Source organism: Drosophila sulfurigaster, chromosome 2R (genome assembly GCF_023558435.1).
Source record: "Drosophila sulfurigaster albostrigata strain 15112-1811.04 chromosome 2R, ASM2355843v2, whole genome shotgun sequence".
In the NCBI taxonomy this organism is placed as follows: domain Eukaryota; kingdom Metazoa; phylum Arthropoda; class Insecta; order Diptera; family Drosophilidae; genus Drosophila; species Drosophila sulfurigaster.
The window spans coordinates 36,217,448-36,361,190 of record NC_084882.1 but is presented as its reverse complement, the minus strand read 5'-3'; the positions used below and the strand labels follow the sequence as shown (position 1 = coordinate 36,361,190).

The window sequence follows — 143,743 nt, the reverse complement described above, 5'->3', positions numbered from 1 at the left end:
ACTTCAATTTACTCAATTAAAGTAGATATGATTATTATTTTATAGAAATTAAACTTAGAAATAAGTGATTTCAATTATTGTTTTATGTACATTTAAATAACAAATAAATTTCTCTAACAATGCTAAAGTTGAAATAATTTGTATAATTTATTGCGATCCATTAATAATTGCATTTATTTTGTTATAGTGTCTTGATGAGTTCTCTAGAGTTGTTGACCATTAACTAACGACTGATGTAATACGAAATAATGACGTCATGGATGTTTCGTGAAACAAAGCGTAAAACATAAATCGAAATATCGAAGCTGTAGTTGAAAAGGGGTCGCGAGGCACACGCTACAATTCGTTGTATAGTATGTTAGCGGAGGACAGCGAAAATGTCGTATATGCAATATGTAACAACTGCGTGTCGATCAATAACAACAACGACGCACGCTTGTCCCGAGTGTGCGTGTGTGTGTAGTTGTGTGTGTGTGTGTGCGACATTTTTGTACATTTTCGCCTTGATCTAGAATTTTTTCCTATTAATTGATCTCATAATGACAGACACTTCAAAAGCGACATCACGACATTTATTAATTAATGCACGCAGCGCGAACTCAAACTCAAACGCAAACGCAAACTCAAACGCGAATGCGAACACGAAAATCAAATGGAGCGACGGCAAAGGTGCGTATACGTAACACAAGTTTTGCATGCGTTAATAACAACGGAGCAGCGAGAACTGAAATATTGCCGGCAGCTTAATTAGCATTTTAAAATACTTTGTAGCAAGTGCGTAGCAAGAATTGAACTAGAAGCTTATGAGGTTACAGCCAAGGTTAAGCAACTAAAGTGCATTTAAATATAGCAAAAATAAATATGTTTAATAAGCGTCTAGCTCTGATTAAACTATGCTAATTACACTCTACTTAGCAGTCGCAGCGTTTCCCGTTTGCCAATCTCTCGCTTATCTCTTTCCTTCCTCAAGTATCAAGTGCTCAACACATTGGCCAAATGCCACAGACAAAGCTAAGCGGCATCTCTTGCGCATTAATTAAAGAGGCGTTATCAATTAGCCAATTCAACTCGACTCAGCCATAGACTCAGACTTAGACTCAGGTTGCTTCCCATGGTCTGTGCTATCTGCAAATCATTGCGCAAATGCACGCAGCTCATGTTGAAACTCAATTGCAATTAAAAGTCAAAGAAAAAAAGCGAGTCAATTGGATGCTGTTTGCTGCTCTTTGCTCAGTTGGTGGCTCGTTAGCAACTTTAAAGGCTTTAATAGAAATGGCCAAAAGCATACCATAAACTGAATTGTATTGAGTAAAAATAAACCAAAAGCTGAGACCAAAAGCTGAGACCAAGTTTCGACATATCATTAATGTTTATATGCAGATGCAGTAGCATATTGTTTTTCGCTGGCTATAAAAGAAATTAGCAACAGCCTAAAATAATTGGGTTTTGTTTGTTACATATTTGCTGATTGGGTTTCCTTTTGTTTTCTACTCTCGATTTATGCAAATCTTTTCGCAAATTTGTCAAATTACGTGTAGGCGAGCTCTCTGGGAAGTGTCGCTCGACGTCGACGTCGCTGTCGTTGTTGTCGTTGCTGTCTCCTCATCAAGCGACGCCCCCAACTGATCGAGACCCGCACCACCAAAGCAACAAGTTCATTGAACCACCTACGTGAAATATGCAAATCAAAAACGTTGCAAAAACCAACAACGAAAAAATAAAACAGAAAAAATCAAAGCAGCAAAAACAATGAGCGAAACGAAAAGAAAACTAATTTTTGATTTAATTTTCATAGTCTTTGTCTACCGCAGCTGAAATTTGAAATTTGTATGCATGGATTTTTATACCCTGCGCACATTAAAACATGCTAAAAAGGCATCATAAAACAATGGAGATATACTTTGTTATATCAGCCTAACTAGAGGGTATCTCATAGTCTACTAATCTTTCTCAAAATTGCTGCACATCAAAGCTAAATTAATTGATGTCACCAATAATATGCTGAGGAATTTTTATTTTGGTTGCTGCTTCTGCGACGCTGACATGAAGATTTATGTTTCAAGAGTCGCAACATCGCGACGTCGTTGTCGTTGTCGTTGTCGTTGTCACGTTGTTTCCCAACGTTTCAACGAGACAACATTTTAAAATATTTGCTTAAAATTATGTATACAGCCTAGACTATCGGCTAACCATCGATAAGAGTTTATCAAAATTCATCTATATGTTAAGTTTGCGAGTATAAATAATTTATAACTAAATTAACAAGTAAGAAAGCTGCGGTTGAGTGTGATCGACTGTGAGATACCCGCAACCCATTTTGTGAATAAAAAACGGTGTGGTATTAAATTTAAAATACACCAAAATAATATACAATAAATCCTGGCAAGATACCAAATATGTTTGGTATATTGATATAGTACAACATTTAAAATATACCATTTAAATTTTTTAAATATACCAAATTTTATATTTATACTAATACTACTATATACTACATTCAAAATACAAAATTTTAAATTTAGAATTACCACATTCGAAATATACCATTTTAAATTTTAAAATATACCAAATTAACATACCAAAAATACTAAAAATATACCAAAGGATATATTTGGTATATATAATTATACCATTTTTATTTTTAAAATACACCAAAGTAATATACCACAGAAATACTAAAAATATACCAACGGATTTATTTGTTATATTGAAATATACCGTTTTTAATTTTTAAAATATACCAAATTAATATACCATACAAATACAAGAAATATACCAAAGACTTTATAGTGGGTATAAAAATTGCGTCGCTGCAAATTATGAATGCAAAGTGAGTGAAACCAATCGAAGATGTTTCGCAAATGAAGCCATATTTGGCTAACGAACATAGAGAAGCCCCATTTGCACGAATTTTTCACGGCTGACAATTAAGAGCTGTCGCTGGCACATCCGCAAAATGCAGTAAATTAATGTCGACAAGCTCGCCAATTATCTATTAATCATTTCGCGCATTCGCATTCGCATTCACATCTTATCAATCTGCATGTATTTATCGATAATTATAGTGTTCGTAAACTTGTCTAATTCTCATCTGATTTTCTACTTTTCTGATTCATTCATTCATTCGAAGTTCGAGCAAAGCAATTTAATGTTGGGAAAGCCTTTGCGACCTCCTTTCGAATCCCATGGCGGTGGCATCATCATTACACGATTATTATTATTATTATTATTATTATGAGTTTGATTCAGATTCCGATTTGGATTTTAATAAGAAATACTACGCCCATTTTCTGGCTTGTAGCTAAATTAAAAGGGCTAGAAAAATTCATTAGGCCACGAAATTTCTCACTTGATTACACGACTCAGACGATCAAGGTCTCAGACCCGAAACTGTTGCCCTTTTTTTTTTGTTTTGGTGTTCGATTTGTGTGTTTCAAGGGTCGCCACATGCGGTGTAATTAAATTTTCTTTGTTGTTTGGGAATTCGCTACGATTTTAATTGTCGATTTTTGGTGCTAAAGGCATTCAATCGGCCTCTCATTTTGGGGCTTAGGCCTAGGGTTGGGCCCTTCCGCCACAATTAGCAATTTCATGCGTTGTTTGTGTGAAATTGATTATGATTGGCAATCGCAATCGGAGCCTAGAGAGCTTTTCTCACTAATATTTTCATCATGGGAAACTGTTGCAAGTACTTAATTAGTGTAAAAGTCTAACTGTGATTAACAACCACAACCACAAGCAAAGTTTAACTTGTATTCCGGCGAAACAACTGCGATTTGCACATCCACCAGAAAGAGTCGAGGAGCGTTCTCTTTGAAGTGGTTTTTATCAAAATCTCAATGTCGCCGTTTTGCTGACGCCTGGGACTCGGACTTGGAGTTGGAGTCGGAGTCGGACTCCGGACTGGGACAACTTGAAGGCATCATAACACACTCTGAACAACCCAACAACCACATTCAAATGACACTAACGGTTCTGTCTGTGTCTTCGTCGCACTCTGTTTGTGTGTGAGCGCCAGTAATCATGTTTTAACGACACACACACTAACACACACTAACACACACTCAGACACTCGTATGCAGACAGACAGGCGCGTCATCTGCGAGTTCATATAGAAATCTTGTAATCTGATAGGCATGACAAGAAATATTTTGCTTGTCATTAAATTTACTTTTATTTATGCAGCAACGTTGATTGTTTGCTGTTTGTTGTTTGCTGTTGTTGTTGTTTTTGTTGTTTCACTCGCGTGTTTTGTTTCGCAGCAACTTGAAATTAGTGAAAACTCTTCACATTTGTGGCATGAAGTTGGCTTAGAGGAGCCAAACAAAATAAAAAAAAATATGTATGCATATTGTGTTGGCGCCTACAAAACGAAGAAACCAACCAACAACCAAGCAACCAACTCTGGCTAGCTCATCGATTTGTTGCTTGTTGCATAATAGACGAAATATTTGCGCATGGCTCATTACAGTTGGTTTGCTTGTCGTAATCGAAATATTCCGGGAATTCCGTTGAATGGCGAAACAAAAGACTTAGGCAGCAAACTTGAAGCACCGCTGCTTAGCTGCTTAGAATCGTTTATGTGTGTGTGTGTAAACTGCATTCATTGCGCGACATTTAAAGTGCTGTCAGCCGATGACGGCGATGACATCAGAAGCTGGCAACAAATGTCAGCCAAAGTGCGTCATTGATTCATAAAACACACATAGACAAAAAGGGCAAAACATCGTTTAGCTGGAAATCAAAGCTAACACAGACTGAAAGATTGACTGACTGACGGACGTGTGCAAACGATCAGCAAATGACAGACAGACAGAAAGACAGACAGTGTGTCTGCTGCCTAGACAACATGTGTAATGACGCGAACTAAACACAAAAAAAAAGCAGCGGGCATAATGAGCACAATTACAGGCAAAGCAAAGCAAATCAAATGCAACGCGTTACTTTGTAGCGCGAAGCACTTTGAATCAGTCACAATAATTGCACACAAAGCGGCAGCAGCAGCGAAAAAAAGTTAATAAATTATGGCAGCGACAGAAAAAAGTATTAATTAAAAAAGCATAGCGAGAAAAACTTGACAACGGTAACAACAGCAACAGCAACAGCAACAAAAACAAAATGCAGCCAGACAGACGGCTATTAAGGAAATTTCTTGTTGACTCATCCATCGCAGTCCGGCCCACAATTAACAACTCCGACTCCGGCTGAGGCTGAGTCTGTTACCAAGAAAACACATTTCTTGTTGAGCTCATTTGCCGCGCTCGGCAATTTCTTTGTCAGCAATTGCAATTAAACAATTGCCGACTTTTGTTGTTGTTGCTGCTGCTGTTGCTGTTGCTGCTGTTCTTACTGTTATTGATGCTGCTGCTGACAATAAATTTAATTTAATTCGCTTTATGTGTACACGCCCAATTGGATCTGGAATCTCGTGACTTGCGTTTCGCAATTGTGAGAATTAAATAATTCTTTGCATATTTATTTGCAATTTTGTATTTTTATGTAATTTCCTTAATGTTGATTAATTTTACGTTTTTTTTTTTTTTTGCTTTTGCTTTTGCTTTAATTAGTGCATTTTAATTGTCTTTCAAGCATACAAAAAATAAAAACGAATGCAAAATATAGCCAGGGAAATATCACACATAACTTCCGCTTAACCAATTTCCAAACGAAAGTCACAGAATAAACAATTCTATAATAATAATAATAATGATTGCAATTTGAAAAAAATAAGTCATGCTGTGCGTGTAAATATTGAAATGTAATTTCAATTAAGCATGGCAATAAAACGTTTTTCCAATAAATTGCATCACAGTTAACAATCAGCTGTAGCTTTAGCTGTTTGCTGTTGCTGCTGGCGACGTTGATTCCGTCTATTGTTAAAGTGTTGAAGTGTTTTTATTTAAATTGCTCAACTGAACTTGTAATTATGGCGTACTCCCCAATCGCGGGTTGTTATATTGTATGTTAGTAGCTGCTGCGGTTGCTCTTTGGATTTGTTTTACATAAAGCTAGGAAATAGTCAGTCTTAAAAGCCAAGTGGCCCGTTTTGTCTCTTTCTCTCTGTCTCTCTCTCTCACTGTTTGGCTCTGAAATCACTGCAATTAATGGCTGTGGTAAAGTTTTAACTAACGGTTTTATAGCCGAACGCGAACGCACCAATAACAACTCTCAGATTGGAGGCAGCTGTTTTCTGTCTGTTAATTGTAATTGAAATTGTTGCGTCTCCTGTTAATTGATGAATCTGCGAAGCTGTCTTCTTAATGACTATTTTGCATCTGAAGTCAAGAGCTGAGATGCTGAGATGCTGCACACATAAAGTGCAATTAAAGGCGCATAAAACTAAATAATAACTTTGAACGAATTGAAAACAATTACTTACCGCAATTAACGCACTGCAAACTCTCTTTCTTTGCCTTTGCTTTTGTATTTGTTTTCTATTTTAAGTATTATTTGAACTTTTGTGCCAATGGCATTTAGCAGGTATTCTCTTGGAGACAGACACTTGCACTCACATTCGCGTAGAACACACAGAAAGTTTTTATGGACACACGGATGTTGCAAAAAAGCAGCACGTGAAATATTTATGTAAATTTATTTGGTTTTTTTTTTCTCTACTTTGCTATTTTGTGGCAAGACATTAAGAGGCACACTTGCAATTGTCGTTCGTTCGTTCGTTCGGCAGTGATTTGATTAAAGTTGAAGTTGAATTTGAAGCCACGACGATGACGATGACGGAGACGACGACGAGTTGTCCGTCGATTGTTTTGCTTTTCTCCTCACTACGTTTTCGATTTGATTCGTTTCGTTTCGTTTTTGTTTGTGTTTTTCCTTGTTTGATGCCAGCTGTTTGCCAGCTTGCAACAGTGAGGCAGGCAGGCAGGCAGGATTTGACTTGTCAATTAGTTTGTTGCTTGTTGCATTTTGTTTGTTGTTGTTGTTTGTGTTGCTGCTATCAACCGAACCGAAGCACCGTTATCTGGCTCACAACACACTCGCAACACGAGAAAACGGCAGCCAGTTCGTTGCCTAAGTCTTTTGTTTAGAGCGCGCCTGTTGCGTTATCGCTTCTGTTGTTTTCTGCTTTGTTGTTGTGTGTATAAACTTTTTTTTATTTTTAAATCGTAAACTTTTTTATCGCATCATGTTTTTCTATATACAATATAATTAATTTGCTGATATTTTTCTTTTAACTGCACGCTTTTTATGTGATCTTTTGGCGGCAATTAAAATTAATTTAATTTAATTTGTTTTATATTTGTTACTGCGCGTTGCCGTTGATGGAAACGAGTTTGTCTCTTTTGATTATACTACTCTATACATATAACTTTAGATATAGTATATGTATATGCATATATAGAGTGTTATGTACATTTGGTAGCTTAACGAAGGGCATATCCCATGTACATACATATTTAATTACATACAACACAAAATGAATGCATATACTTGGATCATTTTGATTTTATGGCAGCTTTGAATTGCTTTTTACTGTTGCTGTTTTTAGTATTTTTTATGAGTGATTTGGCTTAGAGCAGCAGCTAAACATAAAACTGATTTCAAAGCCTCAGCTGCAGCTGCTTGCATACGAGTATGAAGAGTATTTCCCTCGGCAACAAAAACGCACACAAAACGCACGCAAAACGCAATTGAAACGCGCGCACGCGACTCCGCAAAACTCGTGTGTGTGTTGAAGAGGAGGAAAAACAATCAAGTTGTTCGCTTTTTGTGTTTGCAACGCGCGCAACCCGCAAAAAGTTTAAACAGTCCCGCAAGAAAGTCGCACAGAAACTGCAAGAGGATGAAAATTGCAAGCAGCTCGAGCTTCGAGCCGAAGTCGTCGTCGCCGCAGCAGCAACAGCAGCTGAGGCAGCGACAGCAGCGGCAGCCGTTGAGTGCAATTGCCGTTGCTGTTGCCGGTGCAGCAGCAACAGTCACAACAACAAAAGCAACAACAACAAGTTGCAAAACACCAACGAAGCGCAGCAAAGCAAGCAAAAAAAAAAGTGGCTAAAATAGCAACAACCTCTCAAAGACCGACTGACCGAGTAATACAGTCCAGCAACAACAACAACAACAACATCAACAGCAGCAACCACAAACAGGCAACAGCCAGGCAACGATTGAGTCGCTGCTCTGAGCCGAGGAGCCGAACATACGAACGGAGCAACGGCAAAAAAAATACAACAAAAACAAAAAGCCGCTAAAACGCAAAAAACCTGTTGAGCTGGCTGCGATCAGTCTCAGTCTCTCTGCCAGCGTCGTTCGTTGCTTCGTTTATCGACGATCGCTATTCTCTCTCAGCTTGTTTCGCTCTCTCCGTCTCTCTTCGAGTTGACGTTGTTGAATTTCGTTGGTGAGTTTTCCAGTTCCAGCTCGCTGCTGTCTGACCTAGCGGTTCATTTCCAACACAGCTGCGCTATCAGTTGCCGATCAGCTTTTGACCAATAAAAAGAGGTTTCGGCGACGTCACTGGAAAGCAGCGCAGCAACTGCGCAGTCGTTGAAGCGAGAGAGAGAGAGAGCGTGAGCGACACGACGATTCAACGACCTGAAGAGCAAAAGCAAAGATCTGTTAAGAGAGAGAGAACTTAAGCAGCCTCGTGGCCATTTGGCTGATAAGAAATTGAATAAAATTATGTGAATTTTATTAGCCAAAAAGCTCAAACTTTTTTTGGTTGTTGTTCTTGTTTATGGCATAATTTCGCAGGTAATGCCGCAACGCCTTTCGACTTGTTCGAACTGAATCATATCAAGGCTCATTTATCAGCGCACAACAAAAAAAAAAGTAAAAAGAATTGCCAATTTTCTTGTGAGAAACGAAAAAAGAACGAATAAAGCTGTTGCTCGAAGTTGGCTGTTGATTAAAATCATAATTGAAAAGTGCGCCTTCCTTCGAAGCGTTGCACATGCCACAACACATCGTGCAACGTGCAACGCGCAACGCCAACAACAGCAACAACAAGCTGACACTTGCCACGCGTCAATGTCAAAGGCCTGCGCTTGACAATTTAATTGTCACACGCCCGCCGCATTTGGTCAGCGGCACGAACTCCAACTCCAACTCCAACTCCGATCGCAACTCGAACGCGACGCGAACTCGAACTCTATTAACGATGCCAATTGACGGACACTTGAATGCAGCAGCGCTGTCAGTTGTTGTTGTTGTTTTTGTGGTTGCTGTTGCTGTTGTTGCAAGGGGTGGTAGAAAGCAAGACAGACTCAAACTTAGCATTAACATAACAGTTTTTTGGGGCAGCAAAGGGAAAGAGAGCTGAGACTGCGACTGAGACCAAGACAAACACAACAAGTAAGAAAGCTACAGGCGGGTGTGCTCGACTGTGAGATACCTGCTACCTATTGTGAATAAAAGCATAACGGTACGATATTAATTTTAAAATATACCAAATTAATATAACACAAAAATACTAAAAATATACCAAATATTTGGTATATAATATAAAATATATCATTTTAAATTTAAAATATACCAAATTAATATGTCGAAGAAATACTAAAAAATATACCGAATATTATATTTGATATATAATATAAAATATGTAATTTTACTTAAAAATATACCAAATTAATATACCGCAAATAACCTAAAACGTACCACAGGCTATATTTGGTATATTGATATTGTGCCACATTCGAAATTTTACATTTTACATTTTCAAATAAACCAAAAGAATGCTATATTTGATATATTGACATAGTACTGCATTCAAAATATACCAAAGAATACAACTAATACTAAATTGTAGATTGTATACCAAAGGTAATATTTGGTATATTGATATAGAACCACATTTAAAATATACCATAGAGTGCAAAATATACTAGATTATCAGCCCACACAAAAGTATTTCTTAAAAAACAAAAAATCCTTCTGCCCGTTGCATACACTAAGTTATAATACCCTTCGACCCAATGGATAGCGGGTATAAAAACAGAAACAGAAACATCTCTGAACATTGTCATAAATAACGCGCCAATGACAACTTGTTTGGTCGCTGCTGGGATGGGTCTTGGGATTGGGATCGCAGTTCGAATTGGACTGCGAATGAGACTTCGACTTCGACTGGGACTGTGTCTGTGCTTGGGTCTGGGACTGTCTTCTAATACAGCAATTGACGTGCGGCGTTTGCACCTAGCGAGGTTTTTGATGCATCCGCTGTTCCCCAGGCGGAGGCCACCACATAAAAGTGGCGCGGCAATTGCCAACTTTGGTCAATGCCGGCGACAAGTGTAAAACGACTGTCGACTGGCGGCGACTGTGGTTGTGGTTGTGGTTGTTGCTCCTGCTCCAGCTTGGTTGCTGCTGCACCTTTCGAGCCGCGTCGTCGACACGTTGACGGCGTGTTTGTGTGTTTATGGCAGCTGCCGTTTGATACTCATTCAAGTGCCGCCTAACATGATTTTGGTGTCATCTGCTTTTCAGCTTTAATATCGCGAGTTTAATGTGACATTTCGTAGCTGCATGTTGCTTCTGCATTATTTATGAGATGTTCTTCTGGTTGCTGTTGCTGTTGCATCTAACATTTCCCTCATGCAGGAATCTTAAATGTTTTTTTTAATTTAGTGATGATTGATGTCTTGTCCACGTTGCCTTGACAACGGCACAACTGTGGCAGCAAGTGCCTGTGGGGATACGTTGCAGCAGCAACCACAAAGGCAGCAAGGCAGCAACCAGCAACCACTCAGCATACAAAAGTCAATTAAGCGGCGATTTAAATGCAGGCAGGCAGGGTCAATGTCAGTCAATCCCACTGACTAGAAAGGATCGCCACAATTGGCAGCCAGATTTGGCCTAATGGTCTTTCCAGCTCTACGTGCTACCCATTGTGGTGCCCCATTTGACCTGATTTTATTTGCAGTATTTTACTTTTATTACTCACTGTTCGCTGCTCCGCCACTGGCCAATGCTGCTGCCAATGATGCGGAACTGAATTCGAAATGAAATTGCAACCACAAATTGCACAGTCGGCCCATCGACAATTTCATTTTTCTCAATGCTGTCTCGAGTTCAAAAGGTTTGCCAAATTATAAATTAAAAGTAAATCGAATCGAATGCGCGACCATTTGTCTTTGAACTTGAAAGTCGCCTAGTCTCTCCCGGTCTTTGCCAGCAGCAGCCAACAGCTCGAAAGCTGTGAAAGTCACCGAGTGCCGTGTGCTGTGGGGTCAGAGACCGCAACCGAGACTTGAAACAGGTGCATGCCAAATCCGTTTGTCAGCGCTGTCAGCAGCCGTGTTGGTTTTTTTTTTTTCTTTTCTGCTCTCCAGCTTGTTCTAATTTGCATGCAAACGGAACTGTAGCCGGACTAAGCGGGAACTATTGCGACTTGCCACATGCCATGACGAATTACTTGACACTGCCAACTGGATACGAGCAAACTAGTCATCGAGCCAAGAGTCGAGAGTCGTCTAGTCTTCTAGTCTTCTAGCCTGTTATGGCGACATCGTGTGGGCGTCCTCGATGGCATGCCAAAGCTATTGCGATTACGATTCCCATTCCGATTGCTGCAATCGCAATTCATAACGATTGTGGGTATCATTAGCAGGTGAGCAGCAAACGGCAGCAGCAGCCACAATTCCTGCTCAATTGCTAATTGCAATTGGCGACTTTAACGAGTCCTCGCTTTGCCAACGTTGCTCTCTCGTCTGATTTATGCCCACGCATTGCCATTGCCATGGCCATGGCCATCGTCATCTTCGTCGTCATCGTCATCGTCATCGCGATTGCCATTGGCTATTGGCTGTCAGCTTTTAGTGCGTACATCACTCATTGTTACAGTTAGAGAGTTGGCGTCTCTAATTTAATTTAAATGAAACTCTATGTGGCAAAACACCCGCGCATGCCGCACACTGCATGCCGCATGCCGCATGCTGCACATTTATCTGCCCGCGGCGTCAACTCCAACTGCGTCGAGGACTGCAAGCGGATCTTGCTCTACATCCACTTGGCTGTCCAGCTGCCGCTACTCCAACAACAGCAACAGCTAAAGCAACAGCTACTCTGGCTATGTGTTGCATGCACCTCAACTAGGTGAAATTTTGAGCTGACGTGGGCGTTGCAATATTTTCGTTTTTATGGCTCGTCGATTTCTGTACAGCAAAACTGGGACTGCCATTAACCCATTCGGTTCTACCTGCAACACGAGACATCAAGCTGTGTTTAGGAGCACCAACAAAGTTGGCACAAAGTCTTATCAAAGCACAGCTGAGCTGAGCTGTGATTGCAAACTTAATATTGATTAATTGTGTTTGCAGTTTGTAATCTGCAATTAATTGGAAAACTAATGAATCAACTGTCTGTCGTCTTCAACTTGATCAAGCGAGCAGCGTAGAATCAGCAAATTGTCATCGTCAAGTCTCATTGCTGTTAATTCATTTTGCTTGCGCTTATCAACAGCGCCATCAGCGCAAGAGCGCAACATTTGTTAAACACTAAATGCACTTATTTGTTTTCTGGCAGTGCCAGTGGCATCCACATCCGCAGTCGCAGTTGCTGCCACCGGTGTAGCAGCCACCGCAGCAGCAGTCAACGAAGAATGCAATCAACAGCGGCCACATTACAGCGACGACTAAGTGACTGACAGTCGCTACACTCGAAGAAATTAGACAGTATTTATAGCATATTAAATGTAATTTGCAATGTTAATTATAAGTATTATATTTTCTTTAATTTAAATCCTTATTTTATTACGTTTCACAATTAAAATATTAAATTGCAGTATATTTAAAAAAAACTTCCTTAATTTAATTTTTTAATTTTCACATCTTCATACCATGGGTAGTATTATAACTGTCTGCCTTTGTACTGTAGGCCATATTTTGAATGTGATAAGTTATAATAATATATAGATATAGATAGTTATATAAATATACCAAATAAATATACCTTTCGGTATATTTAAGTATATGTATTTAGGGTATATTTTAATGTGATTGTATATAGATATACCAAATATAGTTTGTGGTATTTCTAGTATTTTTTCAGTATATGAAAGTTGCCTATTCTTAAAATTAAATCAGTGTACATCAAGTATATTTTTAATATAATTGTGATATTCAAAAAATAAATCGTGGTATTTTTAGTATTTTTCGGTATATAATTTAGTATATTTTTGTTGTATTAGGTATAATTTAAGGTAGTAGTTTATAAATATACCATATGCGGTTTGCACTGAATTTAAGTATATTATCTTCATATTAATTTGGTATATTTGAAGAAAAATGCCGCTTTTTAGTGGGTATTTTACTGTCAAGCACAGTCGACTGCAGCTGTCTTCTTACTTGTTTACTATCATTTATAATAAACAGATAATTAGGAAAATATTAAAGTCTTACAGTAAAGTTTTACGATGATTGTTAAGTCAAATTTGTTGAAAAAAACTAAAATTGTATAAATAATTGCCTGTTTTCACTTTACGATAATGCATTATTGTCGTAAATATGTCATTCAAATTGATGTTTATTTAACGTTACTCGCACTACAAATAAAATATAAATAGTAATTCCAAAGATGCGCCTCTTCGGGCAGTGTAGGCGCTTTGACTGAGGTAGCTCAGTGGGGAAGCTACTAAAATGAGCAGCAAAGTCAAACTAAGCCCCATGGCGGCGGCATCAACTCCGACTCCGTCTCCATCTCCGACTTGAAACTGCAACTGCAACTGCGACTCCGACTCTGACTCCGACTGCGACTCCCACGTTTGAGCAGGCGCATTGCACAAATTGCATTATTTGCACGCCGCGCAGTTGTCTGTTGAGTTGAGAGTGGTTGCTGCTGTTGTTGTTGTTGTTGCTGCTGGTTGGTTGTTGTTACTATTATCATCAACATTGTTCTTGTTTGGGCTTTGGCCGCTTTGGTGCGCAAATTTTCTAACGTTTTTGTGGCTCGATGCATGACGGCGGCAGCAGCGGCACTTGACGCCACGAGAACATAAACATAAAAATGCTTTTCAGCACTCGCAGCACTCGAATGGATGACGATGCTGCCGCTGCCGCTGCGGCGCGGTTGTTCAACTAAACTACTCCAGTCAAAATAGCATTTTAATAGACGCAACAACTACAACTAAAACTACGACACGACGACCCGGTCTCGCTCTCAGTCTCGGCTTTATGACGCTGCAACATGTGAAAATGCTTGAGAAGAGGAAGAAATTACAAGCACACGCTTTTCTAATCTAAAAGAACCTTTTGCCTTTTTGCTGCATGTCCGAAAAAAAAATAACGAAACGAAAAGAAACCAAACGAATAGAAATAGAAATTTTTGACAGTGGGTTGCGGGCGGTCAAATCTTTATTTTGTGTTTTATGTTTGCGTCGAGTCCACGGCATAAAATCCAGTTAGCTTCCTTGGCCCCAAAGCAAATAGCACTTGCAACGCCCAGCTCGAGGCTCTGACTGAGTACTGAGTACAACAAGTAAGTGCTGCTCGTGTTATTGTTGATGTTGCTGTTGTTGTTGTTGTTGGTGCTTCGTGTTTGCTTTGCTGCTGAGTTGATGTTCATTTAGCTCAACGCTTAAGTTTGTGCTTACCCCATTTACTTACTCGCTTTTTGGGTGGGTGTTTTGTGTAATGAGCAACTGTTTATTGCTGTCTGAAGTTGGCAAGATTCAAGTGCTCATCATGACAGCTGTTGAATTTGCCAAGGCAAAGATGATTTATAATTGTCATAGACTTCCTGGTTTCTTCTTATTCAAACTCCAACTCGGTGAAAAGCACTGTAAACTGCAAACTGCAAACTACAAACTGCTGAGATACTCACTCAGCTCCTCTCCTCGGTTTTGTAATTGTAATCGCACACATGGCAGATACATTTCAGACGCTTCAGCTTGACAGTTGTTGGCATCATGACCTGGCCCAAAACAAACACAACAACAACAGCGTGCTCAAGTGCAACATTTTTGTGTGTGAGTTGTGTGCGAGTTGATAACATTAACTGTGCAACACGTTAATAGCTGTTGAAATTGCACACAGAGCTTCATTTAACATTTAGCAAAGTCGATTAATTAAAATAATGGGGGCAATGTCTATTCTCTCATCCGAATTAATGATATTCCAAAAAGAACGATAGTCGAAAATGGAGCAACTGCTTTGTGCATTTATAATAAGTATTTATTATATATGCATATTTGCTATTGCTGCTACATCAAATTATCTGCAACACAACACAAAAGCGCAAATGGCGAAAATTATGCAACTTTAGCCTGACCAGAGGCAGTCAGTGGCAATTAAATTAATTACAACTGCATGAAAACACACCACGCCCGGTAGTAAGTATTTTAATTAGCATCAAATGGGCTTCATTACAACAGAAGCAGAAACAGACTCGAATGCGGTAAGTCAGTGGAGCGTTCCACAAAAAAACTAAACACAGATACTATATACTAAACACAGCAACAATGATTGTAAAATGCGAAAATAGTTCAATTTAACGAGGGCCATTTGTAATTTTATTGACTGGTAGTCGATCGACTCTAGTCGCTGTGTAGTAAATGGCGAGTTCTGGGGCGCAGAGTTTTGAAATTTGGCGCAGTCGAAAACAAAAAAAAAAAGAAGCACCCTGAGGCGCTGGATATGTGCGATTGGCCAAGTTGTTGCCGCATTTTTCGACATTAGTTTGCAATTTGATGGCCCAAAGCTGTCACGCTTGCCGAGTGGGAGAGAGAGACAGAGACAGAGAGACAGAACTGCAGATAGAGTGAAAAATATGTAAAGCAGCAAACACATTTGCAACATTTGTGACTTCTCGTCAAAAAGCTGACTTTTCCGCCAAGCAGACAATGTTTGCTAAGCAGGCACACGTCGAGCCAGCAACCGTTGAGGTCTTTTCGCTTCAGCCTCTGACATATTCCTTGTTGACGGCGCACGACTTGGCTAAGGAAGGTCTCGCCACGGATTGAGGGCATCATTATGATGTGACTGTGACTGCAACTCCGTCTAAGACGACGACGACGATGACGATGACGACTGCTGTGACGGCAACCTTTCGGGAGGGGCATACATAAACATTTTCATTTTCGTTTTCGTTTGGCATAGAAACGTCGCCGCTTGGCACATTTATCAAAAAATGCCTTACTGACATTTCCAAGCCACTTGAACTGGGTTAGCGGTGCAGCGCATTTTTTTGTCTTTTATTTCTCCTGCATTATTTTTTGTTGTCCATGTCGAGGTCTAAGCTCATTAATTTTATTTCTTGTTGTTGCTTCTGGCATCGCCACGTGGCGATTTCTCAATACGCAAACGCAATTTTATTACCCGACTTTTATCTGGCCACCGGATTGCAAATTAGCGATCTAAGTATAACATCAAAGGGCGGCCCTGTAATGATATCAACCTCCCCAAATCTGGACATTAATAATGCTTTGTTTTAACGATTCGAGCACTAAATCAATTAACGCCTCAAGCCCCGAACTGGTCAAGATAACAAGGCACAAAGCTAATGCCAAAAGCAAATTATTTTGACATTTGCAACCGCAATACGCCCCGTCTCTCACTGCTTTGTCTCTGCCTCTGTCTCTGATGTAATCGGATTGGCGCTGCCCAGAAATATGTTTTATCGCATTTATTATCAGCTGCACAAAATCGTCTATAATTGAAAAACTGTTAACTAGATTAGCGGCCATTAGAGACGAACGCGTTTCGGGCCAGCATTCAGCTTAGCAGCAAAGCAGGCGGGCGTTGCATTTTTATACCCGCTACCCATAGGATAGAAGGGTATTATGATATTGTGCTAGAAAATTTAAGTTGCTGAATCTTCGATTCCATAAAGTATATGTTCTTGATCAGCATCAAAAGATGAGGCGATGTAGTCAAGTCCGTCTATATATTGTATATTTTTAATGCAATAGTTTATTGATATACCAAATATTTATACAATAATATATTTTATTGTGTATCATATACATATTCTTGAGCAGCCGAGGTGATATAGCCGTGTTCGTCTATATTCGGTATATATGTAATGTATATTTCAGTATATCGATATACAAAATATAACTTTTGGTATATTTCAGTATTTTTTAATTTAACAATGATTTTGAATTATAAAGAATATAAATTTCTTATTTTATTTTAATTATTTATTATTATTATTTAATTTAATATACATTCTTGGTATATTTTAAATGTAGTAGAATATTTTAGTATATTTTGATCATAATAGTATGTTTTGGTATGTTTCTAGTATTTTTTCGGTGTAGTTATTTGGTATGTCTCAAGCTTAATATGATTTGCTTTTATGGAAACTAGATAACGGGTATCACACAGTTGAGCTTACTCATCTCTAGCTTTCTTACTTGTCGCAGCCAGTTTAATCTTAGACAGTCAGAGTAGAGTAGCTAGTCAGTTGGAGCTGGAGTTGGAGCTTGTTACCAAAATGGCGCTTTTGGTAAACGCCAAAGTCAAATAAATCAAAGTGCAACGGCCCGAAGGGACATGCTCTCCATTTTTTGTTTATTTAAGTGCATTCAAATAAGCCTTTTTACTTTTGCCAATCTAATTAAGTTGTTTAAGTGGAATTTGTGGCCATAAAATTATGCAAATATTGCCGCACTCGACTCGTACATTTTTGCATTCGTAATTTGCGCGTTGCCGCCCTCGGGGCCAATTCGTGGTCTCGTAAATCACAGAACGGATAACTTTTGCCTAGAGTGTGGCACGTAAAACGAGGGTGGCACCAACACTCGACTGAAGACAATTTATAGGCCTTCTTTCAAACTAAACTTTAATCATAATTAATTAAGGCTTTACGGCAATTAATTTTCTTCTCAGAACTTTTATTCATCAATTCTTTGTTCTGGGAAATTGAACTTTAATCTGTAGCGACACTTTTATGTCTTTGTTTTGATCATTAAATTGGCATGCCAAACCTTTAATGTGTGCAAATTTCCATTGATTGATTTATTTCTTTAGCATTTCGAATAGAACTCAAATTGTTGGTCGCACCTGTTGTTGCGGGTTACGAGTTTAATTGGGGTTATGCTCTTTAAAACTCGCTCAAAAGAAACTTTACTGCGCGCTCGTTACAGTTACTCCGCGTGCGTGAGTGTGAGTGTGAGTGTGTGTGTGTGGGTAAGTGTGGAGGTGCATGTATAAAAATGTTCTCATGCTCGTAAAAAGTGCATCATGAATTTATAATTGTCATGAGAGTCGCGAGTCAGAGACAGAGACGGAGTCGGAGTCAACCCTAAATTGTACACGCATTTGTTTATTTGATTTTTATGATGGCTTCTTCGTGGTCAACTCAAGCTGCCGATAATGATGATGCTTGGTAATGATTATGACGATGATGATGCTGGGTTTGTTTGGTTGTTTAGTGCCCACACACGGACATAAAGATGTCAACGCTTAACTTATCAAGCTGAAGCAAGTGAAGCAACCTGTGGCAACAGCAACAGCAGCAGACGACGACGAAGACGACGACGCCAACGACGATCATACAATAAAAGCTACAATAATTTCTTGTTTTGAGTTTTATTTGCGTGCCGTTGCCGTTGCTGTTGTTGCGGCTGTGGTTGGACACACAAAATACAAAATACAAGTAGCGCCCACCGCTGGCCGTTTATCAAACAACAATAAACTGTAATTTATGAAAAATGCTTGTAAAATGACGATAAAACAAGTGCCAGCCAACCAAGTGGACAGACTTGGCTGCAGTTGAGGCTACAAACAAGACGACAACAACAGATACAACCACAACAACAACAATGATGATGATGATGATGATGACATGGACATGGACATGGACATTGCTGCCAGTCTTGTACCGAGTCAAAGCTTAAGCCATGTGGGTGTCTCTTCTCCTATGTGTTTGTATGTGTGTGTGGGGGTCTTTGGGTGCCCCCCAAAGCGAAGACAAACAATTCATTGTATGCAAGTGTCTCGTGGTCGTGGCTTTCGGTCTCGCGATCCCAGCAGCTGCATCTTCACTTTGGCCTAAACATTTGACCATTGTCGACACGCTTGCTCTTTGTGTGTGCGCCCCAGTCAAGTGGGCAGCCAACGAATAACAGCAACAACAGCGACAACAATATCTTAAACAGCAACTGGGCAATGTTTGGGGCAGTCTGGTGACAGGTCAAACGCAAACAGCAATTGCCCAAGTCGTAAACTTTTGCTTTTCGGCTCTTTACCTAATTGTTGGCTACTACAAAAAGTTGCAAGTCAGTCCTTAAAAATGCTGATGCCACACTTTAGTCAGCCGCACCCCTTTTGCTTGGAGGGTGAGTCCTAATGGGAATATTACCACTAGAACAATCACGTGTCGTATGCGCAATATTTTGTAGAACCAATTTATGTTAATTTACGCTTCGATAGCATCAATTAAGTTGAGTTAGGAACCCTTTTCGGGGAACTTCTGCTGTCAATTAGTCATGCTTGTTAGCTTCGACATGCGAGAAGTTTGTTGTACTTTGTTTCTTGTCGAAGTTAGTCGCGAATCAGTTCTCTTTCTTTGTAAGTAAATAATTCACAAGTTATCACGACTGCTGCTTAACACCTTGGCACGCAGTGTAGACAAAAGCCAAATGCAAATCGCCTAGGGAAGAAGCTACCGCAAAGGCTCGACTCATTTCAGCCAGAGAAATGAGCAGCAAGCGAAGAAATCACTAGAAAATCAACCGCATTATGTAAAACACTCGCAAACAAGTATCAGCTAACAAATTGTGAGGAGTGTCGAGTGTTGATCCTTCTCAACGCGCCTGATTAGCATAAAACGAAGAACTTGGCATTTACCTTGTCAGCACGATTCGACTATAGAGAATTTCTACCAGGTGCCATTTTTGAATAGTTGTAAAAGAATGCAACTTTATGCAAGATTTTCAATGTAAAATTTCAAGGAATACAACTGCTTCGTACTGAAGTATATAGACCTTTATGTCTGACAGTCAACAACTGAAATGTCCAAATGTAGCTTTCTTATGTGTTTAGTGTAAAATTTCGAGGAATACAACTTCTATGTATCACTCTTACAGGGCATATAAACTATATAGAGTCCATTATGTCTGACAATCGACAACTGAAATGTCTAAATGACTCTAGAGAAATCATAATAGATTGCAGCTTGCAGTATTTACTTTTTAGAACCCATATTTCTAAGCATTGAGAGAGACAATTGGCGTACAAGTTGAGCAAAATAAAAAAACAATTTATGGCGCCACGATCTGTTGACAAATTTCTCACAACACGATCCATAAATTATGTGGCCGTGACCGTGGGCTGGATGCGAGGCTGCGAGAGGCTGCTGGATAAGCTCCAGAACCCGAGATGGCTGCATCGCACGACATGTGAGACAATTTGGAATCGTAATCGTGCGCTTGGTGTCACTGGAACTGGAGACTGCTGACACTATTTCTCAGGCCCGCGAATCGTTTATGCTCGTAATTTGCCGCAAATTATTTAAGAAACTGTTTCCTCAGCAGCGGCAGCATCTGCGAAGGTCGACACTCAAATTTCAACAAAATTTTGCATGCTGACCCCAAAATTGAGTTGGGAGCGGTTCATGTAACTTTCTCCGCAGCTGCTTGACCAACGTCAATCGCGGCTCTATCTCTGAGGGATTCGTTCATTAAATTTTATTAGCCACATAAAGAACTTCAAAATGAACTTTGACTTGTAAACAAACGTTATTATTTGTTTAAGACTTGAAGTATTTCTATACTCGTTTAAAAACTCATTTCTTTTCTACACTTCCAGCTTACATCATGTGGTACAATGGCAGCGAGAGCTTTGTTTCCGAGTTATATTCCCTTTACGCCTTGGTCTTACAGGCCATTGGAAACCGAAGCATCTTCTACTTCAATCCAGCTGGTCATGAGTGCAACTGGAGCTGGTTTCAGCAGCACAACTTTACGGATCAGCCGCAGTGGGTATGGCATAGCTGGCAGCCTTATTTCTCACTGCAAAAAAACTACAACAACGAATTTTGGCTACTGGCTTGTTTGAGTGAGAAAGATTACTCTATAGAACTCATGGGATTATCGGAGACTCTCGAGCATTTAAAAGATGTGCGAGTGATCATCGAATTGACAAGCTTAAAGAACTCTTCAAATATGGACTCTTTAGCCTTGAATATCTTAAAGTATTTTCGGCAAGAAAACATGCTCAACGTGGCATTGTATTTTCAGAACTCGCAACTCCCACTCACGCTCTACAGCTTCAAAGTGTTTCCCAAGTTTAACATGATTCAGCGACTGTTATCGGGAGCCACATTTGAGCTCTTTCCCAAACAGGTGACAAACCTCAACGGCTTTGAATTGCTCGCCATGCATGATTACTCAGAACCAAACACAATACTCTATCGCGATGCGAATGGCAAGACGCGTCTCACAGGCTTCTTGTGGCACTTCATCAAAGCCTTTGGCGACAGTCTAGGTGCCAAGATGACTCCAGTGCATCCGACTTGGCCACCAGGAAGACTTTTATCTGAGCCACACATGCTGGAGTTCACGCGGAATGGCAGCGTTGACTTTGGGCTACTTACTGTGCAGGCCTCACAGAACTTTTATCAACGGTAAGCAAATGTATCTTATGGATATTTGACAATCTTATTCACTCAATTCAAGTAGGGGATCTCAGTATTCGTATCCAGTGTTCATGGCCAGTTGGTGCATCATGTTACCCTTGGAGCGACCCATTCGAAGAGATGCCATGTTCGAGCACATACTGGAGACAAAGACTTTGGCTTTACTTCTGATTACCTTTGGCTGCTTCTGCCTATCGCTTGGCAGCGCAGTCGATCGATTTCCCATGTGGCGTTGCCTACGCCTATCTGTTAGATTCCTTGGACTTTTTGTGGTCTGTCTGTGCCTGGCTCAACTGTTCCATTTGATGGTAACACGTCCACAGCTGTCGCTCATCAAGAGTTTCGATGATTTGATTGCATCAGGTTTGCATGTCTTTGGGCTGCGAGCAGAGTTTGATATACTGGACAACGATTTTCGCGCCAGATATGCGGCTGCCTTTCGGCTGACTAGCAATCTGAGTGAGTTCTTCCGGATGCGAACAACCTTAAACACGAGCTGGGCCTACAGCATATCCTCCACCAAGTGGTACATTCTAGAGGAGCAGCAGCGACACTTTCAACGTCCGCTCTTTCGCTACTCCGATCTCTGTTTGACTGGCAGCGGTCCAGACAGCATGTTGATGGCCGAGGATTCCATCTACAAGGAGGCACTGAAGCACTACATAATGCGGACTCAGCAGTCGGGATTGCTCTTGCGCTGGCTGCAATACAGTCTTTACGACATGGTGGAAGCGGGTCGCATGCAGCTCAAGGATCATAGCGTGCCCCTCGAGATGCGCGCGCTGGGCGTGCAGGACTTTCGGCAGGTTTGGGGATTGTGTGGCGCGGTGTTGCTTTTGGCACTGATCGTGTTTGGCATTGAGTTGCTGTGGTTCTACGTCAATGTGTGTCTGAATCACTTGTAGAAGCCACAGAAAAGTCATTGTTGTTGCCTCTCTTTGTGGTATATAAAACAAGAAAGTCGAGTGTGCTCGACTGTGAGATACTCATATCGAATAAAAGCAGAATAGTGCGGTATTCATTTTAAAATATACTAAATTAATATACCGCAAAAATACTGAAAATATACTAAAGTATATATTTTGTATATTGATATGGTATATATGTAATCTCATATCGAATAAAAGCGAAATAGTGGGGTATTCATTTTAAAATATACTAAATTAATATACCACAAATATACTGAAAATATACTAAATGATATATTTTGTATATTGCTATAGTGTGCTCGACTGTGAGATACCCGCTACTCATATCGAATAAAAGCAAAATAGTGCGGTATTCATTTTAAAATATACTAACTTAATATACCGCAAAAATACTGAAAATATACTAAAGAATTTATTTTGTATATTGATATAGTATTACATTCAAAATATACCGTTTTAAATTTTAAAATATACCGAATTAAATACCACAAAAATACTGCATATACTACTATACCAAATTAATATACCATAAAAATACTACACATGTAAGAATGCTATATTTGGTATGCAAAATATACCAGACCAAAAGCTACAAAGACCCCCATTAAGTAGGTGCTTATAGGTTTCGAGATACCTTCTTCTGTCTGCCTTCTACCCTATAAGTAGCGGGTATAACTATATGCAAATTGGCTGTCAGGCACCGCAGTCACCGCAACATCACGACGAATGGCACGAAAACTCATTTCAGCCACCGAATTGAGGGGCAACCACAAAAGAAGAAACCAAAATTATGGTAAATTCAGGCAACAAGCAGCAACACCTGCGAGAAATACGGGACGAGAAATTCCTCAAGAGACAAATATCAATGTCAACAACAATTTTTCAAACCTTTCAAATACGAGTAATTCGTTAAAACTCAAAGTAATTAAAACAAGAATGAAAGGATTTTGAAATGTTTCATTTGGGTTGTTGATTTTCGCATGCAAAACCGAGTGCATAATAATATGCAGGAATTTATTAAAGCTCTGAAATGCAAAAGTCTTGCCCTTACCTTGGAACCAATCGCATGACTCAGACTCAGATTCAGATTCAGACAGACGCTGGCTGGCTGACCAATCTGGTGGCCTGGTGACCGCGTCATCGTGGTCCGCGTGGTCGTCCAGGTGTTCAATTAAACACTGACGTTGACCTTAATACTCGAGTCAGCGAGTGAGCCGCTGTGTTGCAAGACTGCCAGAATTTTTGACAAATTGTCGCTGAATGTGCACAGAAATCAAGTTTATGGTCAATTTGCTTGAACAACTTTTCAAAAAAGAAAAATACTCCACACGCACGAAAGAGAATAGCCCATAATCCATCGGAGCTTGTAGTCAACTCTTTCAACTCTATCAGCGTCTGTTTGTGGTGGTAGAAAGTTGTGGCTGCTGGTAAAGCTGGCATTAAAATACCAAAAATAGTCAACGCAAGCGATGCCAATTCCAAGGTGTTAAAATACGTTAACGTATGCATTAAAATTGCTGATGAAGCGCGTCTTGTTGTCTGGCTTGGGCTGAGGATTACCAAATATTTGCGATTGCTGCCAAAAGTCAAAAGAAATCAATCAAAATGCCACAATCAACAACAATAGCGGCAACAGCAGCAGCAGCACCAACTACAACAGCAACAATACCAACGCCAACTTGCAACAAAGCAACAGCAACTGCAACTGCGGCAACACACGCCAGCCAGAAGACAGAAGCGACAGTCTGACGTGTGCCTAAGACGCTTAGTGGCTGCCTGCTAGACGGCTGCCTGGCTGTTGTTTGTTGCTGCTTGCTGCTTGCTGGTTGCTGGCAAACAGACAGACAGACAGACAGAGAGAGAGAGACAGTTGGACAGACATCCCCTCGTCTCTAAGTGGACAACAAAACGCCTCCAACACTTTTGGGCGCGAAAATGTGTTGCCATTGCGCCGATGCCAATGCTCGTGGTTGTTGTTGTTACTCTTGTTGCTGTTGTGCTAAGTTTTCCCCCAGCCAAGTGTTTGCCAAGTGCTTTAGCAGTTGCAGTTGCAGGGGCGTAACGGCTTAGCTGCTCAACGAAAGAAAGAGAGCGACAGAGAGAGAGAGAGAGAGAATTACGACTCATGCGCTGCATATAAAATAAATAAGCCAACGTTGATCTTCATTTGTTGTTGTCAAGAAGTTGACATGACTCTGCCATTGCCATCGGGTCTTGACACATATTTGCATACACAAAATGCGCCGAAAATGTTGACAAGTGTCAGTCAGGCAAACGATTCTGATTCGTATTTGTATTCGTATTCGTTCTCAGAGTCTTGGAAGCTGGAAGCTGCCAAGACGATCGTGTTGTGTTCGAAATTTGCATGTGGTCGCATCTCACGCTTTGGCCAAAGAGATTTCGGAATACATTTTGCGGTTTTGGGCCAGTGAAATTTCATTGCGATCCATCGAGCGCACCTTTATGGTCTATTATACTAACGGGAATGCCCCGAGAGCAAACCGGAGCCGCTCGTCGACGTCGGCAATAATAATAAGTAAATTGATTGAAATGTGCGATATCATGTTAGCCGCAATTGAACGGAAATGGCCAACCGGCAACCAACCGACCTCCTCCCCGCACACACACACAGTTTTTGTGGTAGCGCATTCAATGTCGATTTCATTTGGCACCCGAGGCGCAGATACGCAGATAGACTGAGAGACGGACTCCGAGTGGGGTTGGGTCAGTTTTGCTGGCTGCTGGCTGCTGGGTCGATGCCAATGCCAAGTCGGGGGCAGGGTGCGGCCATGACGCCCACCCAGCTTGCCCAGCGGGCAATCAGTTAAGGTCGGGGCCGGGATCGGCTATCCACATGGCTTAAATAAATCATTAGCGCTTTGTTTATGTGCCTCAAAAAACGGTTGCCAAACGAATGCGTTCTATGCTCACCATCGAGTGAGTTACATAATTGCCAATTAATTCATTAGCTTGTGCACATTCGATGTTATATAACATTTGATCCCATGTCGAGTTTCGCAGTTCGCAAGCAAGTTCGTTGCCTAAGTCTTTTGATGTGCGTGTGCAACAACAAAAACTAAAAAACTAAACAAAAATTAAGATCTGCACCAATTTGCAGCAGCCGCTTGGCGACATGTTGCCGGCATGTAATTAGCATGCTAACTTGCTGTCACACTCTCAGTCTGTCTCTAGCTTTGCTTCGTTGCTGCTGCTGCTGCTGCGGCTACACCAAAGTCAAGCTCTGGGCGCACCTACAACAGTTGCTGCTTCCGTTGCCGTCGCGTCGTCGTCGTCATTTCAAATGATCTCATAAAATGCTACTTAACACGTCTTTGTTGTTGTCGATGTTGTTGGTCGGCACCTTAAACTCAACCGCAATGATAACTCTTTGGCTCGTGCAAGCGACTGGGTGCCGATTTTTATTGACTTTTCATTGATTGCCGACGCAAGCGAGGCACAACGAAAAAAAAAACCTTACCAAAAAAATATTCTTTTTAATGACGCCGGCTTTTTTTTGGCACATGCGTAATTAAAATACTGTCGAAATGCGCGAAATGTCGCTGTTGTGATTTTTGTCTCAACTTTATACCCTGTGAGAATAAAAGGTGGAGGATTTTAACATTTTAAAATAGGTGAAATATGAAGTTATTTGTAATGAAACTCTGTAAATAAAATGTAATATAGTAAGAACTTCTTACGAACGAAAGACTTGTTTATTTGTGAGTAGAATGTATATATATATGTATGTATATATTAATTTGCTATATTTTAAGAGTAATACTTATTTTATTTACTCCTCGTATTTTATCTTTTTTTGTATTTTAATTTGGTATATTTTAAAATTGATACCGCACTGCTTTATGATTATTCAAATTGGTAATGGGTATCTCACAATCGATCACAATATGGTGTAGCTTTCTTTCTTGTTTTTCTTTCAACTTCATACCCTGTACATATCAAGAATCGAGTGTTTAACATTTGCGAAAAGTATATGCTGACATATTAAGTTATATGCAATTTAATATATGTAAAATAAAATGCAGTATTCAAAACTATTAAACAATTTACTACTGGTTGCACTGTGAATATAATTAACTTTTTATTCCTTTCAATCCACAAAAAGTATGTAGAGAATATCGACATTTTTAATTTATAGTTTGTCGTAAATTTTGTCACTTTTTGCCTTTGCATTTGGCAACACACTTTCCTATGGCCCAAAAGTCGCACTGATGTAATGCTTTTTAATACATTAATGGACCCCTTTTTTTTGTGCACATGCAAATGTATGGTTTCCTGCCAGCGCTGACAGCAATAGCCACAGATATTATAACAGCAACGAGAGCAACAAAAACAACTGTGGCCCATAAATAGGCAATTTTCGCTTTGGCCGTTTAACGCCAACACCGAAATTGAGGCTCGGAACAGCCCCAACATTTGGAGCTGGTTTGCAACGAATCGAATCGATTATCGTGCACTTAACACCAAGCAGCTCTTTAACCTGTGCACTGCTCTCGGTCCAAATTGGTAGAGGGAGCGATGTAGGGGGAGGGGAAGTTGGCATGTTGTTACCCTTTAAGGTTGCTTTCTGTAACAATTTTCCAAAATATTTTCAATCAAAAACTAGGCGGTAACTGCAGCAGCATGTACCGAGCGTTGATTGCACTTGAACATGATTGAAACACAGCGGCGGCCACAAGAGCCACAATCAAGGCCAACACTGGCATCATTATCAGTTTCAGCGTCAGCGTCAGCCTCAGCCTCGGTCTCGGTCTCAACATCGGCATTGACTTCTTGCTGATTATCAGCATGTGCACTGGCTGCCTGACAACGTCAGCGACGACGACGACGACGACGTCGCTGCATGTGCTTTTGCCCTCGATCCATAGATCAAGATCATAAATAGCAATAAGCCTCGGCCAGACAATGTCTGCTAACTGTTTCAGGCAATCAATCAATCCATCTAGCCGATGCTGCTGCTGCCGCTGCTGCTGCGCCAACTGCAGCTGCTCAGTTGACGCCGACAGCATTTCGCGAGCTGAGCCTCGCGCCTCGTCTCGCACTTCGCACCGCTTGCTGCCCATTTGGAAAGTTCATTCAGTTGCGCTTCAGTTTTTTTCTCTTGCCTTTTTTTTTTCCTCTCTTCGGCTGCTGCATTATAAAACGTGATCGATTGATTTGTGAGATCGTAGCGGGAACTGCGGCAGCACCATCGTCGAGTACAGCTAGAGTTGCAGCTGAAGCTGAAGCTGAAGCTGGAGCGCCGCCGCTTGCAAGTTCAACAAGCCGATTGACTGACTGACTGCTGACTAGATAATTGTGGCGTTCTGCTGCCGCTGACGCTACTTTTTTTCTATTTTTTTGCGCTAAACAGCTGAAGCTCGATATGAAGCTGAAGAGCTGCCTGCCACATAGCTGAGGCATGCAGCACATTCCACTTGGCCGGGCAACTTCTCCATCTCCAACTCCAACTCCATCGCCATCTCCATCTCGTTCTCCGGTTTCCTGCTCTCTCGCTGAAAGCGGCCAATCTGTCAGCCTGACAGTTGGCCCAGTCACAGAATTTAGCCGGCCGCCGCTGTCGGCATTGCATTTGATGATTGATGATTGTTGAAACGCGAACAAAATTATGATTAAATAAGTAATTGTAGTTAAACAAAACGGCGATAGCGATAGCGACGAGCAGCACGATTGAGCCAAAGTGGTCAGTGACAGTCTCACAAAAAAACAGGATGGCAAAAAGATGTCTTTGAGAATGCAACTAATCAAATACTCTGCACAACACATTTTGTACTTAACGAACTAAGGATTTGTTCACCTCAATTATTAATTTAATTTAAAGAAGAGTATTTTTTTAGTGGGAAACAATTTTAATTTAAAACTAGTATCCTACCCCGCAAAACAATGCGGTATTTTTATTTAAAAAAATATATACCAAATAATATACCGCAAAATACCAAACAATACATCAGGCCATATTTGGTATATCGATGAAATACTACTGAAATACTATATTAAAAAATACTAGAAAAATAACGAATATACCAAATAATACCGCAAAATACTAAAAGTACCCCAGGACATACTTGGTATATCGATGAAATGCTTCTGAGATCCTATATTCAAAAATACTAGAAATATACCAAAGGTCATAGTTGGTATATAGATTAAATACTTCATTCGAATATACTAAAAAACATACCAAAAGTCATATTTGGTATATCGATGAAATACTACGTCTAAATACTATATTCGAAATACTACATTCGAAATATACCACACAGCTCAAAATATACCAAATCGATTGCTTTATTTGCCACCCTCTGTGTAGCGGTTATAGCTTAAGCGAATCTACAGATGAATATAGAATAAGAAGATAGTGATGGTGCCTTGGTCTATGCATTTCTTGATCTTGCAGCGACATAAAATTAACTAAGCAGCGATCAAGATATCGAACTGAACTGATTTTTTTTGGTCAGCTTGTCGAGGTCTAGGTCAGAGCAGACAACGTGTGCTTGTGGCTGCCACACACAGCTTTGGTGGTCTGGTAAACTCAACATAAGGTCAAAAGCTATTATAAACAGACTCACGAATCGAACAAACACTAACACTAACACATGTGAACAGCGTTAAATAGCACGAAATATGAAAATAGTAAAATAACTTGGCACTTATAATAAATTCAAAATGCTCGGCAATTAAATCGTAAATTTTTACAACTACAAATTTACAGTTATTAAAAGCATAATTTGCTGTTGCCGGCTGCTATTATTAATTACTACAACAGTTTGGTGTCACGCTGCACACAAAAACAACGGGCGACGTTACGTTTGTTGCATTCGTCGAATAAGTAGTCGAACGAAAGACTTAGGCAACGAACTTGAGTTCAATCAACAATTTTCAATTTAAAAGCATTTGTTGTTGTGGTCGCAAGCGCTGCGCAAGTCATTTGTGCACTGGCACGTTTTTTGCTTTTTTTTTGTTATGTGTGCTACAGTCGATTGTACCGAGGGTTGCCTCAAACATTTCGCAGCTCTCTCCAGACACATTTTTATAATTTCATAACTGCAATGCTTGTGGCACACTGCGGCGCACGTGTTCCCCCGAAAACGGAAAACGGAGCCCATTGCTAATCGGCCATAGTTGCCAATGTCGTTTGTTAGCTTCGCCTTTTGTCTGCTTCGATTCAGTTCAGTTCAGTTTTGTCCAAAGCCGATGCTTATCGGCAAATGTGTTGAATGCTTGGCCAGTGCGCGCGCAGTTGTTGTTCGAAAAAATTAATTAGAACAAAATACAAAACGCGCAAATATTTTCAATAATGGGCGTGCCGGGCTTCGTATTTTGTATTTTCTGTATTTGTTTAGTCCAAACAATTGGCAACAATTTGTGGCAACAACTGCCAGTCAGAGTTGCAGTCAAAGTCACAGACAGGCATGACGATGTGGCAGGCAGCAACGAGCAGCCGTGGCGCTATCGCGATTTATGTTTCTATGAATTATTTGTTAAATTGGCTGCCCGCACATGTGCTGCCTCGGACTATTGACGAAAGGTTTTGCAGGCCAATCAAATCAAAAAAGGCAGCCTCCACTCCACTCCACTCGAGTACTCTAGTAACACATTTTGTTGTAGGTACGGTGAAGAAAAACTGGTTTGATGCAAAATTTCCAACTAATTAGGCGTGGTGGCTTTTAATCAAAACGATTAAAATGCTTTCCGACAATATTTTTCCACGCCTAATCAAAGACTTTATGCCATTTTTTGCATTGCGCTCATGACAGCTGCAATAACCAACTGACTAAAACCTGAAGCGCAACCCGAGGCTCCAAAACTGAAGCTGAAACTGAAGCGATGAGGGGAGCAGGGCGGAAACGGGGGGCCAGGCGTGGTTTGGCGTGGCGTTGCCATATCAAATTGTGCTACAATTTATTAAAAACGAAATACGGGGCAACAGGGAGACGACGACGACGCCGACGACGACGATAACAAGTTGTCGAACCAGATGTCAAAGCGATTTGCAAATATTTGACAAGCGCAAAACACCGACACCGAAAAGCAAAATGCGGCAGGACAACAAGTTGCAACAATAAACGATCATTACATGCGACTGAATGTCGCACTAAAATAGTTGGATCAGAAATGTGCGATGAAAGCAGAAAGATGATACCAATTGAAATTTAAATTAGAACAGGTGATAAAATGTTCAATTGCTTTGTAAACAAGAACTGTACAAACAACCTGAACTGTTATGAGCACTTATTATATAGTTCCGTTCAAAGTATATATATTCTTGATCAGCATCAACAGCCACTTTTTCAATATTTGGTATATTTTGAATGGAATTGTATTTAAATATGAAAAATATAGCCTTGGTCAACAGCTATGTTTATCAATATTCGGTATATTTTGAATATACCAAATATACGTTTCGGTATATATCATAATCTGTTCGATGTATTAATTTTAGCGTCAACAGCTATGTTTATCAATATTCGGTATATTTTGAAGGTAGTAGTATATCGATATACCGAATATAGTTTTCAGTATATTTCATACTTTTTCGGTGAATTAATTCTTGGTCAGCGTCAACACCCATGTTTATCAATATTCGGTATATTTTGAATGGAACTGTATATCGATATACCGAATATAGTTTTCAGTATATATTTTTTATATATTATATATTGGAAACTCATTCAAACCCTAATGAAACCTGAATCCTCTAATTGAATTGTAAAATTTCCTTTATGCCTCGCAACTCGTGCATATTTTGTAAAGCACTTTTTCGGGCAACTATCGCAACGATCTTCTTTGAGGCAGCGTCATCGCGGCGTCAACATAATAATAACATAAAAATTTATTTTATTTTTATTTTCAATTTAATTTTATTGAAAATCATCAGATCATGTTCACCCAACAACAAAAATATATAAAAACAACATCCAAAAATAAAGTCGCGTGGCGGGGACCGAGAGACGCAGATGTTGTTTCATTTTTCGCAGGCAGGCAGCAAAGGGAAAACCAAAAATTTAATACAACACGCGGCGGTTGCAGTGGCGCACGCATTAAAACCGCAACGGAGCCCAAGACGATATTGAGTCTGTCTCCTTCTCTCATCTCTCTTCTCCCTCTTCTCCCCTCTATCAGTGTGTTAACCTTCGCGGTTGTTGCCACCGGGGCCTCAGTTTTTTTTGGGCCTGGCCACTTTTCGGCCATTGTCAGCTTGGCAAAAATCTGATAAGTCGCATTATAAGAACATAAAAACACCCAAACCAGAAAACGTAAACGAAACATACACGAGGGAGAGAAAATAATTTCGGCCTGTCTTCTGCTCTCTGTCGCTCTCTTTTCCCCCGTCTGACAACAACAAGGCCGAAACCGAAATATGCAACATGCATGTTGTTGTCGTTGTTGTGGTCGCCAAAGCAAAGCCGAAACGATGCAAAAATATTTGGGGCCATGCCACGAAATGAAGTTGCAACAAGATACTGTACTTTACTTAAGGGCAAGTAGATGCACAACTGATACACGGACGCGGACTTGATTTCGCCTTTATGGGTATTTCTTCAGCTGCGCTGCGAGCTTTAATTTCTTGTGCAAACTTCGGGCCACTTGATGGGGCGTGTTAAGGCTTTACAGTGTGTGTGTTGCATGTTGCAGCAGCAGCAGCGAGTGCCCTCATTAAGTTCAACAAGGATGCAGGCAGGCAGAGAACATGCACCAAGTAACTGGCCAATGTAAATTTGCACTACGTGCGCATCATTTTGAGGTGTTCAATCAGCGTTCGCTTGCAACTTGAAGCTGGTCACACTTAACGATCGTGTGGCAACTAATTACACTACGCAGTTCCGAGCTCTTATTCAATTATAAATACCCAAATTATTCACATTCTTTGTTGCTCAATATTCGTTGTTATTGTTAGAAATTATTAACATCGTTTTTGGTTGCTTATTCACTTGACTGTCTTTGTTTATTTTTAGCTATGGATTGGCCTCTCGGTGAAACTGTAAAACGCCTTTGGCCTCATCTCCATCTCAGCTCTTCTATCTTCTCATCTCCAACTCTGATTGATGGCGTCGACAACAACAAGCGATTTGGTTTGATTTATTTTTAGCTGTTATTTGCTTTGATTTGCTTTGATCAAGCGGCACAAGATGATGATGAAGCTGATGTTTGAATTTTGAAAATCGTTTAACATTTCGAGCATTTTGAATGTTAATCAATTAAGTCGATTTGTTTGGCCCATGTTCGGGCATTTAGGCCTAATAATCAGCTATGCGGAACTGCAAGCTTGCCCAAATATTTTTCGTTGGTTTCAGTTGGTTTTCGCTAGTAGACTAATTACTTTGGCACTCAACGAGCGAGCACTTACTTCTAAACAACTCGGCATGCTTTCATCTAGCTGAAATGCAGCCAAACTGCCACATCAATGAGGCATGTGGTCGAAGCTGCGACTGAGGCTGCGACTGAGGCTGAGGCTGGCTGTGGGTCAGCTTTGTACAGCGGAAAAAGCCACCCGGACAGTGGTCAACCTACTTTGGCAGCACGCCACACGGAGTGAGGCTTGTGGCTTGTGTTGTAGCCACAAAAAAGGTGATGATGAGGTTGATTACTTCAACTTCCACTTCAACTTGCATTGGCGACTTTCCTTCTAATTTGAGCTGTACAAATAATCAAAATTTTTAGCGCTCGCTTTGTGGCATTTAATTTGATTTTCAGCACGTTTCGGACGTTTAATTGAAAATCATTTTCGACTGCTTCGACTGCACTTCGCTGGGTGTCAAAATGAGCGCACGTTTTTGGACCACAACTTTCACCCATTTCGTAGGCGTTGGCTAGGGCAAAAAAGTTTGGCAAAGTTTTCAGTCTCAGTCTCTTTTTCTCATCTCATTATTTGGTTCATTTTCATGGGCAACATTTGGGGGAAAAAAGCTGGTCGCAATTCAGTAGATTAAAAGCTGAAATTATTAAGAAATTAAATCGAGAAAACGAAACACAAATTTCCAATCATCGCACAAACAGAGTTGCACGCGCCACACGCCACATGCCACACGCCACGCGCAACATCGATATTGCTGTCAGCACTTGACCCAATGCCCAGACAATGGCTTTAATTTCTGGCTGTCCATTTGTAAAGTTTAGCTTTATTTTTCGGGTTACGTTGCGGGTGTGGCGCATCTTTTTCTTCTTCTATTTTGTATTTTTTATTATTTATTGTTATTTTTGTTGTTGTTGTTGTATTTTGTGTATTTCATATTCTGTTTTGTTTTGATCTTTGCGCGTCGGAAAACAATAAAACAAAAATTCACAAAAACACAAAACACAAGGCAAATTGTCTGCCAGCCCCACGTCGATCGTCGGTCTGATGATGGCCTGGTCAAAATGCTTGATGCCCTTACAAATGGCGCTTTTTGATTTCGTTTTCGTTTTCATTTTGGCTTCGCCATGCCATGCCATGCCATGGGTCAACGTTTCTGGGCGTCTTGACCTGGCTTAAATGAAAAACCATATTTCTCCTGATGCCTGGCCCCAGTTTTTGACGTGCGATCGATTGCGCCTGTCTGCCGGACCAAAATTTGTTGCTCGACTGCGGCTGCGACTGCGTCTTGGGCGTCTTTGTGGCCTAGCCTGACCTGATTTCATTTTTTTAGGTTGGGCAGCAAAAGTCATGCACTTGCCGAATCCGAAGAAATCCGAATCCGAATCCGCAAAAGCGAAGCAAACGAAATCCAAATGCGAGTTGCCATTGGAAATTGCCTTCTAATTAAGTGCATTTCATTTAATTAATTTAAACTAACTGTAAATTGGGCGCGGTGGCGTCGTCGTCGTCGTTGTTGGCCAACGACCAACGACCAGAATTGCCGCATCGAAGCATCGAAGCAACGAGCTCGTTAAGAGGACCAAATCGAGGGCCAAAGACGACGACCAAGTTTATTAGTTCGTGCCTTCATTTCGTAATTACTTCAATTGATTTTGCGCTGCTGATGGCTTTGCCACGGCCGAATCACAGACTGAGCAGAGATGGAAGGAGGGGTGGGGAGGGGAGAGGAGGGAGGGAAGTCAACGGGATCTAACAAACGAATTGAACGGAACTAAACCGAAACCGAACTCAACTAAAACTTCATTGCGACTCTTTGCGCGCTTCGTTGCCTTTGATTGTAAATCAGTTTACTTTGCCATTTAGAAGCATTTGTGTTGTTGTTGCTGGTTGTTGTTGTTGTTAGTGACTCGCGGTTGTTGGTGGTGTTTGCCAGTTGGCAGTTTGCCTGCCTTGGCTTTGCCTTGTACAAAAGGTGAAATCACGATTTTCAAGTGCATCGCCATCGATATACAATGAGTACAAGCCCCAGCAACTGGCTGCAACTGCTTGCTGGCTGGCTTGCAACTGCCCCGTTGCAAATTGTAACTCTAACTGTACAACAGGTTCAAAGTATCTCTTAACAGGTACGCCTGACAATGCAGAGCATAGAGCAGCCAGAGAGCATCGAATTGCTGTAGTTTGCCTTTAATTATCACCAAGCATTTCAACGATTTCCAACCAAACTAGGCAAATAAATTTCAAATACTTGCTGCGGTGCCCCAACAACAGCAAAGTTAATTAGTTTTTCTGGGCCCCATTCGAGAAATCACTCAATTAGATCAACTTTTTGACCGGCGAAAGGCTGCCAAAATGTGGCAATTACTTGTTAGTCCGAGATGCATATAAAATAGTATCAAGGATAAAGTGTGGAGAAGTCAGGCGAATTATCAATACTCTTACATATAAGAGAGACTATTTTATTACATGAAAAAAGCAAATAATTTAATGATAAACTTCTTAGATCAACCTCATTCTTCATTAAGATTATTAGATCAATCTTATTAATACATATAATATGTATGTTCACACTTTAAGGACTCCTTCAAAGCATCTCCAACATCTTCACTTCATTGTTAGACTCCAAACAAAGTGCACACAAAAGAATCAATGGCCATAAACATGAACAGCGTGTGAGGTCAACGAAGAGGCAGCGAACGAGCGAGCGACTCACGTGATAATCATGTGAAAATACTCGTACTTTGATTTAATAAAGTAGCCAACTTTGGCAGAACTGGCAGCCAACTATAACAATAATTTTGCAGCCTTAATCGCATCTAAACGTTGTTCAAGCCAAAGCGCACACAGCTGCGAACTGCGAATGGTTATAGCCAAGTTGCATCCAAGCCAAGCAACCCGCACAGGTCAGAAGGCAGCCGGCAAAGTTCGCCGGCATCAACACCTTGGTTTAAACTCGAAGATGGAGTTGGAGATGGCAACGAGAGAGTCTTTGGCATCGGCAAACTTCGATGCTGACCCATGGCTGGGCTAATTGACAGTATCGTGACTAAAATCAATTTGTTGTGTGCAGCAAAAGCAACAAATTTCCAGTTGTTGCTGCCGCTTCGGCTTCGGCTTTGGCTGCTGCTGATCCCTCTATGAATGATTTACGATGCGTCGTATGCGGCTGTGACCCCAAAGTTCGATGTTGTTGAAACATCAAAAAAAGCTAACATCAGCCCCAATCCTGGGTACCAGACTCCAGCACTCATCGCACTCAGTCACAGGTCCGCCGCAGATTATGTGTTTGCTAGTGACGCCCGCCTCATAATCAGCAGCACATAAACAACAACATCAGCAGCTGACCACCGCATTGATCAGCCGCAATGATGATGATGACAATGCAAGTAAGAAAGCTAGCGTCGAGTACGCTCGACTGCGAGATACCCGCTACGCATATTCAAAGTGCAATATTCCTTAAACACATCAAATTAATACACTAAATTAAACCAAAGTCTATATCTAGAATCAAAATATACCGTATTGTACAAAAATACCACATTAATACACACAATAATTAATACTAAAATATACTGAAAATATCTATATACCAAATAAGTACCGAAGTCAAATAGCCTGATATTCCGAGACTATTACACACAAAATATACCACACAGTGCAAAATATACCGAATAAGTACACTAAAATACTATAATATACTGATACTAGTATATATTTATACTATCATATTCAAAATATATCACAAAATAAAAAAGTACGAAATAAATACACCAAACAACTAAACATACCAAAGTCTATATCTGGTATTTCAATATACTATTACACTCAAAATATGTCATAGCGTACAAAATATACCAAATTAATATACTAAGACAAGAATATACCGAAGGCAGTTTATTTATCTTATACATAAATATAGTATATTAATATACAATTACTCTCAAAATATTCCATAGAGTGAAAAAGATACCAAATTCAAACACCAAAAAATACAAGAATGGACTATATTAGGTAAATCGCTATACTATTACACTAAAACATACAATATAAGAATCATAAAGAACGTAGCTATGTACCAAAAATCACAAAGCTATAATACCTTTCTACGCAATGGGTAGCGGGTATAATGATGATGATGATGGTACAAAAGATGGTCGAAGATTCGGCGCAGATTTTCACCCAGAGAGCTATACAGACGTTGCCCCGGACGAACATAATCAGGCAGTGGGTGTCCAACAGTGAATGGGCATGGCTCTCTTTGGCCATTTGGCGGCAATAACTATGAGTAAATTTGCAGCAAGCACAGCGTAAATAACAACTGAGTTTGACTTTATCGACTAGGCAAGCCCGCCTGCTGCCTGCTGCCTGTTCGTCTGTTCGTCTGTGTCTACCAACTGAATTGGCACGATCATCAACATGATCATTAAGTTTGTTTATTGGCGAAAATTTAGAAATTTATTGCTCATTTGTTATTATGACTGAAAAGTCAAAGCAGTTCTCACACTTTTCGAGGTGATAAAGAGAGCCAGCCCTAGAGAGTGTCTCCCAACTCCCACAACTCCCACAGAGCCACCTGGGTCGTATGTTAAATGTGCATTAAGCAGACATTATGGCCAATCAGCAGGCGACTCTCTTGTGGCCATTAACGCAAGAGTTGATTGCGTTTATTTTGAGGTTGCGTGTTAATTAGAATAACTGATCGATAGACGTCTATCGACAGTAATTGACTCTTTTGGCTATTTATAAACATTTATTCGACTGCTGATTTATGGTGCTGGCCTCAATTTGCATTGATTGACTATTAATAGGCAGATGAGTAAATGTTGAACATAAAAGTTATTTTAGGAAACACTAACTAAATCAATTTTAATGTGTATAATTTGCCAAAACTTTCAGCCATTTATTCGCGGCGTATTTTCGCATTCGTTCCATATATACGAGTACGAGTATCCAAGGCAGCTGTCATATTGGGCCAAAGCCACCCATGAAATGACGTGATAAAGTCGCGTAATTAAAATATGAACAGCGTTCATCTGTTTGCCCCAGCATTCAGTCTATGGCCAGCATGGGGCATGCTCCATTGCCCGAGGAAGAAAAAGAGGAGAGAAAAAAAAAGAGCGTTGCTCTATTTTAAATAAATGTTTTGTGGCAAGCAGAGCAAAAAGTTATTCGTATTAGCTCAAGGATAGAAACCGGCAGCACGTCGTGCTCTCACGGATGCAACTGAAGTTTGTGGGGCCAACACATGGTTAGATGCTCTCCGCCGCGTTAACCCGCTCCTTGAGCTAGAGCTGACTCGATCTGCCACAGCTGCGGGAGCTAATAAATTTTTAGTCAAGTCAAGACTGTTTGTTGTCTGTTTGCCTGCCTGCCTGCCTTCCTGCCTGCCGCTATTGATCGTTAAGTAAATTGTCTGCAATTATGCCAAAAGGGAAAATAATAGAAATTATAACGAAAATGCTGTTGACTTTGTGCGCCAAACGAATGAAAATTGTGGGAAGAAGCCGCAGCCACCGAAGCAGCCTCCACACACACACTCCTCCACTGCTCCACTCCTTCAAACGATTTGAGTTGAGTTGAGTTGAGTTCGGTTCCCATTTGACGCGTTGCGGCTTTTATTGCCTGTCGTTTGTATGCACAGCACAGCGCAACAAAATGCTACAAATGCTGGTGCTCATAATTTTCTTTTAGGTGGCAAATTGCTGGCAGTTGCCGTTGCCGTTGCCATTTTCCATGTGGGTCAAAATGCACACGAATCTTTGGCTTTGCATCTTGACATTCATATTTATAACTCGTGCAAATTCATTTAATTGTTTGCTGATAAGTGAAAACTTTGCAACGCTTGCTCCGCTTGATGCACTAACTAACCGAACGATTGACTGACTGACAGAATGACTTACTGATTGATGTACTGACTGACAGCTGGCTGGACAACTGTCTGCTGTGATTGGTTTATGCTGCGACTTTGTCGAAGGCGACTATCGACATGTGTGCCGCAACAAGAAAATCAATTAAGCAATTGCCATGCGATGCTAATAATAACCATGCCACGCCCCTTTCATCGCCTGCTGCCTCCCAGACATCAAAAAGAACGAGAAGCTGTCAGAGGTTTATTTGCATTTTTGGCCTCATGCGAGGGCTGCTCGGTCAGCTGTAAACTGATTTATGGCGGCATCAATCAAGCGATGCCATAAACTTGATTGCCCAAGGAAGCTACGCAATCGAATCAAATCTCAATCTAGGTTATATTGAAAGTCAACTTAAGATAGTAAATTTTGTTGATCATCGCAAAGAGTTGCAGAGTAAACCTCAAAGTTCAAGGAAGCTACGAAATGGAATCAAATTTCAATCTGAGTTGCATCGAAAGTAAATTTGTTGATCATCTGACAACGATTTCAAGAGTCAACCTCGCCAACAAAGTAGCCAACGTTTTGGTTGACCAACTGACTGACTGACTGACTGTCTGTATGTTTATCCTGAAGACATTTGATTGATGCATGTTCGCTGCGCACACAGACAAACTGCTTAATTGGCGCATATTCATGACAAGCCCCGAAGGCAGCTCAGCGCAGAAAATGCAGATTACATAAACGTCGAGCGAGTTGTGACAAATGTCTAGGCAGGACTTTGATCCTGTTTTCACACATTGTGCAACACGCCTCAAAATTGAAACAAGCGACAACCGGACAACAGTTCAGTTGTTGTTGTTGTTGTTGCTATGGTTGCTGCCCCGCCCGCGCATTGTCACTATTTCAATTGCAATTGGAAATCGCAACGTGTAAAAATATTTGTGTAACTGAATTCGATTTGATTTGTTTCGTTTTCCATTTTTATACCCACTATCTATAGGGAAGAAGGGTATTACATTTTTTGCCGGCAGAAAATGGAACAGGCAGAAGAAGGCATCTCCGATTTGAACTTAAATTCTTAATTTAATTTTGTGGATTTGACAAGTTCGTTGCCTAAGTCTTTTATATTTATGCTTACAAATGGATTTAAATACTTTGGCTGACAATCTGGTATATTTTGCACTCTACAGTATATTTCGAATAAAGTAAAATATCAATATACCAAAAATATCCGTTGGTATGTTTGTAGTATTTTTGCAGTATATTAATTTGGTATATTTTAAAATGCTTTTAATTTCAATGGGTAGTACTTTTTAATATACCAAACATAGTGTTTGGTTTATTTTTAGTTTTTTGTGGTATATTAATGTTTTGCTATTATTCACAATGGATAGCAGGTATCTCACAGTCGAGCACTCTCGATTGCACCTTTCTTAGTTTATTTTCATTTTTTTTGGTTTATTTCTTTAGTTTATTTCTGTTTCTGATTGCTGCAGTTGATGCATTTCAAATGAGTTGATTTATGGCAACATTTCGGCTGGCTTTTGAATGACTGAATGACTGTCCGACTGACTGACTGACGGACTGACTCTGCTAACTGGCTCGTGCATGAATGAAGGCTTGTTGATGTTGTGACAGCTCCAAAAACTGGCCAACTTCCCCAGCCTAAGCCAGAGCCACAGCAGACATGTTAAACTGCTTTAATTACTCAGCTAGCAAATGTACAACTGAACAACTCTACAACTCTGCGGCTACACATGTATATTTTGCATTTTTAGGCCAAAAGATTTATGAGAATTGAGAATTTATGCCGCGCCCAGTTTGCCCAGTTTCTGCTCGTTTTTTTTTTTTTGTTTGGCTGTTGCATTGAGCAGCAAAGCGGGGCCCTTTAGCCAAAAGGAAAGTTGTTGGACATGCGACGACTTATCTTAACTGACCTGCAGATACGTTTTGTTTGTAAAAAAAGCAACATTTGACTCCCACGCGACAACAGTTCAACAGAGCAAGAGCGACACGAATTGAAACTCAAATGGCACACATGTTGCTGCCCCTTCATCTGCCCCATGAAGTTGCCTCCTCAGAGTCTCTCTCTCTCACTCGCTCAGTCTGCGACTTTGATAAATTCCGCACAAACACACGAGCATTTGAATAATGAAGCGGGGGCCCAAAGACTCAGACTGTTGTGGCCAGAGCACAGCAACAGCCACAGCAACAGCAACAGCATCCGTGGCAAGGCGACTGGCTGTTGGGGGCATCAATCTGTCAACGCCGTCGCGTTTGTTGCATGCGCGTGCGCACAGTTTGAGTTCGATGGGTTTTCTGCCACTGGCGGCCTGCCCAAAGGCAAAGTCAAACAAGCAACCAGCAACAGCAACAGAGTCGAAGACCAGAGAGCAATATGCAACAGTTAAATCGCGTGCCGCATGGCTGGCTGCTTGGCTGGAGCAGCGCAGCTTTGTCGCCGCGGCGTGGCGTGGGTCGTCTATCAATTAAACAAAGCGGCAGCCTCGGCTGCTGCAGTTGCAATATCAAATGCAAGGCCGGCCATGACGGCCACCCAAAACGCTGCTCCAGTTGCCTTTTGTGGCAGCATCGAGCATCCAGCTTTGGCTGCTTGTCGCTTCCGCTCTGCACTGAGGCAGCAGCAACCAGTTTGGCTGTCCGCCTCGAGAGATCTGCAGAGTCGCCTCTTTGACGTCTTGTGGCAGGATTTGCGCGACATGGCGCATTATTTAACGACACAATTCGTGCAACTCCCACGCATGCACAGCAAACTGAAAGCGAAGCCGCAAAAGCTAAATGCTGTTTTGCTGTTGCTTTTACTGTTCGCTGCAGTTGTTGCTTAACTGATGCCCCAGCGACCGAAATTGGCGCAAAAATGTCACCAGGTTGCACTCCCCTGGATATGCATCGATCATCGAGCTGCGAGCAGCGAGCAGCGCAAAATGTCAAATTGGCGGCGCGTTTATCGACCCACAAAAGCTGCTTTAATGTCAGTTAAGCAATTTGACAAATGACTCGAGATACCAAACACACAAAATGTTGAAAGCTGCGTTCAATGCACGAGATGAGAACGTAGTTGAAATCGAAGTTGAAGTTGGAGTTGGAGTTTTAGCTACCTGTGCCTGGGGTTATCGACTGCGTCTAATCGGCGATAAAAATGTTTGCCTGCATGTAAGATCAGTCAAAGATCGATGCCATCGTCATCGACATTCATAAATGCGTACAACAAAATGCGAGCATATCGCATTTCAACAACGAGCAGCAACAGCAGCGGCAGCAACTGCCACAAATTACACGCAGGCCAGCGACAACAGGCATTAATAATTGGCTAAACTAAACGCAATATCAAAGCAAGCTGGCAGCGCGTTATCAATAAGAAACTGTTCAACTGTTCAACTGTTCAGCGAGCCACGCCCTCGCACGCACCGCAGCAACTCGCCGCAGGATGGATGACAAATTGCGCAAATCCATGAGATAGTTTTTGCAGTGGACACTCGCAGCCAATTGCATAATGCATTGCAGCTTAGATTTGTATCTTTTGCATGCGGCTGCGGCTGCGGCTGCGGCTTGGCCATGTTGTTGACTCAAAACGCTGTCAAAATGGCAACAGCAAAAATGATTCGTGAGATAAAGTCTCTACCGAAAAGCGAGTCAAACAAATGAACAAGCTCCAAAACTCTCGATCTGCTCAGCCCAGAGCTGGGCTAGGCCAAGTCTCTGATCGCTGGTCAAGTTGCCAGCTCTGCGCATTTAATAAACAATTTTGCACCATTTTTGTTGTTGTTGTTTTTTGTTGTTGTTGTTTGCAATCATGCAGGCGGCAACTGCAAATGTTTTTCGAACTGCAGTTGGCTGCCACTTGTGTTAATTGCCATCGTTAGCTGGTCATCTGCAAGCGAGTCTTATCAATTATCTGAACTGGCCACATCGATGGCAATTAGCCAGGCTAAGCGTCTAATTAAGTTGCCCCTTCCACAGTTGCACAGCACATACGAGTTCTGATCGATGATCGTGTTAGTGTGGCGTGTTACAACTAACGTGGCCAACAATTTGGTTATACAGATTAAGACGAGGATGCAGATGGCCAACGTCGTTGTCGGATAACTTATGTATTTGAGTTTTGCTAATAAAATAACCAGCTTACAGCTAATGCCTTATGGTTAACGGTTGCAGTTGCCACGCTTAGTTTATGCCTCACTCCATGCCTTTGCTTGGCCCATAACTAACCAAACTAATCTCACTGTCATTTCGCTTAATTTCCCACCAATTTTCTGTCGGATTTTCTAAAACAGGTGGAACCATTAAGCAAGCTTTCGACTGGAATGAGTTTAAGGCCATGCTTCACATGTAACCTTGGCCATTTTTATACCCAATAGCCATAGGGTAGAAGGGTATTATAACAGGAAGAAGGAGGTATCTGACACCCTATAAAATATACATTTTTAGGCTGTCCGTCTGTCCGTCCGTATGTATAATCATCTAGATCTCAGAGACTATAAAATATAGAAATATAATTTTTGTCTACAGCATTTGTTATGTTTATATGCAGATCAAGTTTGTTTCACATTCACCCTCAAACCAAAAAAATCAAATAACAAGCTACATAAAGATACATACAATAATAACTATAGTTTTTAATGATTCCTGAAAATTTGCTCGTGATAAGATGAAAATTGTAGAAGTTATTTAAGAAATACTTTTGCTTGGGCAAAAATGATTACTGCAATAACATCTTAGTTCCTTTGACTGACAATCTCTGTGGTATATAATTTTTTAAATGTATTACTATATCAATATACCAACTGTAGCCTTTGGTATAATTTTTTTGGGGTATATTAATTTGGTATATTTTGAGATTTATACCGCACCTTTTTTACCAGTATTAGTACTATATCAAGATACCAAATATAGACTTTGGTATATTTTTAGTACTTTTGTGGTATATTAATTTAGTATATTATCAAATTATTAGTCTTATTACTATATCAATCTACCAAATATACCATTTTTAGTATTTTTGCGGTATATTAATTACGTATATTTTAAAATGAATACCGCATTGTTTAGCTTTAATTCACAATGGGTAACTGGTATCTCACAGTCGAGCACACACGACTGTAGCTTTCTTAGGTGCTCAACGATGTGAACGGCTTTTCCTAAGGAGTCATCACACAAATCAGCGAACATCGAAAGTAGTTTAATGTGTTTTTCCTAGGTGTGGGAATTCTCCAAGTAAAAGTAACTCAACTGCAAATTGTAATATCGATTTTATTGTAATTAAGCAAGTGATGAAAAGACTTGATCATCAATCAATCAAACAGAGCGAATAGAATTTGTGTTTACGAGTAAAGTGTAGCCTAAAAGGAAGTATTAACAATAGCAATGAATCATGTGTTTGAGAGCTGTGTGTCTATTTGCCAATCATGGCCATGACATCCGGATGTCTGGCTGTGATCCTCGCGGACCACTTCTCCATATAAATTGGCAAAGAAACGTATTTCCTGTTCAGTCAGTGTCAGCATCAAAGTATCGTTCAGCCTGTCGAAGTCTAGTTCAAAGAGTTGATGAAGATGATGCTCCGTTGTCCGGACATTTGCATCTTCGATCGCTGAAGGCTGAGTGGCCGACATGGCTGCTGGGACAACAACACGATGATGCGAATCTGGAGCTGTGTGGCTGTCATTGGAAGCCTCAGCGCTCACCTGAAACTCGCGACGACACAACGGACACCGCAGATCCCCTCTTACCACCAGATAACGCTGTAAGCAATCACTGCAGAATGAATGGGCACAGGGCAACCAATGCGGATGATGCTGCTCTTCCAAACAGAATATGCATGGGCTGAGGACAGTCTTCATCATAGATATAGTATATAGTTAGGAACCACTCGAAGCGATATTAAATTCGTTCAGAAATTACCAAATTTTCCTTGAGCACAACTTTTAATTGCCAAGCTCGATGCTAGACAACAATATTTCGTAGCCTAAAGTGGTAAACAAGCCAAGCAGAGCCTACTTAATAAACGAAACATGAAAAGCTCAATAAAAAGCACAACTTAGTTCATTTTAAAATAACATTTCATTCAAAATTTTGTGTTAATACACAGAATAAATAGATTTTAAAATTTGTGTCACAATGAAAACAAAACTAATGCTTACTTTTGAAAGCAGAGGTCAATTAAAATTATGATGCCAAAGTTCTCTTCACACACATTTAGGTGTGAGCAATAAGTGTACGAATTTATCATTACAATTTAAACGCTCATAAACTTCACTTATAACAACTGTCTGGTAGAATAAAAAGTGTTCTAAAATAGGCAATTAAAAGTGTTAAGACAGTTTGATAAACTCATTTGACATTCAATTTCAATTGAAGAGATTTCAATGCCAAACAAAATTGCGATTATAATGTTATTCTTTTTTTACCGCAAAACATATGACAGACTCTGGGAATATTCTGTGTTGCCTTGCATTGAATAATTTCATTTAATTTTGGCCTAAAGTTTATGGCAATTTTCAGTCTCTTGACGATACTGCACCCGTTGTTATTGTTGTTGTTGTTGTTATGTCTTGGGCTCCACTCATTCAAATTGTATTCAAATCAATTACATTCGAACTAAACATAATTCATGTGGTATGGGTTAATACAACAAATTACAACTGACATTTAAACAGAAACATGAAACGGACAATTTAACATGAGCCAAAGCCAAACACAGCCAAAGCCGAAAAAAGCCAGAAGAGAAGCAAAACAAAGGCTGCAACCAACAAACAGGCCGCTGCCAGGCATCATATGAGAGGCACTGGGCAAAAGGCAAAAATCGCAACGAGACGAAAACGAAAATTTCAGCAAATATAAAGGCGCACATAAAATCGGAGCCACTCAGGCCAAAAGTGACCTTCAGTGGCCACACTAAAAAAATCAAAAAAAGGAAAAAAATAACAACTACAAAAAATTGAACTGAACACACACACTCAGGGGCCAAAGCGTCATGGTTAAGAAACCACAACAATAACAACAGCAACAACAATGAGTGAAACCAAAAACAAAACAATAAAATTCTTTTCTCACGATTGTTGACTTTAACACTTACAGCGTCGCAAAAGTTACGAGCCATATTCACTGTCATTGCCCCGCCAGAAATTAAGCCTGACAGCGTTGCACTCCTTCCAACAACTGGAAATACTTAAGCTACTGGTATTGGTATTGGAGACAAATTTCCAGTTGATGAAGCAGTAGCTATAGCTTTAGCATACATATACATAAATATGTAGCAGGAAGAAGCAGTGAGAGAGCACTGAAAGATAAATGTTCTTTTTGCAGGCCATTCGCAAAATTTTTACTTAATTTTATGTGCTTTGCATATTTTTTGGCTGTGCAATGCCATTAAAATTTTGTCAGCGTGTTGAACTCATTTATTTGCCATTGTTGTTGTTGTTGTTTTCCTTTTATCGATTTAATGCATTTTGTAGTTGGCTTTAAATCTGTTTGGCTGTTTGTTTTTGTTTCTTTTGCAATTAAGTGAAATTTATGTTACTGCAACTTCGTCGCTTAAGTCTTTTGCTTGTGCGGCGCGCGTCGTGGCACGTAAATTGCCAAAAAAAAATAAATATACTGTTCAGTATATATATATACTGTATTTCCTACTTATGTGTAGCCCCGGGGCCACTGCGTGGGTCGACACACACACACACTCTTCCCCTTTGCCATCCTCCAGAGCTTCGTCCTGGCTGCGGCTTCTCTCTCTCTCTCTCTCTCTCTCGCTCTCCCTCGCTCTTGACGATCTCAGCGAGCGGTAGCTTATTTTAATCCGCCGCGTTGGTGGCGTGCATACATAATACATAATTACCGGTTTCACTTTTGCCTGCCAGTGATTATCATCGTGGCATTTCTTGATGTCGTATTTTTTTCTGTCGCTTTTTTCTTTTCGCATTCGCATTTTCCCCATTCCCAAAAACCAAGCTTTGCGGTTTTTTATTACCCTGCTGTTTACTGTGCCGCATCGTATGGTTTCTTAATTTTCAATTTTTATGATGTGTTAATGGATATTTTTGTGACATGACCTCCTGGCGTGCCGTTGTTATATGGCCATAGCAAACCCGCCTACTTGATGAATTCTGCCAGACTGTTCGCTTCGGACAGTCAGCCCATCGAGGAGGAGGAGAGAATTAAAGAGGGAGACTGAAAGTGTGTGGGGAAACAATCTCGAGATGTTATGCAATGCTACACAGAGAGAAAAAGCGTGCTAACATCAAGAAGAAAATTCCGAGATGTTAAGCAATGCTACACAGTAAGAAAAAACGTACTAGAATCAAGAATTATATCATGAATGAAGATCGTTTGTATGTCAACATTAAACCATGAAAGTTTATTCTTAAATCAAGATCGAAACTCTACAAAATATCTAGATTTTCCCAATCTTGAAATTATAATCTTTAGAAAAGAAAATCTTAAAATTGAACCAAGAAAATCTTAAATAAACAAACAAATTTAAACGTTCTAAAATCAAGAATAATATCTTGAATAAAATTGTTTGTATGTCTAAATTGAACCAAGAAGGTTTATTCTTAAATCTAGATCGAAACCTACAAAAATCTAGATTGCTTAAATTCAAGATTATAATCTTATAATCTCAAAATAGGAAAAATCTTAAAATTGAACCAAGAAAATCTTAAATTAGGATCAAACAATCTTTAATTTAAAACTAAAAACAATAAAGAAATAGATGGCGTATTTGTTACAAATTTATTTGTTACACATTTATGTATGTTCTCTATATATATATTTTTTTAATATTAGTTACAATTACAACACCTACTAAAGTTTGAACACAAGTCTAACAACCACAAGGCTTATTTACTTTCTGAGCTAACGACAACAACACCAGAAATTGCGTTTCAATTTTAAAGGAAGGGAAATTCAACATTTTAAGAAAAAATAACAATATTCTTTCTTAAATCAAGATTCTTTTTATTCTTTAACTAATATATTTTTAATCTAAAAATGCAAATTAAGCATCAAAATCTTGATTTCTTCAACCCAAAACTCATATTTTAAAACACTTATTTTAAGATCGAAAAAATCTTGAATCAAGATTTCTTTAATCTACATTTTTTTCTCTCTGTGTATGCTATGCATGTCGAGCTGAAGTGCGATATAATTGAAGCTATTTAAAGCCTGTTAAATGGCAAGGACAAGTCACACACAAGGCTGTCTCTCGCTCGTCTAGTCCTGTTCTGAGAACAGACAGTCTGTCAATCAGTTTGATGAGCAGCGCGAATTCTCGACCTGTTGAGAGATGCATATCTTAATAGCATTTGGCGGCGCTAGATGGCGCCACATTTGCAGTCTCCCTAACATATTCGCAAGATCATCAAACTTAAGTGAATCGCAAATCGCAAGTCGCAACTGGTGACCCAGTTTCCTATCGCAGATGCAAGTTCTGCGAAATGCAGAAGTGCAACTGAGTTGCACGAAGTTGGGGCAAGTTGTCGCTCAAATTACACGCACACACAGAGTTCCACTCGGTTCGGTTCGGTTCGGTTCGGCTGAAAGCTGATTACAGGCCTCGGGGCATGCAATTTGCATCAATAAAAAAAGCTGAAGCCTGGCCCCGACGAACGTCAGCTGCTGTAGGTCAGTTAGTGAGATTCCTGTTCCTGGGCCCTTAAATGCCGTTCATCTTGTTCGGCGTGGCGTTGATTTGTTGACTGCTTCTGCATTTGGGTTTCGCTTGCTTCAATCAAGTGACGATCGCAGCAAACGAGCCAAAGCCCGACTAAGTAGAGGTCGGATTCAGATGGGGCCAACCTAACGCACGCCCCATTTACTTTCATCTTTGATCTGAACCGTCAACGAACCCAATCCCAAACTCAAACCCAAGTGGACGTGTTATCGACCAGCCCCAAGAGATAAGAGTCTGCTTTTTGATGGTGTCTGACCACTTGACCGGGGCCAATAATTACTTTCTCCCATATGTTGGGTGAGTGGGCAACGACTGTTATTGATTTTCTGATTGCGGCCATAATTTTATTATGCATCATTAAGCCGATAAAGTCGCACACACATAATACACGTAACAACACAACATTTTCAGCCATTTGCCAATTGCTTATGGCCTTTGAAGAACCTCTCCGAAGAACGGCAAAAAAAAACACAACCGAAATTCGAGATCATTTTCATGATCATAAAACTTTCCAAAAATGATGTGTAAATGTGAAAGGTTCATTGCCTATCCGAATCCGAGTTAAGCAAAACTGGAAATTTTCAATCAGAAACAGGGGTCAACTAATTTGCATGTAAAAAGCTGTTGTTATTATATCATTTTGCCGATTGTTCGATTAATAAATGTTGACTAATTGAGATGTTAATGCCACCAAGTAACAAAAGGTTACTTCAAATGGGTAACAAATGTGAAAACTGCTTCAGATTGCACAACGCAACGCAAAGGTCTTCAAAAGTTCTCCAATCAGTTGTCCATCACACACAATCTTCGCCCGATCAATCTTTGGCCCGATTAATGTCTGTGGCCATAAGCTTATAAAGTGAAACAGCACTTTGACTTTAAGACCCATCAAACGGCCCTTTTGTTATACTATATTTATATATGTGTATCATTGTGCAATTTCTTTTGTGGCAGCTGAAGTTGGCTAAATTAACTTCACTTCACATCAAAAGCTGCCGAAAAGAAAAAACGAAATAAAACAGCAAACAATGCAGTTCCGAAATGAAATATGTTAATCAAAATAAATGCACGACTTCAAAATATCCTTTAGTCAATTGAAAGCAAGTATTTATAAAAGGAATTTGTTTCAAAGATATAATATTATATATTTCTTTAAAAATTTAGATTTATAAATATAAAGTCACTACTTACTTTTTAAATTAAAGCAGCAAACAATTCGTTAAAAAGCTGAAGCAGATTCAAACAACACAAAAACAAAAAAACATTACGTTACGTTGAGCGATAGACACATGACCAATAGAGGGCGCCAGCTTTCAGGCCGATCAGTGTCCTTCGGAGCACCTCTTTCTGCAGCCTCTTTTTAGAAGCCGCCGCGAAACACGAAGTATTAAGACTTAGAACGTTAAAACGATGATATAACTACACGCGTATGTTCAATTATATTAATACACTTCTACTAGTGTAGAATACTTGCAATTTATTACAAAAAAAAGTCACACACACACACGCGCACCAAAAACGAAGCACACAAATTTTCACATACTTTTGCAGCCTATGCTGCCTTGCTTTTATAGATATCATTATGCAAACACACGCACATATATTAACACTTGCTTTAAAGCTTATTAACACAAATTAAATACTTTATAAAGAGCACTGCACTTTAAAAAAAATAAGAAAATAAAACGGCTCGCGAAAATGGCGGGAACGCGACAGAAAAACTACTGGCTATTCCTTCGCTTTTGTAGAGCATGCAGCCCTGTCAGCTAGCCCTAGAACTTTACATTCTGCTAACTAGCCGCGCGTTAATTAATAATTTGAATATTGATCTAATTGTCGTTATATGTGCATTTTCAATTAATCATATAATTTTTTTATTAATAAAAGTAACTTAAAAATATACATATCAGCACGAACATAATTACATTGTGTGCAAATAGCTTTTATAAATGTCAATCAAATTAAAGGACGAGTGCTGTTCAATTAACAGTCGTCAAAAATGTTGACCTATTAAATGCTAATTAATCATAGTGAACTCACGCATTGCAGCTTTTGTCACTAAGCTTAGCAGCGGCTGCAGCAGTGCTAACATGCATGCAAACTGACAAAAAGCTCAATGATAAGTAATTAGAATATTCAATACACTTGCAAAAACGCTTCATGACGTCACTATTGCTTCGCACATTGATTCATTGGCTGCTGTTGATGTGTTGCTTTCTCGCAGTGTTTACATCCGTGCAAACTGACAAAATGCTCAATTGCACGTAATTAGAATATTCAATGCCCTTGCAAAAGCGATTGGTGACGTCACTATTGATGTGTTGCTTTCTCGCAGTGTTTACATCCGTGCAAGCTGACAAAAAGCTCAATTACATGGAATTAGAATATTTCAATGCACGTGATGACATCACAATTGCTTCGCACACCAATTCATTAGTTTTTGCTAATGTTGTGCTTTCTCGTTCTCACCTGAAATTCTTACTTAATTGTAAGCATTCCCTGTTTACCCTTTTAATTAGTACAGGGTATAACTACTGCTGCTTCTCCGCATTGCTCAAGTGTGATTTCTGACAGCTCTGGCAGCGACGTGCACTCCAAAGTGAGATCTGTCATAAAAGCGACCTGTGCCGCTCTTGATTGTGATTTTGATTTTGATTTTGGCGGGTTTTCAGCTGACGGGGCTGACTCCGGCTGACGGACGGATTTCGCGGTATTCGGCTATCTGCTGTCCAAGTCTGTCCTCAGTGTCCTCGGTGTCCACTGTCTTGGCTGCCATTTCAAAACGCAACGCTGCCCAAAAATGTATGCAGATTTTAAATTAAAGCGCGTTATCAACAACCAACAACGAGTCCAAAAAAATAAACCGGTTGCCCGATAGCCAATTTGGTCTGGATCGGAGTCGCGGTCTCAGTTTCAGTTGATGGGTTTGCGATGTTTTTTATACAATATTTTGTTTTTGGAGTGGCACTTCCTTAATTGGAGCAGGCATTGCAACAAGTGCAGCGCTAATTTATGATGTTATTTAATAAATATAATTAATGTGAATAAACGAAAAAAAGAAGAAGTAGAAGCAGAAGCAGAAGAAAACGCAGCTCATTTGTTGGCAACATAAAAATTACTTAATAATTTCCATCAAAACTAATTAATTTCAATATTATTCAGCCAAGCAGAAGCTCGCGATTGCCCCCGGGGCAACAGACGAACTGTGCAAGGGCAATGGCAACGACACAACCCGAATGGCAACCACAACATCAACATCAATAACAACAACAACATTAACAACGGCAACGGCAGCGGCGTGTTAAGCATATTGCCTTGCAACTTAACCCTTTTTTGCCGACTTCTGCGCTTTGAAGATTGCTGTGGTTGTTGTTGTTGTTGTTGATGTTGTTGGGGCATAAAATGTTTATTACTTGCAGCAGCAGCAGCCAAAGGCGATTTACATTTATTATGTGTACACATATATGACCTCCCCTCTCACTCTCTCCTCTTCCCTTTTCCCACACTGAAAAAAAAGGTTCTAAAATCAAAAACATTCGTTTTTAAAATTTGTGTTCTTAAATTTTTAAAATAAGAACATTAGTATACAAAAATACTAAAAACTATGTTAAGTTGAGCTTAAGACTAAAAATACTATATTTGGGATACAAAATTATGTAAAAAATGAAATAACAGTTTTGAAAATCAAAAACATTCAGCTTAAAACTTGTGTTTATGAAATAAGACCACTTTAAGAACAAATTCTTAAAACTGTAAACATTAGTATAAAAAAATACCAAAAGCTCAAAACAAGTCCAAAATACTAGTTTTATAAATTTTTAAGTGTTTTCGTTCATAGCTCAGTTAGTTGAGCTGTCTCGATCCATTCTTTATCTAAGACTGAGCAGAATCGATGATGAGTATTTTGTAAGTAGAGTGATTAACATACAAGTCAATAACTGAATACACTACTTAAAATAGATAAACAGTAAAATATCATATAATATAATATATTTGATATCTTATTTATTTATACTAAGATTTTTTGACTTAAAACTTGAAGATTTAACAAATAGTAAAAAAGAAAAACAATAAACTATATTGTAATATTTGTTTTGATGTTACTTATAATACGATTTTTGGTCTTAAAACTTTAAGATTTTGTCCTTTCATTAATAATAACTTATCTCTTACATACATTGATATTAAGAGCTCAAGATGAGTTTTCTATCAGTAAGATTTTCATGTTCTTAGTCCTAAGACCAAAATGTTGATTTTGGAACTCTTTTTTTTGTGCAGTGCACTCTCTCTAGCTCTTTCACTCTTTCTTGGTATTTTGGGGGTAACTTAAATCAATTGCTGCATATAGCGGCAAATGCGTCAACGTCCATAGTTTGGCTGAAGCTGCAAGCTTCTTGGGTCTCATCTTCAGATGGAGCTGGAGATGGAGCTGGAGCCTGTAGCTCATTCGCTACGCTTGAGTAATTTCATTTTTGTCGGCTTTGTCCTTACTGGCAAATGACTTGCGAGGCAGCAGCAGCAGCAGCAGCTTCCTGGCCAGCTTTTATGGCATTTATGCTACTTATGCAGCGAGTCTGCTGCCTCAGACTCAGACTCTGACTCTGCCTCAGTCTCTGCCTCTCTGCAGTGCGGCCAAAATGACCGTAATTAATCAATTTGAGCAAAGTGGCAGCAGCAACAGGAGACGCACAGAGGGGGAGGGAAGGAACGGCAATGTCCGTGTAATAACAATGAAAACAGAGTGTGTTGCAGCAACATTGCTGTTGCATGGGGCAAGACACAAGCAACGGCGAGTCTCTCTGGACATGTGTAGCTCTCGTTGTGCTACTCATGTATATCTGCACACCATAAATTATGTTCGCACAGGGTTAAGCGCATTATTTAAGCATTCATCACGAGCGACGACCCAGTCCGTAGTCCGCAGTCCCTTCCCTTCTCCGCCCCTTTTGTGTCCCCTCAAACTGTGTCTCATCTGTTGCCGTGTAATAATTTTTGAAATTTATGTAAACAGTGTTGATTATGGATGAGTTATGTTGCATGTTCTACCCCCGGTTGCCCCGTTAATTTAAAGCTTGTTTTGTTCGCCAGGAGTTGAACTGGATATTTTTTTTTTTTTTTGGGGAGGTGGAAACTTGACTTGACTTGAGTCATCGACTTGGCCAGGCCAATTGATGTCTTTATTAGGCTAACCACAGCTCGATGCAGCGCTAAATATCAAGCGTGCTGCAATACATATTTCCACTCTGCGGCTGCAACAATAAAATGCCACCAGAGCTCATTGAGCTAGTGGAGCAACCGAATGTGCTGACAGCTCTTTGAATTTAAGGCGTGTTTCGACCACTTAGCCAAAAACCATGGGAAGCCAAATGTCGATCACGGAGGCTTCTAAGCCCCCAAAAACTGCATGCGAGCCGAATTTGTATGTGGCATATTAAAATGACACGAACAATTACTTGCCACACAACGATCAATATGCAACGGAGGTTGAACAGAAAGCTACAGTCGAATGTAGTCGACTTTCAGATACCCGCTAACCATTTTGAATAGAGAGACAATGTGGTATTATTCTCAAAATATACCAAATTATTAAACCACAAAATTACTAAAATATACCAAATGTCATACTTGGTATTTTGATATAGTGTTGTATTGGTCTTAAAATATACCGAATTAATATACCGCAAATGTACTAAAAATATGACATTACATATATTTGGTATATTAATATACTACTTCATTAAAATATACCATTTTAAATATAAATTATACTAAATAAATATATCGAAAATTCATATACTAAAATACACCAAATACTTTATTTGGTCTATTAAGATAGTACTACTTACATTCAAAACATACCGAATTAAAATACCAAAAATTCTAAAAATATACCGAATATCATACTCGGTATTTTAATTTAGTACGGTATTATTCTTCAAATATACCGAATTAATATACCACAAATGTACTAAAATATATCATTAGATATATTTGGTATAGTAGTATACTACTTCATTAAAAATATACCATTTTAAATTTAAATTATACCATATCAATATACCGCATATATACTAAAATATACCAAATGTTGTATTTGATCTATTAAGATACCCACTTTTCAAAACATACCATATTGCACTTTAAAATATACAAAATTAACATACCAGAAAATGTACTATACTATACCAAAAGCTTATTGATATAGTACTACTTTTAACATAACTTATAGATCTCTAAAATATACTAAGAAAGTAACTACTATAGAGTACTATAGCTTTTCATTTTTCATACAGGCCAAAGTTATAATACCCTTTTACCCTATGCGTGGCGGGTATAAATATCTGTTTGGGTGGCGCTTTTGTCTTTTCGACGAAACGTGCCTGTGCTCGTGCCACATGCGGTGCCACAAGCCACAAGCTGCAACGTTGCCAATAATATTTTAATTTTTATTTGTTTTCATTTTGCAATTTTTTTGCAAGCACGTTTATAGTGTCCACAATCACTCGTTGATAGTTGAAATTTAAAAGACGATATGTCACCTGAAGTCTCTCAGCCTCAGCTTCAGCTTCTGCTAATGGTTTGTGCTGCTGATAAGCACGACAAACATTTAACAAGTAATTAAACAAACTCGTAAACTCTCTACTCGCAGTCACATATTCAATCTCTGCCTGGATAGGCGTGTTCGGGTGCCAAAAGTGGGTTAAGGACGCATAAAACTCAACCGGTGGCCGCCCCTTTGCCGTTGGCTGCCAAGCATTCAGCATTTTTACACTGGCAGTAAAAATATTTTGATATTTCTATTGAAAGCTTGGGACTAGACAACATTTGTATCCATACTTAAAGTAGTCAACACTTTGAGGTGTTTCTTAACATTTTTTGAAACTTAAAGACAGCATTCAAATACACATATAGTTTGTCACCTAGAGCGATCCATAAATAGTTTAGAGTTCCTCATAAACTTAACGATTTTTTTTAATATTGATTTCAACACAATTTAAATGGAAAAAGTTTGTATCTAAAATTGAAAACAAGATTTGAATAGGAATATTTGTTTTTTATTTCGTACTTAATTTGCAAAACAACGATTTAAGAAATAATGTTTTCTTTGTTTGATGTCCTTTTCTTTGCGAGGAATTCAGCTTTAATTTCTTGCTGATTGTCTCATAATATTGCTAACTGACAAAGGGAAAGCTAAGATCAAGTGTGACTATATAAAAAAGGGTATTTAATATGGGCACATTTACAACAATTTCCTTTTGCTATAGTCCCTTGCTTTGCTAAGAATTCAGCTGTTTATTTTTGGTAACAAAAGCCAAATAAAATAATGATTTCAATAACAAAATTTATTTTTCTACAGTATTTGCTTTGATAAGAATAAATTTACTGGTTTTAAAGAGTAGAGAAAGAAATGCTTAAATTATGTTATTTTCTTTGATTGTTATCCTTTACCTTGCTAAGAGCTCAACTCGATTTTACTATAACTTTTTTCTGTCAGTGTTTGCTTTGTTTTTTGGGATATATTTGCTGCTGCTTTGTAATAGAGTTGCTGCAAATTTGGCATTGTATTTATGGGCAACAGCACACAGATGTCTGACCCACACCCACATTTCATTAGCCCCCACTCCAGTTGCAGCATTCAGTTCAGTTCAGTTCAGTTTGGTTTGGTCCACTCGCCGCGTTGTGATAAATGTGATAATAAATATTCAAGTTGTTTGTGAGTGTTATAATTTAGTGTTGATTAGTTTGCGCAAATAAGAGTTATTGATTCAATTTCAATTAAAAGGATATGAATGTTTTCTATAAGCGCCACACACACACCTCGCAATCCCTCACTTCTATTTCCATTTGTAGCTCCTTGTCTCCCACACTCACAAATCAAAAGACTTGAACAACAAACTTGTTCCGAGTGTTTTGTATATGGTTTTTTTTGGCACCTTTTGCATTGATAATTTTTCTGCACTGGGATTATTAATGATGCCTAATGAGTGGGCTGGGCACTGAAACCGAAACAGAAACCGAAACTCGATGTGGAATTTGATGTGAACTGCAATTGGGAAACACGAGTGGCAATTATGTGTCATTTATATGAATATGAAAGAGAGCGAGAGAAACGTGTAATTTGGTGTAAACTAAAAGCTCAAACATTTATTAACTTCAGTTTTCAAGTGTTCAAGTGTCGCTAGAAAAGCCTCGCTGCAAGGGCATCGACAGCTGCCAGCGCTGCCTCCGAGCGGAGCCGTTCGATTGCGTCGAAGTCGTCGAGAGATTGGGCGAGCAGCAAGCCGTCGCAGCTGTAAAGAAATCTCGAAATATTATAGCAAAGGAATCCCTTTTGAGTGGGGAACAACTTACGAGGGGAAACGAGGGGAATAACAAAGCTAAGAACTAAATGTAAATATAGCAACAAATAAGAAGACGAAACATTGGACGAGACAGAAGCGTTATGAGGCCTGATCGGAATGATTGTTCGATGACACCTGACGCAGGTTGAAAGTGGTCTCTGCATAGACAAAGGAACAGTAAGCATTAACTTATTCATTACACTATCCGACTTCTACCTGGTGTCCTGAATCCCTCCTGTATCTTGTAGATCTCATTCAGCTCCCGAGCGCTGCAAAGGGGCGTGTCCACTTGTGTGGTCTCGTTGAAGCGCGCATAGTCAATCTCATAAGCCTGGAGATCTTTGTTGTAGAGCACCACAGGATCGAAGCGGTGTCCCCAGAGTATCTCAGTGTTAATATAACTCGATCTGGCTTGTGTTGACTGTCCCGTTGACTCCACAGTTCCTTCTAGGATAACCACAATCTCGAACTTATCCTGCAGCATGTCGGTGGCATTCAGGTTGTAAAGCGGAGAACTTTCATCAATCCTATGCTCAATCACCATGGGCCAGATGAAGAACAGATCCGCGCCAGATTCGTCGTTGCCAATCTGCAGTTCCGTAAAGTGCTGCGTCATCACTTCACCCTCCTTTGTGCTGCGTGTCCTGATCAGCTGAGCACGCACTCCCGCGCCAATAATGTGCGACTTGCGCATATCTCCAACCCGGAACATCAGCGACAAGCAACCATCTCGCTGGCAGATCACCGCATGCTTGGAGAAGAGCAGCGTCTGTGCTCGCTGCTTGGCACGCGTCATCTTGGCAAACACGATGCCAGCCATGAATGCGGAGGACATAACGCCAAAGATCGACTGGAAGCACATCATGAAGATGGCCTCTGGACACTCAGGAGACGTGGTGCGCACACCGTAGCCGATGGTGTGCTGTGTCTCGATGGAGAACAGAAAGCAGGAGGTGAAGCCATCAATGGCAGAGACACAAGGCGCCCAGCCAGAGTCCTCTGTGGCAACAGATTCATATTAGTTTCAACTTCTTTAACTATTTTACCCTAGACTTACCTTGATTGTGGGGCAAGTGCAGCTCCTCGAGATCGCCGTGTGTGTACATGATGAGCCACCAGATGAGAGCAAAGAACAGCCACGAGAGTATGAAACTGAGTGCAAAGGCGAGCAGTGTCCAGCGCCATTGCCAGTCCACCATCGTTGTGTACATGTCCTGCAGGAAGCGCACGCGTCGTCGCTGCAAATGCTTCTGCACCACGTTGCAGTCGCCATTCTTGAAAACCGCGCGACGTCGCACGCGTCGCATGCTGCCCGGGCGGAAGTTGCGAGATCTGAGAAGGGGAAGAGTGAGTATAAGAATCAATAGTGAACGAATAAGTTAAAGAAAGGGAAAAGAAATAGAAACAACGCCACTCTACTACGATGAATAGTGAAGCGATTTTCATAGACAGCCCAAAAGTATGCAACGACTTTTCTACAATTGCAGTTGCATGGATGTTCTGCTACTTTCTTTTTGCACATTAATGTTAAACTACATTAAGTTGCCCTACTGAGATAACCGAAGATTTTTCTTGTCATAAAAACTCTCTTATTTGTTGACCTACAAAATTTAAGCTCTCATGAGTAATAGTTCAAAAAACATAGAACCTAAGCAACATTAAGATACGCTGTTTAGTAAAATATAAGAACAGTCAGGCATGCACCGGTATTCACTTTTGATTTTCGTTTTTGTTTTAAAACAGAAAACGAAAAAATTGGTGCTCTCGTTTTCACTTTTACAATATTCTTTCGAATTGCAAAAATAGAAAGTTTGTCTTGCCGAAATGAAAATTAAATGCCTTTTTCTATCGGATCTTATTTGCAAAAGGAAAAAAGTAGTTGACTCATTGGTTTATTGTCGTTATTTTAAGACCGCTAGAAGATCAAGTAAGCTTGTAATTATTTTAAAAAAAGACTAATTTCTAGCCCCACCTTAAATTTGATTATATATTTTTTGTTACGTAATATAAGAATTTCTAAGTACAAAAAAGTTTAAAATAAATTAAGAAATTATTTCTTTTAAAAACTGAATACCAAGAGCAGGTTTCGATACTTTAAAAGTCATGTAAAGTTGAAAATATTATTTGCTTCGAATGGAGGGAAAAGGCAAAAGAATTCTTTCAAGTATTATTTCCCTTTATTGAAACTAAAAACTGAGGAAAAGATAAGAATTTAATTTAATATAAACTAATTTAAAATGTTGTTAAATATTATATTGCTCTATTGAAACTAAGAACTGTGAAAAAGATGAAAGATATTTACTCATTGGAATATAAATGATTTAATAATGTTATAAAGAATTCTCTTGCTTCATTAAAAGTAAGAACTGTAAAATATAAACTCATTAAAAATGCTATTATTATTAATGAAATATTTTGGCTCTACTTGGATTATAGCATAATGCACTTAAGAACTTAAGAACTGGCTGCCCAATAGCTTTGACCTCTGACATTGTCAGCGAACTAGACATTTGAATGCAAATGAATAGATTCACTTGCATTCGCTGTGGACTTCAATGTCATGCAGTCTGTCTACGATTGAATTGCCTGTCCAGACTTGCTCCCGTTTTCCATTTTCCGTTCCCCTCTCTTCGACTAATTGTCTAAATTAAGAGGCAACAAAGTGCAGCTAATTAACACGTTGCGATGTTGCATTTGGTCAATGTCAGCTAAAAGTGCCAAAGACACACTTTTGATGCTAAGTGTGATCGGTTTAATTAACTGAAATTAAAGTGCAGCACTCTCAGTGGATAATCGCAATGAAAAAGATTCGAGTTGAGTTCAGCCCACATGCAATTTTGCATCTACTTCGGAATTGCGACACTTTGCAGCCCCTTGGGCGATTAATTGACATTGTGCTGGTTCCATAAATAAAATTTAATCGAATTTAACACAGCACAGGGCTGGCGTTAGATGATTCACATTTGCTTTGAAGATGGATGAAAATGCCGCCACTCGGTTAATTGTTAATTTGCTTCAACTTGCGAGTTGAACTACTGAAAACAACGCCAACGCAATGAAGAGAAGGCTTCTGCAGGAAATGACTTCATAATGTGGGAAAAATGCGGGAGAAGTAAGTGATTGATAAAATGAAATGTGGAAGTGATAAACTTGTGTCTCAACCTGAAACAAATCGCTTAACGAGTGAGAAATAAATACGACAAAATGTCAACGTTGCGGATGACAGATGAATAATACGCCGTGTAGTCCCAATTTCAATGGGCAGCCTAATGAGTGGAATGGGGAAACAAGAGAGATACAACTATGAACGTAACTCAAGTGAACTGAGAACTGAGAACTGGGAATTGCGGCGTGGGCGGCTGTATAAATTACAACCGCAAACAGCAAACAGCGCATGGAGCACTTAAAAAGCCAAATAAGCGTCGCACTGCTAATCAGCAAAACAAATCGTATCTGTTAGAGTGTAGAGACTGTAGCTTTGATTGGGCAGCAAGTTCAAGTTGAATGTCGGGAGAGACAATCTCGAATCTCGAATCTCTAAATACCCTTTGGCCAGCGAGTGGCTGGATCCTTTGAGTGCCTCGTAGTAGACTCCAGCCTGGGATGGAGTGTGTGAAATGCCTCTCATATATTGTCGCTTCCACTCCTTCATGTGGGTAAAGGTTTCATCCTTGTCGCCTGCGAGGGTCTCGCCATCAACTGGATCCACTTGGACATCGCTCAAAGGCACCTGCAGCGGCATCGCGATCTTTAGACGAACGCGCACAAAACTCAACTGAAGCTAGGAACTATCGATTGTGATAGTCAATGCCTAAGCTGTCAGTATTTGATTGGGAAATTAGAGCAGCTCTAACTAATAATCCACAGTTGACTCTATCACTTAGAAGACTGCCAAAACATCGAGTAAACATAATCGATTCCCCCCCTTTCTTACCTGCAACTTGGCTGCCGTTGAAACGCTTTGCCATTTGTGGAGAGGCCGTAGAAGCTGGCTGGGCGATTGGGAACAATTGTGATGGGATACGATTGTGGATTGCTGATCACACTGTCCAGTGAATCGGGATCCTCCTCGATTGTTGGCGGCCTCTTCAGCGGCTGTGCAGACTTCTCCTTGTTGTAGCCAGCGACTGTGGTCGATGCTGGCGCCGATGTTGTTGTCACAGCCGCCGTGTGGCTCGTGAAATTGAAACGCATCTGTGGATGTCACATTGAAAAAGGCCACTTTAGATGCCACAAAACACTAGAGACTACAGAGTGCCCAGAGACACTTTAAGAGGTGCGAAAAGTGCATCACGTATAATAGATTTAGTTGATGTTTGCAAAACTTGAACGTGCTTATAACAACACCGTCAACAACAACGACGATGATGACGATGACGACGACGACGCTTTTTATCAGTCCAGAAAAGGGCCTCATTTGCAGCGCCTCGTGGGGTGTTGAATTTGTCACTCTTACAGCACATTGTTTGCCCTGAGATGATGCAAACAATTCTATTTTGTTACTGTCTATCTTTCACTGGTTAATTAAGACGCTGATTTACTAACTCTAAATATATCTTCCTAGTCTTAAATTCATTGTCAATTCTATGGCTTAATGAAACACTTAGTTCAATAGTTAAAAAGTACCCCTAAAGAACATTTAATTATGTGCTTTATTTTTAATAAATGTCAAATAAAAATCTACATTTTATAACAGACTATCTTTCTCTGGTTAAATAAGACGCTGATTTACTAACTAAATGTTGATTGAGCTGAATACTCAAAATATTTCTTTCTAGTCTTAATTTCATTGTTACAATTTCTATTCTATAGTCAAATGAATCACTTACTTCAGTAGTAATAAAATACCCAAAAAGAACATTTAATTATGTACTTTATTTCCAATAAATGTCAAATAAAAATCTACTCTTTATTCCTTATGACAATTCCACTTCTCTGGTTAATGAAATCACTGCTTTACTGACTAAAAATTAAATTACAACTAAATTGCTTTGGAAAAAGTTTTTGTTTTTTTGGTAATGCCAAATATAAATTCATTCATTCTTCAAATAGGTTATTTAATTTCTCTAGCTTTGTAATATCAAATCACTGTGTAAATAATGATTCACTTGAATATAAAATTGCTCAAAACAACATTAAATGATTTGCTTAATTTCTAAAAAAAATGTCAATCGTCTTTCTATAATTCCTCTAGTTAAATAAATCAATGGCTTACTAATTGACTAAGAAATGATTCAATAAAATGATAAAATTCAATGATAAAATTTCCCAGAAGAACATTTAATAATTTGGTTATTTTTTAATAAATATCAAAAATAAATTGCACTTTTCCTGGATCTAATTTCATTTAAACAATCTGTTTTCTTCAGTTCAAAAAATCACTGACTAACAACTAATTTACTAACTGACTTAATATTGATAAGCCTGAAAGAATATTTTGAATATTTATTTACTTTATTTCCAATAAATGTCAAAATGAAATCCACGCATATTTCTTAGATTTAATTTCTAGCTGTTTGGCTGGAAAATGGGCAGTTAATTGCTGTCCAAATAAACCTTAACGACTACACAAAACGTTATTCAACATTTTATGTTCATAACAAACGATAAACAGCAGCAGCAACATTTGGCTTTAAGCAGCTGGCTAAAATGCCTGGGAAGAAGCCTAGCGAGAATTCACAACACCAGCAAAAAAGGCAGCTTCCGTCTTTATTTATTTAATCCTATTGAGGCACTTAAGAATGTGTTAGGCCGGTTAAAAATACATAAAAAGTTTTCAATGCGGACACACCTTTCAATTATTTTCTTTTTGGTTTCGTTTGTTGGTTGTTTGGCTCGATTGGGATTAAATATTTTTAGCACCTTTTTACGAGCGGACTATTTTCAATTAATTGGCACCTTTAAAACGAGCATTAAGCGTGTATATTTTTCTTCTTTCTTTTCTTTGTTGTTGTATTTGTCATGCAAAACACTTTAACACATCTTTAGCAACTTGTGTTATTTATTTTTGCATAAAAACCGCTAAAAGTTGAGCTTTGTTTTGCGAACGAAAGAGATCACGCCAAGCCAAAGTTGAGGCTGAATCGAGCACTAGAGACGATGTCACGGATTAAATGACGATTGCGACTGCGACTGCGAGAGTGACAGTCGAGAGACGACGACAGTCGACGGTGTCAGCGACAGCAAGAAAATATCAAAACTAAACAAAAGTTGTGAACAAAAGGCGGCTCGACTCGGCTTCGGGGCTGTAAATGAGCTCAGTTCGCACTCTCGGGGCAGATTGATGCTCTCGCACAGTCACAGAGATACAACAAGAGATATAGAGATAGAGATACAGTTACAGTTACTCACACACTCACACACACGGACGAGAAAAGTTCAATTGAAATGATTTTTAAATTGAAAATGAGGCGGAAGATAAGCGCGATAAGTGCGGTTCGCTTATCTATATTTGATGTTTTCAATGGACAAAAGAAATTAAAAGGTAGCAAAGAGCGAGAGAGAGTAGGGTACGACCTTGCAATTCAATGGTGGCGTATACGTAATATCGAGTATACGCCTTTACCTTGACCAAAAGTGTTCGTGAGGGGTAAACACTGATAACAGTTGATGAGTGGAGAGTGTGAAGTGGCGGTGGCGTATACGTAATATTTACGCACTGCTGACTGCAGACAACTCACGCGTCATTTTGCTGCACGCTGCACATAAATCTCAGAGCTACGCGGAAGCCAAAGAATGGCTGAGTAAAGCTCGAGTTACGCGTCATGAATTTGCTAATTAATTAAAAGTGAATGAACTACACACACAATATAGAATATTAGTAATAAGTTAGTCAATAAAGAGGAGGTATCGCATTTGATCTTCAGTTTCTATGCGGTAGTCACAGCTGACATGGGAAGCAAACAGTGAAGAGTGCAGAGCAAAGGGGAGAATGATAGCAACAACTACATGAATTACGAGCATTTCTCGGTAAATTGTGAATGGCAGCAGCCACAACCCCAACCTCAACGATTGTCGCAGCAGTCGCAGCCAGACAGCTGACAGTGTTGATGAAGAGCGCCCAGTCAAAAGCAGCTGTGATAATTGAATAATCAGCTTTGTTACGCAGCTTGACAATGAGCGTGCCCCAAGATTCGACTGCACTGCCGCATTCACACAGAGAGCATATTAATATGTGTGTACCTTCCCCCTTAACCCACTCTGCTACTCTGCCTTTGTCTCGCCTCAAGTGCAAATTTGTTGGCAATCATTGGGTCACTTGTAATCCCTGCTGCTAATTTGTTTTTAATGCATTGAATGGCGCCCATGCGTTGCTATTTTTAAATAGCACCCCTCCGTCTCACGCATTTGTTTTTTCCAATTAGCGTATTTTTGAGATTTATGCATAATTTGTTTAATGATTATCTACCAGCGACGAGAGGTATGCAAAGTATTTGCATTGAGAGACTACAACGATAAACAATTTTAATGTGGGTCGAATATAAAATAAGGTGAAAATATTAATATTATTAATAGGCAGAATTAAACTTGATAAATTTCTATTTTCTTTATCATTTCAATATTAAACAATATGCTGAAATTGCTTACAATATTTAATACTTTGTTTGAAGGCATTTCGCATTGGCCAACAAGCGGAACATTAGCGCCATCTATCGGAATGAAGCCATAAGCTATAGAACTTTGAGCTATAACTAAAGCAGCCCCAAAGTATGCAACACTTTTATTGCATACAAGCAGCTTATGCTTGAAGGCACAGCAAACTTTTATGAGTCAACATTCTTCGATGAGTTTTGAAATCGAAATCGAAATGATTTGTCAATTACCATTTAATACGATTATTTTATTTGCTTTCCCATCAATGAGAATTTATTCAACGACGAATGTAAACAAGCAGCAATAATTCGCAATTTCCAATAAAAAGACGCTTTTAAATACGATACAAAAAAACGTGTGTCATGGACAAACACGTTTACAACTTTATTGTGGATCGGATCAGAATTCAAACAGATCTCGAATTGAATGTTGGACACTTTGAAGAAAAGCCTTTTGACTATTTACACCTGATATTGTACAATGAGAAGTAAGGAAAAGATTTGTTGGCTTTGGGTATGCTATAAGTACAATTGCTTAAACTACATGTTTGTGTGTGTATATGTGGAGAGTGTGTGTGTGTGTAAATGTTTATAAATGCTGCAACACTTATGTACAAGCTAAACACTAATTGGACTAACAAACTAATTGGCTACAAACTACGATAATTTTACAATGATATTTGCATTAAATATTCTTCTGCTCACTCTCTGACAAAATGGCAAAATCGTGTGTGTGAGTGTGTGAATGTGTGTGTGTGTGGAGATGGTGATAAACATGTGTGGCAACTTCACATGGCCGCACCGTTGTAATGCTGATACATCTCATCCCAGAATCTCTGACGTTCTGGCTCTGGATTTGTCTTCATGTTGATCTCATGCGAGATGTCCAAATAATTGAGGCTGTTCATCACATTCGTGGCATCGATGGGCGTCCACTTGGTGTTCAGTATGGGATCATCAAAGTTTGGCGTGGGCGTGCTGAAAAGTAGAGAACATGTTAGAGTTCTGTTCATTAGATTACTTTATAAAACTTACCCATATTTGGCAAAGTTTGTCCACATGCGCACCATGCGATTCTTCACTTGCACCTCCATTGACTTGGGATCCAAGCTGAGATTGAAGAAGCCAAACTTGAACAAGTAGCCCATCTCATCGCCATGGCAAACACCTGGCCTAGGGATGCCCAACATGCGCTTGTATAATCCCAAAGCGCCATCGAAGGAGAAGCGATACATGTAGACAGGCGCATTGCCGAACTTGGCGTGATTGCGAGCTGTGCGTCGAATGCCTTGCAGGAACATCAAATCAGTGAGGAGCTGAAAAGAATGTCAAGTTAATAAGGAAATTGAAAAGTAAAGAGAAGTCTTTATACTGACCGCTATCATTTCGTCCACGGACTCGAGACCCACGTGTTTGTTGCCCAGGTAGAAGGAGCGTATCTCACGCGTGACTCTGTCGTGCACGTGCGTGACATTCAGATCATGAGGCACGAGGCGACCAAAATCATTCTCAATGATGCCCAACAGCTGTGGATTCTTACGCAGTCCTGCAGGCAAAAAAAATTTCATATTTTAAGTAAACACTTTTTGCGATTCAACACTTTGATTTAAATATGAAGTTAGAAAGCAACAGTCAAGTTATGACTGCAATAGACCCCTTTTATGTACTACTCAAAAATAAGCATTTTAAGTTCATTTTCAGTTATTCAACTTATGTATTACAAGTTTTGAATTGGCTTTAAATGAACTGAATTTCATTCCTTTAAATCTTCTACGTATATTTACGGTCTAAGCTTACAAAGCTAGAAACCTACAATCAAGTTGTCACTGCAGTAGACACTTTACATATTAAGATTTTCTCTTTGTATAATAAACTTGAGTATTGCAGTATTTTTGTTGGATTCTTGTTTGTTTGAATTTCATTCCATTAAATCTTTTAGTTATATTTACGATCTAAGTAATTTTCACAATTTTGAGCACGAATTAAGTAAAAAGTTAATAGTTTCATAAAATCCAGCTAATGCTTGGTATGATTATGAACTTGTGGGCTATATAATGATGTTGATTTGATTTTCAAATTGATGCTAGCCACATTTCAATTTTGACAAACTTAATATACTATTTTTTCACTTTTCCACAAGATAAGGGTCTAAATATAAAAGTGAATAAAAGTTAATATTATAAAATGTATGCTAATAACGAAATAATTAAAAGTTTTTCGAAATACTATATTATTTTATATATGTATATTCACTATACTAGTTACTATATTATCTATATATATAGTTCAAAATATGCAAATGCGATATAAAAATTCTACTCACTTCTTATAAAGAGCATCGCTTCGTGTGTGTTGTAGCCTGTCATGTAGGGCACATCGCTGTTGAAGTTGTGCTCCTCATACATTTCGCTGGGATGCTGCGTGAGGAACGGTTCCTCCAAGTAGTTCTCCTCCTGTGAGTCCTCGTTCCAATATCCCTCGACAACGGGCACAAAAGGCAATCCGATGTTGTTGCGCTGATCTTCAGCAGTCAGCGTTGTGGGCGCTGCTTCAACCAGTTTCATTGCCGGCACTCGACGCAAAAAGTCCAAGATCTCCTCAGTGTTGTTGGCACCCACGTATCCCAGATTGGCAGCCAGACGAGCTGCTCTCTGACTTGAACTCGCCGCCATGGACCAGGGATTCAAAGCAGAGCCGCTCTGTGAGATGGCGCGATGGAACAGACCCTTGGCCAATGGAGAGAGCAAGAGGAACTGCACTGAAGAGGCGCCAGCTGATTCGCCAAAGATGGTCACTTGATTTGGGTCGCCACCGAAGGCTTCAATGTTATCCCTGACCCACTTAAGAGCAAGTATTTGATCCTTCAATCCCTGATTACCAGGCGCATCGGGTCCAGCGGTGAGGAAGCCGAGAGGACCAAGTCTGTAGTTGAGCGTGACGAGAACGATGTCTTCGGCAACCAAATAGTCAGGGCCATAGAGGAAAGAGTTGCCAGAGCCAAAGGAAAACCCGCCACCGTGCAGCCAGACCATGACAGGTAGCTTGACTTGGGATCTAATTGAAAGATTGATTTAAATTAAAGTAAGGTAAGAGTAAAGATCTTAGAACTTATAAAATTATGTATAAAATAAATAAAAAACTTTATAATCAGTAAAAGTAAGAGTAAAGGTCTTAAAACTTCTCAAATTATGTAAAAATGAAATAAAGAAATTCATAATAAGTAGAAGTATGAGTAAATGTCTTAAAACTTCTAAAATTTTGTATAAAATAAATAATGAAATTCATAATAAGTATAAGTATGAGTAAAGATCTTAGAACTTCTGAAGTATGTATAAAATAAATAAAGAAATTTATAATATTAATAACTTCTCTGCTTACTCATCCTCCTTGGGCATTCTTGTAGTGAACACGTTGAGGAACAGACAATCTTCGTCTCCCTTGAACGTGTCGAGTATCATGTTCTTGTGCGGACAACTTTGACCCTCTCTTGAAGCATCTCTCACACCCGTCCAAGGTTTCTCTGGCTCCGCAGCGCGGAATCTGTGAAAGAATTACAATCTTTTTATTCAGAATTCTGCATTTCAAACAGCAAGTTGAACCCACCTTCTGGCTCCGATTGGCGCCGCTCCGTAGCGCATGCCCTTGAAGCTGTAGTAACCACCTCGTTCACCTGAGCGATACTTCAAGTATCTGCCTCGCACCTTGCCCAGCGTTGTGCTCGCCACAATTTCGCGCTCCTTCTGCAAATTCGAGTAATGTATATAGCGAATTTACCAGCAAGCAAATCAAGCAAAAAAGTTGCCAAAACTCTAGCGTGCGAACTTCTCTAATTTACAAGTTGGTGCAAGAGAATAAACAATAAATAAAGCTGATCGAAAATTTAATGCTCTTTAAGGTTTTGGGTATGTGAATTGTTTGGTAAAAAATTAATGTTTAAAAACATACAATTTTATGCACTCTTAATACGTAGCAATGTTAAAAAAACAATCAGTTGAGTATTAAATAGTTTAATGTTTCTATAGATTTATTAATTCATATAACAGCAGACAAGTAACTTATAAGGGTAAAAGAGTATTATAACTTTGAGCCTTCAGGAAATGTATGCAATGCTTTAATACTGTAATGTGAAGATCACCTAGTTAACATTTAAAAAATAACTCAACAGTCAATCCAATTTTTAGTTAATAAATTAAATAACCAAATATTAAGATATACCAGTAAAGATTTTAGTAGCTTTCAGCACTCAATATATTTGTTTGTGATAAATATAGTTCGTTAATGTGAAGATCTGCTAATATTAATTGCCACAACTGCAAAAACGAAAAAGTTGCTTTAAAGATGACTTCAATCTTTAAAAATATTTTCTTTCGTAGAAATAAATTAAAGTGCTCAATAAATGTCAATCGTAAAGCTGACAGCTATAAATCAAATCGAAGTGACATAGATTAGTTTTAAAGCAAAAGTTACTTATTTATAAAGAAAAAAGTCAGACAAGTAAGTATTCTTAAAACAAACTTTATCGACGTTCAATATGTAATACACTTCTATAAAAAGAGTATTCCGACAATTTGAACTGCCAAGTGAAGTGCTACTAATTTTTGCACCATGCCAAGTATCCATGAGGTGGTAGCATTTGTGGCAGTTAGTTGCAAGTGCATGTTTATAATACTATTAGTGTGATGTTTCTATGTAAATGTGTTGTGTCAATGTGTGGGTTATGATTGCGCAAGAGCTGCAAGAATATGTAAGAATTAATCTTGAGCAGCGGTCGAGTGTTTGAGCGTTGGAGTTTATTTCGCAGAAGGAGGCCATGGTGCAAATGTTGCGCAATCGTGTTTTGGCCATTGGCCATTAGCCATTAGCCGCAATGTAATAGCCAAAAAAAGACAAGACAAGACAGAGAACCAGCTTTGCATTAAATAATTAAAATTTCGTGCCACACAGCTGATCTTTCTTTGTTCTTGAAGCCGGTTGACTAGAAGACTTGACCCGCTTCAAGCTGCAGTTGCTTGGAATTCAACGAGTTGTTGATTGATTCGTGTGCACACAACAAACACATAACATAACTAACTATATTTGGCATTTAACCACAAGGTCGTCAAGTTGGCTTGTTACTTACCCGCAGCGATCGCACCACCTCCTGCACCACTCGCATGGCCCTCGATGGCAGCAATTGCACCAACGAATTGGGATGCGAGGTCAATGTTTTCCAGGCCGTCGTCTCCTGCAATTTAAGTTTTATTTTATATTAAGTTCATGGCATCAATGACAATTTGCAAGCATGTCAGCTGGCGAGCGCCTTGTGCAAACACACTCAAGTTCACCACGAGCATATTCATTCACTCATTACTCACTACTCACTACTCACTCTGGGTACTCACAGTACTCAGTATTCGGTTAGTCGCTTGTTGCAGTAATAGTTGACAATTTCATTATTGTTATTGTTTCTCTTTATTGCCCTCTCTCTTTCTGTTGTCTATCTCTTTCTCTCTCTCCCTGTCCCCACTGGGGCTGCCCAGTTTTAATGATGTTAACGGGCAACCTTGCCTTACCTTGCCTTGCCTCGCCGCCAAGCAAATTTCATTTAATTGAAATGCCATTTACATCATACCAAAAGCTAAGTATATTAAAACAAAACAAACACAAACAAAACTGGGCGCTGAAGAATAATGAATACTCTAGCACTTAGTTTGCAATTCATTTGGTAATTATAGTTGAATTTAAATGTATTTGAACTACAACTTTAATATTTTAAATATGTGTTTTAAGTGCTCAAAATATTTAGCAGTTAGTTAGACAATCATTTTAGGTATTTCAAGTTAAATTTAAATGTAATAATTGTTAAAATTTTATATCATAAATGTAATAAAAGAAGTGACAGATTTACTATTCTTTTTACTATGATGTTCCTTCTATATTTTAAATAAGTGCTTTGAGTATTAAAGCCTAAATTAAAAATGTTATAAAAGAGGTTTTGTCTTAATTTTCTGCTTTGATATTTAAAATGTGGGCCTTGAATATCTAACTGATTGGTATATTGAGTTAGAGTGCAATAATATTTGATATTTAATATATAATATAAAATATAATATATGCTTTAAATACTTTGGCAATTTGGTATTTAGTTAGACAATCATTTTAGGTATTTCAAATTAAATTCAAATGTACTAATAGTTGAAATTTAATATCATAAATGCAATAAAAGAAGTGGCAGACTTACTATTCTTTGTACTGTTGTTTCTTCTATATTTGTAATAAGAGCTTTGAGTATTGAAGCCTAGATTTAAAATATTGTAAATGAGGTTTTAGCTTGCTTTAAATTTAAAATGTGTCCCTGGCATATCTAACTATCTAGTATATTAGAATTTTTAGTAACAAAATTTGATATATGAAATATATGCTTTAAATACTTTGGCCATTTAGTATTAAGTTAGACAATCATTTCTAAGTGATACAAGTTAAATTTAATTACAATAAAAGTAGTCTTAGTTTTACTATTTCTTATAGCTTTGCCCCGTCCCTATTTTGTACTTAATTTGACAAGCATTTTAAATAATTGAAACGTTTAATTATAATTTAAATTTATTCAAATTTACTTTAAATATAATAACAGAAGAAATAATTCAACTGTTTACTCTGCTGCATCTCTAAATATTTTGTGCTTAATTTGACAACCATTTGCGGTAATTCAACTTGAATTTAAATGCACTTAAAGCACTCTTTGAGCTCCTCTAGTTGAGTCAAGCCTTGGCTTTAAATATGCTCTGCTTTGACGAGCCCCCTTTGAATGTGTTGCCAACTTCGTGAAGCAGTTGCAATGCTCTTTAGTCTAGTGTATAGAAAAGATACACATAAAGAAAATGAAAACACTTTGCCAAAGGCGGCAACAAGCGAAGTGGCAACAACACAATGGCTTAGAGTCACGTGCAGCCAACGCTTGAAGCTTGAAGCCAAAGCTCGTAGTTAGATCTACTCAAAGACACATTTGTATCCACATTGTTGTCCGTCTGTCTGTCTGTCTGTCTGTCCGTCCGTCTCTTGTTCGTCTGTCAGCTGTCACATTAGCCGGCTCGGCGTGTGCCCCACAGCTGAAATGTATCTGTATCTCGAAGCTGAAGTGAATCATGACACACTTGGCCACTCGGACACTTGGACAGTTAAACATTTAACCATTTAACCAGTTGGCCATTTGGCCATTTAAGCACTAGAGCACTGAAGTTGAACAGTTAAAGAGCCGTCTTTAACGCACCAAACTCTAGACGTTCGTCGCTTGTGGCCAGTTTCAAGTTCACATTTTATAACACTTTATGCTAATTTCATTTATTTCTTTTATTCATCATTATTTTTTTGTTTTTTGTTTATGACACTCACTGCCCAAACTCTTGACCCGCTATAATATGCGTGGTTTAGCTTTATCTCTGTTTTTTTTCTCTGTCTCTATCTTTCTCTCAGCCTTTGTCTCTCTCTTTTTATGCTAATGTGGGTGTAGCCGGTTATAAAACTGTTTGCGATTATTATTTATAACTGTTTCTCGATCGAGATACATTTTTTAATTAAATTCCCCACATATCAATTTACTCAGAAGTAGGTCAGAGTTAAATCTCCTCTCTCGAGACTTGAGACAAACTCATGGAAATAACCCAATTTCCTCTAGATTAGTTTTTGATCTTGAACTCAAAATGCGACGCATAAATGTGGATATTTTAACAGGTTTTGTTTTACTTCAAGTGGATAAATAAATTATTTTTTAAGGCAAACTATTCAACAATAAAGTATTTACTTAATGAATATGTTTCTTGAACTCCAAATTTTGGTCAAATTAGTGAATAAATAATATTCGTTCTGGTCATTTATATTTTCAATTAATTTCTACCTGTTGTCACTTTTATATTATTTCTTCATATTTGAATACATATTAATATTAATAATTGATTTAAATAAATAATGTGGTATTAAATTTGAAATGATCTATTAAAGAAAACATAACGAATCAAACGAAACATAATCCGATTAATATAAATTAATTTACCTTGACTGAAATTTACTCAACAAACAAAAATAAGAAAACCTAAATTGAGATGCAAAAATATTAAATGAAGCCTAGTGAAATTAATAAAAATATGTACAAATTGTTAAACTTAACTAACAAATAAAAGGAAATGAAAATTCAGAAGCTGTCATAATTCGTTGTATTGAAATGTTCGTGTTGTTAATATTTAATACACAAAATAGGAAGTAGCATTAATAAATGCATTAGGTAATGCATTTTTCAAAGAGTTTCCTCTCATAAAGTAATTACAGATTGAATAAATAACGCCCTTTGTTAACCTCTTGAATGCAAGTGAGTAGCTTAACACTTTGTTGTGTGTTGAATTCTTCAGTTGGTTGCAACTGGCAATTTGCGGCATTTAAACGCAGTAAACACACAAATGATGCCATTTATAATGCACACATATATTATGTAATAACAGCAACAATAATAACAACAATAAAGTTAACATCACCAACAAACAACAACTACAACAACAATGAAGACAGATGGACGCTTTCACGCTACGCTCGAAATATAAAAATAAATACGAAAAAAGCAGAAGCAGGAGCAGAGGGGGAAAATAAATGCAGTCCGGCAGATCGCCAACTGCAACTGCAACATGCAACAAAGTAGAAAGTTGCAGCAACAACAGCAGACAACAGATAGAAAATGCATTGCATAAATATTTCACTATGAAGCGTAATCAAGTCAAAGGCAAAACAAACCTCAACTGGGGGCGGGATTCCGGTTGACCCGGAAGCCAATTCAGTGGTCAATGAATCCAACGATGATGATTGAGTTGTAGTGGTTGCTGCTGTTGTTGTTGTGGTTGCTGGTGTAGTGGCAACGAGCAACAAAGCTCTGGCCAAAGCGTTAAACATATCTTCGGACTGTGGCAAACTCGCTTCGGTGGGCAAAACATCTTCAAGCTCTGCGTAATCCCAATTCCAATTCACATTTTGAACTTGTTGCATCTTCATTTGATTCTTTGGCTCCGAGTGACGCTCCATGAAGATGGCAAAGAGAATCAGACCGAGGGACAACAACAATGCAATGCTGGCCAGCACATAGGGCGTGTATGGGCGGCAGGCCATGGCTCCAAGGGGGGGGGCGTGGTCGCTTGTCGCTCTTTTTTATGCAATGCAAACGCTAATAATTGCCAGACAGTAAACAGTAAAAAAAAGTTGCTGCCGTTGCAGTTGCAGTTGCAGTCAAAGTTGTGGCTGTTGCTGCAATCGCGGCACGCGTCGCAATGCGAGAGACAGTAAAACTTTTGAGTTATTTGAATACTATATTTGTGCTTTATGATTTGTGCTTTGTTTTCACAGTGGAGCACATTGGCACACTCTGTCTGCACAGTGGGAAAAAACACGAGACACAACACACACAAAAACTCCCTCTGTCACTTTTCAAAGGTATCTTTGACTGTCTGACTGTCTGCATCCGTTAATGTTGCACTCGCGACCGCAGCTAACCGACTTTTGAGCCAAAGCCAAAACAAACGTTTCCAATTTAATTGAAGTTTTCGCTACTCATTTCGCTTCGTTCGCTTTTCGCTTTTATTTCAGCTTCAGTTTCAGTTGCACTTGAGTTATCGCCACAAAACAGTTGCGATTTAACGTGTAAGTTCGAGTATTTGCTTTATTTTACTCCATTTTTATATTAATGCTCGTAACTGTTATTCGTTTGTATACCGAGTAAAATGTCGAATAATTCCAGAGGGTAGCTTAGACTTTGAAGTGAAGAATGTATAGATTTTCTAAAAGTTGTCTTTCGATTACTAATTTGAGTAATGGCATTGAAGAATTGCTGCATTACTGTTGAAGTTGCTTAGGCTATAATTTGGTTGCTTTGCTTAGGTTAACAATCTGGTATATTTTGTACTATATGGTATATTTTTTGGTATATTGAAATACTAAAAAGTATTTTTGGAGTATATTAATTCAATTTTCGATGCAATAGTATGTCGATATACCAAATATAACCTTTGATATATTTTAGTATTTTTTGGTATATTAATTTTATTTTGAATGTAATAGTATATCGATATACCAAATATATCCCTCGGTTTATTTTAGTATTTTATCAGTATACAAATAGTATATTGATATACCAAATATAACGTTTGGTATAATTTTAGTATTTTATTAATATTATAAATTTCTTATTTGTTTACAAATTACTTAGTTTATCAAATTTTTATTTGTAAATATGACACACATACTTATGTTTATAACAAACATTATTGCCAGAGTACAGAGAGTAAATGAGTATTCAAAGGTCGAGCAGACTCAGCTTAGAATTAACAGCAAACTAAAGACAAAGAAACATTGCCTGATTCAATCTATAATATAATCAATTTCATACTAATATCATCTACAATTTTAATATTATAACTGTACACATAGCTTACAGCGTAACTGCAAGTCGAGCAGGCTCTTCTAAACGCCGCCTACAACATGCAATAAACCAAAGCAGACGCTGTCATTGTTGTTGTTCGTGTTGTTGTTGTTGCTTTTGCTGTTGCTTTACTTGCCTAATTGTTGTTGTCTGCATTTGATATTAATTAATCTTTCAATGTTATCTGAGAAGCCAACGGAAATGTTCGATTGTAATTTAGTTATTTATTTAATTCGTTAATCAATTATCGTTGTGTTGGTGTTAGACGTGTTAAACAGTTAATCGAGTAAATCTACAACGTTGACATTAATTACACAAAAGTGAGACACAAACAACCAAACAAACACAGAGGACACACAGATTTCCAGCTCACCTGATGCCAATCTTCAATTATCATATATAACATTTGCTGCAGAGTTGACATACTATATTGCCCTTTAACCAAATGTAATACCTACAATAATATATTATTTAATATTCAAGAATTATTACGTGTTAGGCGAAAGTTAAAACTTTTGTTTACTTTTCTATATTACAAAATCAAAAGATGCAAATCAAAAATTTATGAAGTCAAAGTGTTAAAGTTTTGAATAAAATTCTGCAAAAATTATTAAACTATAATGATTAAGTTACATTAAGCTGCAAAATGTATAAATATTCTAAAGCAAGACAATAAAAATACAAAAATTGTTTTCAAAAATCTTACGTGTATTAATAATACTTCAAAGATGTGTTAAAGATTTGCTTGCTTTGAATTAACTCTATTAAACAATTAAATTCTGTAATATTATGACCATGCATTTTCTGAAGTTTTAATTGCAATTAAGTTGCAAATAATGATAACTACTTTAATGTAAAAATTAATCTTTCAAACAAAATTCTAAAAAAGTTATTTGTCATGCATTTTATGATGATTCGACCAAAAAAGTCGATTGCTTAATTTACTAACGAAATTAATATAGAGACTAGAGGAAATAAAACAAACTTTGTTCATGCCAAAGATCTATATCAAATGATAGTATTGGACCTCTTTTGGCGTATTTTCTACGTTTGTTGGTTTTAGTGTTGAAAACAATATTCTATTAAAATATTAATCAAGTTCTTTTTGCAATGATTAACTGCAAACTAGATTCAAATTGTCAAATATCGTATACTACTATTATTACTATACTACATTACTATTTTTTAAAACAAACAACAATCTATAACTATGTTAATCAAGTTTTTTTAGAATAATTATAAAGCTCTTAAAAAATCTTAGAGGAAATAAAACAAATTATTTTCCTGCCAAAAAAATTTATCTATCTCTTATACTTGAACTCCTCTAGCTTACACTTATATATAATAATATATCTTTTTAATTAAGACTCATGTAAGGTAATCAAATATCGAAATAAAACTGCCAACAAATCTGACAACAAATAGTTTTTCTGCTAAGATCTCTATCTAAAAGTCTAAGCTCTGCTTCCTATGAATGGAGTCTTTTAAGCAACATTCTATGAAAATGTTAAACCTGTTTTGTTTACAATGATTTGACTAGAAGAGATAATCAGTTATTGAAATCTAGTAATTAGAGGAAATAAAACAAACCGTTTTCCTGCCAAAATCTCTATTGAAAAGTTGAAGTTCTGCATCGTTTGAATTGAGTGCTTAAAACAACATTCTATAAAAATAATAGTCAAGTTTTTTATAATGATAATAAAGCTGTAAAACGATTTTAGACGAAATAAAACAAACACTTTTTCTGCTAAGATCTCTACCTAAAAGCTTAAGTTCTGCTTCCTTTAATTAAGCAACATTCTATGAAAATATTAAACCAGTTTGGTTCCCAATGATTTGACTAGTAGAAATGATAATCAGGAATTCAAATCTAATAATTGAGCTGCAAAAAAATCTATTCAAAAGTTAAAGTTCTGCATCGTTTGAATTGAGTGTTTAAAACAACATTCTATAAAAATAATAATCAAGTTTTATACAATGATAATAAAGCTGTAAAACGATTTTGGAGGAAATAAAACAAACAGTTTTCCTGCCCCGATCTCTGTCTAAACAAAGCTAAGAGCTTTAAGTTATGCAACTGCATATTAATAGCCCATACAAATTCTATTGATTGTTTACAAGCTGAGAGAATAAATCACAGCAAGACATAATCATCAAAGCATCGTGATGAAGTGGAAGTTAAATGCTTAATGTGCACGCTAAAGTGCAGCTTAAATTGTAGATGGGATTGAAGAGGGAGAGGGAGCAGGGAGGGGAAGCAGCATAATTTGTGTTGGCATTGGCAATGCGATGTAAATAAATCGTACAAGATTCAAGATTCAAGATCGGTTGGCAAATAGTCGCGTACTCAACTCGAAGCGACTCAACTCGACTCGATTTAAGTCGTATTTGGTGAGCAGTTGTCATTCACGCGCATTGGGCACAGATTCTTTAAAGCCATGGCCAAAAGTCAATTGAATAGCACCGAAAATATTTGTGTTGTTTTTTCTGTTCGTGGCTCATAAAGTACAACTTGGTCGTATAACGAGAATTGCTCTGAGTTGAAGCTGACGCTGAAAGCCAAAACCGAGGCGAATAACGTATGCGCATGGCCATAAAATCCATTAACAGGCACCTGTAAATGCAATCTGCATTTCAGTCTTTGAATTTTTTGCGCACAAAGGCGGCAACTCAGACACAGTTAAAAATAAAGAGAAGAAGCGTTTAAGACAATGACTTCAGCTTCATTCCAGAGACTTACTTTTCGAAATAGCAACAACACATTTTGCGACATGCCAGCGACAGAGACAGCAACACCTTTCGACTTCAGCGAGTGCGAAAGAAATGGAGACTTGTTGTGGCTTTGATTTAAAGTCAAAAAGCGTTGTAAGCAAATTTTTCGACTCTGGCACGCTTCAAGTGTTGTCAATTGTGTGCTTCTTTGTTTAAATATGTGTCTGTATGTGTACATAACACATATTTATATTGCATGCATCACATTAACATTGGTTTTCCCGGCATTGCTCGCACTTTCAATGGGATCTAAATTTAATGCCATATTTGGCTTAAAGCATAATTTCAAGATAAACAACTTTAAATTTCACGCTAAGAAAGAGCTGCGAAAGTAAGTTTTATATTCAAATGAATTAACTATTTAGCTCCAAATGAAGTTGGTAGTTTATGAAGTATTAAAAGAGCTAATTAAAGAAAACAATGTTGAAATATTTGCTAAGAATAAGCTGAATATCTAACGAATATAAAATGCTTTAAGAAATGAAGGAGTTCATGGTATATATTAGAGAGTAATTACTGAAGAATTTTTTAAAATTTTATAATATGGTATATTTTGTACTTTTTAGTATATTTTTAATGGTATATTTACCAATATATGGTATATTTTGGGGTAGTACTTACAAAATATATGCTATAAATAGTATTTTTCTGGTATATTTATTTGGTATATTTTAAATTTTCAAAATGGTATATTTTGAATGAAGTACTGTCTATACCAAAGTATAGCCTTTGGTATATTTTAGTATTTTTTGCAGTATATTAATTTGATATATATTAAGATCAATTCTGTTTTACTTTTATTTAGAATGAGTAACGGATATTTCACCGTCGAGCACACTCGACTATAACTTTCTTACTTGTAAGAGCAATATCACGAATATTTGCTAAAATAATTGTTAAACTCAAGTGGCAAATCAGCTAAAGAGTCTTCTCTTTGAAGTAAGTATCTGCTTGAAATGAATTTACTACTTTTTGGCAATTATTAGCAAAAGAATTAGCATTTTATTTAATCATTTAAAGACGCGCTAACTGATAGAACAATATTACCAATGTTTGCTAAAATAATTGTTAGAAATAAGCTGCACAACAGTTGAAAATCTCACTTATAGAACTGAATATCTTCTTCATAAGAATAATCTTTTTGTTTGCAAATGAAATGTGAAAATACTAAGCATTAATTTTCTGTTGAAAAAAGAGACGTTAATTAAGAGAATAATCTTTCCAGTAGTCACTAAACTAATGATTAAACAAAAGCAGTTAAGTATTGCATCATTAAAGTATCTTATGCACAAATTTAACTTTAGAAATCGCATACAATTTCAAACTAAAATGAATCGAGTATTTATTGCATGCAAATTTCTTAATAAGTATATAAGTTGGCCTTAAAAAAGCGACACTTTCGCACTCGGATTTCCGAATAAGGTTTGTCAATAGTTACTAACTAAAAACTTCCGCTTCAAGTTGAAACCACGCATTGATGGACAATAATTTATAGAGTCAACACAAACAGCTATAAATAAGTTCAGAGAGGATTTCCCTCTCTCTCACTCTTTCTCCCTCTCTTTCGGATGTCTACTAAGCTGACGCGTGTTTTCTTTGAACTCACCTTTAGCGTGTTTGAAATCTTTCCAGCGCGTGCAATCGCGGTGCCAAATGTGGAGGGCGCGATGGCAATGGAGGCGGACTCATGGCAGAGCAGCAGCGTGAACAGCAGAAGGCTGAGGAGGAGGAGCGGGGAGAGGAGGAGCACCGGACACGAGAGTCTTTTACATATCATGTTGACAGCGGCGACTAAGCAAATAGAAGCGAATAATGCATTAGTCTTGAACTGATAATGTGTGTTGTCAAAGCACACACTTAAGACACACACACACACTTGAGACACACAGCGACTAAAGCGAACCGAAGCGAACTGCGACGCTTCTGAGACTACTTCTTGGTCAGGGCCAAAAAATGCGAATGTCAACAGCAGCACACAAAACACAAAACTTTGAGCTGAGCTCAACTAAACCGAAAAGCGAAAAGCGAACTGAGGTTGAGCTTGAGCTCAGTTTTTCCGACGCGAGTCTTTTTACGTTTAATTGGCAGATATTATTTTCGAATTTGTTGTCGATTGTCGTTGCTAGTTAGTCGCTTGTTCTCTCTATTGTTTATTTTATGCGACAACCGAAATTATTCAATTTGATTATTTGAGGTCATTGTGCGCACTTGGAAGCAGCAGCGACTAAATATTTGCATGGCTCACAGGGCGTATGATTAATTAGCTATGCATAAGGTGTCGCATTTGATTGTATCTGGTTTCCATTTGTGACTGACAGACGAGGTTAATCAACCAAGCTATAAACTTGCTCTCATTTCTCTCCTTTCTCTCTACAAAGATGTTCTGCCAAATTTCCATTCAAATTTGTGCAAAACATTCGTGTGCAAATTAACAAGTTTTTTGCGCAGCCACGCCCACTATTTAAAGCGAGTCAGACAACGCTTAAACTAGTAACCCACTTCCTACTTGAGGCTCGAAGCGGACGGCCTCAAGTGCGACGACGTCGACATTGTCGTCATTTGTGTGCTGTTGCCTCAGCAGCAGTTTGATCATAATTATGACAATGATTATTAAAGCGATCACGAAGCTCACCATGATGATGATGACGATGAACAATGAAAAGGAAACACTTGCACTTTCGTGGAAAGTTGTTTGGCCAGTTACCCAAAAGAGAGCGAGCGAAGTAAAGAGACTAAAGTCAGCTGTGTTGTGAGCTACACTGACTGTCAAAAGTATAGAGACGCACATAAGTATGGAAATTAGCTAAAAGAGAGTGAGAGAGAGAAGCAGACAGGAGATCGAGATGTAGATGGAGACAAGTGGCAAACTGGGAGCAACATGTCCAGTGATAAAACTCGGTCAGGCTGAGACTTCGAAGCGACTTCGAAGCAAAATACCGCTATGCAATGCATTACGTAAGCGCCGATCAAAACAAAAAAGGTAAATATTGAAGAAAAATACAACCGACAGCAAAATGAAAAAGAAAAAAAAGATAAATAAATAAGTCAAACATGTTGAAGAGCCCAAAAACTGAGCAAAGCCAAAAGTAAACTGCGAAAAAAGCAGCTGCAGCAATGTGCGAGAAAAAGCTGAGAGAAAGACGTCAAAAAGAGAGAGAGAGAGCAAAGTTGAAGAGCGAATTTTTGATAGATGGAATTTAATGTTGATAACGTGACTTTAAAAAATTAGTATTGTCTTTATTTGCGCGTAATTTATGCATGCTTTTGTTAACACTCAAATTTCGCTTTTGACCTGCGATTATATAATAGCCGGCTGCTGCCAAACGGAACTAATATGCTTAAAGAAAAGGGTAGAGTATGTGTGTGTGTATTTGTGCGTGTTTTTGTAGTTGGAGTTGAAACATTGTCGAAATGCGATTTCAATGACAATTGCAAGCGATTTGATCATTTAACCGTTTATTATTCAATCGATTGCGCGTTTAACCGTTAACCGTTTACCGTTAACCGATTGCAGTTTACCGTTACCGTTTCACAGGCTGCACTTTCGCGTGCACTCGATCTAAGCATAAGCACACACACACACACACACACTTTCAGCAAGTTCAAGTTTGCAAGTTTGTCGCCTAAGTCTTTCGTTTGCCAGGCACAAACTTCTCTGCTTCCTCTTCTTCTTATTCGATTACGGTAACTGCGACACACTCACACACAAAATGACTTCACGTGCTTCACGTTTGACTGTCGCCGTCGAACTGAGTCTGCGGCTGGCCAGCAATGCGCTTAAGCGTCGAAAAATTGCTCTTCGCTGCCGCAGAGAAACCAAACAAAGAGTGGTGAGTGGGGAGGGGTGGAAGTGGGAGAGGGGAGGCGACTAAATGGGAGTGTGAGCAGCATCCTAAGCCTGGCTTTTTCTCTTCTTGTGGCGGTGAAAAACGCAAAAAACTAATTTCGAACGCGTTGACAACGAGTCACGCATAAATTATGCAAAAATCTTTATGGTATATATTTTTTTTTATTTTTGGTCATTTGTATGTATAACAACGAGCTAAAGACAGACAACAACAACAACTACTTAAGAGATCAAGCTGTCGTATTCTTGACCAAGATTAGCCTCTTTTTTTATTTGTTTTTATTGTGTTAATCTATGGACACGTGCAATTAGTTGCTGTCGGAAAAGCTGTTGGCAATGAACCGCAACGAAATACACGCATCTGGAGTTGTTGGCGACACTTCTCATTTGAGATCAAGGATAAACCATTATTTGTGCTTGCCACACACACACACACACACTTTAAGCGACAAAGTTCCCCCAGAATGATGGGCTGTAAATGACACGTTACGCGTCTCTCTTGAATAACATTATTATTATTAATTAATCTGCTGCTCTGCCCATTAAGTTTGTTGCACTAATCACCGAAAAGCTTATTGTGCAAGCATTTTATTCATTTACATTTCTCACATGACCTTTTTAAACTACAAAAAAAAAGACATCTCCTTTCCTATCTTTAGATTTCTAGGAAATAATTTTAGAATAAATGCATTTAACTACATTTATATTGACTATGAAAAAACAATACTAAAAAAGTAATGATGAAGTAATGAAACTTTAAAGTTTAATAGTTTTTTTTATAGATATATATTATATTATAAATTGTAGGGGGTTTTGAAAAGTCTTTATTCTTATTCATTTATCGATGGAGGGTAGTATACTAATAGATTATATGATAATAATTATTTAGAATGTAGAGTATATTTTATATTTTTGCTATTACTTTTCAATAATAATAATATCTCTTGTTCTCCATTTATACCTAAGTTCAAAAAGGTTTTTAAAATATAATTCTACAACAAATTATTTGATATACTATTTTACTACTAATAACAAATCAATATTAAGTTAATTTAGCCATTTTGCTATAACTTTTCCTTAGTACAAATAATATCTTTGACTCTCTCTCTCTCTCTCTCTCTCTCTCTCTCTCTCTCTCTCTCTCTCTCTCTCTCTCTCTCTCTGTAAAGATATCGCGTCTGCAATTGCCTAAATAGCACACATACTTTTCGTTATTCATATTTCATATTCATGAATAGTTCGGTATTTACCATTTATTTGAGTTTTGTGCATGCAGCGCAGCAAAGTCTGTTTGCTCTTCTCGAGTGGAAAGTGTGTCACCATATTGTTCTATACAAATATTGTTTATACTCGCATTCGCCGTGAATTACAACTGAATAATATTCGAGTATAATGCGAGTACTCAACACACGCATCGCTTGGCCAAACAAGGAATTTCGCTTTCGAAAGCCACCAAAGCTAAATTGTCAACAACAAAATGACAAAAACTCGCTTCGCATAAAATAAACTCGTAGATAAGCTGACTGAGATTATTAAGAGCAGCGTTGACGTGGCAACTGACAGAATGGAAGGAGGAAACGCGTTGTCCCGTTGCATGCCATTTTCAGGGTCATCTCTAGAGTCAATACACTCCAACTGACGTCATTCCAGTTTACAAATTTACCTTCTCAATTAACTGCAAAACTCTTTAATTGCAAGTGCAATACGAATTTAATTATACACTGCACAGCGTGATATGACAACTGCAACCCACTTAACCTAGCATTAAGCATTTATTCTTTATGCCCATTTTATTTCTCATATATATCTTCAACTTAACGCCTTTTTTTATTGAATGCCATCAGTTGCTAATCAAGTTTACTATTAAGCGCCTGCAGCAAGTTTCAAATGCGCTTTGTGCCTAACACAATATGTAGATGGCGCTGATGTCGTGGTTTGTGTCTTTGCTGCGAGAATAACAGCTGTGCAGTTTTCAAGTGTGAACTTGGCTATGCGCATTTTCGCGATCTCGCGTGAAGTTAGCTGCGCGCAAGTTATGCTCTCGCATGAAGTTGGGCACGCGCAATATTTACTCTCGCGTGAAGTTGGGCATGCTTAGGCTTTTTTTCTCGCGCAAAATTACGCCAAAAGTGAAAAGTGCATTTAAAAAAGTTAAACAAAGTGCCAAAATTTACATACATGTAAGTGTTATTAGCTATTAATATTTATATAATAATATTAAAAGAGATTGCGTTTCTATCTGGGCATAATGAGTGCATAGAGATCGGTAACAATTACAACAGTGAACTATCATATTAACTTGTGCGTCTAACGGTTAACGGTAAGCAGAGTTTCACTTTTCCTCATATAGAAGTGTGAAACACCAATGGCGCCTCGGAAATTTTCTGAAACTCCTTCAAAAAGAAATTTATAGCAAATATGCAGGCGAAGAGAACAACTAATCCGGAGAACGCAATACGACCAAAGAGTATCGAGAATATGTTGAGTTTATAATAAGGCACAAATGCCATGTCGTGATCCGTCATTCGCATATGCGGAGCTCCCTTATGCCTTAGTACGTATTCTGTCCACCAGATGGCTCTCTCGAGGGCGGTCGTTGGTTGGTCGCGAAAACGCGTCGACAGCTCCTTGGCTTTAAGAGCATATATGGGATTCTGCAGAAGTTCTTTGATGTTATTCGTCAACAGTTCCACTGTTAAAGTGTTAATATCCAGCTTACGAGCCACACCCATCCTTAGCATGCGCTCCACATTGTCGAATTGATCGAAATAGATGGGCAAGGCCAGCATAGGCACTCCAGAGTGTGCTGCCTCAGTGGTGCTCAACAGGCCGCCATGTGTGATAAAGAGCTTCATGTTCGGGTGCTCCAGCAGCTGACGCTGCGAAGCCATGGGACTCAAGAAGATATTATCCGACTTGTTGACCATCGTATGCATCTCGTGCTTCCACACGACTCGCTGCTTCAGCTGTGCAAAGGTCTGGAGCATCTTTTGTTCCATATTTTTGGGCAGCCATCTGTTCAGAATCTCCATGCCCATGGAAAAGTAAATGACGCCGTGCTCCGCACCATTCACAAAGTCAAGTAACTCTGGCTCGAGTGGCTCACTAGGTTCTGCCATATGCATTCCTGCCACCTCGATAACATTCGGCACATTGGACCGAACGCGACCGAGACTAAAGTGCTGATTGATCATCATCAGAGAATAACTTGTGCGTCGCTCAAGTAAACGCGACGTTGGAAGTTGAAAGTATCGTGTGAACAGTTCCAGTTGTCCAGGTAAAATAAGCAATCTATCGATCAACCATTCCTCGGATATGTAAATCCAATTGTTCCATTTATCCAACAGCGAATCACCATGAGAATAGCCCATTGGTTGTATAGGTCTGTAAATACTTGGCGCCGAGTTTCCAGCCAGATGATCAGTTAGCCAAGAAGAACCAAATGTCGACAAACCAACGAGGGAGGCACTATAGTGCTCTGCGAATCCAATAAGCGCATCGGAATACGTTGGCTCTACGACAATCATATCGAAGTGCTCGGATTTATCTTGTAGCAACGATTGCACTCCTGAGTCGCTGAGAATGGCGTGTGACATGTTGTAATGAAAACTGGAGGCTACTAAAGATTCCTTCCATTTGCTGTACAAGCAATCTGAATAATCAAAGTTCATGACGTCTGCAAGTAAGCCAAATTTTATAATATTAATGTAGCTATAAAAGGCGTCTCTAATGTACACTCGAGCAATTATGAGTACAATTCAATATTTTCAATATCGATAAGACAAGCTTGTGCTCGTTTTACTGATATGAACTTTACGAGCATGAATTGCCGTCTGTACACGAGTTGGGTTGTTGCGTCTAAGAATAACATTCCCCTTAATTTGGAAGTATCTTGTAGACTTACGTTCTATGATCCGATCTAGACCAGCAACGCGAATGTGGCGTACGTTCTCGATATCCGGTAGAAGTTCTTTCGATGAGATAATAGTTACATTATGTCCGTTGTGTACTAGAGCTTCGAAATACGGTTTAACCACTTTGTAGGGAGTACTAAAAGTATATGAAAATATTCCTAGAATATTTTCCGATTGCGTTGACCGCGTGCACAAAAGAAGCGTGATCAAAGCGACGAAAACTTGAGCAGTCTTCATGTTAAACTACGTCTGTTCATTGCGATATCCGATGGTCAACTAACTTTTTAACTACGCTGCGAGCTCATTCGAATGGCAATCTTATCGTTTACCACTTGCAATTGATAAGCGAAGGTACAACAATCAAACTACAACTCTCGCGCTCTCTTCGAGTTTATTCGCGAATGAGTGTCGATAAAATTTCTAGTGTCTGAGGTGAGCCATCACTTCAAATGGTTGTAGAACACATTGTCCCTTATCTTTGTTTATGGGATTTCGTTTATCAACGGCAAACCTTTTAAAATTCGCTTTTCATTGTTTTGTTTTGACGATGCAGGTTAGTCAACTCCTAACAATGTTTTGCTTATTCCAAAGTTTATGTTAGAATGATTTACTATACATAATTTACAAACACTTTATTAATGGAAACTTTAAGAAAATGATTAATAACATTTTTAGATATAATTAATTGAGATTGCATTTCGAATCGGAATGATAATAATTTCAACTATGAACTATCACAGCTGACTTTCACTTTTTCTCTTCAAATAGATGTATAAAACGCCAAAGGCTCCTCCCGAATTCTCTGAAGCTTCTTCCAGATGAAATGTACAACAAAAGCACAAGCGAGGACAACAACGAATGCAGAAAACGCAATGCGAGCAAGAAGGACCGAGAATATATTGAGTTTATAGTACGGCGCAAAGGAAATGTCATCTTCTGTCATTCGCATGTGAGGAGCTCCTTTGTGCCTTAGTACATACTCCGTCCACCACACGGCTGCCTCCAGTGGAGACGTTGGTTGATCGCGAAAGCGCTTGGACATCTCCTTGGCCTTAAGCGTGTAAATTGGATTCTGCAGCAGTTCCTTGATGTTACTCATCAACTGCTCCTCTGTCAGAGTGTTAATATCCAACTTACGGGCTACGCCCACCTTCACCATACGTTCCACATTATCAAACTGATCGAAAAAGATGGGCAAACCCAGCATGGGAACTCCCGAGTATGCTGCCTCGATGGTGCTGAGAAGACCGCCGTTTGTAATGAAAAGCTTCACGTTGGCATGTTCCAGCAGCTGACGTTGAGGTACATTGTGACTCAAGTAGATGTTTTCTGACTTATTGAGCATCGTGTTCTCTTCGTACTTCCACACGACTCGCTGCTTCAGCTGTGCAAAAGTCTGCAGCATCTTTTGTTCAATGTTCTTCGGACGCCATCTGCTAAGAATCTTCATGCCCATGGAAAAGTAAATGACGCCGTGCTCCGCACCATTCACAAAGTCAAGTAACTCTGGCTCGAGCGGTTCACTGGGTTCTGCCATATGTATGCCGGCCACCTCGATAACGTTAGGCACATTAGAGCGAACGCGTCCGAGGCTAAAGTGCTGATTGATCAACATCAAAGAATAGCTTGTGCGTCGCTCGAATAAACGCGACGATGGCAGTTGAAAGTATCGTGTGAACAGCTCCAGTTGTCCAGGTAATATAAGCAATCGATCGATTAACCATTCCTCGGCTATGTAAATCCAATTATTCCATTTATCTACCAGCGAATCTCCATGAGAATAGCCGACTGGCTGCACGGGTCTATAGACACTTGGTGCCGAGTTTCCAGCTAAATGATCGGTCAACCAAGAGGAACCAAACGTGGACAATCCAACCAAGGAGGCACCAAAGTGCTCTGCGAAGCCAATAAAAGCTTCTGAGTGCGTTGGCTCTAAGACGATCATGTCAAACTTTTCGGATTTATCGTGTAGCACGGATTGCACTCTTGAATCGCTGAGAATTCCGATCGAAACGTTGTAATAGAAACTGGAGAATACCAACGATTCTTTCCATTTGCTGTATAAACACTCTGAAAAATCAATGTTCGTGACATCTGTAAGTAAGCAACAATTTTTTTATTTTAATTTTTAGGTATAAATACGTCTATAATGTTTTTTCGAGCAATTCGTATATTTGCAATAGCGATAAGACAGGTTTTGTGGTCTGTTCACTGATATGAACTTTACGAGCTTATAGAATAGCTGCACAGTGGTTCGACTTCAGAGAACTCGTTGCGAAAATCCAATTTCGATTTGCTGAAATTGGTAGTTCATCAAAAAAGACACAAAGCTTTTAACTTGAAGACACTTTTTTAGAAATTTATTATTTTTTTGTTTTGTACAATGAAAAAAAGAATTCCTCAAAGCAGAAAGCTAAAAACATGCCTCTTAACTACCTTTAAAGCTTTCCGGCTAAAGTTGTTTTTTATCATAGAAGAAATTAAGTTGTGTATTTAAAGAAAGCTACCCACTGTGACTTGTGGTTCTTAGAATAACCTTCCCCCTTTATTGAAAAGTTATTTGAGACTTACATTCTATGACCTGATCTATGGCTGCCACACGAATGTGTCGCACGTTCTCGATGTCCGGCAGAAGTTGTTTCGATGAGATAACAGTCACATTGTGTCCGTTGTGTACTAGGGCTTTAATATACGGTTTAACCACTGTGTAAGGCGTACTAAAAGATTGTGTTGAACGCGTGCACAGGACAAGCGTGAACAAAGCAACGAGAATTTTAGCTGTTTTCATATTGCACTGCGCCCGCTAATGGCAATATCCGACGGTCAACTAACTGTGGAACAACATTGCGTGCTCAATTTAATGGCAATCTTATCATTTACCACCACTAATTGATAAGCAAAAGTTCATCAATCAATCTACAACTCGCGCTCTCTCTTCGAGTTTATTCGCGAATGAGTGTCAATAAAATTGCAGAACATAAACCATCAGTATAATTTGTATTAGAACACATTTCTCCATAAATTTATTTTAGGAATTTTACCTATCAATGGCCAACTCTTTTTTTTATTTTATAATTTATATATATATTTTTATTATTTTTTAAGGAGATTACGTTTCTTAATATACTTCTAACGATTAACTCACTCTTTTATTTTTCAATTAGATGGGTAAAACACTGAAGGCGTCTCAGCGTTTCTTTGAAACTCCTTTAAAAAGAAGTTCACAACAATAATGCAGACGAGGAGGACAACGAACGCAGAGAACGCAATGCGACTGAACAGTACCGAGAATATGTTGAGTTTATAATAAGGCACAAAGGCCATGTCCTGATCCGTCATTCGCATGTGAGGAGCTCCCTTGTGCCTTAGTACGTATTCTGTCCACCAGATGGCTGTCTCAATGGGACTTGAGGGTTGATCCCGGAACCGCTTGGACATCTCCTTGGCCTTGAGCGTGTAAATTGGATTCTCTAGCAGTTCCTTTATATTGTTCATCAACTGCTCGTCTGTGAGCTTGTTAATATCCAGCTTACGAGCTATGCCTACCTTCACCATACGTTCCACATTATCAAACTGATCGAAATAGATGGGCATGCCCAACATGGGGACTCCCGAGTATATTGATTCGATGGTGCTAAGGAGACCGCCGTTTGTGATGAAGAGCTTCATGTTGGGATGTTCCAACAGCTGACGCTGAGGTGCTAAGGAAGTCAAGTAGACGTTATCCGACTTGTTAGGCATTGTGTGCACATCGTGCTTCCACACGACTCGCTGCTTTAGCTGTGAAAATGTCTGGAGCATCTTTTGTTTCATGGTTTTGGGCAGCCATGCGGTAAGAATCTCCATGCCCATGGAAAAGTAAATGACGCCGTGCTCCGCTCCATTCACAAAGTCCAGCAACTCTGGCTCAAGTGGTTCACTAGGCTCTGCCATATGTAAACCGGCCACCTCGATAACATTGGGCACATTGGATCGAACACGACCGAGGCTGAAGTGCGTATTAATCATCATAAGTGAGTAAGAAGTTCGTCGCTCGAATAAACGTGACGATGGAAGTTGAAAGAACTGTGTAAAAAAGTTCAACCTGTCCAGGTAAAATAAGCAATCTATCGATCATCCATTCCTCGGCTATGTAAATCCAATTGTTCCATTTGTCCAACAGCGAATTCCCATAAGAATAGCCCAATGGCTTAACGGGCTTGTAAACACTTGGTGCCGAGTTACCAGCTAGATGATCAGTCAACCAAGAGAATCCAAGAGTCGATAAACCAACCATAGAAGCATTAAAGTGCTCTGCGAAGCCGATGAGAGCGTCTGAATGCGTTGGCTCTACGACGATCATGTCGAAGTGCTCGGATTTATTTTGCATCAACGATTGCACTCCTGAATCGCTGAGTATACCGTGCGACATATTGTAATGAAATTTACAGATTACCAAAGATTCCTTCCACTTGCTGTTAGACCACTCTGTAATATCAAACGTCAGGACAACTGCAAGTAAGTAAAATAATTGTGGCTATAAATAAACTCTATAAAATATACCCGATTAATGCGGAGTACAATTTAGTATTTCCAGTATCGCTTAAAAACAATATCGATAAGATAAGTTTACTTTACTGATACGAACTTCACAAGCTTCAATTGCCGTTTATACACGCTCTATTATGTTCGTTTTAAGAGGATTTTTCTACTAAACTTGTGGTGTGTAGACTTACTTTCTCTGAGTCGATCTAGAGCTCCAACACGAATGTGGCGCACATTCTCGATGTCTGGTAGAAAACTTATTGATGAGATAATTGTCACATTATGTCCGTTGAGTACTAGGGCTTTGATATAAGGTATAACCACTTTATAGGGGGTACTAAAAGTGTATGAGAATATTCCTAGAATATTTTCCGCTTGTGTTGAACGCTTGCATAGAACAAACGCTAACAACACGACGACAACTCGAGCTATTTTCATGTTGTTCAACACCCGCTCATGACGATATCCGACGGTCAACTAATTCTAGCACTATACTTTATGCCCCACCTTTTGGTAATCTTATCACTTACCTGCAAATGATAAGCTAAGTCCAAAAATTCAACTCTCACTCTCGTTCTCTCTTCTTTTTCAAATTTCTAAGCAAATTTACTCTCATTCTTTTGTTTTGACGCTGATGGTTAGTGAACTCTTAACAATGCTTTTACCAAGTTGAATGCTGGCGATTGAAATCCGCTGCATATAAACTACAATAGAGCTAAAATTTTTGACAAAATTTGGTTTTTGTAAATCGATCAAGTTTATTATACTTAAAGGAGTTTTTAATTATTAAATGAGATTACAATTTTTACTGGTCGTGGATAGCAGAATGGTAACAATTACTGAATCACATTACACATATTAGAAATATCTAACGATATGAACTCTCTTTATTTATATAGATGTGTAAAACAACGGAGGCTCCTCAGCGATTCTCAGAAACTCCTTCACGATAAAGTTCCCAACAATGACGCAGATGAGGAGAACAAGGATTGCAGAAAACCCAATACGACAGAAGAGTATCGAGAATATGTTGAGTTTATAATAAGGAAAAAATGCCATATACTGATCCGTCATTCGCATGTGAGGAGCTCCCTTGTGCCTTAGTACATACTCTGTCCACCAGATGGCAGTCTCAATGGGACTTATTGGCTGATCGCGAAAGCGTTTGGACATTTCTTTTGCCTTAAGAGCATAAGTGGGATTTTGGAGCAGTTCCTTGATATTATTCATCAGCTGCTCCTCTGTGAGATTATTGATATCCAGTTTACGAGCTAAACCCATCTTTACCATGCATTCCACATTGTCGAACTGATCGAAATAGATAGGCAAGCCCAACATCGGCACTCCCGAGTACACTGCCTCGATAGTGCTCAACAGTCCGCCATGAGTGATGAAAAGCTTAATGTTCGGGTGCTCCAGGAGCTGACGCTGTGATGCCATGGGACTTAAATAGATGTTATCCGACTTATTGAGCATTGTGAGCTTTTCGTGCTTCCACACAACTCGCTGCTTCAGCTGTGCGAAGGTCTGGAGCATCTTTTCTTCCATGTTCTTGGGAAGAAATTTGTTAAGAATCTCCATGCCCATGGAGAAGTAAATAACGCCGTGCTCCGCTCCATTGACAAAGTTCAGCAAATCTGGCTCAAGTGGCTCACTGGGTTCTGCCATATGTAAACCAGCCACCTCGATAATATTGGGCACATTGGACCGAACACGACTTAGACTAAAGTGCTGATTGATTATCATTAAAGAATAGCTTGTGCGTCGCTCGAAAAAACGCGATGATGGAAGTTGAAAGAAGTGTGTGAACAGCTTCAGCTGTCCAGGTAAAATAACCAGTCTGTCGATCATCCATTCCTCGGCTATATAAAACCAATTGTTCCACCTATCCAACAGTGAATCACTATGAGAATAGCCCATTGGCTGTATGGGTCTATAGATACTTGGCGCCGAGTTTCCAGCTAGATGATCAGTCAACCAAGAAGAACCATACGTCGACAAACCAACGAGGGAGGCATTAAAATGATCAGCGAAGCCAATAAGCGCATCGGAGTTCGTTGGCTCCAAAACGATCATGTCGAAGTGTTCGGATTTATCTTGTAGCAACGATTGCACTTCTGAGTCGCTGAGAATGCTATGCGACATGTTGTAACAAAAGGTGGAGAACATTACGGATTCCTTCCATTTGCTGTTTGACCATTCTATATAATCAAAGGACAAGGTATCTGCAAGTAAGTAACTCATTAAGTGTTATTTGTAGCTATAATTAGTGTTTTTTTTAACACAGTACAATTTTACAACAAAATCGATAAGACAAATATGTACTCAATTCACTGATATGAACACGTAATTTTAAAGCTAGTGCTTAACTATAGATTGATTTGATTGCGATCGTGTAGTTATTAAAGAAATACTTTTGTGAATACTTACTAGGGGTCTTAGTTGCTTTGGCTGACAATCTGGTATATTGTGTCGTCTATGGTATATTTTGAATGCGGTACTTTATCGATATACCTTGTATACCATTTGGTATATTTTAAAACATATTGCTTTTATTCAAAATGGGTAGCGGGTATCTCACAGTCGAGTACACTCGACTTACTTGTTTCTTAACACTTTTGAGCAATGTTGAGTACAATTTGAAAAGAAAATATAAGCTCATTTCACTGATATGAACACTACGTGCTTCGATTGCTCGTGTAGCGTGACACTTGGGTAATGTTCTATAAAGCGATCTAAAGCTGCAACACGAATGTGCCGAACGTTTTTGATGTTCGGTAGAAAACTTATCGATGAGATAATTGTTACATTATGTCCGTTGTTTACTAGGGCTTGAATATACGGTTTAACCACTTTGTATGGGGTACTAAAAGTATATGAGAATATTCCTAGAATATTTTCCGATTGTGTTTTACGCGTGCACAGGAAAATCGCGAATAAAGCGATGGCAACTCGAGCAGTTTTCATATTGCACTACGTCCATTCATGGCAATATTCGATGGTCAACTAACTTTTTAATTACGCTGCATGCTCAGCCTTATAGTAATCTTATCATTTACCCATTGCTATTGATAACAGTAGGTAAAACAATCATATTCGCTCTCTTTTCAAATTTTATATAAGAGTCAATAAAATTTTGTCTGAAATGAGAAATTATTTCAATTTGGTTGTAATACAAATTTTTTCTTACCTTTCTTTCGGGGTTGCGCTTATCACCAGTAAAGCTTTTTCATTGTTTTGTTTTGATGCTGCCGGCTCATCTCATAACAATGTTTTGCTATTCCCAAATGGAATACTGGCGCCTGAATCCCGCAGAATATGAATTAATATAGACCCGTTCATAAAGAAGTGAATAATTGTTTTATTTCAGTTATAAATTATAACTTTGGCTTAAGTATTTGCATATAGTTTTATTCCTGCTAGAAATGTATTAAAATTTTCTGTCAACAGTAAACATATGTACTTACATATGTAAAAGATAAGAGGATGCATCTTCGTCGAATAGCAAACATAATTTCAAAGCTAGATTTTTGGTATCCACTATACTTAAAGAAGTTTTTAATTTGCAAATGAGATTACGATTTTTACTGGGCATGGATATCGGAATAGTAACAATTACAGTTGTGAACTATCACATTACTTGTATGACTAACGATTACCTCTCTCTCCTTTTCTTCAAATAGATGTGTAAAACATCGAAGGTTTTTCAGCGATTCTCAGAAACTTGTTTAACATAAAATTAACAACAATGACGCAGATAAGGACGACGAGGATTGCAGAGAACGCAATACGTCCGAAAAGTATCGAGAATATGTTGAGTTTATAATAAGGAACAAAGGCCATATCCTGATCCGTCATTCGCATGTGAGGAGCTCCATTGTGCCTTAGTACATACTCTGTCCACCAGATGGTAGTCTCAATGGGACTTGTTGGCTGATCGCGAAAGCGTTTGGACATCTTTTGGCCTTGAGCGTGTAAATTGGATTCTCTAGCAGTTCCTTGATATTATTCATGAGCTGCTTGTCTGACAAAGAGTTAATATGGAGTTTACGAGCTAAACCCGACTTCAGCACGCGCTCCACATCGAACTGATCGAAATAGATGGGCAAGCCTAACATCGGCACTCCCGAGTACACTGCCTCGATAGTGCTTAACAGACCGCCATGTGTAATGAACAACTTCATGTTCGGGTGCTCCAAGAGCTGACGCTGCGATGCCATGGGACTCAAGTAGATGTTATCCGACTTATTGAGCATTGTGTGCTCTTCATGCTTCCACACAACTCGCTGCTTTAGCTTTGCAAAGGTCTGCAGCATCTTTTGTTCCATGTTCTTAGGGAGCCATCTGTTCATGATTTCCATGCCCATGGAAAAGTAAATGACTCCGTGCTCCGCCCCATTCATAAACTCTAGCAACTCCGGCTCGAGCGGTTCACTGGGTTCTGCCATATGTAAGCCGGCCACCTCGATAACATTGGGCACATTGGACCGAACACGACCGAGGCTAAAGTGCTGATTGATCATCATCAGCGAGTAAGATGTACGACGCTCTAGTAAACGTGACGATGGAAATTGAAAGAACTGTGTAAAAAGTTCAACCTGTCCAGGTAAAATAACCAATCTGTCGATCATCCATTCCTCGGCTATGTAATTCCAATTGTTCCATTTATCCAACAGTGAATCACCATGAGAATATCCCTTTGGTTGTACGGGCCTGTAAACACTTGGCGCCGAGTTTCCAGCCATATGATCAATCAACCATGACGAACCAAACGTTGACAAACCAACTAGGGAAGCATTAAAATGCTCTGCGAAGCCGATGAGAGCGTCTGAATGCGTTGGTTCCAGGACGATCATGTCGAAGTGCTCGGATTTATTATGTAGCAGCGACTGCACTCCTAAGTCGCTGAGAATGCCGTGTGACATGTTGTAATGAAAGCTGGAGGCTACTAAAGATTCCTTCCATTTGCTGGCTGACCACGCTGTATAATCAAAGGTCAATACAACTGCAAGTAAAACACTCAAGCAATTCAGAGTACAATTCAATATTTCCAATATCACTTTCAAGCAATATTGATAAGATAAGTTAGTGCTCATTTTACTGATACGAACTTTACGAGCATTAATTGCTATATATACACGCGTATCGTATTTTGATTCTAAGAATAACATTCTCTTTAAGTTGGGGGCGTCTTCTAGACTTACGTTCTCTAACTTGATCTATAGCTGCAACACGAATGTGGCGCACGTTCTCGATGTCTGGTAGTAAATCTACCGATGAGATGATAGTTACATTATGTCCGTTGTTTACTAGGGCTTGAATATACGGTTTAACCACTTTGTAGGGGGTACTAAAAGTATACCAAAATATTCCTAGAATATTTTCCGATTGTGTTGAGCGCGTGCACAGGAAAATCGCGAACAATGCGACGACAACTCGAGCTATCTTCTTATTGCACTACGTCCATTCATGGCAATATCCGATGGTCAACTAACTCTTTAACTACGGTGCATGCTCAGTCTAATGGCAATCTTATCATTTACCCACTGCTATTGATAAAGCAATCAAATTCGTTCTCTCTTCAAATTTTATTCGCGAATGAGTGTCAATAAAGTTTTGTCTAGAATGAGAAGTCATGTCAATTTGGTTGTAGTACAAATTGCCCCTTATCTTTGTTTATGGGGTTTCGCTTATCACCGGCAAACCTTTTTCATTGTTTTGTTTTGATGCTGTCGGTTAGTCAGCTCTTAACAATGTTTTGCTATTCCCAAGTTAAATACTGGCGCCTTAAACCTGCTGAATATAAATTAAGATAGAGCTCCAATTTTTAGAAAACTTTGTTAGTTTATTATACTTAAAATAATTTTTAAATGCTAAATGAGATTACGATTATGGATAAATGGATAATACAATAATTACAGAATCACATTGCAAGTATGACTAACGATATTAACTCTCTCTGCCTCTTTCTTTAAATAGGTGTGTAGAACACCGAAGGTTCTTCAGTGATTCTTAGAAACTCTTTCAAGATAAACTTCACAACAATCACGCAGATGAAGAGAACGAGAATTGTAGACAATGCAATACGACCGAAGAGTATCGAGAATATGTTGAGTTTATAATAAGGAACAAATGCCATGTCCTGATCCGTCATTCGCATGTGAGGAGCTCCCTTGTGCCTTAGTACATATTCTGTCCACCAGATGGCGCTCTCGATGGGACTTTTTGGCTGATCCCGGAACCGCTTGGACATCTCCTTTGCCTTGAGAGCATAGATGGGATTTTGGAGCAGTTCTCTGACATTATTCATCAGTTGCTCCTCTGTGAAACTGTTGATATCCAGTTTCCGAGCTACGCCTACCTTCACCATTCTTTCCACGTTGTCGAACTGATCGTAATAGATGGGCAAGCCCAACATCGGCACTCCCGAGTATATTGCCTCGATAGTGCTCAACAGTCCGCCATGTGTGATGAAAAGTTTCACATTCGGGTGCTCCAGAAGTTGACGCTGTGATGCCATGGGACTCAAGTAGATGTTATCCGACTTATTGAGCATTGTGTGCTCTTCGTGCTTCCACACGACTCGCTGCTCTTGAGAAGGTCAACCATCTGGTTAGAATCTCCATTCCCATGGAAAAGTAAATGACGCCGTGCTCCGCTCCATTCACAAAGTCCAGCAACTCTGGCTCGAGCGGTTCACTGGGCTCTGCCATATGTAAACCGGCCACCTCAATGACGTTGGGCACATTGGACCGAACACGACCGAGGCTAAAGTGCGTATTAATCATCATCAGTGAGTAAGATGTGCGCCGCTCTAATAAACGTGAAGATGGAAGTTGAAAGAAGTGCGCGAAAAGTTTCAGTTGGCCAGGTAAAACTACAAATCTTTCGATCATCCATTCCTCGGCTATGTAAATCCAATTGTTCCACTTATCCAGTAAGGAATTACCAAGAGAATAGCCCACTGGCTGCACGGGTCTATAAACACTTGGCGCCGAGTTACCAGCTAAATAATCAGTTAACCAAGAGGAACCAAATGTCGACAAACCAACAAGGGAGGCATTAAAATGCTCTGCGAATCCAATAAGCGCATCGGAGTACGTTGGCTCCAAAACGATCATGTCGAAGTGCTCGGATTTATCATGTAGCAACGATTGCACTCCTGAGTCGCTGAGAATACAGTGCGACACATTGTAATAAAAGATGGAGGACATTACGGATTCTTTCCATTTGCTGTTATACCACTCTGCATAATCAAAGGACAAAGCATCTGCAAGTAAGTGAAACATTAAGTACTAATTATAGTTATAAGTTGTATATCTTAAACACTTTTGATCAATTCTGAGTATATTTGAAAACAAAATCGATAAGATAAATATGTACGCATTTTACTGATATGAACTTTACGTGCTTTGATTGTTCGTGTAGCGTGAATAATCTCCCCTTTAAGTTGGAGACATTTTCTTGACTTACGTTCTATGAGCAAATCAAGAGCTGCTATGCGAATGTGTCGCACGTTCTCGATGTCCGGTAGAAGTTCTTTTGATGAGATAATAGTTACATTATGTCCGTTGTGCACTAGAGCTTCGAAATACGGTTTAACCACTTTGTAGGGGGTACTAAAAGTATACGAGAATATTCCTAGAATATTTTCCGATTGTGTTGACCGCGTGCACAAAACAAGCGTGATCAAAGCGACGAAAACTTGAGCAGTCTTCATGTTAAACTACGTCTGTTCATTGTGATATCCGATGGTCAACTAACTTTTTAACTACTGTTTATGTGCTCAACGTAATGGCAATCTTATCATTTACCACTTGAGTTTGATAAGCGATGGTTCAACAATCAGTCTAAAACTCTCGCTCTCTGTTCGAGAGAGTGACAATAAAGCTTTGCCTGTTATCTCTGCTTGTTAGATTTCACTTATCTTTGATTTGCTTTGATTTGTTTTGACGCCGAAGGTTAATTATTTGTTGGTGTGTTCCCTAGATGAGTCAGCTCTTAACCATTTTTGGTATGGATTTAATTAATTTTAAATACTGGCGCTCAAGTCATAGTTCTGTCTCTATCTTTAGCACACCTTTTATCCCTTTCGCACAATTTCAGAGTATATTTATTTCACTTGCCTTGTCTCCCTCACTTTTATATGAACTGCGCATGTCCCGTTTTCACCCTCTGTTATGAATTTCTGAATTTAATTGAAAAACTCGCAGGATATAAGTTTAGATAGTGGCGCCCTCTATGCTGCTGACAATGTACTTCACCTTGGGATATCCTTTACAGAGATATGTTAACAGAAATTACACATCTGTTTTGGGTAGGAACTGGGTAAAAATCCTAATATCGGGAATAACAAGGCAAGTTAAGGGTTCGGATTTGCTGAACTTTTTCCTCACCCAAATACAATTTGTATTTATTTATAATTTATTAATATAAAATTATAGTTTCTGACAATTAATGGTCTATATATATTTAGACGTAAAAGATTGTTTTAGGACTTAAGGAAGAAAAGGCTTTGGTAAAATATGTAAAAAAAGTTCTCTCCTCCCCTTAGGTCGAAGGGTATTTGCTTAATATATCATAATAAGTATTAATTTTGAGCAATTGGCAATGTTCTTAGGATTTTTTATTACACCTATCAGTTTCTTTCAAAGTTTTCTTATCCTCACACAAATATTCTTTATAAGTATGAATAAATGTGAGTGAAGGGAGCATAATAGAAAGCAATGTCTTTGCTAATTGCAGAGAGTTTTGCAAGTGCAATTAGCTATTCCCCAAACTCTTCTTTTTTTTTCTTTTTGGAAGTGGGGAAAATGGTGTTGGAAAGGCCATATATTTTGATTCACCTCAGATGCATGCACTATAAATGAAACTGTGCGTTTTATATTTTGACTATAACTCAAAGTGCATTTCGGGTGGCGGGACGAGAGTTGCCTGCAACCTTTTTGTGTGTCGGCAGAATAGGTGTGTGCATGCTTTTTGCACTGACTGTGTGTGTGTGAGAGTGAGTGCATGAAGTTGCCTCTCAAACATGCATGTGCCACATGAACAGCATTCCGAAAATGTGAAGCAGCAGTTGTTGGAGTTGATTCAGGTTGGGGCTGAGGTTGGGGTTGGGTTTGGAGTTCGTTGCTGCAATGGGAGATGCATCCGCGCCTGGCAGCCCAAATTAACTTAACACTCATAAATCAGCGTTAAGGGCGACCGCAAAAGCGTTGCATAAAAAATAGTTATGACGCTTATTTTTTTCGCAGCTTTTTCTGTTTTTTGCTGAAACCGGGTAACAACAGGGCAAAGTGAAACAACTGGCAACTAGCGACTGGCAACTGGGATGATGCAGTTCGTCAATTCGTCAGCAGCAGAGTTGCATGCACCAAATAAACGATACTCATAAAACGGCTGCGTTTGCATTGCCCCAACTTGATGAGTATCTTCCACCTCATTCTCCCTTCCCCCAAAACTCCTTTGACTGCCAATGAAACGGCTGGACAATTTCGTTTGCTGGACCAAATGGCGGCTGTCATTCTTGGTAATCAAATTGTAGTGCGCAATTTGGTTACTTTTCTCACATTTTTTTGTTGTCGCATAGTTGTTGTAGGTTGCATAGATGATGGCTTCATGCAGTCATCATTTTTTATTCAACGTTTTGCACTAGCGATGAGTAATGTGGATAATTGAGTAAGTCGCGTAATCGCTCACTAAATGAAAACAGTTAACCGAACCGTTTAAAATGTCACTGTCAGCATTCGCAAACGCAATCGTATAAAATGGCAGCTCAAATCTCTGCAATATTTAAAAAGTTAATTAATTGAATACTTGCAACGCGCTTTCAATCATACTCAAATTTCGCAGCGATTGATGTGCTTTTAATGGACGCATCAAATAAAAGCCTGCTACAACAATAAATGACAATTGTGTGTTCGATTTAACGACAGACTCTCTCTTATTAAATATCCAATGCAACAGCTGGTTGAGTCCTAAATCGATGACAGTGACTTTCCATTTAAAGCTTGGATTAAATCAAGCAAAATAATGAAAGTTTATTAATGACTTATTTTCGATTCAGTATGCGACTTGTTCTACCCTCTAATCTTAGGGTAAAAGGGTATTACAACTTTTAACTTTGGTATATTTTTAGTATTTGCGTGGTATATTTATTTGGTATGTTTTCAATATTTTTTCGGTATATTTATTTGGAATATTTTTAAATTAATACCGCCCAGTTTTACTATTTTATTTAGTATGCGACTTGTTCTACCCTCTAATCATAGGGTGGAAGGGTATTATTGCTTTGTTCTTTGGTATACTTTTAGTATTTGTGTGGTATATTAATTTGGTATGTTATCAGTATTTTTGCGGTATATTCATCATAGGGTAGAAGGGTATTATAACTTTGTACTTTGGTATATTTTTAGTATTTTTGTTGTATATTAATTTGGTATGTTTTCAGTAATTTTGTGGTATATTCTTTTGGTATATTTCGACATTAATACCGCACTGTTTTACTATTATTCCAAAAATGGGTAGCGGGTATCTTACAGTCGAACATTCAACATAGCTTTCTTACTTGTTAAAGTTGAATATTATACCGAAAACAGCTGCTGTCTGTCCAATTACTCAGCAACATTTGGTTAATAAAGCAGTCAGCGATGAGAAGAGAAGAGTTTGCCAGATCTAAATACAATTTGCATTTTCATTAAGTAACCTTTTCGCAAAGGGGTTTTCCCGCCGGTTGAGGATGCTTTTAATTATCTTAATGCGGCAACTGAGCGTATGTGCCACATACTTTGACTTTGAACGGTGTGTAAATCATTCAGGCAGACGTTAAAGTGGGTGTCTGTGTGTGTGTGTTGTCGCATTGCATTAAAAGCAAAACATTAAAATGCTTGCCAACTTACGCCGGCAGGTGTCGCCAGCGTGATAATGTCAACAGAGGAAACAATAAAAGCCTCAGTTGTCTTTTACTTTTGCTGCGGGATACGTGGCACGTCAGGATGCATGCCACGCCAGCGAGTGAGTGGAGGAAGCGCCACGGCAAAGCAAAAGGATGCTGCTTCTTCTCTCTACACAAACGTTAACTGTATCAGTCGCATTTATTCACATACGTGCTGCTGTTCTTTATTGACTGCAGACTCTATCCCAATTTATAATTTACATTCTATATCAGCCAGAGTTGTGTGGGAAGGAAACGTAATGTACTCTCTCTCTCTCTCTCTCTTGGTTGATAATTGAATAGCAAAAAACAATCTATTATGTTTAATCAGCAACGCTTTTACTTTAATTCAAATTCTCCGAATTTCGAATATATACAAATGTCTCTTTACCGCAAAGGGTCTGTCTGCGCTTTCCTACGCTTCTCTCTGCCATCAATTCGGGCATCAAGCGCTTTACGGCAAGACACTGACAGGTGTCAGACTTAATAAATTACATTGCAATTTGGCGCCTGCCCGTCTTTGTCTTCATAAATGAGCCTCAGTGCTCTGAGTCAGTCTAGTATTTTTCATCGTTTTGTGGCTACTTTAATATAATAGGAAGAAACAGCTGTGTTGCGTGGGTGCCCGCAAAATTCCACTCTGGGGGCAATGAAAATTTATATGTCAAGTTGGAGCAAAACACAACAGAGCAGAGCTGAGCTGAGAGCAAAAGTTGCAGAACAACTGCGTTGTGGCTTCAGGTTATTTCACATTGGGCACAATAATACTATGAGAGCAATAACAATATTATCCAACAGCAGCAACAATGACAACGCAACGCAACTGGCACAAGGCTAATGCAAACTAATGCAAAATTCACCACACAAAAGCTGAACTCTGCCAGCATCTGGCTTAGAAGTAGAAATAGAAATAGGAATCAGAATCAGAATCAGAATCAGAGAGTCGGAGTCAAAATCAGAATCAAAATTCGTATAACGAGAGAGAACTCTAGCTGCGTTGTGTGCTGTGGCTGCTGTTTGTGGTTCTTGCTCCCAGCGGTGCACTGTGTTGTCAGTGTTGTTGTTGTCTGTGTTGTTGTTGCCATTACGTATGCGCTCCACAAATGCAAATGTGATCTGCAAGGGGTTAAATGTGTCAGCTGCGGTTTCGCCACGTGCCTGTTTGGGCTGCCAAGTTTTTAATTGTCAGAAACAAGTTGAAATTAGCTGCAGGAAATCTTCAAAATCCCATAAAATGAACGCAGAGATGGTGAAAACAAGTAAGAAAGCTACAAAGCACGACTATGAGATACCCAAAAGAGTGCGGTATTATTCGTAAAATATACCAACTAATATACCACAAAAATACTAAAATATACCAATGGTTGTATTTAGTATATCGATGAAGAAAACAAGAAAGCTACACAGCACGACTATGAGATACCCAAAACGGCGCGGTATTATTCGTAAAATATACCAAATAATATACCGCAAAAATACTATAATATACCGAAGGTAGTATTTAGTATATCGTTGAAGAAAGCAAGTAACAAAGCAAGATAACACGACTATGAGATACCGAAAACAGTGCGGTATTAGTCGTAAAATATACCAAATAATATACCACAAAAATATTAAAATATGGCAATGGTTGTATTTAGCATATCGTTGAAAATTCATTCAAAATATAAAATATAGCTAAAAATATACCATATTCTCATCCAATGGGTAGCGGGTATAAACACACAAAAGAAGGAAGACAGACAAAGAGAGAGAGAGAGAGAGAAAAAGAGAGCAAGTTTTCATTTAGCCTCGCGCGCTTTTCTCACTATAAATAAGCTCAATATGAGGTTATCGTTGTTGCTTTGTTAAGCAGCTGGCGGCGTTGCAGCTGCCAAATGGTGCAGCTCCTGCTGCTCCTCGAAGTCTCGAATGATCCCGTCGTCCGGCTTTTAAGCGTTTAAATATTTATAAAGCGAAAAACGTTATGTTTACACGCTCTGGGTCGTTTAGAGAGGTGCAAGCGCTGCTTGTTGCTGCTGTTGTTGCATTTAAGTGCTGCAAATGAGAGTAAATGCAAAGTAAAAGTGCTCGAGTGGCTAAAATGTGTTAACGCTGACCTGGCTACCTCTCAACTGTCGCCAGTCAACGTGAATGTCGCCTTAGTATGACTTTAGTTTTGGGTTTCTAGTTCACTTAGTCTCTTCTCCTGTTACGCATCATCAGCTGAGGTTCGTTTGAGACACATTTGTGCAAAGGCTGAATTTTAATTAAAACCATCATTAAATATGGCGTGGAGCAAAAAGGCGTAAGCTTCACTTTGGCTGCCAAAGGCGGCAAACAAAGGAAGCTTGCATTACAAATATTGCGTATGCGCCGCGTTGCCGCGCTGCCACGCTGCCAGTGCACTATTTGCCTTTATAACAAACTGTCTGCGAGTATAGACAGTGACAGCATGCGGTATTAAGACCTCAGCTGAAATGATTACATGCCTGTTTAGATTTGTCAGTCGACAGCCAACAGAAGTGAAGCGAGAGGCAGGCAGGCAGGAAGGCAGAAGAGGCGTTGGCTTCTCTTTTGATTTACTGCCATGGCTGAGGGAAGACGCAAGTCGAGTCGAGGTTGGGTGCTGGCTGCCAGCTCATGCATTTTACACTTGATAAATGATCAAATTAGGCAAGGAAAGCGGCAACTTGCATATGTATGCTACATACAAACTCTGCGTGTGTGTGTGTTTGTGTTGCCTTGTTGATGTTGCAGCTTGAGGCTGAAGCAACTTCTGCAGCATTGTCCCGACCGACGCAACGACGCTGGCGCTGACGCTGGGGCAGCCACGGACTATGAATAAGTAAGACTCTAGCGCTGCTTTATATGCGTTGCATGTCTTGCACTTTTGCAGCTGCCGCGGCTGCTGCCGCTGCTTTGCTTTTGCGGCTACTTGCTGCTGCCGCTGCTGCTTAGGTTGTGGCATCTTCTCGGGCTTGTCTTTCGCTCTGCTCTGTGTGCGCATCGTGTTGCATGGCTCTAAACTATTTGGAAACATCATGCACGTTTTCATTTAGCTGAGTGCATGCAACTGCCTCGAAGCAGCAGCTCGAAACCTTGTCTACATTTCGCAACTCACTTGCCACAGGGCACAAGCAGAAGCACAAGCATGTTGCCAGTTCAAGTTGCTCAAACTATGGCTTAAATGTTGCCATTGACTGCTTGCGCTTAGACCCATAATTTCCAATACATAAATAACGATTTTAATGCCAGTCAACATCTATCCATTTGCATCGACTGGCAATTAAGTTCATAGTGCTGATTTAAGCAGATGTTAATTTCCCCTTTCAATATTTCATTTTCAATTGCTTACTGTTTGCAGTTGTCTGCAGTCTGCAGTCTGCAGTTGCTTTGCCGGGCCAGTAATTTCCTAACTAATTGCAATAATAATAGCCGAAATTATTCGAGCATTTCTGTAAACTGACCTTACAATTACAGCCAGCAAAATTCTCTCTCTAGGCAACATAGATAGCTAGTTAATTGCATTTCCAAGACTCTTTAGTAAACAACAGCAGCAAACTTCTGCAGCTAATATTCATGTGAAATTCAATTATTAAATGCAGGAATGTGCCTGCAGATTTGTTCTTTAAAAGTCGATCAAAATTTGTGCTACCTTTGCAGGGCTTCAAGCACGTGTTTGCAGGTTGTTATACCGGCTACTCATTAGGTTGAAAGGTATTATAACTTTGTGGCAAGGAGACATCTCCTTTCTTTCTTTCTCAGCGTCAACATCTGAGACGACAATCGGGTCATAGGTGCTCTTGTTGAAAATCTAGTATATTTTGTATTCTATGGTATATTTTGTGTTCTATGGTATATTTTGAACTTATAACTATACCAATATGCCAAATACACCCTTGAGTATATTTTTGTATTTTTTCGCTACACTAATTTGGTGTATTTTTATAATATGGTATATTAATTTGGTATATTTTTGAAATATAGTTGTATACAAAAGTTTTCTTGATTAAGAAGTACTTTTGAAAAAATCTACTGCAATTGGATCTTAGTTGCTTTGGCTGACAATTTGGTATATTTTGTATTCTATGTTTTATTTTGAATGTTTTATTATAATGATATACCAATTACAGCCTTGCGCATAGTTTAGTAATTTTCTGTATATTATTTTGGCATTATTTTAGGACGTGGTATATTAACTTGGTATATTTTTTAATATGGTATATTAATTTGGTAAATTTCTAATTTCGATTTTTTAATATGGTATATTAATTTGGTAAATTTTAAAAATTTGGTTTATTGAAATGGTATATTATGCTTTATTAAGAATATGGTATATTGATTTGGTATATTTTTAGAATACGGTATTGAAAATAGGTAGCGGGTATCTCACAGTCGAGCACACTCTATAGCAGCTTTTTTACTTGTTTTTCTATTGTTTTGCAAAGACTTTGTGTAGGACGCTCGTAATGAATGTCAGTTTCCAGACACACCGAGGAGGGTTCAATGACCATATTAGCATATAGGTTTCAGTACTTCACATAGTCCCCAAATATATATGTATATATATATGAGTTAAATGGCTGCTGTTGAATTTATTTGCGGTTGACGTAACGCCCACTGCTGCTGCTGCTGCTGCTGTGTTATGTTGGGGTGGAATTTTTATTGCCGTTGACAGGCGTGTTGCAATTGCAGTTGCAGTGGCAGCAGTTGAAATTTATGCCGCTTCAACACAAGGCATAAATTAAATTTAGAAGCGAAAATCGTTTCCTCTTGTTGGGCGCTCGCTTGCTCGCACTATTAGTCAGCTAGGAGAGAGGGGCGAGAGTGGCGGTAAAGTTGCGCATTATAAAAACAATTTTGGCAAGTTTTTGCGCCAAGTTTCGAAATGATTCAATTTGCCGAACCGCCGACCCAAAGTTTTCGCAGGTACCAGCTGCAGCAGCTGCTGCTGTTCTACTCTTCTACTGTTGATGCTTCTTTCTGCTTCTCCTGTTGCTCACTCAGACTGCGAGACTACGAGAGTCAGCTACGCGGCTGGAACGAACGAATCCTTAATTGCTCGCGGCAGGCCACAAACAGACCCCGGCTGGCAATTAGTTCAGTTGCTGTTGCTGTTGCTGTTCAGGAAGCCGCGAGTCGCGAGTTGCTTTAAATATTTAATACTTTTTCATTGTTGCACATTTGTTGTAGTCAGCGCAAAAGAGCCTTTTTGCTACTATCTCTCTGTGCATTAATGATTCTCATATGATTATGCGATATTTAATTACGTATGAGTGTCATATATAATGATTGTATTATTTATGCAAAAATTAAAATGGCAAAAATGAAACATGGCTTTCAATTTCCGTCCTGTGCAAACAGCTTTAATAGAAGGGTTTATGCTTTGCATTTTTTTGTTGTTGTTGTTGTCGGTTTGCTGTTTATGCTTTAACTGGCAATTGTTGTGCACATCATAAACACGTTTAACCGCAGCTTGACATCTGCAAACAATACAAACACGCTCCCACATTCACACGCACACACACCTCTCACTCTGTCTCTCACTCTATGCCTTCCCCTTTGGAGCTTTGCTCAGGTGGCAAATATTTAAAGCTCGCTGCGAGTTATGCATGTCAATGGCTTTGACTGTCTGCGGTCTGTGCTGCCTCGCTTCGACTGTGACAACAACATCGCGATTCGCGCCAAGTCAGCGCTGAGGCAAGCAGCAGGAATGCCGCTGCGAATTCCGCTTAGAGCCTCAAATAGCTGATCAGCTTGTCAGAGGGGGCGTATACGTAATGTGACAAGCGTATCTATATTTATGCGCTCAATGCAGAACAGCCATGAGCTATATTTAGCTTAGTTGGGAGTAAATAACAATGCGTTTTATTAGCTAACAAATTTGATTAAATTAATCCCTGATTACACTTGACTTTAATTTAATATGTTTTCCCCATTATTAATAGTAGTTTTCCTCTTTTTCGTCGTTGGCTGACAACTTTATAATATCCCCCTTCATACGCATTTTATGGGTATCAAACGGGAAGAAGAACATTACAAACACACACGTGCTTCCACACTCACGCACTCTCTCATATAATTTATGGAGTATGCTGTGCTACTTAGTCGCAGCTCCTCTTTGGAGACGATGGATGCAAGCGCACATTAAAGGTTCTGCGTATCTGTGTGTGTGTGTGTGTGTGTGTACTCGAGTGTGTGTCACAGGCGAGTCGAGTCGAGTTGAGTTGAGCAGTGTCACTCACTTGAGTGCCCCTGCCACTGTGCGAGACCATCAGTCATCCAAAACAGAGGAGAACATAGCAGAGGGTTCCTGTTAGAGTATATGACATAAAGACAGAAAGACAGACAGAGAGACAGAGACAGCGTGCCGCCTGCTGGCAGCTTCTAAACACATTAAATGTAATTATTACTGAAATATTCTGCACTTAACAACTCTCGATTTAAGTGGTCGATTTTGATGCGTTTTTCTTGTCTCGCTTTTCGCTTAATTCCCTCAACTGTAAATTGAAGCTACTTCTCGAATTGTCGCATCAAATCCTGATGCAATCGAATTGCTTTACCACTTGTCTTGAGCCATGTTAATAAAACTAACCACAAGTCCCCAGGCAATCGAATGTGCGAGTGCGAGTGCGTTGCGTTGAGCACTCGTCGTCTTGTCGTATAACATACGATAGCTTGTATTACCACGCCAAATATTATACTTTTCACAATTTCGAAATTCGTTTTCGTTTTTCGCTTTTCGAGTGGTGCACGGAATATGAAAAATAGAAAAGTTCGACACAAAATCAATAAAAGCAATTGGTACTTTACCCATGGGGGAGAGCAGAGGAAGAAAGTCCCCTTCAAGACAAAAACCCAGCCACAAATTGAATGACTGACAAATGCACTTATATTGGTCTAAGCTAAGCATTGCATAAAGCACGACGACGGACGACGACGAAACTCATGGGATTTGCATACGCAACAAGAAAACCGAACCGAACTGAACTGAACCTAACTGAAGCCACAACAATAGATGAAATAAAACACAAGACGCAAGACGAAGCGAAGCATTCTTGAAAGCTATCCAATATTTGCACAGCACACACACACACACACTCACACACATGTAAATACAATATATGTACACATACTTTCATACACTACAAATTTGTGCGCTTAAAAGCATGCTATGATAATGTAAGCGAGTGTTGTTTGTGTGTCAAATAGCTATTTCAATGATTACACTAGTTTACACGGAGAAGATGATATAGCCATGTCCGTCAGTCTGTCTGTCTGTCTGTATGAAACACTCGATCTGAGAGACTATAAGAGATAGAGCTGTAATTGACTATCTGGTATATATAATATGTCAATCTGGTATATTTCGCATGTAGTAACATATCAATATACCAAATATAGCATTTGTTATGTTTTTAGTATTTTTGCAGTATATTAATTGGGTATAATTTAAAATTTAAAATGATATATTTTGAATGTAGTACTAAATCAATATACCAAATATAACTTTTAGTATATTTCAATATTTTTAATTTGGTATATCTTAAAATAAATACCGCACTGTTTCTATTTTCCATAGTTCAAAAAGGGAGAGAATCTAGTTCAGTTTACAACTTGCCTGTATCCTATTATTAACTATAGTAAATACATAAAAATTGTGCTAAAGGGCTTACGAGTATTTACAGTATATTTTTAATAATTTTTCTGGCTGTACGAAGTAATTACTTATTAAAAGCGGGCATGCCCCTCGGGCTCTGGGCCAATCAGAACAAAGAGTAAGGCGAAAGAGACCCGCAAGCCGCAATGTGAAATATTTATTGTAAATGCAAGTAAGTGTGTGTGTGTGTGTTTGGGTGTGAGTGTGAGAGTGTGCAAGTGGGTCCGAGTGTTTGTATGGGAAAGATAATAACAAACATTTTTGAAAAGAAGTTTTGCACATAATAAATAACTACAAAATAAAAGCAATGCACCATAAGGACACAGTGAAAAGGGCATAGAAAGCGTGGGAAGTGGATGAGGATGAAGAGAGTGGGAGTAGAAGGAAAAGCAGCTCGCATTTTTAATAAAAGCAAATAAACAGCAAAGTGACCATAAAAGCTTTGAGGACGCGCTTGGGTTCTGCACAGCGTTTGCAATATTAAAGCAGAGCAGAGTAGAGCTGGGCAGAGAAATCAAGCCGAGACCGAGAAGTAAATAACGCTGGCTAAGACGAAGCGCTGAAGCAGCCAGCGGGCAAAAAGCAGCAGGCAGCAAGCAGCAAGTAGCGAGCAGCAGGCCAAGAAAAATGAGGAAAAAATACAATAAAATAAAAATTACTGAACCGAATGCATCATAATGTTTACGTCAGAAGTGGACAACATGAAATAGCTGCTAGACGAGGCTCTGAATACAGCTGGCAACGTTCAGTTCAGTTCAGTTCAGTCCGAGAGCAAACCAAGCAAGCAGGCAGGCAGGCAACGAGGCGGCTAAGATGCAGTCCCCGGGCAGCTAGCTAGCGTGTTGTGCTCTTTGTTCCAGGCAACTGCAGGCAACAGCCTGTGCGATATTGTTGGCCAAACAGAATGGGAAAGGGAAAATGTGCAACGTGCACACACTTCACATAATTGTAAAGGCTGCTGTTGCTGTTGCTTTTGCTGTGTTGTGGCTTTAGCTTTGGCCATTTCTGCAGTTGTGGTTGTTGCTGCTGTTGTTGTGTTGTGGTTGCGAATCATCTTAAATTGATTATGAGCAGAGAAAGAAGTAAAGAGAGACAGAGAGAGTATTGGCTGTAGAGCATCAAAAGTCAACCACTTGACTGGCAGTCCGTCTGTCTGTCTGCCTGCCTGGCGTATACTTAATATTATTGAGCCAGCTCAAAAATGTAATATGTTTTAAAACGATATGGTTGATATGCTGAGAAGTAAAGAGATGGCTGCATATAAAGGAATTAGCTAAATTGGCCAACTGATGGCAAGCTTTTGCTTTTCTGCACTCGCAGACAGAAACATTTTGACACTGGTATTTATAGCTGTTTAGAGCAATTGTCTGGCCTGCCTTTCATGCATTTTGACAGCGGAGAGCAGAGCAGAGGAGTTTGTCGTTTTCACAGGTAAACAAAAGTTTGAGAAGAATAACATAAAGAAAATCCGAGCAGAAGGCTTTTAATGTCACCGTTCGGTGAGTGGCTTTCAGCAAGGGTTTTCTCTCGCTCTCTTTTTATACCCGCTATATGTAGGGTAGAAGGGTATTATGACTTTTGGCCTCCAGAAAATAAATGTAACAGGCGAAGAAGGCGGCTCCGATCCCTTAAATATGTATATATTCATCATAGTCGAGTCTATAATCGGGTTTAAGTTGCTTTTGCTGACAATCTGGTATATTTTGCACTCTATAGTATTTTGGTATATTTTGAATGTCGTACAAATATAGAATTTGGTATATTTTCAGTATTTCACGGTCTATTATTTTGGTATATTTTGAGTGTAGTAGTATTCCAATATACCGAATATATACTTCAGTATTTTTTAAGTATATTTTCGGTATATAAATTTGGTATATTTTCAAATTATTACCGCATGGTTTTGCTTTTACTAGCAATGGGTAGAGGGTACTTCACAGTCGAGCACACTCGACTGTAGCTTTCTTGTTCTACATTGTATATTCAGTTATATATATAAGCTATAGAAGCCAAGTTGGCCCAGGTTGAGGCAAAGTTTTAAATGCGCTAAAGCCTAAGCATTTGTGAAGCGCCACAACGAACGAACTGAAGGCAGCGGCACTTGAAGTTTCGCAGCTGCGGCTTTAGTGCTTGCCTTGAAAATTTGTTGCATGCAACTGCACTTGACTGCCAGCGACAAGTGGCACAAACAACAACAGCATCGAGACTTGCCATTTAGCTGCTAAAAATAGCATAACATAATTATGAGTTGCCATTAGGCAACTGTAACTGCTGCAACGACGACGACGAGTGTTGCATGCCTTCCTTTCTCTGGCTCTGCCTCTGCCTCTTGTCGACGACAGCAGCAGACGTCGACCATCACATGGTCGCCACAAAGTGTCACAGTGAAATGTAAAAACATTTCGAGTGACATTCGTGTATTTTCTTTTTTTTGCGTACTCTCGTTTGCTTTTTTTGTGTCAACTCCAAAATGCCGCAAAACGCCCAAGTGCTCACTTCATTCACACTCTATGCGTTGCGACAGAGGGGGGAAAGGGGAAAGAGAAAAGGTGCTGAGGAGATGACAGTGTTGCCGCCTTCCTCGTTTGCTGGCAAACAGGTAAAACCGACTACTGTTTTATGGCAAAATATTTACGATTCGGTATGTAAAGTGGCGTTTCTTGTGCGCTTTTCCGGCGCCTTCTCTCGCTCTCTGTTCTTCTCTTTGCCAACGTTTAGTTGTACGTTTTTTAAAAGCCTCTAGGGCTTTTGTTTGCACTCACACACACGGAGACACTCACTCTTTGAGTTGGCAAGCCTTTTTCCATGTCCTGTCAAGTGTTTGGCTTTGTCACAACCCGCCTGGCAGTTGAGTTCTTCCTTGTTGTTGCCTCGTTTGGATCGTTTGAATCGTTGCCTCGAGTTTAATGCCCGATGATTCGTTACCTATAAGTCTGTTAAAAATTTGTTATTGCCGTTTGTCGTTCTCGTTCTCGTTGTCGTTCTTGTTTCTGCTTTGCGCTTTTGCTATTTATTTGATTGAACAGATTCATTGTTTGCCTACCCAATCCTATTTATTTCTATGCAAATTCCGCCATCTCATTCCACATTGTTATTCCTCTTCTCTCAGCCTCTCTTTTCCTTATCACTTTGTACGCTTTTTTATTTCTCCAGCGATTTGATGCCTGCTCAGCGCGCTCAGCTGTCAATTTGTCTTTTCATTTTTCCACTTATTTCCTGTCTCTGACGTTGGATGCATTTTTAATTGGCTTCAAATTTCCGGCTTTGGCATTACAGCAGAAGCATCACTAGAGCAAGGAATTTCAATTTTGTTATTAAACGCGGGACTTCATTCAAGTGCCACCAGCTGCGGAGAGTCTATTCAAGCGACAGCAACTACAATTCAGTAGCTAAATTAGACGGAAAATGTTATTGAATCTATTTTGCTATTCACTGGAGTATAGCTAAATATTTGAAGTTTGAAGATAGAACTATTTTCTCCATTCTTTCTAAAGACACAAAAGTCGTAAAAAAATCTTGCCGACACTTATCGATTTTAATAATAAACTCGAGCAGCTGCAATCGACATATTTTCTGGTCAATTTGTGGTTGCTGCAAATGCGAGTTGAAGCACATAAACTTGGGGACATTTTGTTGGCCTTGGCTAGATATTTAATTAAATCGAAATGAAGGCATTTGCATTGCTTCACCGAAATCGCACTTAATCCATCTGCAATTGTGGTGTGCTTTCTTTTGGGGCAATAAATTCAATGCTAACTGTGTTCACTCTTCAAACAAACTACTTCTAACTAACACTTGAGCATTTGCCCACAAATGACACACAAACAGACAGACAGACAGTGAGAGAGAGAGAGAGAGATGCCTGCAGCTGATCTCCTCCTGCTCCTGCTGCTATTCCTGCTGCCATCGCCAGCTGCTGCTGCTCGGCTTTCTGGCTGTGCTCCACATTTTTGTTACGAAGATTTTAACTGTCAGCAAGTTGGGCGACTTAATTTGAATTTACGGCGCCAAGAGGAGCGACTCTTGGGTCCTGCTGCTGCTGCTGATGCTGTTGGTGCAGCTGCAGCCATGAGTTCTACTCGGGCTATTATTTCGCACAAACACCATTAAATACTGAGTGCCGCATCTAATGTGTTTATTGTTGCTGTAGCTGTTGTCTGTTGGGTCTGTCGGGCAACGGTTCTGTCCTGTCCAGGACCTAAGCTCCACAGCTCGCATGTCGTATGTGCGCGACAATAATATTCAAATGCTACAGCATAGCTCGACTCTGTTGCACTTTTTTTATACCCGATACCGATTTGGCCCTTCTACCAAATCGGTATCGGGTATAAAAAAGTGCAACATTATAACTTTGTGCCTGCAGGAAATGTAGAGGCTTCGCCGACCCTTAAAAGTATATATGTATATTCTTGATCAGTCATATGCGTCTGTCAGTATTAAATCCGTTTTAGTTGCTTTGGCTGGTTATCTGGTATATTTTGCACTGTACGGTATATCGTGAATCTATTACTATAGTATATCAATATAACAAATCTTTGGTATGTTTTTCGTATTTTTGTAGTATATTAATTTGAAATATATTGTGAATATAGTACTGTAATAATACATATACCAAATATAGCATTCTATGTATTTTTAGTATTTTTGTGGTATATAAATTCGGTATATTTTTAAATTTAGATCGGTATATTTTTAATGTAGCGCTATGACAATTTACCACATATATTATACCAACAAAGTATATATTTGGTATATTTTTAGTATTTTTGTGGTATACTAATTTGGCATATTTTGGATGTAAAAATTCCTAATATCGTTGGTATATTTGTAGTATTTTTGTGGTATATAAATTTGGTTTTATAATTAATATCGGGTATTTCACGGTCGAGCACACTCGACTATATTTTTCCTACTTTTTTCTCTTGTTATTTTCTGAGTGTGGGTGTGTGTAAGTGGGCGTGGCATAACGCCTTTTCAGTCAGCACTCAGCGCGCCTAGGTGCTCACTTTTCACCCTCTTCCTCCCTCCCCTCCCCCTCTATGCTATATTGTGTGCTCAGAGCTCTCTCGAGTTGCCGCCTGCATTTTCATATTTATGTGTCTCCAGATAGCACCGACGCTGCTCCAGTCAAAAGTTCTTCCTTCACACTTGCAGCAGCACGTGAGTGTCTCTCCCTCTCTTTCACTCTCCCACTCTCTGGGTCTGTATGTTTATATGCTAATATTTCAGCACACATGCCGAGCACTATTATCGCGGCTGCCACTTGGGCGTCGAACTTCCGTTTTGCCAGCAGTTGGATCTCAAGGCAAATCCTGCAGCACTGCAATTTTGGTTTGACTCTGTCTCAGTTGCTCTCTCTGTGTGTGGGTGTGTGTGTGTGTTGTAAAATGAATTTTACTTCATTTTGATATGTTTTCCCAGCTGGTTTTTAGTGCTCTCACACAGTTGCATGGAGTATTTGCTGCTTTGTTTGTTTGTTGGTCTGTTTGCCTTGCACTATCGCAATGATAATAAATTTTATTAATCTTGCCACCCACACACACACATGCACAGAACTCGCCCACTCGCTGATCAAGTGCTCAACTAAGTACTCAAATATGTAAACGTGGCCCAAACCCCCCGACGTACATAGTTCGGCCATCGCCATTAGCGACGTGGCAAGCGACGAGCACGACGGAAGCGAATCCCGAAAAAAGCGCCCAGCACGCGACCAAGTTGCAATTTATTTTCATTTGTAGATGCAACAAGAGAGGCAAGCAAGTAACTCCTTCTCTGCTCTGGGTTGGCAATATTTATTGTGTAATTATTATAGTTCATTCTAATTGCGTGACTTATTTATTTGCAATGAAACAAACTCTGGGCGAAAGCGTTGCAAATGTGACAAGTTTTATGTTCATTTGCAGCTGAATAAATGTGCAACATATCGAGGTTAGCCACGATTTATGGCCATCACAATGATTGGCCATTTCTAGTGCTGAATCAATTTCTCAACTGCACAAATTCCTCGTTTGACATATGCAAATTGAACTATAAAATAGTGTATCTCCTACCTAAAGCAAAAGTTCGCTTTGTGTTGCCATAATCCTCGCATACATCACAAAGAAAACTTTCTTCTTAGCCGTGGCAGCTCGATAAAATTCACTTGCTAAATCCAGGTCGCTGCTTAGCTAAGAGCTGCTTCAAGCTGTTTAGCTGCTCAGCTGCTCAGCAGCTGGTTGAGGGCAAGAGGCAACCGCAGAAACATATACAAAATGAGCTAATGAAAAATTTATTTAATCTCTCTCGACAACACTCAAAGGCCGACGAAGTGAAAGTGCATCCTGGCCTCAGTTGGGGGTCAAACAGAATTCCCGAGGAATGTGGCAGCAATTAAAGCCCCAGGGAAACGGATTTGCTGTCGCTGGCCACGACGATGGCGATGCCGTTGTGTGGCCTGCGGTTGTTGTTCGTCCTCTCTCTCCTCTCCTCTCCCTCTCTCGCTCTCTCTCTCTCCAACCTTGGTTAATGTTAAGCAGCAAATTTGATGATGCCGCGAGCTGTGGACTCTCTAGTTCTCTCCAGTGTATAAGCTGCTGTCTGCTCTGCGCTACGTTGTGCTGTGCGGAGTGTTGCTGCTGCTGCTGCAGGAAATGCAGTCTAAAACCAACAAACGCCGGAAATGCGCCGTCGTTGCGATTAAACTTTCTGCATTAAAAATTTGGCTGCCTAGTTGCAACTGACATTGGTTTGGGGGCAGAGCACAGCACAGCTCGCGGATGCTGCGGCTGCTTTTTACCAAATCTAATTGCAAATTTTATGTAACGCCCACTCAACACGGCTGCTGCATGCAGCATGTGGCAGCCTGACAGCTGTGTGTAGCCTGGCAACTGGTAATGGCGGCTATGATGGTGGATTGTTTTCCTGCTATAGCCATTTTCCATACACAACAACTCCCCTCATAGCCTCGCAGCAGTTTCCTGTTTAGGTTCGCAGTAAATCACGAAATGTATTTGGCAGCATGCGAGAATGGAAAACCAACACACACAGAGAGAGAGAGTGAAAAAAATGTCAAATAATTGCAAAAAGTTGTCGGGTTTTTTCGCTCTCTCTCTGTCGCTTTGAGGCGACCGCTGCCACGCCTCCCCAAGGAGCGTTGGCATTAATTTAGATGTTGTTTATAATTTGGTTTTGTTGGCCAAACTCATTGACAAAGCCTCAAAGAACACAGACTCCGCAGAGAAATTTTGTTTGTGATTTCATTAAATCTAATTGAAACTTTTGTGTCCCTGCCACCCTTTCGTCCTCCTTCCCATCCCATCCTTTCGTCCTCGCTGCTGCCAGCAGCTCAGCCGAGCAGCAGTCAATCTTGCAATTTGAGTCCCAACGAGCTGGACTCACAAATGATTTTTGCCCGGGCTTCTGTCCTCAGAGAATGCGAACGAGCGAGGCCTCGACAGCAGCAGCAACAGCAGCAGCAACAGACATGCCAACCACTTGGCTGACATTTTGGCAAATCTGGCAAAAACTTGATAGGGGCCCTTTTCTCTTCCGGAAGTGTGAGGAGCTGCATTGCCACAGCTGGACCTAGGTTTGGCTCAACCGAGGGGAAGCGAACACAAACGCACTTTAAATTCGAGCTCAAGGCAAAATATTGCTAAGGAAAAGTTTAAAGCACTTTTGCTACAATTATCCAAACATTCTCCCCTCTGTTTCCCTGCCCCAGTTTCTCGCCAGCTTCGCCACGGAAATATGCACTGAAAGTGCGACAATTCCGTGGCAGGTAAAGCGCAAGAAGCAATTAGGCATCCCAATTAGGCAACCCCCCAGGCCACAGGCAAACTTGGCTAAAGTGTACAGTCACAGTTTATCCAGTGCGACTTGAGCAAAAACTCAACTCGGCAATGAACGAGGGTGAACGAATCACAAGAGTTTCCAGATAGTTAATGTCAATTTTCTACTTTTATTCTGCGAAAGAAATGAATCAAGCACCAATGAAGTTGCCGTAAAGAGGAAACTTTTATCAGCAAGAATTCAAAGTCAGTCTTCAAGTTAAATATAGATAAATCCCCGAACATCTCTTTCGATCAGTTTTTGTCTTTCTTAAATAACCTGAGAAAGCTGCGTGACTTGGGCTGAATGGATAAAGGTTGAATTTGAGTTCGATCAGCATCCAATACCCTGGCAGGATATCTTTCTGGAGCATTGTCGTGCAGAGTGCGAATATTTACACAAGTAGCAAAGCTCTCTAAGCTGCCCAACATGGGAGTGTTTGGTGGTTTCTCCCGCTGTAGATCCCCGATTGTGTTGGCGGCTCTTGGCAAAGTGTCTGCCCTGGGAACATAGACAGATTGTTCTCCTCTGAAGGTCTTTCTCCACTCGCAGTTGTTCTTGAATAAGCAGGTCGAGCTCCTCATCTTGGCCAGTTTCGGACGTGAATTGCTAAGCCGAGGTTGCATCAGTTGTCTGTCACCTATGGAGCTGTCCCTCGAGTTGCTAATGGGATGGACCAGGCAACTGCTCTTTGAGCCGCCAAAAGGAGTTCTGGACAGCCGATCATCGCGCTTCACATCGAATGTGCCTTGACGCAAGAACTTGGGTCGATCGCATTGCATTAGAGGTGAACCCAGTTTTGAGCTGGGTGCTATAGGAGATTCCTCCAATTGCTTGAGGCGCAGCTCCTCCAACTGTGAACATATTTCCTTGAGCCTAGGAGTTTTGGGTATTAAATTTTCGGAACTCGCAGAATGTCCAAGAGGCGTCTGCGTTTCTTCTCGATGATAATTCTCTTCTTCCGTCAGCTCCGTGATGCAGAGTTGCTTGAGATCCTCGTCGAACTCGAGCTCAGCTCTGGCATCCTTCTCTTCGGAAGTCATCGGCTCTGCCCGCATCGCTGGCTTCATGTACTTCAGCAGGGGCAGCACGCAGCATTTCCGCTGTATCCACTTCATGCGCCGCTTCTCACACTTGGACAACGCCAAATTCAGTTGCTGGCGATTCCTCATGCACATGGCATCCACAAGTATAAAAGGCATGCCATCATTGTCGAATTGCGCGAGGTCTTCGAGGCCAGTTAGTCGAGCATTGGTTGTTGTTGTATTATTAGTCTTGGACCTGCTGAAATGCTTCCCCTTGGCTTGGGATTGGGAGCGGGAACGGGAGCGAGAAGGCGACGCAATTTGGGGGTCAATTCGATGCTTGCGATTGCTCATTGTGTAGACTGTGGAGGGGAAAAGGTGGGAAAGGAAGGAAGGGCAAGGGTCAATCAGCTGTCGTCTGCAAATCAAATTCGACACACATGACAAATCGTTTATGGCTTCTAAGCCAGCTGTCAGTTGGCGCATTTGATTTGCATTTAATTGCCACCGCTGCGGAAATGATGTGACACGTGTCTAGACGTCATCATCCGCCGAAATCGAAATCGAAGCGGGGCAAATGGGAAATGGGATTGAAAGGGCTCTCACCTGGGCTACTGCTGCTTAAATCCTTTCGAAAGTACTCCGACAGAAATCAAATTGAAAGGGATACAAAACTTTGTCCAAGCAAGAGCAACAGCAACAGCAACAGCAGGAGAAAGAAAAAAGTGGAATAAGAATGGATGAAAATGAAGAAGTAGAAATTGTGCTTTAAGTCCTCGAGCGTCCTTTGGGCACTTCGCGCACTTGTGGCTTCTGCTTAGCTCCTCCAGTTGTTGTTTCTTTCTTGTTTTTTTTTCTTGCTTGTTGTTGGTTGATGGCACTGTACGGATTCAGCAAAACTTTATTTTGTTCTGATAAAAACTTAAATGCTGCTGCTGCTGCCGCCTTTGGCTGTCTGTCTGCTTGGCCTGCTTGGTTGTTGGTTGTTGGCTGTTGGTTTGGTTGCGAATCGTAAATGCTTGGTATCCCCAAAAGGTTAACAATTTCAGCTGCCGCTGCTTTTGCTCCTGTTTTGTTTTTGTTTCTGTTGCTGGTTTTTCGGTTTGGTTTTGGGTTAAAACTGCGAATTGGGGGATGGGGAGATGGAGTTGGGGTTTTGCTTTGTGCAGCTCACTTCAGATCAGTTTAGAGTTTTAGTTTAGTTTGGTGTTTTCTATTCGTTTCTTTTTTGTTTTTTTTTTTCTGTTTTTCGTTTTCTATAAGAATGAATTTTGCGCTTTGCCAAATGCCAAAATGAAACCACAACGTTAGGAGCGCCCCATCAAAAACGCACACACGCAAACACACACAGTTGTCGATACACACACACACACAACCACACGTTCACTTATGGATGTGTCTTCTTGCTGCGGTTCTTTGTGTGTTTTATATTATTTTTATGTGCTGGCTGCTACATTAGGAAAAGCGTGCTTTGTTGAATTTAGCCAAGTAAAAAAATCAAAAAGAATACCTATCATGAAAGTATATGTATGTTAAGTGTATGTATTTTCCTATGTGTGTCGCACTCTGAAGTCTACAAGTCGACAACTTTCAATTGACAACATTCTCGGAGTTGTCGTAAAATAAGCAAATGTGAAAATAGAAATCCTCTTACTCCGTATATTAAAATAAATGCATTCGAAAGTGTACTTAAAATTTATTTTCATACATAAAATGCTATCAAAATGAGGAATATACCTAGTATATATGTATACTGCAGAATAAACTAAATGCGGTATATACTACTACTATAGTATATCAAGTATACCCTTTCTATAAAAACGAGGAATATGGTATATACTATATACTAAGAGTATATACTATTTATTGTGTACTGTACTATAAAATCGAGGAATGTGGGTAATAGTATATACTAAATATATATACTGTATACTATATACTGCCTAATAGACAATATACTATACATATACTGAGTATATATACTATTTACTGTATACTGCACTATATACTATATATATAAATGTACTCTCTTCGAACACTTATACTTTTATTTCACGCAGAATATATTCTGTAGTATACTAAATAGAATATACTATAATTTATACTATAGTATATTGAATATACCCTCTTCGAACACTCATACTTATATTTCATACAGAAAACGAAGCACTTTGTTGCACACTTTGATCTAAGCTTACCCATATTCTCGTACTTCGCATCATCTTTAAACCCTCTTATTGTACTTGGTATTATTTTGAGGGTGAGCAGAGAGGGGACAGCGCGGAGCGCACTGTAGTATAATGTTGACACAGAATTTCGCCTCAGTCCCGCAGAATCTGCAGTTTTCGCTGTCAAAATTCCCCAGTGTCCTGTCATGACCTCTCGGCCCTTAGCGACTTCTTTCCTACAGGTATTGTTTACCCAAATCTCGTTTAAAGACCTTCGCTCTTAGCGAAATTAAATCGTAAATTGCTCTTTCAAGAGTTTCTCTCTTAAATCGCTTACGATACTCAATGCGCTCAGTGTACTAAAAGCTCATCTGTTGGCATAGTCCTTCGGCCGAAGCACAGAGCCGAGAGTGTCAAACGAATGCGAGGACGACGACAACGAGAACGAAGTTGACGATGCTGCCGAGCCGAATGCCAAGCTTCAGTTTCTGTTGCTGGCTCGGCTAACAGCTAACGGCGCCCATGCCAAGGCCCGTTCAGTCTTATTCGCTTGGGTCTGCGGAACGGACGTGACAGCGGCTGGCAAAAGGCAACGACAACGGCAAACAGTCATTGTAAAAAGGCAGCGAACGGTTTTTTGAGCGGGTCACGAACGAAATGCTGAACGTGAGTGAATAACATTCGCGATTGCAGTTCGAGTCGAGTGGGTGCAACTAACTGTGGCAGGCAAAGTCTGTTGTTGTGGGCCAGGTGTGAAAGTTATTAGTCTCAAATTGTTTTCAAAGTGCGCGGGCAATTAAAGTTTCAGACTCCTCGCAGTATACCACGACGATATATACATGACGAGTGAAGCCTGATGGAAGCCTATTGCTGCCTGATGGCTAAAGGTTGATGGCTGCATGTTGCAACTTGCAAGTCAGAGCGTAAATTGCATGTCGCGGTGGTTACATGACACAAGACACGCACACAACTCCGCATAAGAGTGAGAGTGGGTCAGCGAAGCAACAAAAAAAATAGAAGTGTACAATGTGCAAGCAGCCAAACTAACAGCTGACTGTGAACAAAAAAAAAAAAATACTGGCAGCAAATGCAATAACAATCAACTAAACTCGCAACAACTGGCAAGTATTCTAAAGGAAACGCAAGGATTATAAATGCTGTGAAAATGTTACAAAATTAAAGTCAAGGAAATGAAGCTGAATAGGAGAAGATTGTATGGCATTTTAAGTTGTAGTTCATCATTAGATATAAACGAAAAGCTAGAATTAAATTCACACCCTTATAGCATCACTAATTGATTAGTTCAATATTCATTATCATTGGAAATATAAACAATTGAAATAAATTCATGCATATACAGTTGACTAGAAATAAATAAACAAATTTAGCATCAACTAAGGAAAGTCCAACATTAGATATCATGCGAAAAGTATTGAATAAAATTAAATTTAAAAAAATACAATTAACTAGATTTCTACATAAAATTGTAGCCTGAAGAAATGTATAATAAAATGAATTTCATGCATATGCATTTGGCTGGGAATATGCTAAAAAAAATATTATACAAAGATGTGGCATCATAATTGGGGTAGTTCAGCTTCAAATATCATTGACAGAATTAAAAAGGAAATTAAATTCATACTTTTTATGTAATTGGGAATATACAGTCAAATGTTGTGTCGAGTGTGCTCAACTGTGAGATACCCGCTCCCCTTTCTGAATAAAAGCAAAAGAGTGTGGAATAAATTTTTAAAATATACCAAAATAATGTACCTTAGAAATACGAAAATATACCAAAGGCTACCAGTATATACCATAATGTCAGCCAAAGTAACTAATAACCATAGAAAGTATGCAAAAATTGCGACTCTAGCTTCAATATAACATCATAAGTGGGGTAGTTAAACATTCAACAAATCATCGAAGAAAATTAGAATAAAATGATAATCATATAGTATATAGAAAAATCTTGTACCCAGACACAGCATACATAATAAGTCGGGTAGTTCAGCATTAGATATCATCGAATGAATATAAACAATACCAAAGGGTGTAAAGAGAAAGAGAGTGGGAGAGAACCAGTTGAGAGAGAGAGAGGGAGAGTGAAATACCAAGCTCATTGCCCTCAGGCAATTAACAAACATTGTTATGCCTCCCACAATGGCTGGCAGGTCCCGGACCTCGGTGAAGGGCTGCCAGGGAAAGAAGAGGGGAACGTTGCCTATTGAGACAAACAATGCATATTGTAGAAGTTGTAGTTGTAGTTGTAGTTATGAGAGTGTGAGTGTGAGTGCAAGTGGTGGTGCCACATTTTGGACACCCCCTCGAGGGCAAACAATGGCCGATAGCCGGCAGCGCAGAAAGCCAAACAGTTAAGCGCCTCGTCATAAATTCAATTAAAATTCAATCGAAAATATATGCAAATTAAACAATGGCATAAATCATAGGGCTGTGCTCCCTATTAACTGAGTGTTTGTCTCTCTTTCTCTCTGTATGTGTGTGTGTGTTTGTGTGTGTATAGTAAACAATGTCAGTCATAAAATCGCGTACATTCTATATGTATATTGAGTATTTATCGATTGTTGCGCTGCTCTGAGCTCACACTTCGCGGCAAATTACAACAATGCTTTGTTACTTTGTTTGTTATATTTGTGATTTTCCGTTTCGTTGATTATGTTGATTATTGTTATAAATATTTAAGGTTCTGTTGCTCGCTGCTGCTCTTTCAATAAAGTTGACATCACTTTGCGCGAAACTTAAATATTTTTTCACACTTTCTTTTCCTTTTTATCCAAAACTTTTCAAATTATGTGTCGCCCTTTTTTTTCTCCAACCCTCTGCAAAGGCTTCGTCTCGTCATATATTTTTGTTGGTGTGTCCTTTGGCTGCTGGCAAAAGTTTTTATCGTTGAAAATTATGCGGACATGCGGCTGCCTCATATGATTGGAGTCTCGCTAGAAACTTTTGCCACAAAATTATTATCATAAGAAGAGACGCAGTCGCCTTATGAAGTAGATTCGCTTGAGGTATTCGCTGAGTTCAGGCTCAGTTAACCCTTTAGGCAACTCAATTTAAGCATGAAATGACAAAGCAAAAAAGGGGATAACGATAACGTTTTAGACGAAAATAAAATGCGAAATAAAAATATATTTCTTAGAAAATGCTTTTTATTTGCTGTTTGTTTCCAAGAACTACAATTTCGTTGAGGAAGAAGTACTTTGGCAAAACTTAATTAACTTTCGTAATTTAGTCATAATTACACATGGAAATTTGTCTATCGAATGTGTTATTTATTTATTCATTTATTCACTCATTCATTCGTCACACTCACACTCTTTTATGAGAATAAAAGAGAGTACTCGCACTTTTATTCAAACACAACTCATACTACACGTTATTTCGCTTTAGTACATTAAGGGAAACTTCCTTTTGATTGTGCGCTTAATTTCCGGCTTAGAGAATTTGCCGTTGTCGTTGTCGTTGTTCCACAAAGGCGACAATTGTGTTTTGTTTGTTGTCTTACATTAAATATGAAATTGTCACGTCAGCTGGAATCCCCGCGTCTGGGGGGGAAATGCGGGGGAAGCCACAAGTGGAACGTGGACGGATTGCTTTTAATTTAAGAAAACAAATGTGCCGTTTATGTGCGCCTAAGTTACACGCTTATGTGCTTATGTGTGAATTTACGTAAAAATAATAATATCATGGAAAATAATCGGCGATATTACTCATACGCCGTGTGTGCGTCGGGTCGCTGCCTCGTTTAAGGTGCCAGTTTGTTTATTTTACAATCTTATTTTTTCCGCTTCTTTTTTATTTATTTTTTCATAACCAACAAATCTTCTGAATAACAGTTAATTTTCTGGCTTCACGTGACAGCGAAGCTTCTCCTTCCATTTGCCTTATGTTTCTTTTTTTGCCACACTCCCTTTTCATGTTGTGCGTTACCTTGGCTTTGGCTTTAGCTTTGACTGCGTTGTGTGCTAAAATATGCCTGCGGTTGGCATAGCAACGTGGCAACGTGGCAGGATGAGGAGGAGAATTCTGTGCCACAGCCGCAAAATGTTGGCATTGCAATGCCGGAAGATGCCACTGAGGATGTGAATGTGAATGTGGATGAAAGCGTGTGATGTGATGTGCAGAAAGCAACTATTTATAGACACGCGGCCATTATGTTTATTTTAGAATGTGTTTTGCTCACAGCTGTTGTTGTGCTCCACTTTGTGGCATATTTATCTACATTGAGATTGCAAAATATTATTTAAAGATTTCGAGTATTGATAAAGGAAAGATCTGATAACATTTTGATAGGCAACTCAAAGTGCTATTATCTGGCATTTCTACGAATCTTATTTACCATAAGAAATGTGAGAAGTTACACGGCTGGTTGACTAAATGCGGCAGATTGTGACGCCTCTTTTTCCATCTCCCTCTTTCTCTTTCTCTCCTCTCTCACACAAACACAATTGTGGCCAGACGGTGGCATTCAACGTGCTTCTGCCCCAAACATAACTTTGTTGAGTTGCTGTTTTCGTTGTTGTTGTTGTTCTCCTGCTTGTGTCCTTCTGTCGCTTTTTCTGCCGTGTGCTCATTTATTTTTTATGTGCCTTGCACCTGAGAAAACACCAAACCAAACAGCACAACGCACAAAGGAAGGAAAAACTCATATGACGACGGAGCCGAGCTGGTATTAAAAATTAAAGTTTTTTTTCTTGTCAATGAATGTCGTTTCCTTTTTGTTGTTATTGCTGCTTAAATGTACGCACATGCGAGTATAATATATTATATTTTATTTTATTATATTATGCCTGGTCTTTTCATTTGGACGTTGATTTAATTTTCGTTTATGCACCATTTTAAATTTGAGTCGTTGTTTAGTTGTTGTTAGTTAAGCGAGTGCTCGCACACAGAATGAGTAACTATTAAATTTTAAATAGGCAAACATGACAAACGTGGTAAATGAGATTGAGGTGTGTGTGCGTGCCTAAATGCCAGGTTATTAGCTCTCATCTAGGCGCAATCATAATATATTTATAATGGTTAGTTTAGGCTTAGCTAATTCCCACTCTCACTCACTCTTCTCTCTCTGCGTCTCTGTTGACGCACTATGAAAAAAGCCATAAACACTTTAGGCTCCCAACACACACACACTTGTTTTCCCGTGTTCCTGTTTCTTTTTTGAGTGTGTGAGAGAGTGTGTGTGTTTTATTTGATACTCTCATAAACTGGTTTTATTTTCCATGCGTGATATTTATCAACTCAAAGCGAAAGAAAAATGTGTACATACGTAGTCCTTGTCGTGCACATGCATGTTTATTTCCGTTCCTGCTGTGACACTCACTCTACTCACCATTCATACTCACGCATTCATACACTTACAATCCCACTGTGCTTGTATCTTTTATGAGTTTTGCCACTCTATTCAAAGGGCGTTAAGGTTCACAGTTCCAGTTCAACTATAAAATAAAATATGCCCCCGAAATATCGCATTCGTATATGCGTATTTCTATATTCTTATTTTTTGTGCACTGCCAATCACATTTCAATAGGCCATCTCATATATTTTACACACTGCGGCGGCAGCAGCTGCTCTCTATGAATTTTTCATGATTCGCAGCTTCGAACTTGTAAAAATTCAAATATTAGCAAATGAATTCAATAAGCCTTCACACTAATGGCTATTTCATTCGTTTATCTGAATGATAGTAAATTAATTGCCCACTTGCAATAGGAAAGGGCAATAAATTAGTCTAACAATCCTCGTTTTGACCATTAATTATGCATTAGTGAATCAAATGACCTTTTCGGACCCCACTAAATATGAATGAAAAGAAAGAAGTGTGTGTGCTTAATCGATTTGTGAGCAAAGCAAATATGCATATGACCTTTTGGAACAGAGAGAAATAGTTCTGCAAACAATCAGTTCTAGATAAATATAGAGTATTGCGGGGTCGTCATTTAAATATATTATACTTCGGTTCTACTATGCGTATACGCAATATTCAGTAATTACGCATTTATGCAAGGCGCCTGCTCTTCAATTTATAGTTTGCATTTTCGACAGCTGACAGCGTGTGTAAATTTTTGGGGGTAATCTCTTTAATTGGGCTTTGAGTGCTAATGTAAAATTTATTTTTAAATTGGATTATGTGTCAAACATTTTGACTTGTGCCAACAGCAATTTGCAGCGTTGCAGCGCGCTGAATTTTAATGTGGTTTTTGGGTAAATGCCACAGCCAGCCGCAGGTGCAACATCGTGTCGATGGCGGAGGCAATTGCAGGCTCCATCGCTTCTGTATGTGAGTGTAAGTGTGTCAATTTGTTAATTTTGATGTGGGTCCCCAGTCGTATGTCAAGCCAAAAATCAATATATTTACGCAAATAGGCAGCAGCTTGACATCTGCCCAGAGAGTTGAGTTGAGGGAAGCGGCGAGCAGCGAGCATTGAGTAAATGGGATTTCGTGGGACGTTGTCGTGGGTTGTGGGTATAAATTTAATTTATCAGCCCGATAGCTGTTTGTGCAACGGCAAAGTTATAAATAATTCATGCAAGGCGAAACGCTAACGCTGCCTACGCTGCGAATACTTGATCTGAGCAAGTGCTGCGTATTAATTGTCATCATCTTTGGCCAGACAATTGCAGGGCCATAAGTGATACCAGAGAGCAAAGAGCAAAGAGACTCTGAAAACACATGACCCCAAAAAGTTTGTACAACAATCTGAAAGATAAACAACTCCGAGTTCGAGTCGTTGCAGCAGGCCAAAGCTAAAGGGACAAGTTGATCGAGTTCGTGATGCTGTTGCTTGTTTTTGCTCTGTTTGTTTCACAATAATAAAGTGCGGCTGCAGCTTTAATAACTTTTTGCTGCAGCAGCAGCAGCGGCAGCAGAGTCAGCGACAACCACAACAAAGTTGTTAATAGAGACAAAGAACGAGATAGAGTTGTAGGCAAAGCGAGAAAGCGAGACAGAGAGATGAGCTTGAATAGGACATGAGACAAAAAGCAAATACGGCAGCCGCAGTCGTCGCAGTCGCAGTTGTTTGTGGGAATGGAAACTGCATTCTAATATCGTCGTCAGATAAAACTAGAAAACTTTTGCCAGCCAGCAAACGAGGCAATCGCACAGAATTTTCGCATTTTCCATGGACCAACCTCAAACCTCAAACCTCAAACCCCAAACAAAAACCTCAATCCGAATTGCGAACTTCAACTACACAAACCGAGGCAAAGACGAATTACATTTGTCGTGCGATGTTTGCACATATTTAAACAACTTAAAAATTAGCCAACTTTGCGGCAAAATGCAGCGGAAAAATGCTGCTAGCTGCATTAACGCAGATTTCCACTAACTGTACAGAACTCCATTCACCTCCTCTCTTTCTCTCTTGCTCTCTATCTAGTTTGTGTTTCTTTGCGCTGGCCCCTTATGCATTCAGTCATGCCGTCAATTCAGAAACTTTCGTCGCTTCGCCAGCAACGTCGTCGAGCAACCCAATTTGAGTTGCCCGCGCTTTGCAATGCAAAATGACGTCGCTGGCGCTGGCGCTGGCAAAGTTTTTGCTGCATAATCGCAGGCGCAGCGCTTTCAACTCGAGATAGCAACAAAAACAATTGCGAACGCCGTAGAAACGGCATAAAATTGAAGAAAACGCAGCTATTCAGAAAAAAGCAGCACATCAAATACTCTTGCAAACTTTTTATACCTGCTACCCTGTAGTGCAGAAGGGTATTATAACTTTGTGTGTGCAGGAAACGAATTTAAAAGGCAGAAGGATGCATATCCGACTCTATAAAGTCCTTCTTAGTTCCTTTGACTAACAATCTGGTATATTTTTAATGTATTAGTATATTATTATACCAAATATAGTCTTTGGTATATTTTCATTTTTTGTAGTATTTGGTATATTTTAAATTTAAATCAGTATATTTTGAATGTAGTATATAAATATCCCAAAGGTGGTCTTTGGTATTTTTAGTATTTTTGTGGTATAATAATTTGGTATATTTCAAATTTTAAATGGTATATTTTGCATGTACTATACAAATACGTCAAAGGTGGTCTTTGGTAGTTTTAGTATTTTTGCTGTATATTAATTTGGTATATTTTAAATTTAAAATTGTATATTTCGAATGTACTATATAAATACTCCAAATGCCGTATTTGGTATTTTTATGTATTTTTGTGGTATATTAATTTGGTATATTTTCAAATTAATACCGCACTTTTTTGTTTTTAATATAGGTATCGGGTGTCTCACAGTCGGGAATACTCGTCTTTAGCTTTCTTATTTGTTTTTACTACTTCTTGATTGAAGTCATTTGTTCAGCGACACTTTTTATTTGCTAGCGATCTGATCAGTTATAAATTCTCTCTCTCTATCAACTGACACACTATCAATTCAATAGTTTATAGAGTCGACAGCAAATTGGCAATACCCGGAGCAAAGTGTATGCAAAGGACTCGACAAACTTTGCAGCAACTGCGCATAATGTCGCGCCGGGGCACAGAGAACAGAACAGAGCAGAAACAGGCAAATTCATCTGCAACTGTGGACAAAAAGTATCAAAAAAAGTTTCAGTTGCGAAATGTGAAAAGAATGAGGCACAGGCGGAAAGGAGGCAGAGAGGTGGAGGAAGAGGGAGGCAGAGGCAACGACTTTGTCACAGTTTATTTGGCGTTTACATTTGCTTCGCTATGCCACGTTTTTTTTATGATTACTTCTGATTCTGATTCGTATTTCATTAAAGGTCGCATAAAGCCGCCGCCGCCAAATGTTTCGTTCTTTCCTTGTGCGGCGGATTTATGCACATTTCATGAGCTCTTGAGAGAGCGAGCGAACATTTGATATTCCTTCACATACATATTTATATTTTGTTAAGGCGATTTGCGACTTTGCTTTGCTTTGCTTTGATTCGAATATTCAACGAATGCAGCATTGTGAAATATCACAGTTCAAATTGGAGGCACGCAAAGTGCCACAGTTTGTTGCGTGCCACGCTTTATATTTGGCTTTGATATTTAGCAGTTTATTTATGGACAAATCGCCTGCAATCAAGTTAATTTTGATGAATTCATTGACAACACACACAAAACACAAAACACATAACTGTCACATAATTACACAACGTCTTTTGGTCATATCATATATATGAATGAATATTTTACTTGTCGCAAATGTCAAGCCAAAGTCTCTGCTCTTTCTATTTTCTGTCGTCAACAAGGAAGCAATTCCCGAAAGAGTCCTTGAACTGCTCATGAAAATCAATAAGAGTTGTTCGTTTGCTCGGTGGCCAAAAAAAAAACAGAAAAGAACAGAAGCAAAATCATTTGATTGTATTGTGAGACAGATGTTCTTTATGCTTCTTTAATTCACTACATAGAAATGTAACGAGAAGTACTTGAAATTTATTAAAAATCCCCCAGAAAAAGCTGCTTATGAACTCAAGTTTTAAAGCCAAAAATGTGTATAGGAAATGAGAATTTCAATTGATTTGTTTTTCGTATTAATAAATCACCGATTCTTTTTGAAGATTATTTTTGTTTGCGTTGGTGCCAGATGACAATGCATTTGCATAAATTATACAACTTCAAATTGAATTCATTTGTGTTATTCTCTCTTTCTTATTTTTTCCAGACTTTGACTCGCATTTAATGAGACAGTTGCAGATGCCCACACACATGGGACCTGGACTTCAAGCTCCTCTCAACTAAGCCAATTGTGAACGGCAACAGGCTGAAATTTATGCGAAAACTTGTGCAATGTAATAAGCACAACAAGAACAAACAAAACTAAACGAGAAAGAGAGAGAAACGAAAACAAAAGTAAAGTAAAGTAAACAACATTGCCAACAAAAGCCATAAACAAAAGGCACAAAAACTAAATCCGACGAACTATCAAAAAGAAACAAAAACGGAGGAGAGAGAAAATCACTTAAATCGGCAGGAAAAACAGCTTACAAAGAGAAATCAGAGAAAACTTTAACTTGGAAGTCGAGCTTAATCCAAGTAAGCCACGCCCACGCCCACAACGCAAAAGGAAGGGCGACAGCGACATATCATTAGAGGAGCGTATGGGATTATTATGCCATAAATATGAAACACATAAACGATATATCCATTATTGTGCTCATTTGCTGTTTGCTACAAGGTGAGTGCGAAAAAAAAAAGTATGCTCAATTGAAGGGCGGTTAAAGAGGGGGTGGTTAAAGAGGGGGAAGCGGGGAGGGGAGAAACTAGGGAGCGACACGATGCGGGAGTCTCGACACCTTCCAAGTCAATAAAAAGCAAATTGTAACTGCTGAACAAAGTCACTTGTGGCGTTTTAACACCTCAATACACATACACACACACTCCCAACACACACACATGGTTGTCTCTGCGTGCGTGCATCCCATTGGCACCCCCCCTGGCAACCCTCCACCCCTTTGCCTTGCCTCTTCTACCTCCCAAAGTTTGCTCGTTTCGCTTATTTCGGTTATTTTTCCTGTGTATGCGACACGCAGCGCGCATACAAATAAGCCAGCCAGAACGAAGTCAGGTATTCACCTCCTCTGCCTCTGCCCTTTTCCTCTCCTCTCTGCTGCTCCATTGCGGAGGACACATTTTGCAGTAGATTTTAAATAAAACATGATCATTTTTAATAGAATTTTCGGCCGCCTGTTGAGCGAGCTGTCAGTTTGGGTTTCAAGTTGGCCCAATTGAAAGTCGATGCTTCTAAATTAACGCCACACACGCATGTTGCCTCGGCCTCTGCCTGTGTCATGTGGCATGCGCCATGTGGCATGTGGCATGCGAAATGTGTGTGTGTGCTGTGTTCCCCCAAAGAAATCAGTCGATATATGTGGCACACAGCTGAGGGAATTGCAGCTGCCATTGCAATAAGTTCCATTTCATTTTGCAAATATGTAATCGTACTAAAAGTGCATACACTGAGCTCACACACAACACGCAACACAAATCAGTCAAAGCAGCTTGGGAATGGTGAGAGGGAGAGGGGGAAAGCGAACTGATGAGGAATTGCAGCAGGTGCTGCTGCATTCAGCATCCTCTTAACTCATTGGCAACAGAGAAGCGGCGTTAGCTAGTTTTATGCAACGTCAGCAAATTGTTTGTCGAACGTGCCACCCGATGGCACGTTCTATTCATCGTCCTGCGTCCTGCGTCCAATGTCCTGCTTCGCCTCGGTTCGGCTTTGTGTAACAGAAGAGAGAGCGTAGAATGTTGAGCAGGTTGCATGCGGGATGCTGCTGCACATTAGGGTATTATTTAATCCTAAATGGGTTCAAATGAATCGCCTTAAAGTGGGAACACACTCCGCACTCACGCGGGCATACACAACAAATTACACATACGCCCCGTGGCATGAACATATGTTTTGTGCTGAGCTCATCACAGTTGTGTAGCTGCTGCTGCTGCTGTTATTGTTATTACTTTTTCAATTACGAGTCAGCTTAAAACAACAATGAAAGTTTTCCATTCCCCCTTCCACCCACACACACACACGCTCGCACACACACTTACGCAATTTCCCCCTTTGTTCGGGTAAATAATATTTTCTGTTATTTCGCTTTTAATTTCGTCGCTCGTCAGTCGCTTGTTTCAGCTTCTTTTCTGCTGTCATGCTTGCTATTTTATTCATAAATGTTTTTGCTAAAAGTCATGAGTACTTTTTCTCAGTGTTCCACCAACACACACACACGCATACACACCAACACACATGCTCAGTGACGTAAGCGGTGCACTTGCAACGCTCGCTCGCTCGCTAGCTCGTCATGTCAGACTCGCTTAAAGTTGCATTGTCGCTGTCGCTTTTTGTTTGTGTGCGGATTTGCGCCAGATTTGTGTCAACTTGAATACATCAGAAGCGCTTGCACAGATTTGTTTGTTGTTGTTGCTGTTGCTGTTGTTGACGCTGTGGTGGCGCTAAACAAAAATGCACACGCAATCGCGCGCTGCAACGGGGCGTATGAGTATCGTCTGTCTGCTATATAAGAGCACCAAGAGAGTGTGTGTGTTTGCATCTGATATTGTGTGTGTGTGTGTGTGTGTGTTGCCTTTGAGCGCGCTTCAAAACTGTTGCACACTTTTTGTTGTTGTTGCTGTTGCTGTTGTCGTGGCTGTTTCTCTATGGAATATAAACGCGGTCTCTCGCATCGCCTTTGTTGCTGCTCGCTTACTGCAAACTAACCCAAAGGCTTTTTCATTACAATTTCGCTTAGCTTTTTTTTCCTCGAACCTTGCTCTCATATTTTCCTTCTCCTTCTCTGTTTTTTTAATAGAATTGTTTGCTTATTTAGCACAAGGCCAGCGAGACGCGTAATGAACTTCACTTTCAGTTTCAGTTGAGCAAAAGTTTAGCAACTTTTGCTGCCCCTCGAGGCCGAGGAGAGCAAAGCACAGGCACTAATTGTTTTTTAAACACGAATTAAAAATGTCAATACCTCATAATTATGCATAGAGTGGAATGAAATGGTGTGATAGATGTACATTTTAATGAAGTCTAGACACTTGAATTTCCACAACAACAACAATCAACCCAGTAGGGAGAGGTTCTTAATGAGCTGCGTCTCCGATTGCCTCTGACAACGTTTGTTTTTTGTGTTTCCAACAGTTTGACAGTTTTCTCGTAGAACTTTCCACCGATACGCTTTGTTCCCGACACTGCCAGCAAATTTCCACGTTAAACGTTTTGCCAGATAACGGAAAGTTTTTCTTTCTGTTCTCGTTGTTGTTGTTGTTGCTTGGGTCTGCTGCTGGTGCCGCATAATTGCTGCAAAGAGCGAGGAACTCATTAGCGGTGTAATGTTGAGCCCCTTTCAGGGTGTCCATGTCAGAGAGCGACGCGGGATTTTCGGTGGCCGACGCCGCTTCGATAGATTTTTAGGCCGGTGTTTTTATCTTCTAATGATGTGCTTCATTATGCATTGCAGCCCAGATCCGCTGAAATGTTACTGCCTGGATGGTTTAACCTATTTCACGGGCTCTTGTCGTAATCTGCGTTCGCTCTCGCCTTTGTTTGCGTTTCTACTTTCTACTCTCCACCTTTTAACGTTCACCGCGCTCTTCACTTTGTTTGCCAATTTTATCGAATTATGCTAAACGTTCAATTTGAAGTGAAGCCAGGACACCAAAGGCAACAAAGGTGGGAAGACCACAGAGGAGTTCCTTCACTGGAGACTAAAGAGAGAGGAGCGTCTCCCTTGGGACTAGCTTGTTTAAATATGCGTTAATGAAAGAAATTATCATGCATACTTAATGATGTTACTTCATGCTGCATCATTCCCTGATGTTGCCACGCTTGCCACCTGTTTATGCATATTCAATTTACCTAAAAGTACGCTTACGATTTCCATAAATATCTGAGTGCTGGGGCAAGAAGAAGGGCCACAGCAAAAAATAATCAATTGAGATGCAGCTGTGGCAAAAAAGCACCGACAGAGGCAGCACAGACATGCGATATGACCGAGCGATATGCGAGTCTGTGTGTGTGGGAGCATTTTTATGTCATAGTCATTCCTTGAGCAGCATTTTAGTGCACAGTGGGGCAATTGCCTCGAGTAACATTTTGCTAACCTTTTCATACCCGCTACCCATACAGTAGCCTCCATGAAATATATGTAACAGGCAACTCTGACCCTATAAAATATGGATATTCTATATCAATACACCAAATATATAATCTAGAATATTTTCAGTATATTTGTGGTATATTAATTTGATATATTTTATTATTTAAAATATCATATTTTGAATGTACTTTTAGTACTATATAAATATGCCGAATATAGTCGTTGGTATATTTTTAGTATTTTTGTGGTATATTAATTTGTTACAATATATTTAAAAATTTAAAATGATATTTTTTAATGTTCTATGTAAATATACCAAATATATTCGTTGTTAGTAGTTAGTATTTTTGGTATATCAATTTGGTATAATTTAAAATGGTATATTTTGAATGTACTATATAAATATAGCAAATATAGCCGTTGGTATATTTTTTGTTATTTTTGGTATATTTTAAAATGGTATTTTTTGAATGTAGTACTATATAAAAACATCAAATATAACCTTTGGCATATACTATTGCTAGTATTCTGTGGTATATTAAATTGCTCTATTTTTGCTTTCATCAAATATGGGTAGCCGATATATCAGAGTCAAACACACTCGACTGTAGCTTTCTTACGTGTTCCCTCTTCTATGTGACCCACAGTACCATAGTGTACCTCATGCTTATTGTCATCCTCCTTCTTTTTTGCTGGCTTTGCTTTTGTTCCTCGCATTCGCTGTAGTTGTTATTGTTGTTGTCATTCTCATTGTTGTTGTTGGTGGTTGCGTGCAAGCTTTGCTGCTTTTAATTAATATTAAGACACTTTGTAATGTAGCCAAAATGACATGTGTTTGCATTGTCAGCGCTGCTGCTTTGTGTTCTTTATACCGAGTACATACTGTGGGTGTATATATCACAGACAAAGACAGCTGCTACTTGCTCTACGTCTCTACGGCCTCTCCTGACTCCCATCTCTTATCTCTCCTCCCACTCGTTGGAGTATTGTGCTTGTTTTGTGGCACACGGACGAGCTGTATAATTTTATTAAAATTACTTTGAAGTCGCAAGAGAAGAGAAGAGGCGGAGAGCGAAGAGCAGCTACAGCTCATTCCTTGGCTCGTTGAAATTATCAATTTAATTACATATTTGGCCATAAAGGCCTCCTTTGCATTCCCCATTCCCCCTTTCGCTTTCTCGTTTCGCGCTTACATGCCAAATAATGTTAATTGTTGTCATAAAATATGCACGTGGCTTATTAATGTCCAATCTAATTAATCCAAATGAATTTCGCTGCCTGAAAGAAGCAACTCACTGACTGACTGACTGAGCATCGCTTTGGTCTTTGGCAACGCTCCAAATTGCCCCAGTTTATGCCGATGAAATGAAGTTGGCTTTAACTTAATAGCCAGGCATTCAGTCCAGTTTTGTGTGTGCTGGCTATTAAAATATTTATATTAAAGAGGCAAAATGTTGAGCTGGTTTTCTAATTTAACGCTGTATGAGCACGTCCTCTCTCCTCTTCTCTCTGCTCTGCTCTGCTGATATAAAGGTTAGATGAGGAAATGGGGGCCAATATCCTGTAGCACAGCCCTTGCCCATGCTCTCTCTCACTCACTCGCTGGCTGCGTAATTTGTGGCCAGGATGTGCGATGTGGCAACCGGCGTCATAATTTTACAAAGGATTAAGCCCGATTACGCACTCATTTATGAATATTTACGAGCTGCGCAGCTATTGGATAATAAAACAAGGGAAGTCCGTTCGTTGGTCGATTTAAAAATGGCCAACGTATTTCGCCAGGACAATGCGCGCATCCTTTTTCACATATGTTATGCTGGCTGCCACTTTTTCGTGTATTTATTTCACACAAACTTGCATTGCAATTGACTAACAATTATCCTCACTCTCTCTCCATCACTCATTCTGGCAGGTTTCGCTTTGGGGCTGCGCATGATCAAGGTCTCCATACCCGCGTATAAGATGCGCGGTGAATCAGCCTTCCTCGAGTGCCAATACGAACTGAATCGCACCCACGGACCACACATGACCAACGAAGGGCATCGCGAGCGCGAACACGATCGGAACAGAGACAGAGAAAGAGACAGGGAAAGGGAATACGGTCGAGATCGATATCCGCATAATGGCGATGCTCATTACGTGGACATGGACACGGATGTCGACCATCGGCAGTCGACGTATCGTCGCATGCAACATCAGAGTCAGAACCAGAACAGCCAGCGACAGCATCTGCAGCGTCGTCAGCAGCATCAGCCGCAGGCGATGAGACAGTATCAGAGCCAGACAGACGGAGGTCACAGTCCGCCTCTGCCGCAGCAGTCGCCGTACGGCCACAGCGTCTATCGGGGCAGTGCGGCATCCGGATATTTGGGCGGCCGTGTCGGCGCCAGCATACACAATGGCGGAGGTCAGCACTCGACGGGCGGTGGCGGTGGAAGTGTCGCCTCAAGCGGTTCGGTGGCGTATGTGCCAGAGTTTGAGCGCGAGGATAGATACGAGGCGAGCGAGGAGGAGGAAGACGAGGAGGAGCAGCCGCAGGAGGAGGGCGAGGCGCTGTATGCCATCAAATGGTACAAGGACAACGAGGAGTTCTATCGCTATGTGCCAAAGACCCGCCCGCCCAAGACCAGCTATCGCGTGGATGGCGTGCGCGTGATTGTAAGTAACCGCCTATCGAAATGCTTTTCCTCCTGTCCCTAGCTAACATTGTCTCTCCCCCCTTGTAGGAGGAACTATCCGACGCCAGTCGCGTGTTGCTTCGTGGCCTCACCCTCAACTCGACGGGTCTCTATCGCTGTGAAATCTCCGCCGAGGCGCCAAATTTCTCATCTGTACAGGGCGAGGGTCGCATGGATATTGTATGTAAGTAAAGAGCTTTGTCTTCTCTTTCCTCCCCCCTGAATTTATTACTTCCACATTCGGTGCACACATTACCTAACCAACTCGCTTTCACTCTCGCTCGCTCTCTGACCAATATCCTGCAAATATTTGCACAAAAATTTCCACTGCAATTACTGACAAATATTGAATTTGTAAACAAATACTCACCACAACACACACACATGCATTCATTGTACATACATTTCCTACAAACAATTCAAATTGTGTGTTCGATGTGTGTGTGTGTGTGTTCTTTTCTTGTGTCACATCGGTTAACCATGTTTATTTGTGTACTATATTTTTTCGCTTGGCTGTTTCTCGTTTATGTTTACATTCTTCATATGCATTTTTAGTTGTATTTTTTACAGCATATTGCATAAATGAACTTCATATTTTATTTATCGTGCGAAGCTTCATTTAATTGGTATTAAAATATTTTGCACTTTTTTCCCCGACGCACATAACTCAGCGTTAATGCTTTCAAAAAGGAATGTAATAAATAGTTGAAAGTGCATTACGAAACTATAAAAAAATATTTAAAACTACCTCTCTAAATTCTTCTTTAGTTGAAGAATTTAAGAGAAAGAATTACATTAAAATTATTTCGTATTTCGCGTAGAAATTTCGTTAGTTCAAGAATTTATGGATTAAAGTAGTGCGAGTAAAACAAAGAGAATTAAATTGCAATTATTTGGCAGTTCGGGTACAAATTTCTTCATATTTTCATTTCGTTTGCCACCAACAACAACGAACACAAAAAGTTGAGGAAAATTTCCAGCGTTGTTTTATGCCGCCTGCTGAGTTGTTTGCAATGCATTTGAAAGGCTTTTAAAATGCCATTTATAAGCTTGGGTTCTATAACAGGGTTTTACTGTAAACTGTATTCTGTATACTGTGAACAGTGAACAGTCCTGTAATTCCACGTCCGTGTGTATTTTTATCGTTTATTGCTCTCAGTTTTTGCGCTCTGCGCCATACTTCGACATAGACACGTATTCATACATGCATGTTGTTAAAACCGAGAGCCATGTACATCTGCAGTTACAAAGGGAATACGTAAATTTCACAACACAGGTTGGGATGGGAGATGGGGAAGGAAGGTAGAAGGAAGGTTCGCCTGGTATACCAAAAAAAAGGTTATGGCCATTGGTCCAAGCCGGCGATTTATAAGTTGAAATGCCATTTTAATGGATATTTCCGCAGCCAGGCCATGCACAGCATATTTTGTGTAGTATTAGTGTTATTTTTTATTTGTTGTATATATGTGTATTTATACCCGCTACGGTATAAGGTAGAAGGGTACTATAACTTTGTGGCTGCAGGAAATAAATGTAACAGACAGAAGGAGGCTACAGAATTTTGATTCCTAAAAACCTGGTTTAGATACAAATTGTTAAAGGAAGGCTAAATATAGGTTTCGGTATAAATAAAATATAGGTTTCGATATAGTATTTTCAGTATATTAGTTTGGTACATTTTTAGAATATGGTTTTATTGAAAATATACTGCTGGGGTCTTCGGTATATTTTTGTATTATTTCGTTATATTAATTTGGTATATTTTTTGAACATTGTTTTATTGCTTGTCCTACATCTATATACCAAGTATAATTTAGTATTTTCGGTATATTTTTAGAACATGGTTTTAATGAAAATGTGTAGCAGGATATTTATAGATATACCAAATATGTTCTTCGGTATATTGTAGTAATTTTTCGGTATATTGATTTTTGTTTATTTATTGAATATTGTTTTATTCAACATGGGTAGCTTATCCTACATCGATATACAAAATATAATTTAGTATTTTTTAGTATATTTATTTAGTATATTTTTAGAATATGGGTTTTTGCAAATGTGTAGCAGGAACTTTATAGATATACTAAATATGTTCTTCGTTATATTGTAGTATTTTCTCGGTATATAAATTTGGTATATTTTTTAGTAGCGAGTATCTCACAGTCTAGCACACTCGACTTTAGCTTTTTACTCGTTTAATTTTCATTTTTGTGCACTTTCGACCCACTCAGCTGCCAGTTGACTGTCTGTGAGTGGAGAATGGGAATATTGGAGGGCCCCGAAAAATGAATTTATATATGCAACATGCATATGCATGTGTGCGAAAGTGGACTCAATATTGAAAATGGAAGCGGGTCGACTGTATTTGCTTAACATGGCTTTACAAATACTTTTATCTGCGCGTAGCCAGCAGCGTAAATAGAAAACTAATTAATAGACCTCACAATAGGATTACGTTGAATGTCAACAGAACGCTTATTTATGGCACTCGTATTATTATTATTATTATTATTGTTCGCTAATTCTAATGTGCAATGTGTTTTAAATGCACTTTCAGTTTTACCACGTGACGGACCTCATATAAGGGGACAACAGTATCAGTATCAAATCGGAGAATATCTCAGCTTAAACTGCACATCGGGGAAATCACATCCCGCCTCGCATCTGCAATGGTTCGTCAATGAGCAACCGGTAAGTCTGTGTGCTCAGCCACCTTTCTAGTTTACCTTTTTATTCGTTTTTTTCTTTTGGGGGAGTGTGTGTTCATTTTATGCCTTTTTGCGCTCAAACGCGTCCATACTAATCAGAGGGGGAACGAAGGGCGAAGCGAAGTTTGGCCCCAAACAAAAAATGTTGAAATTATGCATACAGTAAATATTTAAGCTCCTAACAACGCAGCAAACAATGGACCGCGGCAGGTGGAGCAACAAGGCAGTAAAAAGAAGAGCAAGGGGAGGGACTGGGAATGGAGAAAAGGAAGGGAAGAGAAGGGAAGGAGAGGTTGGGAGGCTTGTCCGAATCCCTGGCACAGCTGCCAATGTAGGTGGTAGAAATTATTTCATGAGCAAAAATCATGTAACCGACCAGGCTTTTGGCTTTACAGACAACCTCTGCTCCTCCCCTCCGGGGTGCCTGCCTGGTCTATAGGCAAAGCCTTGGCATGGTTTATGGCATGTTGTTAGTTGTCTGTAGGTGTGTAGCTGGGCCATCCATCTGGCTGAAAGCTCGTTACACGTCTACTGTGTAGCCGGAACACGAAACGGCTGTCGAACTGGAGCAGGGCAAGAGAAAGGAAAATGGGAAAGGGAAAGGGAACGGGATGTGTCCTGACAGAGAGAAAGAGAGCGAGGCTGAACTTTGGGACTGTGGTCCCTTACTGCATTTTATAGTCAACGACTACATGGTACTCAAATTGTGTGAATCGAGCCGTTAAGGTACAAGTTAGTTCACTCTACCATGTTCCAGTCTCCTCTCCTCTCCCCACCCCTCTCCCGCATCTAACCTCTAGTCGCTGTTGCGTAGGCCTTGCGATGTCCCTGTCCTGTGGCCACTTTGTATAAATACGAGAGAGAAAAATCAATAAGTGCGATTAGGCACGTTTCCCGGGTTTATTTGCCTTACGACAATAGGGATATTCTATTCCCAGCTCACATCTCGGTCGCATCTCATCTTACTGAGAAAATAAAACAACCAGAATATAAAATAGACAAAAACAGAAAAACATTCGTCTAGCAGCTTTTCACTGCTAAAAACATTGTTTGTATTTATTCTGAGCTGAGCTGCAGACTGCAATTGAAAGCAACGAGCGACAGAGAGGAGGAAAAGCTATTTGTGTTATTTATAATGAATGTCCATCAGAGTAAACGAATATTTAGAAATATTTCGAGACTGAAAAAAGCTTATAATTTCTGCTTCTAGTTTGTTTTGCTGCTGTGCTGTGCTCTCTACGGTTTGCCCACAAAATGCCTTGGATACTTTTATTTAACATTCGTTCTCGATCTCTCATCCTTGGCATGCGATAGGCATTTTAAATGCCCTCAATTTACAGAGCCTCCTTCCCTCCTTCGCTTTGTGTCAGGACATGCAGGACAGCTTCTCTGGCATCTGCAGCATGTTTATTCTGTCAGCCCGTGAGAGAGAGAAAGCGAGAACGAGAGCGAGAAGAAGAAGACGGCAGACAGCGCGTTTAATTTATGCCTTTAAACTTGCTTTCAACTTTGGAATTCAAGAGCTTTGTAATTTTTATGGACGCCATAAAGAATGGCGAACCAATCGCATAACAAATGGCAACAATTCCGCTCGCAAAAGTGGCAAGTGGCAAGTGGCAGAATGGCAACTGTTCCCCCCCTCCCTCGCTTGCTCAATCCGCACTCAATTCAAATCCAATATAGCTGCAAAAAAGTTCAAGCTATTTATTTGAGCATTTCACATTTTGTATCTGCTCACCGTATTTTTGTTATTTATTGCGTCGGGGTCTGCGCAAATGACTTCATTTTTTTTCTTTCGCTTCGCTCTCTCACTCTCTTATTTCGCTTGCAACATAACGTAACTGCTGCCTCATAATGTGTGAGGCAAGTGGCTGCCAACAGCCTGTCTCTGCCCCGCCTACAAGTTGCTGACAGCAGCAAAATTAAAAGGAAGGAATTATAAAGCGTCTGAGTGAACTGGTAATTGTAACCTTCAGTTGAGACACGAGCTCTTTTTTCCCTCTTACTCACTCACTCACTCATTCGTTTGGGGTCAGGGCTGCGTACAAAAGAACCATTTGCAGCCCTGCAGCATTTGCCAGACATGTCTGTCACACCCTCCATCAGAAGAGTGAAGCGCGTCTTTGTTGTCGTTACCCATACGCCGTGTGTTACGTCGTTCGTGTGTTTAATAATAAAATGCAATGCGGGCATAACGTGGAACATCGTTTAGCTTTCAACTAAATAAAAACGGGGGACAGACAGTGGAAGAAAGAGGGATACAGAGTAGAGGACAAACATATTACCATAGAACAGAGGACAGAGAAACGAGAACTGAGAACTGTGAACTGAACAATGTGCATGTCTGGGCTTACCTTGCAGATACTGGATGAGCACTTCCTGCACAAATACAACGACATCGTGCACAAACACGGACTAATCACCTCGACGCTGGGTCTGCAGCTGGAGCTGGAGCCGCGCCACTTTCACGATGGCGACATGCGCGTCAAGTGCCTGGCCAGCATATCGCCGGTGCTGTGGAAGGGCGGCAAGGAGAGCGTTCTACAACGACGCCCCGGCATCATTGACAATCGCGAGACCATGCTCCTGGGTATGTGTAAAATTGCCAAATGAGAACACACAACACACACACACACATACAAAGGAAACACAGACACTACAATTTCTGCTTGTTTGCCCCACAGTGCGAAGTGCAGCGGGACAAGCGGAGAGCAATCTATTGCGATTGCTGACCATTACCATCATCCTGGCGCGCATCGGACAGTGGCTGCTCAGTCCGGAACTCACCTAAGGACGCATTCCAAAGTTCTTAAAATGATTTTCAATTCAATTCAATTGCAATTGCAGAGCATAAATGGTGATTTTGTATACTTTAAGTGTAATATCTTTAGTTTCTAAGCGATAACCGATAGACCGATGGCGGATAGTCGATAACTGATAATCGATAATGGATTAACTGAAGGAGAGATTCCCACGGCAATCAACAAAGTGTAGGAAACGATTCCGAAATGATGCAAAAATGGAAAAATGGAAAGCGAAAAGCCAGAATAGAAAATGTGGTAAATCTAGTGCAAATAATGTGTCGACTCCCTCACACACACACATACATACCAAAAAACATTCATATCTAACATTAACTGTTAAATTCTAGAGAAAGCGAGGAGTAGATGAAGAAGAGGAGAGAGCAGCTCTATACTAAATACTATATATAGTATTTACGACTATTTAAATGTTTGCTTCATGTGCGACTGTGTGAGTGTGTGTGTGTGTGGCGAAACGAAACGAAAAACGAAATCCAATTAGCAACAATCTAACATGTTGCGTGACAAAAACAACATCATATCCCAACCCGATTCCTACCTCTCTCAACCCTTTTCTCTCTCTCCCTCCAGTTGCAAACAAACAACACAGTTTAAGGATAGTTGAGCGTAGTTTCTGTGTAAATAATTCAATGAAACCAAAGCATAGTGCAAATTTGAAACCTCAAATGTACCACACACACACACACACACACACACACATAGACAACATGTCATTTGAGTCAATTTCAATTTGAATATTTATATAAATAAGTTGAGGCAATAAGAGTTTTTATCACTATCATTCAATTAATTTCTTTTTATGGGTTTTTTATTCAATATTCAAACTGAATTACCGCAAGAATAAATATAATGTGATGTTGATTATTAGATTAGATTTCGTCTTTGATTTTCTGAATTAAGTTTTGGGTCTAGAATTAAGAGTACACACGCGATTTAATATACGAATATGTTATGGAGTAAATCATTGTAAATTAGATTGTAAGTGATTTTGATTTCTAGTTGATTCATTCGGTAAACAGAAACATCAATTGAATTGTTTGTAGTGCTTAAGCTAAGCTAAAGTATTAAGTATAATAATATTAACGATCTGACGTCACGCACACACACAGACACACACGTAGACACCGACATATACATATACAAACATACACACTATGACTCCCTCTCTCTTCCTCTATCTTAAGTGTTTAAAATATATATATATATAAATGAATATATATAAATGTGAAAACGAAACGCGTGGTTTGCCTTTTATTCTCATAGCTTGGGGTCGCCGCTTCTCATATGAGTGCATTTTAATTCGTATTTACTTTTATCCACTGCAGACACGCGCAGCACGCGTCGGTCTCGGGGCTCGGGCTAAATAACAAACATTAACACCTGTAAAACCGCAGCAAAGTTGTTGCACAGGTGTCGAAAGAAAGAGAGAGAAGGCGAGAGGCTGCTGCAACAAAATAAAAGATACAAGAATTATATGCGCGGCGAGTGCGAACACAAAAAGCGAGCAGCTCAGCTCAAATGTTTGTGTGTGCAAACAAACCGCAGCTCGCGGCACTCACATACACACATGTATAAACACAGACGGAAGAGGAAGCAGCACATAGAAATGAAAAAATTGCGTGCATACTTTTAGGCGCGCACGTAAAAATAACTAAAGCAAAAGGAAGCGGCAACTGAATTTCTTTCTCTCTCTCTCTGTTTATTTGCCACACAGACGGCGTTCCCATTGCGGTTTCCATTTTCTTCTCCCCTTTTTCCTTATTTTGATGGCGCACTAAACTTTATGCCATGCACATAAATAGAAATGCACGCAAAACAACACTGCGACAAAGGCAAAAGCAAAGGGTCGAGTTGAGTTGAGTCGAGGAAGACACGCAAGCGCGTCGAAATACACGCCTCGAGGCACAGAGAGTTTCGTGCGTGGGCCAAGTTAGTTGGCTGCCACCAAAAGGGGCAGTCCACTCGTAATCTGTTCCTGCACCTTAGAGCTTCGCCAAGATTTATGTTCGCCCTGCACTGCATAAGCGGCGCCATTTAAATGCCCCAAGGATCGTCGAGACTCAATCGGCCTTTGGCCTGAGGCGGCAGGAAGTGGGCGCAAATTTATTGCCAATGATTGCATAGCTGATAAATTCAGTTTGCACACACTGACCAGTCGCCTCTGCTCCGTGGTAATTATGACATGGGAAGTGCTAGCAAAGGAACAACAATTGCTTTTGATTTAAGCTGCATTAAATTAGTTTTTAACAGCTTTGATTAATGAGCAACGGCAACAGTCTGACACCTAAAGGAACAGCAACGAAATTTCCAAGAAATTCACTTCGCTAATTAATTAATTTACTCGCTGTTGAAGTTTACTGAAGTTGCTTTAAATTTAAAGTCGCAACCAGAGTGAAGAGTTTCTTTTAAGAACTGACCATGCATTCACATGCATAATTCATGAGTCCTGCCCTCGATTGTGATTCACTCTTGCTCTGACTCTTGGTCTCTCCATCCATTAGTGGCAAATCAAAATGCATTTCCATTGTACGCTGGAGCGAAGCAACATAATAATAATATGACAATTGAAAAAATGACAACGAACAGAGCGAACGGAAGCCATAAGCTGGCAAACAGCAGAAGAGAGAGAATGTCCCTTTACCTTCTCGATTTGCAT

At 39.4% G+C, this 143,743-nt stretch overlaps 10 protein-coding genes and 1 long non-coding RNA gene across 15 annotated transcripts; 3 read left to right on the top strand and 8 right to left on the bottom strand.

Annotated features, from left to right (window-relative positions):
• Nucleotides 1–20,157: 20,157 nt before the first annotated feature.
• LOC133836852 (uncharacterized) lies at nt 20,158–22,436 on the top strand. Its single transcript, XM_062267440.1, has 3 exons — nt 20,158–20,293; nt 20,703–21,519; nt 21,572–22,436. Exons 1-3 carry the CDS (start codon nt 20,158–20,160, stop codon nt 22,434–22,436), a joined length of 1,818 nt encoding a protein of 605 aa, XP_062123424.1.
• Nucleotides 22,437–43,872: 21,436 nt separating this feature from the next.
• LOC133836851 (tripartite motif-containing protein 3) lies at nt 43,873–44,482 on the bottom strand. The gene has a single exon (XM_062267439.1). It carries the CDS (start codon nt 44,480–44,482, stop codon nt 44,012–44,014), a length of 471 nt encoding a protein of 156 aa, XP_062123423.1. The 3' UTR covers nt 43,873–44,011.
• Nucleotides 44,483–56,427: 11,945 nt separating this feature from the next.
• LOC133837609 (G protein-activated inward rectifier potassium channel 3) lies at nt 56,428–62,816 on the bottom strand. 2 transcript variants are annotated; one of them, XM_062268429.1, is made up of 6 exons: nt 62,443–62,816; nt 60,586–60,845; nt 57,709–57,983; nt 56,868–57,650; nt 56,662–56,809; nt 56,428–56,600 (listed from the first exon to the last, which is right to left on the bottom strand). In XM_062268429.1, exons 2-5 carry the CDS (start codon nt 60,843–60,845, stop codon nt 56,751–56,753), a joined length of 1,377 nt encoding a protein of 458 aa, XP_062124413.1. In that variant the 5' UTR covers nt 62,443–62,816; the 3' UTR covers nt 56,428–56,600; nt 56,662–56,750. The 2 variants fall into 2 exon arrangements, with proteins under 2 accessions (XP_062124413.1, XP_062124414.1); XM_062268430.1 differs by lacking the exons at nt 60,586–60,845; nt 62,443–62,816 and adding an exon at nt 60,197–60,431.
• A 1,767-nt stretch (nt 62,817–64,583) lies between these two features.
• Nucleotides 64,584–81,206, bottom strand: LOC133837138 (juvenile hormone esterase). 3 transcript variants are annotated; one of them, XM_062267809.1, is made up of 9 exons: nt 81,151–81,206; nt 79,054–79,238; nt 69,363–69,467; nt 67,847–67,983; nt 67,622–67,783; nt 66,567–67,297; nt 65,620–65,789; nt 65,279–65,559; nt 64,584–65,221 (listed from the first exon to the last, which is right to left on the bottom strand). In XM_062267809.1, the coding sequence occupies exons 2-9, from the start codon at nt 79,222–79,224 to the stop codon at nt 65,032–65,034; spliced, it is 1,947 nt and encodes a 648-aa protein (XP_062123793.1). In that variant the 5' UTR covers nt 79,225–79,238; nt 81,151–81,206; the 3' UTR covers nt 64,584–65,031. The 3 variants fall into 3 exon arrangements, with proteins under 3 accessions (XP_062123793.1, XP_062123792.1, XP_062123791.1); XM_062267808.1 differs by having other exon boundaries at nt 80,973–81,186; XM_062267807.1 differs by lacking the exons at nt 79,054–79,238; nt 81,151–81,206 and adding an exon at nt 73,001–73,676.
• A 1,950-nt stretch (nt 81,207–83,156) lies between these two features.
• Nucleotides 83,157–85,561, bottom strand: LOC133836141 (UDP-glycosyltransferase UGT4-like). Its single transcript, XM_062266466.1, has 2 exons — nt 85,199–85,561; nt 83,157–84,970 (listed from the first exon to the last, which is right to left on the bottom strand). Exons 1-2 carry the CDS (start codon nt 85,443–85,445, stop codon nt 83,637–83,639), a joined length of 1,581 nt encoding a protein of 526 aa, XP_062122450.1. The 5' UTR covers nt 85,446–85,561; the 3' UTR covers nt 83,157–83,636.
• A 331-nt stretch (nt 85,562–85,892) lies between these two features.
• LOC133836850 (UDP-glycosyltransferase UGT4-like) lies at nt 85,893–87,996 on the bottom strand. Its single transcript, XM_062267438.1, has 2 exons — nt 87,780–87,996; nt 85,893–87,302 (listed from the first exon to the last, which is right to left on the bottom strand). Exons 1-2 carry the CDS (start codon nt 87,994–87,996, stop codon nt 85,969–85,971), a joined length of 1,551 nt encoding a protein of 516 aa, XP_062123422.1. The 3' UTR covers nt 85,893–85,968.
• A 340-nt stretch (nt 87,997–88,336) lies between these two features.
• On the bottom strand, nt 88,337–95,234 carry LOC133836145 (UDP-glycosyltransferase UGT5-like). 2 transcript variants are annotated; one of them, XM_062266471.1, is made up of 2 exons: nt 94,937–95,234; nt 88,337–89,699 (listed from the first exon to the last, which is right to left on the bottom strand). In XM_062266471.1, the coding sequence occupies exon 2, from the start codon at nt 89,217–89,219 to the stop codon at nt 88,365–88,367; it is 855 nt and encodes a 284-aa protein (XP_062122455.1). In that variant the 5' UTR covers nt 89,220–89,699; nt 94,937–95,234; the 3' UTR covers nt 88,337–88,364. The 2 variants fall into 2 exon arrangements, with proteins under 2 accessions (XP_062122455.1, XP_062122454.1); XM_062266470.1 differs by lacking the exon at nt 94,937–95,234 and adding an exon at nt 89,924–90,224.
• LOC133836142 (UDP-glycosyltransferase UGT4-like) lies at nt 90,307–97,479 on the bottom strand. The gene is made up of 2 exons (XM_062266467.1): nt 97,206–97,479; nt 90,307–91,957 (listed from the first exon to the last, which is right to left on the bottom strand). Exons 1-2 carry the CDS (start codon nt 97,450–97,452, stop codon nt 90,624–90,626), a joined length of 1,581 nt encoding a protein of 526 aa, XP_062122451.1. The 5' UTR covers nt 97,453–97,479; the 3' UTR covers nt 90,307–90,623.
• Nucleotides 94,214–95,963, top strand: LOC133836146 (uncharacterized). The gene is made up of 3 exons (XR_009893682.1): nt 94,214–94,338; nt 94,409–94,743; nt 95,712–95,963. It is a non-coding gene; the product is annotated as an uncharacterized LOC133836146 (long non-coding RNA).
• Nucleotides 96,338–142,299, top strand: LOC133836144 (uncharacterized). Its single transcript, XM_062266469.1, has 7 exons — nt 96,338–97,008; nt 128,946–129,458; nt 134,792–135,537; nt 135,606–135,741; nt 138,115–138,248; nt 140,627–140,855; nt 140,950–142,299. Exons 2-7 carry the CDS (start codon nt 129,404–129,406, stop codon nt 141,054–141,056), a joined length of 1,407 nt encoding a protein of 468 aa, XP_062122453.1. The 5' UTR covers nt 96,338–97,008; nt 128,946–129,403; the 3' UTR covers nt 141,057–142,299.
• On the bottom strand, nt 116,227–118,699 carry LOC133837503 (uncharacterized). The gene is made up of 2 exons (XM_062268286.1): nt 117,748–118,699; nt 116,227–117,503 (listed from the first exon to the last, which is right to left on the bottom strand). Exon 2 carries the CDS (start codon nt 117,493–117,495, stop codon nt 116,371–116,373), a length of 1,125 nt encoding a protein of 374 aa, XP_062124270.1. The 5' UTR covers nt 117,496–117,503; nt 117,748–118,699; the 3' UTR covers nt 116,227–116,370.
• Nucleotides 142,300–143,743: the final 1,444 nt, after the last annotated feature.

Excerpts from the sequence above, each read along its gene's own strand:
- LOC133836852 (XM_062267440.1), top strand. The coding sequence starts at position 20,158 with ATGGCGCCACGATCTGTTGACAAATTTCTCACAACACGATCCATAAAT. Across the intron at positions 20,294-20,702 it reads ATGGCTGCATCGCACGACAT|CTTACATCATGTGGTACAAT; the intron begins GTGAGACAATTT and ends CTACACTTCCAG. Across the intron at positions 21,520-21,571 it reads TCACAGAACTTTTATCAACG|TAGGGGATCTCAGTATTCGT; the intron begins GTAAGCAAATGT and ends ACTCAATTCAAG.
- LOC133836851 (XM_062267439.1), bottom strand. The coding sequence starts at position 44,482 with ATGAAGACTGTCCTCAGCCCATGCATATTCTGTTTGGAAGAGCAGCAT.
- LOC133837609 (XM_062268429.1), bottom strand. The coding sequence starts at position 60,845 with ATGCGTTTCAATTTCACGAGCCACACGGCGGCTGTGACAACAACATCG. Across the intron at positions 57,984-60,585 it reads CAACGGCAGCCAAGTTGCAG|ATCTCGCAACTTCCGCCCGG; the intron begins GTAAGAAAGGGG and ends TCCCCTTCTCAG. Across the intron at positions 57,651-57,708 it reads GCACTTGCCCCACAATCAAG|AGGACTCTGGCTGGGCGCCT; the intron begins GTAAGTCTAGGG and ends CTGTTGCCACAG.
- LOC133837138 (XM_062267807.1), bottom strand. The coding sequence starts at position 73,369 with ATGGCCTGCCGCCCATACACGCCCTATGTGCTGGCCAGCATTGCATTG. Across the intron at positions 67,984-69,362 it reads AGGTGGTGCGATCGCTGCGG|AAGGAGCGCGAAATTGTGGC; the intron begins GTAAGTAACAAG and ends TCGAATTTGCAG. Across the intron at positions 67,784-67,846 it reads GCGCCAATCGGAGCCAGAAG|ATTCCGCGCTGCGGAGCCAG; the intron begins GTGGGTTCAACT and ends ATTCTTTCACAG.
- LOC133836141 (XM_062266466.1), bottom strand. The coding sequence starts at position 85,445 with ATGAAGACTGCTCAAGTTTTCGTCGCTTTGATCACGCTTCTTTTGTGC. Across the intron at positions 84,971-85,198 it reads TCTAGATCGGATCATAGAAC|ACGTCATGAACTTTGATTAT; the intron begins GTAAGTCTACAA and ends GCTTACTTGCAG.
- LOC133836850 (XM_062267438.1), bottom strand. The coding sequence starts at position 87,996 with ATGAAAACAGCTAAAATTCTCGTTGCTTTGTTCACGCTTGTCCTGTGC. Across the intron at positions 87,303-87,779 it reads CATAGATCAGGTCATAGAAT|ATGTCACGAACATTGATTTT; the intron begins GTAAGTCTCAAA and ends GCTTACTTACAG.
- LOC133836145 (XM_062266471.1), bottom strand. The coding sequence starts at position 89,219 with ATGATGATTAATACGCACTTCAGCCTCGGTCGTGTTCGATCCAATGTG.
- LOC133836142 (XM_062266467.1), bottom strand. The coding sequence starts at position 97,452 with ATGAAGACTGCTCAAGTTTTCGTCGCTTTGATCACGCTTGTTTTGTGC. Across the intron at positions 91,958-97,205 it reads TCTTGATTTGCTCATAGAAC|ATACCTTGTCCTTTGATTAT; the intron begins GTAAGTCAAGAA and ends ACTTACTTGCAG.
- LOC133837503 (XM_062268286.1), bottom strand. The coding sequence starts at position 117,495 with ATGAGCAATCGCAAGCATCGAATTGACCCCCAAATTGCGTCGCCTTCT.
- LOC133836144 (XM_062266469.1), top strand. The coding sequence starts at position 129,404 with ATGAAACACATAAACGATATATCCATTATTGTGCTCATTTGCTGTTTG. Across the intron at positions 129,459-134,791 it reads CATTTGCTGTTTGCTACAAG|GTTTCGCTTTGGGGCTGCGC; the intron begins GTGAGTGCGAAA and ends TCATTCTGGCAG. Across the intron at positions 140,856-140,949 it reads TCGCGAGACCATGCTCCTGG|TGCGAAGTGCAGCGGGACAA; the intron begins GTATGTGTAAAA and ends TTTGCCCCACAG.